At 39.4% G+C, this 121766-nt stretch overlaps 3 protein-coding genes and 1 long non-coding RNA gene across 10 annotated transcripts; 2 read left to right on the top strand and 2 right to left on the bottom strand.

The window, feature by feature from the left end:
• The first annotated feature begins 22037 nt into the window (after positions 1-22037).
• On the top strand, positions 22038-31362 carry unc93a (unc-93 homolog A). The gene is made up of 8 exons (XM_003456703.5): positions 22038-22342; positions 24350-24531; positions 24715-24944; positions 28067-28192; positions 28346-28557; positions 29313-29448; positions 29569-29700; positions 30540-31362. The coding sequence occupies exons 1-8, from the start codon at positions 22253-22255 to the stop codon at positions 30824-30826; spliced, it is 1395 nt and encodes a 464-aa protein (XP_003456751.1). The 5' UTR covers positions 22038-22252; the 3' UTR covers positions 30827-31362.
• A 6817-nt stretch (positions 31363-38179) lies between these two features.
• On the bottom strand, positions 38180-118388 carry ncoa1 (nuclear receptor coactivator 1). Of its 7 annotated transcripts, XM_019346076.2 has the most exons (23): positions 114643-118388; positions 114193-114244; positions 86303-86525; positions 71193-71298; positions 65638-65804; positions 64391-64497; positions 64094-64271; positions 61045-61224; positions 58283-58375; positions 57453-57593; positions 55756-55903; positions 52912-53899; positions 52083-52310; positions 50930-51284; positions 49180-49356; positions 48369-48483; positions 48115-48283; positions 45665-45979; positions 44654-44755; positions 43126-43546; positions 41688-41850; positions 41387-41576; positions 38180-40684 (listed from the first exon to the last, which is right to left on the bottom strand). In XM_019346076.2, the coding sequence occupies exons 4-23, from the start codon at positions 71279-71281 to the stop codon at positions 40505-40507; spliced, it is 4506 nt and encodes a 1501-aa protein (XP_019201621.1). In that variant the 5' UTR covers positions 71282-71298; positions 86303-86525; positions 114193-114244; positions 114643-118388; the 3' UTR covers positions 38180-40504. The 7 variants fall into 7 exon arrangements, with proteins under 7 accessions (XP_019201621.1, XP_025755040.1, XP_013120498.1 ...); XM_025899255.1 differs by having other exon boundaries at positions 114193-118388; XM_013265044.3 differs by lacking the exon at positions 114193-114244.
• On the top strand, positions 44762-66769 carry LOC112842521 (uncharacterized). The gene is made up of 2 exons (XR_003214332.1): positions 44762-44955; positions 65677-66769. It is a non-coding gene; the product is annotated as an uncharacterized LOC112842521 (long non-coding RNA).
• Positions 118389-119891: 1503 nt separating the features above from the next.
• Positions 119892-121538, bottom strand: ptrhd1 (peptidyl-tRNA hydrolase domain containing 1). The gene is made up of 2 exons (XM_003456696.5): positions 121294-121538; positions 119892-120370 (listed from the first exon to the last, which is right to left on the bottom strand). The coding sequence occupies exons 1-2, from the start codon at positions 121501-121503 to the stop codon at positions 120200-120202; spliced, it is 381 nt and encodes a 126-aa protein (XP_003456744.1). The 5' UTR covers positions 121504-121538; the 3' UTR covers positions 119892-120199.
• Positions 121539-121766: the final 228 nt, after the last annotated feature.

Below are 121766 nucleotides of genomic sequence, written 5' to 3'. Positions count from 1 at the left end.
AGTTTGCAGGCATAAAAACCAAATATCAAAACATCCTGTTTTATACATTTTCCTGGAGTGCAACAGAGAAAAAATTTGGTTATTCAAATGTGCTCAGTGCTGCGGGGCAGTAGCTTTAAACAGAGAAGGGCACTGCTTTGGTGGGTTTAGCCAGATAAAAATTTATGTTAAGAGTTTTTACTTCCAGTCGTATAGTTGCACAGACTCAATATGTCTGCCTCTACTGAAAATAAGTTCAGAATGGCAAATACAATTTAAGGAAGAGCACACCAAACCTCTGTAGTAGTATTTGATTTAAAGGGAATAATTTATTTATTTATTTATTTAAAAAAAAAAAAATATATTTAATTTTTTGTCGTGCAGTAAAAACAAGTGCAAAGTGTAGGACTATGTTATCTGCCCTGTTGAAACCCATTTTAATATAATTATGTTCAGTATACTTTCATTTTTATCCACATGTGGATATGGTACATGTGAAGCATTTCACTGTTTAGTAAGAATTCATTTACTGTTTAGCAATTTTTGATAAGTTTGTTTTGTTTAAAAAAATATACTTATTCAAAAACATTGTATGTGTATTCAAATTGTTATATCTTTAAATGATTATAACCAGTTACCATAGTGTACATAACAAAGTCGTAATAAAGTGATGTGATATTTAGACTCATATAGTGTTCCATACACGCCTGCATGTTACAACACAAACAATGGCAGTGAGAAACAGTCTTTGACCTTCACATCAGTCCATAAACCTTGAAGAAGTTTAAGTCTATATTTTGACAACACCCACCACACTTGTAGGAATCATAGTTTCCAAGTTATACGACTTTTTGTTGTTGTTTTTTTGACTGATTAATCTTTAAGTTGACCTTGCAGATTTTGGTGGATGAATGCCAAATTTTCATAGATGAACATGACCACCACCAGAACACCATTTTACACTCCTACAAAGTTTTATAAGAATTAATGCAAAACTTTGAGGTAATGTGCTCACAGACAGAGTGATGACATGTGTGCATATATGAGTGAATGATGCATCTGTGAATGCAAATGATTGCATCACTTCCCAGCTCTGGACGCTTGATTTGCGTGTTGCAATATTTTCCTGACAGGTGTTCTCCCTTTCAAAGTAAAGCCTAAAAATATCCAAATAGTGAATGGATTGGTCAGACTCCCTCTGTGAGCTGACCAATCCCGTCTGTTCTTGGACTTTAAACTGAAACCAAGATTAAAGCCAGACAGAAGCTGAATCTGAGATGTCATTTTAGAAAAAAAAAGTTTTCCAGCAGTTTCTGAGGTATTGTGTTCAGCTGACATGAAGCGACTGATATGAATAATGTCATCGAGCTTTCCATTTTAAAACAAAAATAAGGGCGGGTAACTTGATGCCTGGTTGCTTGAAACTACAAACTCTGCATAAAACATGGATGTAGCCAAATGACATCATTCATTTGTTAGCGAAGTGCTGTTTTACTCTAAATGGGACAATGATATTAGAAAAAATAACATTACATTGTAATAGATAAGATTTAAAAGTGGAAATGGGAACCATAAATCCACCAGGAAGCTGTTTACTGAGGTCATAAATCAGCAAAGAAAAAGACTATTTTCTCATAGACTTCTATACAACAGGACTTGCCCCCTGCTGACCATTAAAAATAATACAGGTTCCATATGTGTTGGTTTCACTTGTGACTGTAGCTTTCAGTCAGGGGATGGTGTCATCAAGAGGTTTCCTGAGCCATGATGTCCGCCAGTTTACAGTAATGGGCTGCAGTGAGGGCCAATCACAGCCTACCATTCTACAGCTCCTCCCACGAATTCAAAATGGTATACTAAATGTGTCAATGTTGCTCCATAGCTCCTAAAAGCTTCATTAACATTAGTGTTTAGACACTTTACAGCTTGTTTCCACTGATCAAGTGGCCAAAATGCATTTTTTCATCTGTTAAATATTGTACTTTCTATGTGTATATATCGAGTATAATGTAACTCTGTAGGTTACCTTGCTATTAGATGGTATAGCACTCTTTGCTATAAACAAGTTAGGGAAGGTAGTGAAGGGCAGTTACTAAGCTAATTGGAATTAAAGGGAACGTTCTGCCTTAAATGCTTTTATTACCTCCAGTGCTTTAATCCACATATGATTTTAAAATATTTGGTTTAAACATGTAGTCAGCAAATCTCTCTTTTTTAACTACCAAGACAAAAAATAACTTGGACTTTTTGGAAATCGTTTGTTTTCTGACTATATAAAGAAGATTCATTGGTTATTGTGTTTGATTAACTTCTCAGATAAAATGTTCAAAGGAACAGTACAAACACATATCTGTGTGTGATGGTTAAATCACAAGTTTCCTGCCAAAACACCAGCCAGACAAGATTAGCTCATCTTTGGTTAAGCTGCAGAAAATACCGACACCGCGAGTGATGGCTATACCCAGCCTTGTCACCGCGGCTGGCAGAGGTTGACACCTAAATACGGTGCGAGAGGGCTGAAAGCTAAAAGTGAAGCTGGCCACAGATACCAGCTGCTAAAAGGAAATGTCTGGAGACACTCTGTGGTAATGAAGCCTGAAGCAGCTGCTGTGTGGTCAACAGAGGACTGATTCAAACCGATATGAGCATTTTCTTACCCGTGATTTTTTTTTAAAAAAGTGACAGTTTATTCCAAACACAATAATTTGCAAAAAAACCCCACAATAATGTGCAGAAGTTTGAATTTTGCAGAAGGATTTTGTCTACTTCACACGGGCTCAGAAGTGTATATAGAGTCTCAGATCTATACATACATCTCCATTAATGTCCCTTTGCAAGCTGCTGACACTTTGGCCATCAACAAGCTCCTCCTTGAGTTTCTTGGACTCCTAGTGTTCAGCTGTTGTATGATGTAGAAGCAAAATGATGGCAAAGAGAAACTACCAGCTGCAGTCAATCAACATGAAGATCAGTGATCACTAATAAGTTAATGGGCCTCGGACCTGTCAAGTTAAGTCACTGTAGAACTGCCTATTAAAACATTTAAGGGAGTGTGTGTGTGTACAATCATTCCTCCCTGGAAAAAGAACGGGTTAAAAGAAATCATTAAAAGCCCAAATTTACCACGACGTTCATGCCATGATGACTGTATATAAACTTCTCACCACAAACGCAGATATGCCATTACAGTGGTGGAGGCTCATATTAAACATCAAATGCCAAATTTTCAATTGAGGTCAGAGTAACCCCCATGAACTCAAAGCTCAGGCTTCAGACTGCTCTAACCACCATTTGTCATGGTTATGATGTAACTTGAATCTAGCATGCATGAACTTTACACCGACATTATTATTGATTATGCCTAGAAAGTACTGATTTAATAAAACTGGAGCAGAACGGATGTTTTTTTTTATTGTTTTGTTTTGTGGGTGGATTGTATAGAGGAGGAAGCAAAATGCAGGACACAAAGTCAGATGGTGCAGAACAAAAAGGGAATCATTTAGCGGCTGTTTACAAAGTAAAAAAGAACCACAAAAACAAAAGTCCAAACTGGCAGAAACACGAAGAGAACACCAACACACACAAACAGAGGAAGATGTGTTTGTGTGGCACAAACTTAACATAGCCAGGACAATGGCGAGCTGTCATGGTTTTCCCCATTGTTCATATACAGCATCCGCCTTTCCTGCTCCGAGTGGCTGTGGCTCACCTGTTTTCTATCCACAATCAGTTGAATATATAAACCTGGCTTCCATCACCACTCTTCAGATTGTTGACCTCATGTTGCTCAGGCCTCTAGTTACAGAAGGCAGCCTTTTACCTGCCTGCCTGACCCACTCTGGCCCCGCCTGCTGAAAACATTCTAGTACTGGAAAGTCTAGCTGCTTACCCTGGTAGCCTTTTACCTGAAGTACCTGTGTATCTTGGCTCTGAAATAAAGACTTACCAGAAAGACTGCCTACCGGGTCCAAATCCCTGTTGCAGTTGCTCTTCAAAGTAAAACAGAAAATACAGACAAAGGGAGACAAGACATGAGCACAAAAATGAGACAGGAGCGAGGACTGATAGAAAAACATCACCAACTAAAGGGAAACACAAATCAAGAACTCAAAACTAACTGAAGGACAGTAACAGGAATTCAAAATTCTATAAAAACCAGAAGACCCATAACACAATAAAAGATCAGCATACCAGGCTAATAACGAAAACAGGCTCACTAATGTCACAAGAACTCAAGCTGAGTATTAGAATAATTAAGAAATCAAATCAGGGATCCAAAACTTCAAACATAACCCAAGAAACATAAATGCAAACTCTCAGAAACCTTAACAAAAAGCAGTTTTCCTCTGGCACAAACAGTCACCAGCTGGTTACATGGGTAAAAATCATTCCAAATGAACACGCGCCTCAGGCTGGTATTCATTCATTCATTTCATCAGAACATGTAACATCCTTTCATCTTCCTCATATCTCTTTGATACCCATTTGATCAGCTCCCTGAAGACAACCATACATCACTTGCTTTCAATTCTTTAGGCCTCATTTAGATTTTGTAGATTCTACGATATAGTAGCCAATGTTGTTGCTGGCATTTATGCTTGTACTGGATGCATAAACACTGAATGTGTTAATTCCTGTGTTGCCATGTCCTGGTGTTTCAGGGCGTTTTCACACCTTTAGTTTGTTTACTGTGATGAAAATCAGTCGAGGAGTTGTGAACTTGTAGCTTTTCCCTGTGATTTGGTTTCTTCTCACACAGAGAAAAATCCAAGTGCACCAAAATGCGTCACTAAAAAACCACATGAGACCGTTCAGTCCGCTCATTGGCCAGATGTGTCTGGGGTGAGAGCAACAAAAGTAAGCAAAGGAAGAAGATGTTGTGTTCTGGACTATCGGAGAACATGGAGAATTTACATTCATTTCACAGCTAGTTGCTACCCCTTTACACATCTATAGTACCTTCCTGCATCTCAGAATATGAAGCATACATGGCTACAGGAGGTTTTTTAGTCCAGACTTGATATGTGCACGCAGTAGTTGGTTGGGATGGAGGTTCAGACCTGCACAAAGAACTGCAGCACAGAGGAAAACAAATCAAGTTTGAGTTAAATCACAGCCAGCAAAAACCTGGTTCCCAAATCTTGTTGTAGTCAATTTTTTCTGTTTTCATATAATGAAAGGATAGTTTATATTCTCTCACTGTTAAATTAGAAAACGTCAGTGAAAAAGTAGCCTCACATGAAGAAACTGATGGTACTAAACAGGCCAATCACAGCAGTTGCAGGCGTGAATCTAATGTGCAGTTAAAATCCAAGTTAATCCAAGTAATTCTGTATTTCCAGGTAATGCTGTCTTTAGGTTTGATTTAATTTCACAATATTTTTTATGTTCTTTACAAAAACTCATTAATTAAACAGATTTTGTGCCTCAGGCTCATGAGGCGACTCCCAGAACTTTCCCACAGACCATCAGCTCTGTGCAAACAACCCAAAATGACTGTAACGTCTGAACAAATTACCTTACACAGTGTTTTATCGACACCATCTCTTTTTGGACATGACATGCTGTGTGAAACTGTTATTTTTGTGATAATAATCTCTGCTCACTTTGCTCTTAGTGTGCTCTTTGCTGCTCCAAATGGAGCTGTGTTGCTGTGATAGGAAGGAAATTGACGCCTAAGCTGTCTGTTCCTCTGTTGCTTCCCTTCCCTCCACCTCTCCATATGATAACCTTTCACCTTTGCATTCACCTTTGATCTCTCCTTACTGCTTCCTTTTAAAATCACATACCATGTCTGCTCACTTTCAGCCTGTCCTGCAGTTGCCCTTACAAAGTATGTGCATGCAGTATGCCTAAAGGTGGGACTTATTACTTGGCTGTAAAACTGCACCTTGAACTTTTAACCCTTTTGGTTATATATCCGTCACAGTCTGTGGAGCTTCCTGGCATTCCCAACTTAACTTTGAGTTGCGATACAGTGAAATATCCTCTCATTTTTCTGGCATACTAAATAGTATGAATATTGGATCACATTCATGACAGACTGTAAACAAATTCATTTATGCTGGCAGCATTGAGTCCGGCACACCCAACTGTGTGCAACAGAGGAAATCAGAAGCTGCTCCTACTGTAGCCCACACAGTTACAGACCAAAAACTGTCTTTTGTGTCTCTGGATTTTTCTCGCCGTCCAGTCAAGGTGTGTTTAAACCTTTGGGTCCTGATTTACAAGAAATAAAACAAAACTGAAGCAGGAGAAGATACCAAAATGGTGGAAAACATCCTGTCTGGTTTCTGTACCCAATTTAATAAGTACCCACCAGCTGCCCTCACATCACATGCGATGAAGGTGTGTAACTCATCAGGAAAGTTTTTAGTGATTCAGAGCCATTTTCACATACACAACAAACACAAATCCCTGCTATCAACATGGGAGGAGACACAAAGCCCTTTGGGGTTGTATCACGACGGGCATCTGTTTTAAAAAGATGTTACCCAACTCGACGACTTTAAGTATTAACTGGAACGACTATCCGGCCATCAGGTCTCCAGCTGTCCATTATCTGTGTCTGCAACAGGTAGGCGTCACCTTCCTGGTACCCATTAAAACGAACACGTTTAATGCATTTTTGCTTCGATGGAAGCTTTTTTTTGCCACAGAATTTTTTCATTTTTATTTATCTTCTTATTGATTTTTCAGGCAGCGTTAAACAGATATTTCGAATTCCAATTTTTCAGGTTATTATCTCACAATTTAGGCTTACTGAGAAGTTTGAGTCAGTAAGTTGAAATTTTGAGATGGCTAACCTTAAATTCAGACTTATGGATGGCATTTTGTTGTCAGTAGCAGAAACAAGCTTTCATAGGCTTCACCTTTCAGGCCCCGGAGTTTCATCTTTCATAGCTTCTCTGAACAATCTCAGTCACTTGACTTTCTTGAGCTTCCAACACGGTGTTGTTACTATTAGACCTCATCATGAGAAATATGTAATTATAGTGCATAGTACAAATTAAATAAGAATATATATTTATTACATGATTTAAAATCTAAATTTCATTGTTTTACTTGCAGCTTCTTTTCTTCTCGAAATAAGAACGTTGACACTTGTGTGGTTCAGTAAAAGACTGTACAGATAATCACTTATTTAAAATTTGCTTTCTCACAGTTATTCATGTCTTACTTTGTGCGGTGACAGTAAAGGCTTCCATTCATTTGCTGGGAACCTCAGCCGGCTGCCGGATTTCACCCCTGGAGCACGTCTCATTTAGAGAATATAAACTAAGGCTGGGATGACATTTGTTGAACAGGTAAGATACCTGCTGCTGAGTTTAGCCATAGACTGATTAGGTGTTTTTTGTTGTTAGAGCCATTGTCATTTCTCAGCCATGACTGGTATGCACAGTGATGAGCAGCCGGTAGATGAACGTTGCTTGGCTGAATTTTTTGCATGACTAAAATGACAGCTGGCTGCTCATTTGATTCAGGCTGTGTGCTTTCCTTTTAGACAGGTTTTGCAAATCTTTAAACATTCCTGAGGTTGCAGCTGCTAGACTAAAAATCTAAAACTAACTTATTTAGTAAGAACAGGAAGAGAGTCTGGAGAGGTGGGAAGTATGCTCCGAAGAGTGAATGAAAGTGTGTGTGAATAAGAACGAGACAGGAGAAACAGTAAAGTTACAAGGAGAAGAAGTAGTGAAGGTGGATGAGTTTAAATACCTGGAGTTAGCCATCCAAAGCAATGGATAGTGCACAAGAGAGGTCAATAAGAGGGCCCAGGCAGGGTGGAGAAGGTGGAGTATCAGGGTTGATTTGAGCAAAATATTAGAAATATTAGATATTAGATGAAGCCCTAAATGAAGGAAAATGGAAGAAAAATAAAGTTGGTCTTTAATAAAGATCAAAAACAGACAAGTCCAAAGATTACACAGACCAGCAACACAGGGAGGCCACTGAGAATAACCGATAGGAGACCAAAAGGAGACCAACAAGACACAGGTGAAGACAATCAGGACACAAAAGAAGACAAACCTTTCAAAGTAAAACAGGAAATAGCAGATGGATACAGACATGAATGCTGACACACAGAGAAGCAAGAAGAAAGGAAGAGTCGCGGTAAACATGAAGTCAGAGACAAGGAAACACATGATAAGGAAACACTGAGGGAACTTAAGCTGCTACTAATTGAAACCACTATTTCAGTTTTCAGTTTTATTTGTCATATGCAAGTTAGCACAGGGTCAACATCGCAATGAAATGTGTTTGACGAGCAGCGGTCTCTCAGCAGCATGATACAGTAGGAAAAAATATAATAAAATATAATATAATAAAATAAAATAACAAATAGAAAAATAGTAAAGAACAAAATATTAGAGAGACATGGTAAAAGAGAAAAGATGACTAAATATATATGTATCTATAAATATAAATATATGTACACTAGTGATTAAATAAGAAAATCTTGAAAAGAAATATGACGGGAGGGCAGATGGGATATTGCACAGGAATGAGCAGCAGAAAATTACAGTATTGCACTTTTTAAATATAAATATCAATAACAATAAAGTGAAGTGACCAGTGCAGATTAATCAGAGTACTTGTGAAGCTGCAGGGTAGCTTCTGAGTCCTGTGTTGTGTGTGTTTAAGTGTTGTGGTTGATGTGTCGTATGGCTTGGTGGTAAAAACTGTTTTTAAGTCTTGTAGTCCGAGCAGACAGACTCCTGTAACGTCTGCCAGATGGTAACAAGGAGAACAGCTGATGTGCTGGGTGGCTGTGGTCCTTGATGATGCTGTGTGCTTTACGGAGGCATCGCTGGTGATAAATGTCCTGAATGGCAGGAAGCCTCGTGCCAGTGATGTGCTCTGCTGCCTTCACCACCCTCTGTAGTGATTTACGGCTGCTGGCAGAGCAGCTTCCGTACCAAACTGTGATGCAGCTCGTCAGCAAGCTCTCGATTGCACACCTGTAGAAATTTGAGATGATGCTGGCGTTCATGCCAAACCTCCTCAGCCTCCTCAGGAAGTAAAGCCGCTGGCGAGCTTTCCTGATAGCAGTGTCTGTGTGAAGGGTCCAGGAGAAGTCCTCAGTGATGTTGACTCCAAGGAACTTGAAGCTGCTGACCCTTTCGACCTTGACACCGTTGATGTGGATGGGCTGGTGTTCCCTGACTGGTCGTTTCCGGTAGTCCACTATCATTTCTCTAGTTTTGCTGATGTTGAGAGTCAGGTTATTTTCCAGGCACCACTCGTACAGTGCCATCACCTCCTCTCTATAGGCCGTCTCATCATTACCTGTGATGAGGCCTATGATGGTTGTGTCATCAGCAAACTTGATGATGATGTTGGACTCATGTTTAGCAACACAGTCGTGTGTGAACAGGGAATATAGGAGGGGGCTAAGCACACAACCCTGTGGCGTACCTGTGTTAAGGATGAGTGATGAGGAAGTGTGCTTACCAACTCTCACCACCTGGGGCCTGTTTGTGAGGAAGTTTAGAATCCATCTGCAGATCGGTGTTCCCAGCCCAAGGTCGACGAGCTTCGTGGCAAGTTTTGAGCTTCGTGGCATGAACCAAAACTTATACCCATCACTAGAATAACAAGATGGTAAAAACATAAATATAAAGCACATGGCAGGAAAACTGCTGTTCTCTAATGTTCTCAAGAAAGTAAAGCTCTCGTCCAGTGTTCCACATTTTTTAGTAAAACTGCTTCACTGTGACTCTGAATATAACTAGCTGCTGCTTACACAGAGCATCATTGTCTTTGTGATTATCTCAGTGTCTGTGGTATTTAGAGCTTAGACCAAAATATGCTTAATATTCAGATTAAAAATCAGATGTGGTCCGTTCTTCATGCTCCACCCATTAGTACGAGTCATGTGATGAAGTTTATTGGCTTTTAGATCATCTGTTATTTGTCGAGTTGTTTTGGTTTCAGAGACTGTCCCGCACTCAGCAGAGGGACATTTCTATTTATCATTAAAGCAGTCAGATCTACAGATATGAAGCCTGTCGGGATCTTCAATCCAGGAAGATCCAGTATCGTTCCCAGTCTTTAAAAACTCATATCTCGCCGACCGCAGCCTGGTTCACACACAGGTCTGAGATTCCTGGGGGATTTGGTGGAGAGAGCCTGAGGATTGAGTGAGAAAAGAAAGTCTGGAAGAGGGAGAAAGTGTGTTTATGTGTATGTGTGAGAAACAAAGTATGAGAGAGCTTTTTTCCCATGACTCTGTAGCAGTCAGACAGGTAGGGGTCTGGGATTAGAGAGTGTGGCCCCGCTCAGTCGTGAATAATGAATTCTCCCTTCACAGCTCTCACTGGCCTGTTTGAAGCATTAGTCTTACTTTAATACAGAGACATCAAAGGGCCTAAAAACTCACATTATCTTCTCCTCATTCTTTAAACTCCACGCTTAATATTTAGTAATCTGTAGCATTTCTATAAATAAACTTATGATGCCTAAGAGCTGTATTACTGTGGGAACTTAACATAGAGTATATCCACTTGGCTGTTTTAAACACCTACAGTCCAGTTATTCAGAATAAATCAACACAAAGATTCCCGGGAAAACATTTTTACAGGGTGATTGACAGCTGAACACTTTATGCAGGCAGTGTATTAAAAAATAAACAGATTAGAGGTGACTGTGTGCGATCTGGAGCGCTTTCAGAAGCTTTATTCAAACAGCAGCATGGAGAAGAACTTTAAAAGAGACTTATTCCGGCTCATTTCCAGCTCCAGTTTTTAAAAATATCTACTCAACAAGAGTAACTTTGCATGATTTATAGTTAAAAATAATCCTTCGTTTTATAATAGTGCATTGACTTATTTCGTCCCCTTACTGAAATGAGCTGTTTTAGCCCCTCCTCCTTTAAGACAACTTCCATCTGATTCGCTGCCCCTGGCAAACCGGACTGAGCAGCAGCTTCTTATGCCCGTCTGATATGACAATGTTGGTGAAATCTGCACTCAGTGACATCAGACGGACCAGAGGGCAGAACAAAAAGTCTAACAGGATGTTAATCAGTCTGAAGTCTGATCTTTGGTCTCACAGGGATTATCTGCACATACTCTGAGCTCATTATTGGAAACTTTGGCTATTTATAATGTGAAAATCCACCACTGTTATGGGAAAAGCTGCAGTTGGATTGGGCCTGTTCACCTGAAGGCTCGCCTAAAGGATGGAGGAATGCGGCCATAATATGTCCCCAAATCACATGTAAAGTGGTTAGATCTGGTTAGATCACTGGTGGTAAACTTAGCATTTAATGCTTGCCGTCCTCTGCAACCCCTGTTCTCTCTGCAGTGGTAGAAGAATCTTCAGGTGTTGCCTGGGCTTTACTGTCAATAAACTACACCTGGTGAAGTGTGGATAATGCATGGTGACTTTGATGAGATACCACTTAACTGTTTCAGCTAAGTTTGTTAGGCAATTTAAAATAAAACCTATGCTTCTAAAAAGCTCTGGTGTCAGTCTCCACATTTTTGTTGCGGGTTGTAAAAGTGTGTTTGTGATGATCATTAGTTAGTGATTTAGTGACTTTCTGCAGCACTGCTTTCCTTTTTTGTGTAGTAAAAGTGTTGCCTTTCAGTGTTTTTATGTTCTCTGTGAATTTCTATCACCTGCTTTTCTGTCTCTGGTTGGGGTAGATTGTGTGCAGTTGGTCTATTTTGCATAGAAGAGACCTCAAGTGTCCCCTCTCATGTGACACAAAGCCTGAAGCAGAAAACCGGAGTTAACAAAGAAAGCTGATAAGATTTTAGGCACAATTAAAATAGCTGCAAATCTCTCATTGTCCCTGATTTTGATCTTTGTTTCCTGATTCTGTTTTATTATTTTGAATTTTGAATAATTGGTTTTATTTTTTCTTATGGGGTCACTGGTCTCTAGTTCCCTGATTATTTTCCAGGGGTGCATTTAGCTGCTTATGTTTTCTGGGGTTTGGTTCTTGTATTTGTAGGTTTAATAATCTGAAACATTAGTTCTTATATCTGAGCTCTAGTTGCTGTTTATTTCTGGTTCCTGTCTTGAGTTCCTTACATTCCAAAGTGAGTTTGATCCTTTGGTTTCTCTTTTACTTTATTCCAGTTCCAGTGATGAATTGTAGTTTTTTTGCTTCCTCATATTTCTTATTCTGTTTTGAGTTCATTAACGTAGCCTCTCACTTTGACAATGATATATTAAAGGAGACATATTGTGGTTATGCAGGTTGTGCAAGCTTGTTGGTTTAGATTGATTCTAGTTCACTAATATATGCAAAGTGAAACTAATACGGCCCACTGCGCACGCCCCTGGAATTCAAACGTGATTTTGTATGTGCACTAGTTTTTTGTTTGTCTTTTTTGCTCTGGGTAAAATTATTTCTACACAAAGTCGGTGAATGAGGCCCAGTGGAGATGTTTGGTGAAAATGCAAATATCAACACAAATACCTTGCACCAGCTGTCAGCACGGTGGTGGAGGGTTCATGATTTAGGCTCGTTTTGGAGACACAGGATCTGTGCACCTCGCAGCTGAGTCAGCTGCAAACTCCTCTGTATACCAAAGTATTCTAGAGTCAGATCTGAGAACATGTGACTGTAGAATCTCAGATGTCTGACAGGTAAAGCTTGGCCCACCCTGGGTCATGCAACAGGACAATGATCCCAAGCACATCAACAAATCTACAACAGAATAACTGAAAAGAAAAGAATCCAGATGTTGCAGAGGCACAGTCACAAACTCAACCTGATGTAAAGAGAGCTGTGCATAAACAAAAGCCTGCAAACCTCATTGGTCTGAAGCGATGCTAAAGTCATACAGAAAACAGTTACTTCATGTTATTGCTACTAAAGGTGGTACTACAAACTACTGAATCATGGGATGCACCTAATTTTTAACAGGACTGTACATTGCAATTAATGTGATGTGTGGTATGTGACTTATTACAGTCATCTACCTAAAGATCCTTTAAAATAATGTGTCCTTTTAGTGTCTGGTGGGAGGTTAAGGTTGTTTAGTTTCCTTCAAGGACGTCAGATGCCAGAGTGAGATGGTCTGAATCCTGATTCTGGGCCTCGGGCTGTATCGTTCCCAAATGTGTTCAGTTCTTCATTTTGTGTATAACAGAGTCCTCTAGTGGCTTACACCTCACTCTCTCATACACACAGTTGGAAAGAACAGTACTATTAAAGTGCTGTAAGCTGGTCTGCTCACAGAGCTTTCAGCTCATATCCGGAGTGCAGACATACCTGTGTGTCTGCCTCTCTAATCCCTATTACCTACCTCCAGACCGAGAAATATGTGCATGTACATGCATTAGTCATGCTGTGGGTGACATAAGTTTGTTTATAGGTTCACACTGTGGCTACTTGAGAGCTAAGAACTTTGGCGATTACATTTTAGGCTGAAGCTGGTTTCAAAGTTAAGTTTAGGTTGTCATGGGTAGGTTTTGATAAAGTTTCCAGGAAATGACTTCAAGTCAATGTAACGTCCTCTAAAGTGAAGGAAACACTATACAGTCTGTTTAACCCTGTGAAGTCTAAGAACCTTAATCAGGTGTCTCTTTGAAATACTGCCACAAACTGAGTCTCTGGAGAGTTTTTGGAGGAGTGAAACAATTACAGCAAACTAAAAGTACTTTCAGAACTTGCTAAAAAAAATCCCATGGTTTCATTCACCCTTTTCTGTCTCTATATAAAAGCAAATTTGAATAATTTCCTTTCTTATTGTCAGCGGCATGAAGAGAATCCAGTTTCTGTCAGCTGAACCAGTTAAAACTTTCTGTACCAGTGACTATTTCCCTCTGAATCATAATCCATAACTTCTTATCATTGAGCAAAAAATTTATAGTGTTCTTCTTTTATACACAGCATAAAGGGTTGGGTCAGATCTCCCAATCAATAATGTTCTACAGAGCCCGTGTTCATCAGCAGTCTGCTCTCTGTTGCATGACTTTGTGCTTTAGTCATTTAAAAAGAATGTCAAATACAAACATGGTGGTATGTAAATTGTGTCTTTAAACTGTGTTTGCCCTTTTCTTTTTCCACATTGTATCAGTGCATGCACGCTTTTCCCTCTTAATTCTTCTCTCATTAGAGGTACACAACAAAAGGAGTTAGCGTTTCATTCTGTTTCGCTCAGTTAAAAGTTATCGGTGCGTTTTTGGATTTCAATCAGTTGCTGTTTCTCTTAGAGAAACACCCATTGCCTGAGGTGATTCTACTAAAATATTTTGATTGATATTAAAGGGGAATTCAGATGTACCATTAATGAGAAGCAGGCTCAGCCTGTGATAACTGAGAAAAGTTAATTTTGGCATTAGTTCTGAGGACTTTTCAGGGCGTTGTTGAGCATGAGGGCATGTATCAGGGGAGACGATCTAATGCTGAGGTCGTGTCACATGGCGTGGATAATAAAGTTGGCTGGGAAAGGATTCTCATGTTTCTACCAGATGAGTCAAGACAACATACACAGACAGTTTACATCGACATCCCTTAAATCTGGCTTCAATAACCTCAAATGAGGTGAAGCTTTTATGTTTGCTTTTCCAGTGTTTTAGGCACCAAGTCAGAGATGTTGGATTTCAAGTTGAAGCTAAAACTCTGGATGATAATGTTGACACTATTTACAGGTTATAAAATATGCAATGTCCATTAGCAGCCAGGAGCTTAGCTCAGCAAAGAGGAAATTTTCCTTTTTAAATTTATATAAATAACCAAGACTTCCGCATTCTGGTCTAAATATGTAAATAAAGATCAGTCATAGATTTGTACATGAAACATTTGTACATGCAGATTTGTGTGTATCTGCTGTAAATGAGGCCTAATATAATTTTTCCTGGGAAAACAAAAGTTGGTGATTAATGAGATTCAAAAGTGCTTTTTTTAAATATTTGAACTAACTGGCAATAATCATACAGTGCAATGCTACCACGGGTTACTAGGTGTTAAGTGCAAAAATAAAAATACTTTGAATGTAATTACATAATTAAAGCGTTAGGCTTCAAATAGATGTATTTCTTGGCATTGCCCTGACTTGTTTGCAGAGGATCCTGCCGACTGGAAAGTCTCTTTTGTCGCATGTGCCTGCAGAAAAGAGGAGTTCCTTCTGCAGTTTTAGAAAACAGACAAAAAGAGAAAAAAGAAAAAGAAAAAAGTAACGGGGTCTCATCAGTGAAGAGCCACTGTCACGGGAGCCTGGAGGCTACAGCAAGAACTTGGACCCAAAAGCAGATTCAAGCGCGGGAGACAGTGGTAAGGTTTCAATGAGTTTATTTTACAGGAACATTGAGAAAAAGTGGCAACACAAAGGAGGACTTCTTTGCAGCGGGTCTAAACTGTGGGCAGAGCGTGATTAGAAGGGATTGCAGAGGAAACGAGACTGAAGATGTGAAGCGTAAACAGCACTGGGAAGGTGGATGGCCAGGTGAGCTCCTCAGTGGAGAGTGATCGAAATTATTCCAACCTTGTTTCCCAGTGATCCACAAGAGAAGGTGGCAGGAAGGAAGGCAGGTGGAGATAGTGAATGATGGAAACTAGAGTGGTGAAGCGTACGGCAACAAAGTGGAGAACTGTGTCCAGAAAATCCTGAGCAGTAGTTGAGTGACGGAGAAAACGTGGCAACTAGAAGCAAAGAAAAGATCAGGTGAGTACGAGTCTTTCACAAAGACCATGAACCGCATCGGCCTGTCACCAACATGAGGTTAGTCGACGATCTGGCAAAAGAGAGATGAGGACGCTGATCTTAAATACCGGGAACAGGTCAGCTGAGCAGGTGGCATAAATGGGCGGATACCAGGGAACTGAGGGAGGACACAGGAAAAACACTGGCGCTCACCTGGACCATGACAGCTGCAGGGGCTAGTGGTAAAACTCTGATTAGAAAATACAAATAAAGTAATTCTTTAGAAGCGGATTAGTGGTTTTTAATTGTGTGTTCCTAAAACGCACCCAGAATACCTTTAAATATCACGAATCACAGAGTTTCAGAGGCAAATGCAGACACATGGATTAAGGCAAACTAACCCAAAAGTAAGGCCTTGTTGTGGCTGGTGAGTAAGTAAAAGTAACATTTATTTATATAGCACTATTCAGGACAAAAATAGGAAAAGGGAAATAAAAACAGGGGAACTGCAAAGAAACTAGACAAGCAGGGAGATGCAGTCAGAGAAGTGAACTTGGGACATTAAGAAACAAGAGAAATGATCACATAAGGAGAACTGAAACTAATTCAAACAAAACAACAAATAAATGCATGAAATGCAAAGATGCAGAGAAACACAAATAACCCAGGCAGTAAAAGTGAGTAAAAATGCGACACACACACACACACACACACTCATTTGATCCATTTTAATTCAAAAGTTTCATATCTAAAATATTTCCTCTAACCTGCATCAAAGGATGTGTAAAATGAACGTTGTCTGAGTTATCAAGCATTTACAAAGATTTAGGCTGATATGATGAATATTTATCTTAAAACTGTAGTGAAGTACAGGTTATAAGTAACCAATTAGACTCCTGGCTCATAGGTTACCATGTATCTGCAGACACTAGTTCGAAGTGCTTTAAAAAGACTCAGTAAAACTGTATTTTTTGCATTACGCTCTATTAAAGCATGCTTTCATCATCTAGACTTTTATCATCTGTCATCTAAGTTGGTTCAGATATGACAGCAGGGGTGCATATGAGCAGAAATCAATGTTAATTTATTGCATATTGGAAAGGGCTTCACTGGGTTCACTTTAGCATTTGCAGAGAGATTGTCTTTGTTTTTATCTGCGTGGCTGAGACTCTGCTCTGATCTTCTTAAATCTTTCCCTTTGCAACCACGATTGTAATAAAGAAAACTAAACCTGACATTAACACAAGCGGACCATGTAAGTTTGAGTAGACTGAAACTAAACTGATGTGAAAACGACAAAACTCGAACCTGCTCTGTGCGCATCTGTGTGTGTTTGTCGCCATCTAGTGGTTGAATTTACCACCAACAATTTCACTCCTTTACGTCGCCTGGAAAACTATTCTGGAGAAGTCACAAATGACGTGTTTTATTTAGTTAGTTTTTAATCAACAGCCAAACCGGATGGATAATTTAGAGTTTCTGAGTGGTGCATGCTTCAGGAAAGAAGGGAAAATGTGTCCATTCAGCTGCTCTGCTCCTCGACTCTGGAATTCCCTCCTGATTTAAGAAATATCACTTCTTTCTCTCTCTTTAAGTCCCAACTCAAAACTCACTTGTTCAAAATAGCTTTTCCCACATAACCTCTCCACTCTGCTATTTTAAATTTGTTTTATGCTTTTATGATTGTGTAAACTGCTTGCTTTTATGTTGTTTTTATTATTCTGTTGTGTACAGTGTCCTTGAGTGTTCTGAAAGGCGCTTTCAAATAAAATGTATTATTATTATTATTATTATTATTATTATTATTATCATTATTATTATTATTATTATTAAGACCTGGAGAGAAACCCAGCACATGCAAACTTCCTCCTGTGAAGTCAGATCCACTGCTCTGCTTATTTTACAACCCTGCTGCTGAAAAGCTGGAAAGCCTGCTCAAAACACTTCACATAGAGTCCTGAAGATGCGCGATTTAAAGAGCTGCTGCAGTCGATGAGCAGCTTTGATTACGTCTTTGAGATTGAGCTGAAGCTCAGCTGCAGTTTATCAAACAGACTGTCAAGCAGTGGTGACTAATCATCACCAGCTCCCTCAAGTGAAACATATAAAACTGTTAAATAGGTATAGGTATAATAAAGTCAAGCTGACATACATTTTTATTGTTTTGACCTTATGTGAATGGGTCATTCTTAATGGAAGTTGTTTATAAATGTGTGTAGGTAGTTTATGCTCCTGCTCCAGAGCTCCTTAGTCGACCTTCATGGCAGGTTGTTCAACTTTCGACCCACCGAGTTTCATTTCTTCAAAATGAAAGAAAATTCACTTTTATCTTTGCCAAAAACAACTTTAATGTTTGGTTTTACATTTTTTATTTTAAGCGACAATGTGCAGATAAATTTGCTTCCTCTGAACCTCGACAGTTGTGTCTTTAAGGTCTGGATAAAAACTGACTTCTGTCTGATTTCTGTGTCAATTTAGAGGTCCTGAGGTTTGAGATCCACGGCCTCACAGCCGTGCACCAGTAACAGTCTCATGGCTCCACATATGAGTAAAAACAGACCAGGTCAGCACTTTTCTGCCTCTGCAGGCCAGATTTAGATCAAACAGCACAAGCTTTGTCAGAATTTCCAGTCTACATGAAGTCATACCCAACCACTGCTAAAAACTGTCACATGTATATTTTTAAGTGTGCAGTTTGTACCCCTGCTGAATGTGCATTTGATTTGATTATATGCATGCTAATGAACACTGAGTGTGGGAATGTATGCATCTACATTAACACAACTACACTCAGTGCATCCCGAGTGTGTCCTGGACAGTTTGTTACAGAGTTGGTTTGTTTGTCTATCTGTAAGGTTTTCACTTTAACATATAACTTTGAAAAGCAACAGTCCCGACAACAGGGATTAAATACTTTTATTTAATTGTGGGCATTCCTGCTGGTTTCCCCACAGAAACCAGCATAGGAAGTTCTCGTAGATCTCGTAGATCCACCTTTTCTGACTTTATCAGTTGCTCGCATTGTTGGAGGACTTGTGACGGACTCCTCTTTACAAAGTTGCCTCCGTTCGTTGACAGTTTGGGGCATTTGTTTATCTTTTAAGGTCCCGCAACAGCATTTCAATCAGGTTGAGGTCTGGACTTTGACTGAGCCATGGCACCACCTTGATTATTTTATTTTATTTTATTATTTTATTTTTCATTCTATTGTAGATTTATTACGGTGCTAGGGATCATTGTCCTGTTGCACGACCCAGGTGTCGGGCTGATGGCCTCTCATGTGAGTCTGGAATACTAGAATACAACCCCGGTTTGTGTCTGCAAAACAAGCTCAAATCATCCCCTCTCCACCACAGTGCTTAACAGCCAGTCATGAAGTGTTTGTGCTGATATGATGTGTTTTGTACATTATGACCAAACATCTCCTCTTTGGACCGATAAAGGGAATTATTCCAGAGGCCTGTGGTTTGTTCAGCCATGTAGTCATACTGTTTGTAGAGAGAAGAGGCTTTATCCTGGCAGCTCATTTCAGCATGTTCAGTATTGACACACAAATGTTGCGGATGATCATTTGATGCATTTGAAAGCACGAAGGCTGTACTTTGTGTTTCAAAAAACTGCTTTCTAATAATTTTAAATACACAAAAAACCTGGGTTTTAACACTAAATAAAAACAATGACTTAATGACTTAACTTAAGAAAAAAAATGCGTTTTTTTTAATATACATTCGGGATCTTTTCATCTTTCATCACTACCTCAGCTTAATAGCTACATGCATTCAGACAATAACTTCTCTCTATCTTCCTCGAGTCGCTCATTTTACAAGATGAACATCAATCAGATATTACAGGGAAGAAAGTCTACTTATGATGTAAATCCAAACAAAAACATGCAGTCACAGCAAACTGCGTCTGAGGAACAGGGTGGATCTTCTATAAGACGCCCATAAAGATAGATCTGATCTCTGATAAAACTGCAGCATAACAACATAATTGCACCAGCCCTGCATATTTTATTATTTAGTGGAGAATCTGTGAGTAGTAAAAGTCAGTTTACTGAGAAGGACTTTTGATTCTTTTCAAGCCCTAACCTAATCAGTGCGTGTAACACTGATCTCACACTCAGTCATTTCCACTTGAAAACATTAAAGTCAAGATATTCTCACCATAATCGACAAATGCGATAACGGCTATCACTTCATGATAATTTCAGATTATGACACTCAACGAGAGCAACATATCCGACGTTTGGCCGCAGTTTAACGAGCTCCTCCTTCGTTTTGGATAAAGTCTGACACGCAGTTTTCATTTGTATTGTCACAGCAATCAGAAACACTCGATTTGTTTAAGCTCTCACGCCAAACAATTTGGTTTCTTTTACAAAGCTATAAAATAGTTTTATATAATTCAAAAATGAAAAACAACTGTTTAAAGTGTCCACAGATTCCAAGTACTTTGTCAGCCGCCATAAAGTTCACACTCTGAACCTTCACGCTGACGATCGGAACGTGGAGAGTCACACTCACAGTCATTCACTTTCAGCAGGTCATTTTTCGCTCATAGTTTTTATTTTAAAGAGTTTTTTTTTCTCCAGAGGCCAGAGAAATTATGATAAATGTTACAGTCACGGCCTGTTAAGAAATGATCTATTCATTTCTTTCACTGGGCGCAGATTTTACACTATTATTTTTTATTGTTAGTTTTTTGGTTGTGGCCTAAAACGCATGTAAAATTTCACCACAGTTACATTGCAAAAGTGAAGCCAGAGACAGACATGAAACTTTTTCTCTCTAAGTGCAGAAGTTTATCATCACAGATTTTCACACATTATTTGTACAATTTGTATGGCTGCCATGGTTTTTAATACATGTGTGTCGGTGTGCGGTTGCCACGGTGAGTACACCTGTGGCATGAAATGGACAATCTTACAGCTTCATGCTCTCCTACAGAAAAGACATGAAAAATGAACAATTTGAATGACTTATTGTGACTGTTTCACAAACTCTTGTGCGTCTTGTGCCCCCCCCCCCCCCAACTAAACCAAAGTCAAGTCAATGACTTGTGATTGACAGCTCGTTAGCCAATGAGCATGTGGCTTCATACCACACATAATACTACAATTTGAAACACAATATGAAAAAGATTTTCAAAACAAATGTCATTTTTTATTCAACATAAACTCAGCATTAAAGTGTTTACAAAGACAGAAAGCTGTGTTCTCGCAGACTTCTATAGGATCAGAAGTCTTTTTGTAGACACAGCTGTCGCCATCTGGCATAAGGCCTGGAGAAAAGCTCTATTTTAATCTAAACTGGGACCTTTTTAACCAAGCCAAGCTTTTTCCCAAACATTTTATAATAATGGTTTTGTGTGTGTGTATTGTATTGTGTATTGAGGACCTTAAAATATTAAAAAGCAAAACCAAACACACACTGCAGGGAGTCCTGCATGCAAATCAAAAGGGTTGAAAAATCTGTTTAACTTAAGACAGAGCCAGACAAGACCCTCTGCAGAACACAGGCAAGAAAGCATGTTTCCCAATATCCAAGCCGTGATAGCCCGATATCCAATAAGCAGTGAAAAAGCTCCAGATCTGTGTAGCGCCGTGTGTGACCTACATCTGTCGTTATTAGGCCAACACCACCCAACACTTTATCTGTAGAGATATGAATAGTTTCAAACAGCTGTTTCTTAGAGGTGGCTCATATGATTAGTCTCAAACTGTTCCACCTGTAATCTGCCATCCCTTCTGATAGCTTTAAATAAACACCAGATAATCCAGACAGAAGTTTCATTTGTCAAATCAGCCCCGACGCATCACTCCAGGAGCCTGTGAAGCAGCTTTTTGACCATCACAAGACACAAAAAACTTCACCAAAAGCTACACAAATTAAATGATCTGCGTGCACTCACTGGCCGGTTTAGAGTTTATTTCTCTTTGGGTACAGCTGAGATAACAGAGGGGACTGCTGTGTCCCTGGGTTTTCCTGTAAAAAAAAACCCCCAACAAGCTGTCATGCTGTGAAAAGAAAAAGATGTCTTGTACGTTCATAAAAGTAAAGAATGAGATAACACACTGTAAACCTTTGTTCTGTGGCCACTGCTCCTGTATGTATGTATGGTGTAAGTAAACACAGTGAGTCTGGATTCAAGGTCTTAAAAGAAAAGAAGGAGGAAGAGGGGTTGAGTGAGAAGAAGGAAGCTTTAAAGTAGTAATGATCAACAATTACAGCCAAAACATGTGCGATGACTCAGAGAAAGTGCAGGAGTTAAAGAAGGGCAGTCTGATATATGAGCTTGATATGTGAGCAAATTGCACCATATTTTGAGGCCAACACGATAAGAAATGCAATATATAGTTGTCTCCAAAAACATGCTTAATGTGTGGGTGTATGGGCGTGAGTGTGTGTGTGTGTGACAGAGAGAGGGCTGGACTTTGTTCTCAGTTATTTCCAGTGTAAAGGTTTATCAGAAATACCTTCAGCAGTGAGCAACCTCTGACTTCACTCTGTGCAGCTGCTGCATGGAGCCACGAATCTAAAAAACAAAACAAAAAAACAAATACAAAAACCTAACTTATCTTCTTTTTCTTTGTTTTTTGTTTTTTTAAAGGTTAATGGTCTGAGAAGGTTTTTTGTTTTGCTAAATATACTTTTCAAGAAGCAGCCATGATCAGCCGCAACTTCAAGAATGTGCTGGTGGTCTCAATTGGGTTTCTGTCCCTGTTCACGGCTTATGGAGGTCTGCAGAGTTTGCAGGTAGGTGGAAGATTTACAATCTACTGCTTGTTAAGGAGGGAAAAAGGCCTGATTTTTCCTTCCACAGTTGAAAGGACCAAGGAATAATTTACTTTTACAAGTTTTCCATATGTCTATAATTACCGGTCATGTTTGTCAGTCAGTGCTGGATTTCAATGAATCATTATTAGAGCTTCAAAGAATGTATTCATACTAACTGAATATGAGATGGTAAATACCATTGCATACCTATAGTCAACAAATTGTGCCAGTAATCTATTCTGGATTAATTGTATTGTTATTTTCTTGATTATTATATCACAGCTGAACAATACAATGGTACTACCAAATATAAATATTGGTATAATATTAATGGTGCACATAGTATGCTAATAATTGTAGGTTTTTCCCCCTTTTCCCGGTAAAACTTCACACTCTTCACATGTATGATTAATTTGGAAAAATCTTTTCATTTCTGTATTTCCACATGCACGCATAACTCATAATATATTGATACTACTACTATCACTACTATTACTATTACTACTAATATTATAATAATAACAATCCATTCCGCATCCTCTACCAGCTGCCATAGGGCGAGAGGCAAGGTACACTCTGGACAGGCCGCCAGTCTGTTGAGCTCGAAAATAAATTAAAAAAAATAAACAAAGTTGAAAAAATAAATAAATTTAAAAATACAAATAAAAATGCAAATAAAATATGGTAATCATAAATAATTGTTCAAAACCTTTAAATACATAAACAAAGATATTACTTTTGTTAATGTACTGAATATTTTTATTGTAATACCAGAACTGCAATTATCTGTATTACTACATTTGTTTGAAATTAAGGGGTTGATAGTAACAGAACTTTCTTTGTATTTTTAACATAAAAATAGGATCTTCTATCTATAAAAAGTGATGCGAGCAAAAACCAAAACATTTCTAATTTTTATTTTTATTTATTTATTTAGATTATACGCATATAATAAACTTTGGGAACACGGGACCTTGGGCATAAATGAGCTTGGGAACAATTTTGGGAAAGTGGTTTTGTAGTATTGTAGTATAATAAATATGCATGTATGGATAATGTGGCAATTATCCATACATACTCTACATAAAAATAAACATATATGTTATGTGCTCATAAATATATGAACACATAACATATTTTAAATACCTGAATTTGTTATAAACTATAAAAACTTTCACATCCGTACATATTATATCTACAAAAATTCCATATTTCTGTTGTATGTTGAGAGCTGGACAGTTTTAAAGTAAAGTGTAAATTAAACAGTTTTCTGTTTACTTTAAACATAATTATCTGTACACACACTAGAAGTACTCTAGATAAAATAAAAAACTTGACAGCTATAAGCACGTGGCATAAATCACATATATATACATATATACATACATACATACATACATATATATATATGTATATATATATATATATATATATATATATTATATATATATATATATATATATATATATATATACATATATATACACACACACAAATATTTTATACAAATAGAATCATGAATGAAATCTAATTAACTTTCAAATCACAATCAGTCTTTACATAATATTACACCAATATTGCCACCTTTAATGATCACCTTGCTCTACACACTGATGCTGATATTGTGTAATTATTATGTAATTATCAGTATGTAGGTCAGTGTAACAGTAATAATAATTCAAAGTGTTTCCCAAAGCTTATGAGACATAGATTGGGCTACATAACAAAGCTGAAACATCCTTGTTTATACACAATGCTGCATTATGTGAAATCCTTACACCACTCAAAAGTCCAAGCACGAATCTTAAACACTTATTCTGTGTGTAAATCCGCCGGCTCACTATATTTAAAAATATTTTGAGCATATAAAAAAATACTCTAAATTGTCTACTTTTAGAAAAACTGTTTTCTTTTAATTATAGTGCAGTCGACTTCCTAACATTGAACCTCTGATCAACACTGATAGTGTTTCTGCTCTCTGTGCAGAGCAGTCTGAATGCAGCGGAGGGGATGGGCGTGGCCTCTCTGAGCGTCATCTACGCCGCCATCATCGTCTCCTCCATGTTCCTGCCTCCCATCATGATCAAAAACCTGGGCTGTAAATGGACCATTGTGGTTAGCATGGCCTGCTACGTGTCCTACTCGTTTGGAAACCTCTACCCAGGATGGTAATCAACCAGACAATCAATTAAAAACAATAAATGAATGAGGCTAATTGGGGTTGTAATTTTTAATGTCTGTTATTAAAGACTATTTTTGTAATAAGATGCCCAACTGCAACACGTCTTGTCCAATAACTTCATTGGCTAATAAAAAGTCTTGACCAAGTGTTGCTTTGCTCTCTCACACAGGTACACTCTCATCCCCACCTCAGTGATCCTGGGGTTGGGTGGCTCTCCTCTGTGGTCGGCTAAATGCACCTACCTGACCATCTCCGGGAACTTGCAGGCCGCCAAAGACAACAAAAAGGGCTCTGACGTGATCAACTACTATTTCGGCATCTTCTTTTTCATCTTTCAGTCTTCTGCTGTTTGGGGAAACCTGATGTCTTCGCTTATCTTTGGACAGGACACAGCTATTGGTAGGCAGCAGAAAAGTGGTCACATTTTGATTAAATTGAACCAGAATTGGTTTAACTGCCTCATTAAATGTGCATTGAAAGTTGTACAATGTTAACTTTTTGGGGTTGCAATGTGCAGTTTTATTTGTTTATACCAGTAAGTTTAATTCCTCAGTAGTAAGCCTGAAAACAGCGTGCAACATTTTGCCACATTTTCCTTATTTATCATTGAAATGTTTACGTGTGCAGCGGGGTTTCAAGTATTTGAAAGTATTATTTATGAAGTATTTTCTCTCATTCGATGGGCAAGCCTATCGGCATTGTTCCATATACAAACCCTGCAGTATTAAACCGCCATTACAAATAACAAATGACATGTTCAGTGCACAGTTTCTATTAAAAAACAAAAACAGCTTTGCTATTTTTTTTCTCAGAGCTGAACCATAGACCATATATAAAGGATAGAGGTCACTACAGTGACATCGCTCTCTGGCTTTGGACTGGGAATTATTTTTAGAGACTCTGACATGTTACTAAATCACGGCACCTACAGCAGCTGATCCACTGTGTGCACAGCCACTTAAATGCCACTGCTGATTAAGTAACACATCGGAGACACGGTGTACCTCAAAGCCTGTTACTCTACTTATTTTTTTTTTTTCAAGGAAATAGGAAACAGGTTTCACTAAAAGTGACCCTTTCGGTTTGAATTGAGAATACATCATATTAATAACGCAACGGCCCCCAGTGTGAGAAATGATGACATCAGCGTATGTATACGTAACCTCTGTGAGCCGAAGCAGAGAAGCCACGCCCACTTACTGTTCAAAACCCCTTGTGATTGTCCTTAATGTGACTCATGCAAAGCTACTATAAGAGAGATCAGGAATAAAAATACTGGAAATGAGTGAAGATTTTCACTGATGTGACATGAGGTGTTATTTTAGGAGTGTAAGGAGAGACAGCTTAGCAACAAATGTTAGCCTGGGGATTGGCTTGACTTACAATCATTAAAAATCACAATTTACAGTGATAAACAAACAAACAAACAAACAAAAAAGTGGGTCACCACAGCAGGTAGCCCTGCATATCTGAGTTTTACACTAGCAAATCTTTTCTTAAGGTTACTTGTGTATAATGTTGAGGCTTCTGCGCCTGCAAGAAACAGTCAAACCCCTCCGAAATTGCTTGACTTTTAGAGTTTAAAAAGATGTAAATACAGGTTTAAAAATCGTTTTACAAATTCAGATTTGACACGTTTAGCTTAAGGCAGTGCAGGTAGTGACTGACATGTTTTTATAGTCAAACGCTACAAATCTAGAAACTCAACATGACCCAATTTGGCTGCTGCTTGTGCATAGCTTCGTCAAAAGCTCTGAGAAACTTCCGATTTGTGCCAGAATCAGACGTTATGCTCAGTTTGTCTTTTAGCCTGTCGACGTGTTTCCAGCTGCCAGCAGGCTCGGTGACTCAGTGCTGCAGTTTAGCTCACAGCCAAGATCACGTTGTAGCCAGTGATGCTCTAATGAAGGTGCATGCTCCAAAGACCTGGAGGTCTTTAAAATTCAGGCTGAACATTAAGTAACTCTTGGTCAATTTAAATGTATGATTACAAACCATTTAGCTTCCATCTGTATTTCTATACTGCTTCTTAAATCGTTGGAGTACAGTAAACCCTGGACTGGTCACCGGTTTGCTGCAGGGCAAGCACACCTACAGCCACCAATTAACCTAACCGCATTCATGCCTTTGGACTGTGGGAGGAAATCAGAATACCTGGAACGAGCCCATGCACACACGGGAAGGCCCCAGCCTGGATTTAAACCCACAACACTCTGCAGGGGAAGATGTGCTCTTCCTCTGCTGTTACTTTTAATTCTTTAAGTGCAGTTTTTAGAATTGGGGACAAACAGGAAGTGTGCAAACCCACACCAGGCCAAAGAGGCTGACATGTACCAAAGACATGGACGTGAGTGTCCACAAGCAAAGAGGCCCATGTGGCGCTCTGCCATCGCAGTGCCTGATGGATTTGGATTGTACTGGTCTCTTGTGTTGCTGCCAGCTTCAGCTCATCACTGAACAAGGTCTAAGAGATGTCTTACAATCATTTTATGGCTCAATTTAAGGACGGTATGAAAAAAGGTGTGTTTAAAGTTGCCAGGTATGCAGTATGTTACTTTATGGCGTCAATACTCTCTGCTTATCAGTTTAAAAGGAGACTTTCTTGGAAGAATGACTCCACAGAGACATTTATTCCAGTTTGATTTCCGTCTTACTTTGGGACACTGTTTAGATACAAACTTTTTTAAACTAAACTACCAGCAACAAAATCTTTATAGTTTTACAGTTTAAACGTGCTGATCGACTAAAATAAGTAAACTTGGCCGTTCTACCAACAATTTTCAACACAAGTCTCATCTAAACTTCAATTCCAAGTGTCCAGTACAATCCAATACACTTCCAGTACAAAAAATTGAGAGATTTTTTGTATCATTGGTATTTTAGGGACACTGGACTGAGTTAGATCAAATAAAAAAGTAAAGATTTTAGTGTCTGAGCCCTCCAAAAAAATAAGGAAAAAAGTTAAAGAAAACAGGGATATACTGACTCCAAACAAAACATGAATCAGAGGGGGGGCGTGAGGAACAAGAGGAGGACAAACTGAGCGCAAACAGACAATCTGACAGCTAACAAGGGGAGAGGCAAGGCAATGAGCGTGGGTCAGACATCCACCTTTTCCTAGCGCCGTCTCCTCGACCTTGGCGGAAAACATCACAAAGTCAAGAAAAGGCGTGACTGGGATGTTTCAAGGACTACAGTGAGCGTGTAAAAGCTGGGCTATAAAATGTGCCTCTTACTTCACCCGCACGTGTTCTTAGCATGTGCGTCACATAAACAAGGAAAACGGTGATTTTACATTCACAGTGCAGCTGTGGGTTTAAATTCAACAGCTGCCTTAAAGAGCTTTACATTGTAAAGTAACACTGAATCATCCTTGATGAACAGAAAGGGCGATTATTATTATTATTTTTAGCAAAGTGCAAACAAAACAAAAACCACAACTGCATCATGTTTCTCTCCGCATTCTTTCTGTTGGTCATGTGATATATTCGCTTAAACAAACTGTATATTTTTTCTGACAGTTGACATCCCACAGGAGCAGCTGGATAGCTGTGGAGCAGCCGACTGCGGCCTTAATGTCACTGCTTATGGGAACACCACCAGGCCTGAGCAGAAACTGGTGTGGACGCTCGTCGGAAGCTACATCGGTAAAGTTTCCAATCACCTGAATGAGGGTGTTAGCTAATCAGCAATCAGCCAAACTTTGAAGCAAAGAAATTATATAACCATACAACCGCTCGCCATGGTGCGACTAACATATTGCAGCTGTCTTCTGAATCACTGTTCTTTGTGTGTGGCAGGCGTGGGTGTGCTGGCCATCCTGATCGTGGCGGTGTTTCTGGACAACATCGACCGCGAGCAGGCCAGCGAGTTTCGCGGTAGCCAGCAGCCGTTTTGCCACACGTTCTTGGCAACATTCAGGCTCCTGAAGGACTGGAGGCTGGTGACGCTCATCCCACTCACCATGTACAGCGGCTTTGAACAGAGCTTCCTTTCAGGGGAGTACACCAAGGTAAGGAGAGCTCCAAAAGATGAAGGCTCTCATGTGTTAGTGCAGTTTTCATTAAGTCATATAGTTAAATAAAAGGATTTGATATATTAGCCTAAGTACAACTTGAATTGGGGGGTCATATCGATGGAAACCAGAAGGGGTGTGTAGGGAGGTGTGGTCCCACTCCTGAATGCAGATACATTATCTCCAATTAACTAAAGTCAGCAACAATGACCTGGGTTCAGGTCTGACTTTGACTGTGCGCCTTGATTCTTTTCTTTTTTAACCATTTTTTTGTACATTTGATTCTGTCCTTGGCATTATTGTTCTGTTGCATGACACAATTTCAGCCTAGTTTAGCTGTCAGATACATGCCCTCAAATTGATTCCAGAATATTTCAGTATACATGACTGCAATGTGCCCAAGTCCTGTGTCTGCAAAACAAGCCAGAATCATTACCACTCCACCACCGTGCTTCACACTTGGTATGAGGTGTTTGTGCTGTTTGTGCTGATTTGGTTTTCACCAAACGTGATAGCGGACATTATGCCCAAACGTTTCCTCTTTGGTTTCATCTCTCCGAAGAACATCGTTCCAGAAGCCTTGTAGTTTGTTCTGATGCTAATTTACCCTGGGAAAGCCATTCATTCCTCTGAACTAACACTTTCTTTGAAAACACGCACAGCCCACTGCTTATCCAGGTGTTACCAATTTTGTCAACAGCATTAATGATAAGACGTGAGGCCTTATAAATGTCTGCTGTGTTTCTTCGCAGAACTACGTGACTTGTGCTTTGGGGATCCATTATGTTGGTTTTGTAATGATGTGTTTTGGAGCTTCCAATTCCCTTTGTTCAATTCTCTTTGGGAGACTCGCCCGGTACACTGGAAGAGCTCCACTCTTTGCCCTGGGTAAAACCTTTTTAACAAAATATAATAATTAAAGACCGTTCACTGCTGTTTTTGTTTTGTTGTTGATGTTTGTATTAATACATTTCTTGCCTCTTTTATTATTTTCCTTTCCACTTTCAGCTGCACTGACGAACTTGAGCTGCATCATTGCTCTCTTGTACTGGAGGCCTCATCGTGACCAGCTTGCTGTGTTTTTTGTGTTTCCTGCTCTGTGGGGTTTGTCAGATGCTATCTGGCAAACCCAGACTAATGGTAAGGAACCCAATCAGCCCACCTGGGGCAACTAACAGGTACACCCAGAAATGAGGATTTCAATAACGGCCTGCCTTCATTATAATGCACGCACATGCAGTTGACTGAATTAGAAATGTTGTCTTGCCTTGTCTTCTGATTTTTTTTTTTTTAGTTAAAAAAAACTCAAACTTCAGCCTAAAATTAGCAAAAATCTAGCTGATCTCCCCTTCAAGATAACATGCTGTTGCTGGCTCTCCCCTGAGATGCTGTTTTGCAGTGTGCACTCTGAAATCGTGAACCTTAAACCAGTGTAAACTAAATTTTCTGTGGAGATAGAGATGGTAACAAAATGAACTTTAAAGTTCATTCAGTATGACTCCCAAGCGTGATTTATCAGGAAAGTATTTACATGCTCATTCAGAAGGTGGTTTTCCTCTAGACTTTCATAGGATTGAAAGTCCTTCTGCACACACAGGTTACGCCCCCTGGTGGCTATTTAAAACACCGTACGTTGTCTTTGCTCTTCAGACATAGAAACTGAATCCATTGTTATAAGTGCCATAAGGGCCATTACTTAAAAAAACTAAAGTGTTAAATAAAACGTGTTATTTTTCTTAAATGTAACGCAGTAAATTGCTTAATTACTCATTGGAGAGAGTAATTTGTTACATTACCCCAGCGTTACTCTGTAACATGACCTGACGACACAGGAGTTTAAAGCCAGTCCAAATAGACATTTACAGCTGCAGAAACAATTACAGGTAGAAATAAAGGCTATAAGCCTTACTGGCAGTCACTGCCTTTATTGCGTGGACTTAATTACCTTCTCTTGGCGCCCCTATCCCCTTGTCTCACAGCTCTTTACGGCATCCTCTTCCCGCGGGAAAAAGAGGCGGCGTTTGCAAACTACCGGATGTGGGAGTCGTTGGGTTTTGTCATCGCCTTTGCCTACAGCACGTTCTTATGCCTGGAGTATAAACTGTACATCGTGCTGGCCGTGCTGGTGATCACCGCCATCACTTACCCGATAGTGGAGTACTATGAACACAAGCATCCAACGGAACCCATTGAAGAAGGAGCCTACCAAAATCACAAAGAAGTCATCAAAGCAAACGAGGACATCATCTGCCAGACACACTTGTAGAGGCACAAAGTTCAGCATGCCTCCTGTCAGGGGTCTATTGGTGATGCCTAAAGTTAAAATCGAATGAATGCCATTGTAAACGCATGATGTGATTGTAGAGGTGCAGTAAGTAATGAGCCCACGTCTGTTGAACTTTACCAGACACTGACTTTGCTCTTTTCTTCCTTGTGGTAAAGCAACACAAACTATAATGTCTTGCTTTTTTTTTTTTTTAAATAAGCCCAGCTTTGTAGCTTCTGTTTGAAACATTTTGTTTGGTTGGCACGATACTGTTGTCATGATTCATGTGCTTCAGTCTTCAGTATCTATGTCGGCTAAATGTTGAGCAATTTGTGCGCGCAATCTTATCCACTTTGTTTAACTGCCTTTTTCTATTGTCATTTACGGTTGCTGTAAGAGGATGTGACCAGTGATCGCACACAGAGCAGTATCATTTCCTGTTTTTGTAAGTTATTCTACTATATACAGTGAATTAAGTGAAATCATACCTGTGAGATGTTTGAAAAATACCTGATTAAATTGTTATTTTAACAGTTGCCAGTGTTGTAAAGTTCCTATGACTTTGTAGATGTTAAGGAAGAAATAGGACAGAGAGACGTTGCCACAAGAACAGCATTCAACACAACACCCACTGATTCATTAGGGTGAGCTGGAAGAAATGGTCAAAGACCAATATGACCACTGTCAGCCCCTGAGGTCCTGGAGAGTCTAAAGTCCAGCACAGAAGCTCTGCAATCAGTATGGTCTGTGATGGGTTGATCATATATGGACAGTTTGGGTATTTGGAGACAAGAGAGCTCACTAGAAATCAGTGACTTATCACACGGCTAACAAAAAAGAGCCAACCTTTCATGTTCCCACAGCCAGTTGAGAATCACCAGTTAACCTTATATGCATGTTTCTGGACTATGGCAGAAAGCTACACTGCACTTGCAGGTTCTAACTATAGACTGAACACAGTCCACTGAGGACAGTGGTGCTGGTATTCCAGTTCATGGCAAAATTGAGCCTTAGTGGTTCCTGAACAACCTAACCAAATTCCTTATATCTGAGGCTTTTCTTTCACACCTTAGCAAGGTGGTCACACATCTGAATACATTTCGTACAGTCAATTAGAAATGGTTCCAAGAAACGTTTCTAACTTGTGTAAATCTACATTTCTCCTTCTTAGATCCTCACAGAGTTCCTTGGACTTTGACAACAGTCGTTGGACTGAACAAACATATACTTTTTATGCTGGTAAAGAGAAACTACCAGTTGTAGTCAAATGTTATCACTAACAAGAATAGACTTTGACCAAACTAAAAAACACATTGTAGAACCTTCTGCACCACTTATTAAAATGTGTATATATTTGACCCTGTGAGTTTATTTGGGATTTTCTCCAAACCTGTGTGAACAATTCTTGTATTTTTTAGGCCATTAAAGATATATGCTGTACTATAATTTCACCCTGGAAAAAGAACAGATGAAAGACATAAAAGTCCAAAATTACCACGACATTCATGTCCACGATGTGTCTATGTAAACTTGAAGACGACGGTCTTGTAACGAGTAAAGTGATACCATTGTTACCAAACTATAAGTGGGGCTCAGAAATGGTAAAGGGTAAATGGCTTGTATTTGTATAGCGCTTTACTAGTCCCTAAGGACCCCAAAGCGCTTTACACATTCAGTCATCCACCCATTCACACACCAGAATTCTTCCTGTCACAATGCTAAATAACTTTTTTCTATTTTATTATTAAAACTGCACTTCCGTGCTCTAGTTTAGTGCAATTTTGCTCTTTGTTTCCATTAAATGCACAGTGGTTCATTAGAGTAGCTGGTAGTATGGGCTAATAAACAAGACCATCATCTGCAAACTGGTTTAGCAAAATCTCAGAAACAACCTTCCAATTTCTGGGAGATAAAGAACATACAGGAGTGACACGCTGCATTTCAAATGGTGCTTTTATTGCAATGTGTTGCATTCCCACATTCATAGATGTTATAGATTTGTTAGTCAAAGCATCATTTCCTCAAGGTTGGCATCCTCACCTTGGAAAAAAAGCAGAGGGATCAAATGCACGAGGTGTTTGTGTTTTGAGTGTAGTAGAGAAGTGTGTGTGTGTGTAAACTTGAGCAGCCACGAACATATGAATGAACAAACCTCCAAATTTTAGACTTCCAGTAGATGCAAATAGAGTTTTTAATTGTCAAACAAACAAAAACAAAAAAAGAAAAGAAAGAAAAGAAAGTTTTGTTTGTCTGTTAGCCTACAGGGCTCTCACTCCCTGCAGGGACTGGACCCGGCCTGAGACTGATTGTCTACAACATTCCAAAGAAAAGGTAGATTTCTTTATATTCACGTTACACACCTGAAGAGGAGGGGCTGAGGGGCATTAAAAGAGACAAAGAGAGAAGAAGAGGAGAAAATATAACATGCATAAAATTCTCCCAGATGAACATTGTCACTCATATTGTCTTGTAATAGCTGCTCCGATGCCTCTTTAAAAACAAACTTTACATGAGTGTAATATACAAAACTGGACAAAATGAGTAAAATGTATAATATATATTTATATATATATTTATTTATATTAATTTGTACAAGGGAGAAAGTGGAACCTTGGTCTTTATTTTAACTGAAATTCTCCAGAGAAAGCATCAACGCCCCCCAAAAACAACAGAGTGGTGAGTAAATTACAAGCCTATGAACCATGTCCAACCTCAGACCCAATAAGGCAGCGCTTACAATACCTGACAGCTGATAGCGTGGTAGTTTTTTTAAAAAGTTTTGAACACCTCCATTAGGAATGAGTTGGAGTTATAAAAACTACAGACAGTCTTGGACCTGGTTTCCACCGAACCACCAATTTAGTAGGTAGAATTACACGGCAGAAGGTGGGATACTTTCCATGAGAAGGAAATAACAGGAGACATATTTACTAGGAATTTCTTGTGGTAGCCTCTCCCATGGGTTTGGGAGCAGGAATCTTCCTATCTTAGGATAAGGCTCACACAGGACTAGAGGAGGGCTGGAAAACTGCTGGCAACCACCAATTGCTAGGGGTGAAAAAAAGAAGAAAAAAGTATTCCCCAACTGGGTGGTGAGTGATTGGTGGAGATTTGCACCAAAAACTTGCTCATAGTTTACATGGAAGACACAGACTCGTCTACAAGCTACTGAGAGAGCGGTAGAGAGACATGAAAACATGCAACACAAGCCGGAAACAGAACACCTGCCTTGAAATTAAAAGCTGCACCTTATCACTGCAACCACCATGTTTCAAAAGGTGCAACTTTTACTTTGAAGGCAAAGGTCTGCGTTGCTGGTTTGTGTTGCACTCTTCACAGTTTCACTAACTTTTGGCGAGTAGTTCAAGTCTTCCATGCAAATTACGACTGCAACAATCTGGTAGCAATCAAAGTAATAGCAAGGTTTTCGGAGCAGTACCACCTCAATACAGCTAATTACACCTCCACAAACCACCTGCCAACCAGCTGGAGAGTAAAGATTTTTCCCTAGCAACCTGTGGTTGTCAGGGTGTCACCAACCGGTCTCTAGGCCTGTTTAACTGAGGCTTCAGGCACCTGAACTGTTTTGGTGGAAAAGAGGTACAAGTGGTGCACAAATGTTGGACCAATGACGAGTGAGAACACGTATAAGCTAATAAAAGCCTACTTTTGCTTTGTGGAATAAAATGTTAAAGGTCGTGAACGTGGCTACCCACAGCAGACATTAGATGGAACCCGCTAAATACTCAACATCAGGCAGCACAAAAAACGTGAGGCAAGCAAAACACGAGGGACAGTTAGTGTGCTGTCATTTATGTCAGGTCACCACTGTAGCTTAGACAGAAAACACAGCTGCATTAATGACACCTACAAAGCAGTGAAGAGAAAAAAAAGGAAAGCGAATGGCAAAGAGTTTGGCGAAAGCGGTCATGAGCAGGAATGTTCTGCGAATCGAGCTGAGGGAGGTTTTTAACAGTACGCCTGGGGATGGACGTCACCTGAAGATGATTAGCATAGTATTCACACTGAGGATTGGTTGGTGCAAGTCAGAGAAAGACACAGACAGGAGTTTTTGGGATAATGGGTATCCACTATGGGCAAGTTCTTCACAAAGAACCTGAGAAGTTGTTTAGGTTCAAATTAAAGACTAACTCTTCTCGGTACATTCAGGGGACACGTCCTATCTCTGAATACTGATCTGATTGAGACAGTTACTGATGGCCTTTTCACTCCAAGTAAATCTGATATAAAGTGCAAAATTAGATTGTATTTGCAAATTCCTGGAATAATCTGATTAAACTTCTACGTGTGTAAAAAAGTCATTTCTTTATACAGTATTTTTTTTTATAAAGTTGAAAAAAGGTTTTTAAAAAAACCCTGGTTAACAAGGTTATTACTGTTAAACAGCAAAGGAGCAATCTTTACTGCAGAAAGTATATACACGAGGCACCTCAAGTTTGGTATAAAGTATTCAGTTGATGGAAAACCAAAAACAAAAAAGAAGAAGTGAAGGTCATCAGGTATCGAGTGGGCTTTTTTAAAATTACTTTGTTGTGACTGTAAATATCTATGAAATGAAATGCTCCAGTGTTAACTCTACAAGGTGAGGAAATGCTTGTTTCAGTAAGGTGCATAGCTAAGGGTTGCAATGTTTTTTTTTCTCTTCCTGTAAACGAGTGATAGCACTTCAGGCTCAAAAGACCTCGTTGGCAAAAAGTGGAGACGTCTCGAAAAACTGACCTAACTTTGGGACATCACACAGCTCGCTGCTGATAGGCCACAGGAGGGACGAACACGCAGAGCAGCAGCAGAGAAATCCAAATAAAGGGGGCCGCTACATTATGTTGTGTCCAGTGACGATGAGGTTTGCATATGAGTCCATGAAACGTGTTGAAGCTTTGGTCATTTACTACCGATGAATGCAAGAAGAAGAAGAAGAAGAGAGGCTACATCAGTCAGACAGTTAGAAAGAAATAAAACATCCAGCTCAACCGGGCAATGCTTCTCCATAAAACCAAGGCTCCACTCTCCCAGATCTGCTTAAACTTCTGACAACAGAGAAAATTAAATAATATGGCCTTTTTTTTTTTTAAATTAACCCGTACAAAAAGCCAGTCCACACTGCTTCTCTCTCAGTAAAATCACATTCAGCAGTCGCTAAAACCATTCTCTGGCATAGTCATCTGAAACACCCACAGGTACTGTGCAGGGTTGAAAAGAGTCGAAGAAGAAGAAGAAGGAGAGAATCATACAGGACATCTTCCATCTTAGAGAATACCAGATATACAGTATTAATCACACATACATACGCACTCACTGATAGTCATATACATACATACATACATACATCATCAGAAATTTAAAAAAAAGTAGAAAATCAAATCAAATAAAAATATGACGGAGGCGAGTAGTTATTTACCACAAACTCGGAGCACTACTTTTTTTTGATTCTGAACAAATACATATTCACATTTCTCTGTTATATACATCATGTTGACATCTTGAAACCAACGTTACAAAAGAACCTAACCTGGTACCTGTTACTTGTAGTGACGACGGAGGGAGGGTAGTAAAGGAAGCAAAGGAGGGACTGTCGTTTCCACTGAATGGCTGTTGCATATAAAACCTTGCGCTGGATGTATTTGGCATATATTTTTCCTTCTATTTTTCTTTATTTGCAGGTTAAGCTGACAGCTGCTGCTGAGTTTCTGCACTGAACAGGGTTGGAGAGGAAACCACTTCCATAGGAATGCCTATTCCATGCAGGAAAGTGAAAGGAGGAAGGCTGACACTGACAGAAACCTTTCAGAAAGGTGCGTCCTCCCACTTTGTGCAACTTCTGCCGTCCAAACAGTGGCGCAGGACTGTCAGGCGACTGCATTCAAATAATTCTCTAGAAAATACTCCTCGAGGGGTCTAAACGGGTTTTTAAATCGTCTGAGGCTTGAGTCGGTGCGGGGCTGAGATATGTTGTTGCTTTCGGTTTCCATTGAATTTCTGATTGATAACAGTGGCAGAGAAATGACTCAGTTTGGAGGTCAAACATTCAAATAATTGAGCTGGAGCTCCTTACTACAGTAACCCACAAGGATGATCATGAATTCAGGCATTTATAAAAAGTCATCAATTAACTCCGTTCCTCCAGAATCTGGGAAACTTTCTTGCCTTCTCCTGCTTTGACAAAGAGTTTGGAGGTAGTACATTTTTAACTACTTGTGGACTGCGATGCAGTTCAAAGGACCGAAATAGGAAAAACTGTCAAAAGTTAGATAAGTGGCACATAAGGAATTTGAAATTTGGAACTTTTTTTGATCAATTACATTATTTACAAAACAAAAGCAACAAAAATTTGCTGGTGAGTTTTTGCCACATTTTGCCCCCACTGTTGTATTTGGTACACTGCTTTAATTTTACATACAAGTTACTTTTATTCCTTATTCTGAGAAAAGTCCATCATATATAATGATTAGTAAAGTTGACGATAACCAAGTGCTATGTTTGCTTCTTCTTGACTTATGAAAGAAGACTTGTTAGCATGATTTTAAAATAAATCCATAGAAAAATAGAAATCCTCTCTATACTGGAGGTGTTTTTGCATTTACTTCCTGAGCCACTGTTTGGACGCACACTGCATGATTCTGCACGCAAATAACGCGTTGAGACAGTCACACAGAGCGTTGCAGATGAGCACAAAGTGGTTCTCACATTATTCAACACTTCAGAAGTTGGTGGGTGGAATGTAGACCTTGCATACTATCCCTCTTTTTCTGGGTAAAACGTTGCATACGGCAAAGTATCTCTGTGAAAAAAACACAGGAAAGAAGCCCTATTCCACGCGACTGCATCACCTACGTGAGCGACGGGTTCGGCAGATTGAAGACTCGTTAGCTGGGGGGGGGGGGGGGGGGCGTGAGCTTTATTTGAAACCTTCTCCACGGATCGCGTCAATTCTCCGAGTTTCCACGAGAGAAAGGAAGAGAAATAATAAACCGAGACCGGTTCAATCAGGGAGCACCTGATATTTGTGCTGGCGTTGAGACGTGGCAGATTTGACAGGAGGAAACTCGAATGATGCTCCCCGACAGAACGAGCCCTACTTTTGAAAAAAAGAACAGAAAAAGAAAAAAAAAATAGAAAAGAAAAAGACCACTAAGTTTGGTTACACTCATTCCAAATGTCGTTTAGCATCCTCTAATTTAAACCTTTGGATAAAGGGTGTCGGACTGGAGCAAATTTTAAAAAATCATATGCGTTAAGAGGTGCCTAATCCACATATTACATGTTTATAGCTCTACAATATTTTAGTCATGTAAAGAATATTAAGAGGCAACGTCTCAGCAGGTAAGGTGTAAGTAGCACATCTTAAGATTTGAATTTTTTTGTCACGAGAGGTCTGTTATCGCTGAGAGACACAGTGTCTGACTGAGCAACAGTAGTCAACAGAAAACTGTATATGAGTGTGTAGCCAGTGGAGTGAAGTCTTCATCAGGGAAACCAGAGGTGAAAGGAGAAGAGGGTTGAATCCCTCGTAAAAAAATAAAACAATAAAGAGATTCCCAGGAGGTGAGGAGAAAATGAAAAGATGTTTTTGCAACTCTTCCTGTTTGGATTCAAATTCATGACAGCTTTAAATCAATTATCCATCACATCTTTGTTAGGAACTTCTATCACTAAAGCCTCTACTTAAATGTCATTATATAGGAACAATATCCAAAAGCGTGCCGTTTGCTGCGGCTCACAGCAAAGAGCGCGGTTTCAGTTTATCATTATGCTTTGTTTTTTTATACAATGGTTACAACACATGTACTGTCTGAAAAGTTTTTCTGAAAGTATTGTACATACATAAGAATAAAAAAAGAGGAGAAAGCGAGAAAAGATGGCTAACTAGCTCCCTGGTTACAACAAGAGAGAAAGCAGAGCAATCAAACCCATTTTTTTTTAAAGTGTGGCTTCATGTAGTGCTGACTGGGACGCCAAAGGGAGCGAGATCTACCTTTTTTTTAATTCTTCAAAAACCAAATCGCTTAAAATTTTCACATTTTAGAAGCTGGAATAACGTCTTCCTCCTCCACCGCAACATGTAGCTGTGTTACAATATCATGATGCCCAAAAAAAAATAATCTCAAAAAAAAGGAAAGAAAACCTGGATCGAATCACATTATAATATATAAGTTTTGCTTTTCTGAGTAATCAATTAATTACATTTGTTTTTTTCTTTGTTTTTTCTCATTTTTTTTCTTAAAGGAAAGCAGTTACAAGAGTGAGCTCATCCCCAAGTCTTTGTCCTTCTGTACTGTACAATACTACCCGCCTGCATGGTGCACATGGCAAACAACACTGATAGGCTGAGAGATAGCATGAAGATACACAGAGAGAGAGAAAAAGAGAGAAGAGAACCCAACGGGGCTCTGTATTCACAGCTGCTGAGGTGAGGGGTAAAATGTGACGGACAGACAGTTAAATAATCATAACAGTCCTTTTTTCTTATACTTTGAGAAAAATAAAAATAAAACCTCCTCCCAGGGGAGGAAGACACGTAAAGTTCCAAACTGAGCAGCATCCCGTCTGTCTCCCATCCATCCATCCATCAATCTATCCATCCATCCATCCATCCATCCTGGCTGTTGCCAAAGCTTGTTCTGATGATCGTGAAGATGATGATGATGATGACGGCGAGAGCAGAAGTTTAAAAAAAAACAAACAAACTACTAAACAAAAAACCCCCAATCCAACCCAAAACACAAACAAAAAAATAATGATGTAATAGAATAATATGTTGAAGAAGTAGAAGTAGAAGAAGAAGAAGCAGAGCTTGGGAAAAACTCAAACTTCCACCAGGCACTGTAGCTGATAGAGAGAGACAGTCACAGAACCAGCTGATACTGAGCTTCTATCCCACAATGCCACAGAGGTCTGAAACCTTAACATTCCCACATCGCTGAGAGACAGGCAGAGAAAAAAAACAAAAACAACAACAAACAAACAAACAAACGAAAATAAAAGCCAGAGGTGCTGCTGTGTGGGATAATCCCAACACTTTAAAAACACTGAGCCCAGCTGTATGCTGCAACTCATGCTCCCGAGATGCGCTGCTGCTGCTGCTGCTGCTTGCTGTTTCGACGGCTCGACAGAAACCGTCCGATCAGAAAAAAACAAAAACAAAAAAACAAACAAAAACATATAAAACACAAATAAAAAGGAGGCCGGCCCTGATTTGACAGTGACGAAAACTTGGCAAAACTACAATGACGTCGCAGTTGTTTTCTTGGGTCAGGAAGCAGGAAGTAGGTCACCAAGGAATGAGCAGCAAGACAACACTGCCTTTAATAGGCTGAGGCAGACAGACAGGTTGTCAGACAGATTAGACAGGCAGGTTTAAATACACTGCTGCTCCTTCTGACTTCAGTCTTGACTTAAAATGTTCTGGGCATCAAACAACCAGCCCTGAATCCCCACCCCCACCCCTCCCCAGCACAGAAGTGGTTAGGCTGCGAAAACCACCGACAGCCAGACCTCTCTGAGCCTACTCTGTGGCCGTCCAAACAACCATCCGTCCGTACATCGATCCATCCAAAAGGTGAGACAGAGACAGCAATGGGTCTGGTGCACCGACCCTCCAAGGAGGAGGCGTAGAAGTGAGAAGTAGATAGAGTAGGAGAGCTGAAGAGGTGGGGGGTGTCACTCAGTGAGCAGCTGCTGGAGGAGGCTCTTCTGCTGGGCTTGGTTGTTCTGGGAGCCCTGGGGTCCGGGGCCCTTCTGGGAGGCCGCAGCTCCGATGGAGCCCTGGTTCAGGTAGGAATCACTGCCAACAAGGTTCACTGTGCACTGGACGTCCGCAAATACCTGGACCTGCTGCACCTGCAGAAACACGGGAATAAAGCGCGAGGCAATGCTTACAGAGGGAAGGAGGTCGCGAGAACCATCACTGACAGCGTCAGGAAAAGTCTAAAAGCTGTCAATCATTTTGAAAGATTAGAACAGCAATGTTTGGTGCAAGGGCTGCTGCTTATTCACTACTTTGCATTGTTTATTATGCCATTTGTTGAGGCTACAGGTGTTTTTTTAATTTATTTGTATTTATTAAAAAAATAAAGAGGTGGTTCGTAACTTAGCAACAAGAAAGCTTCTGTAAAGGTTGGAGCCTGCACAATTAAGCTAATAAGAACAAGAAAGAAACGGTGCATTTGCTGAACCTTTTTAACCTCACTAAACATTTTCAGGAGCACACGATGCAATCCGAAAAAAAAAAAGCAATTTAACTTTGACCTAAATGGAGAGCTGGCAGGAGAACTCTGCATCCTATGAGCATATTCTAAAATAAAGCCACAAAATGAAACTAAGACAAAGCAAATGCAACTGGGGTGTATATCTCGATGCAAAGTAAAACAGTAAATAAAAGACAACTGACGCTAAACACGATAACACAGAGGGTGAAAGCATGTTTGAGAAAAAGAGAGAGCACTGAGGAAAGTAAAAACAAAGTCACCAGGCAGTGAAAGGTGGTCAGTAGGACATGAAACTAACACAACTGTCCAGGCTGGCAGGTTCAAAGTCACTGACCTGCTGGTCGCTGCACACTGAACCAACGTTGCTGAGGTTACTGTTGCTCAAGCCAACTGACTGCCCAATGGGAGGTAATGAGCTGACGCCACTCGAGCCCCCGGCCATGGAAACGGTGATGCTCATGTTGTTATAAACCCCCTGCTGGCCAAACGCCTGCCCTGCACTCTGTCCTGACTGACTGAACAGGCTGCGGCACAGAAAACAGTCAGAGATGGGAGTTAAAACCGGCCTCACAGATTTAATTTAATAATGTTTGCAAATGTCTTTGTTCCTTATAAACTGTATGCATGCTCCTAACCTGCCCACGCTGGTTGGTTGCCAGCCTTTCATGTCGGGTGACTGGTAGCCAGTAGATGGATTTTGCTGAAGCAGAGGACTCTGGGAGGTGGAGTTCTGAGGTGATAACAGTGGGCTGGAGGGGCTCATCTCAGGAGCAAACGGTGGGTCTTGCTGGACCACAGCTGTAACAAAGAAAACATGGATGTTTCAGAGATGTGAAATCATAGTATATTTATGTAGGTGAATCCATTTTTAAAAGGTTTTAATGTTCTTAGGCACAAAATCAAATTCACCAACCAACAAAGTGGGTGGCAACACCTTCCGAACAGAAATCCAGACATAATCATGTGCTTAGAGCTAAATACACAACAAAGGGCCTCTATCCAGCCACTCAATATGGAAGAGCAGCATTTCTACTGTCAGATGACTGAGGTCATCAACCTACCTAAGAGCGAGCCCAGACACTTTTGGAGGAAGCTCATTCCTGCTGGCTGAATCTACAATTGTTGTTACAATTTCACTGGTGAAAGGTAGATTGGCACCTTCAGCTCCACCTCTTTATTCATCACAACAGATCAGTTTAGCATCCACACCAATTTTTCCTCCAATTTGTGAACAAGGTTTGAATATGTCCTCTTCAAGGAACCTTCACATGGCCTTAATATGGTGAAAGGGTTTAATCCTAGACACTTTCTCTTGGTCAGGTCTTAGCAGGCAAACTGGTCCGGGGTAAGGAGTGAGGGTGGAGTGTATGTTGAAAAAGACAAGACGAACCCTGTGACCTGTCTGAGGCTACGCACACAGAGGGAGGGGGTCACCAAAGATAACCTTGCAGTCTTGCTTTTTTTGTTTTGTTTTACCAGTAAGGGCCCAGCCAGTGTTAGCCTGAAAAAGCCACATGGGGCAGCGCTCCTGCAGAACTCCAGAAGGAGCTTCAAGGATCCGGTGGTTTGCAGACTGAAGTCGAAGTAAGAAGCCTTGGAAGTCTGATTCCCAGCTGGCTTTAGGGACTTGCACCTCTAAGTCTGTCAAAACTGTTGAGGGTAAAACTTCATTATAATAGGTGTTAACTACTGCTAAACTAATAGCCAATTTAACCTCACTGTTAAACAACAGCATTATAGTTAATTTTACCAATCAGTAGTAAAACAATCATTTATCTTTATGTCAGTTTGTGTGATAAAAATATTTGTTTAACAATTCCCTTCATGATCCTACTTCTAATTGCATTTAATGCAGACCACAGCCTATTTCCTAAAGCTACCCAGGTACCTTGACCTAAATGAAAATGGGGGAACCCCCCCCCTCCCAGGCCAAAAATAAAACAAAGCAGGACAAACACAAACCAGGTTTACACTGACTTGTCTCCACCTGTCTCCACCTGTATTAATTACAAAAAGTTTTGATATTTTAAAGTGAGCCTGTCGTGGTTTAGTATTTTGCTCCCATGAACTCACCGGACCCTCCAAACTGCTGAAACAGGCCTTGCTGCAATGAGGAGTTGACAGTGCTGTTGAACTGGCCCTGCACACCACCCATCAACGTCTGGTTGTTCAGGGGAACTCTGCCGGGCAGCTTGTTGTCCAGAGGGCCCCCGGTAATGGGGCTGAAGTGACTTGGTGAGGTAGGAGGGTTTCCCGTCATCGGGTTGTACCCTGGTGGGAAGTTGAACTGCTGTTGCTGCTGTTGTTGAGTCGGTGTGGGGGGAGCTTTGGGGACCCTGGCAGTCCCAATGGGCCCCACGGCTCCAGTGGGAGTGCCTGCTATGTTCTGTCTCATCAGCATGACCTTCTGCTGGAATAGCTGGCGTTGGCGATGCTGGATGCTGTAGAGTTCCCGCTGACGCTGAGCCAGCATCTGGGCATTCAGCGGAGGCTGCTGAGAGGGAGGGAAAGAGCCTGTTACAAAGAACTTATTGCCCATGTTCAACCTAAATATGATAGTTAATCTTATTATCCTGAGCTGCTTTGTACAGGCTTAAGAAAGCAAATTCACCCAATTTAAAGACCAGCATAATAACCATAGTACAGAAAAAAAAACAAGTTATTAATATGGTTTGATGAAGACTGGCAGTCCTAATTTTCCTAAATTTCAATCAGCTCCTGGTAGGGGCAAAAGTCTTATGTGGCTGGCACTGGCACAAAAAGACAATACGAGACCTAAATTAAAGCCTGGATTAGTGCACCTACATTCTTTTGTGGTCTCACCTCACCCCCCAAAAACCAAATTATTTTGGTATGATAACTTTTGTTTATTAAATGAAATCATGCATAATTTTACCATCACATTGTAAATATTTTCAGAGTTATAGAGGTGTGTGGAAATTCAGTGTTTTTAATCTGCCCTTTCTTGGGCCCTCATAACCTGGCAAACACATGAAACCTTCGGCACGGAAAATTTAAGCTCTATTAAAAAACTGCAACCAAATTCATTTGCACCGACTGGAAGTATCTAAATCCAAAATGTTGGTACAAAAGATACTTTTCATTTGCTTTCAAGTTTTCTCCAGTCAAGTTGTCAGAAATGGTCGAACATCCAGGCCTGTTTCTATCACTTTATATCACAGACTTTGGACCGATGGAGTTTTACAGCAAACTATGATGTATCTCATGATACTGATGCTAGAAAAAAAACTCGTGAACAAAAACAAATGTGTTGGGTTTGCACTGTGAGATTTAGAGTGGGTATAAAACATATATGAATGCCATTTTTAACAAGAGCTCAAACAAAGAAACAAAGAATAAAGTGAACTTGTTAAACTAATGGACAGAAATGCACATTATGCTTAACTGGCATGTGCAGTATATAAACAGACACGCTTATTCAGTTATTCATTTCTGTGGCTTGAATTTCAGCACCAATATTGATTATTATCACTTTTTTTAATCTGAATAAAATCTATAGTTAAATCCACAAAGTTCAGCCTGCCAACAACAGCAGCATCGGGTGGTTAGCAGACAAACGCTCTCTACCACCGTGACTCACTTGCGAGGGCATTTGAGGTTGTTGCACCCCCTGACGAATCCCCATGTTCACATGCTGGGCTCCTCCTGGAAACTGATTCATCCCTGCCAGCCTGTTCTGGAGCTGCAGCAAAGAGAAAATCACAATGAGCAGAGGTCAGACAGGTTGGACTAGACCGGAGACACGATAAGAGCGATAACAGAGAAGAAGAAATTAAATCAGAGACAAAGAAAATAACCCTATTGGACAGTGTGGAGACAGAAGACAAGAGCAGCGGGGAGAGAGAGGAGTCGAGCACTAGTGATGAGAGAGGAGAAAGAAAGGTAAAGGGAACACATTGTTTTATCTCAGCTGCCTGTTATGCCTTCTCTTATTTTCTATCATTTATATACTCATACAGTCGTGGTTTCTCATAACATGGCCAGAGGTTAAATAATATTTCATGTGAGTTTAAATGGAAGCTTTAAATGGAAGGTGGCCTTAAAGAGAGAGGAGCTAAAATGACTTATTTCAGACAGTGCAATGATCTACGGCAGGGGTGGGAAACTCCAGACCTGAAGGGCCGGTGCCCTGCAGGTTTTAGTTTTTATCATCCTGGATCAACACACCTGTATCAAATGATTAGTTCATTACCAGGCCTCTGGATGAACTTCAAGACATGTTGAGGAGGTAACTTAGCCATTTAAATCAGCTGTGTTGGATCAAGGACACATCTAAAACCTGCAGGACACCAGCCCTTGAGGCCTGGAGTTCCCCCAGCCCTGATCTAGGGCCTCTACAGAAGCCCATTATGAGATAACTAAGGATTATTTGGAACTGTTAACCATGTAAAGCTAATTTTAATAAAATTATGGAGCTGAGAATTAGCATAACAGGTCAATAAAATTCTGTGAAAAAATTACACCTACAAAGTTTCCTAAACAAACTACACAGTAGTTACTTGAAATGTTTAAGGCATAAGAAAAAGAGGCGACATCATTTACTGGTTAATGAGCTGAATACACACTGGACAAACCGACTCTGTGTCCTTACTTGCTGCGGGCCTTGTAGTCTCTGCTGCAGCTGCAGGCGCAGTTGGTTGGGTGGCAGCCTGACCGGATTACCTATCCCCTGTGGTCTGGTCATGCCTGGCCTCAGCCCCATGCCCGTCCCACCGGGGAAGGCCCCTCGAGGGGCTCCGAACCCCAGACCCTGCGCCCCCACCGTGCCCAGCTCTGGAGGAAAAGGAGCTTGTGGAGCTGGTGTAAATTGGGAAGGGTAGGTGGGGAGTTTAGGGTCTATGGAAACTGGGGTGGCAGTGGGTTGCTGGGGTGGAAAATTTTGAGGTAAAGGGTCAAAGCAGCCACCCTAAGAAGAGGGAAAAAAAAAAAAACAGGAAAAGGAAATCATTATGACGATGTTGTCTCGTAACCACCACAAAGTGTCCTTCATTAAAATGGGGTAGGATTTTTCCAGTACTTTCTAGTCAAGTTGCCTTTTAAGTAATATATGAGTACGTCCCTTTGGTCATTTAGAAGAAAAACAAAACATTTTGGAAAGTGAGAGCAATAACATACAAGATAATTATTGGACCTGGAGGTACTTGAGACTTGAAGTCTGAAATCTGTTCCCTTTATCATAACCCAGACTTATTGTTTATATCAGAAAGGCCTTTGCAACAGTTACGCGTCATGGTGGTGCTGCGGTTAGCTCTGCTGTCTCACAGAAAGAACGCCTCAAATGTCCGGGCCAACTGGGTTTCCACAATGTAGTGATATATAAATAAAGCACTATAAGAATCTCTGGTTAAATGTAGTTTGTAATCTAAGTGCATTTCCAACTATACTCCCAGGCAACAAACAATGAAACAGGACTATTATTTACACGTAGATACTCATAAAAGTTCTAAATGTTTGTTTATATTTAAAAAAACAACAACAACAAAAACAGAGGTGCAGTGGACGGTGTGCGGCTGTCTAATCACAAATATTTCTCTATCAAATAACTTTTTAAGTTGTTATTGTTTAACCCTGTGAAGCCAAGTGTATCATATTGAATACATAGATTTTTGAGACGTCTACAACAGTAGTGTGATTTTTTTCTAAATACCATAAAGTTCAAAAAACCCTCCAATTTCAAAAAAAAAAATTGAATTTACTGGAAATTATTTCATGGTCCAGCCTTTACAGGGTATTGTGTTTTTATCAATAAAGAAATGTGTCTTCATTGCTTTTCAAGCTGTTAGATGTCAGAATATTTTATATACTAACCAAAATGCACTCGGAAAAATGTATAAAACACGGCCAAAGTGGCCCAAATGAAATCTTTAAGGCACATGAAGTCAGCAATGTAGGTATCAAAGGTGAAGCAGAGACAGAAACAAATGCAAAGCTGCACTTTCAAAAGACTTTGGCATCACAGCAGTCACCAAACAAACACAGAAGTATGATGTAAACAAACCAAAGTTCTTGTAGACAGTTTATCTGGAACACCAGTCCGCATTAATGCTAGCATTTAGTAAATGAATGGCTATGCCTAAAGACAAACTTAGCTCAACCCTTGGACCACATGATACGATCACAGTTACATGATGACAGAGGACTTCATACACAGGAGACGTCCACAGATCCAGAAAGCCACACTTTGTTCCCTCATTGTTTACTTCACTGTTCAACTGCCTCTATTGCTGCTGTTATCTCCTCGCTCCAGGTACAGCTTGCACGTCAGTCCATTACACAAAAACTCAATCTACAGATGTGATTTCCACAAGGTACACGTATAGGCACTTGCACATACAGAACAATTACTTTCAATCAACGGTTTGGCTCCGCCCAAAAAACACATCATCACCTGTTTTCTGGTTTGGAAAAGCAAGTCTGACATCGAACCATAATCATTTTCAGCCATCGAAACGACATCACTACCACAGCGATGTTTGATGTTTTTGAAACACTGAAATCTTTTAATTCCATTTAAATCGTTATCTGATGTGTTACCTGAGTGTTACAAAGAACTGAAAGCAGCATAAAAGCCAGAGATCGCCTGTGATTATTTGCCAGTTTATCTGCTTTTAAACAAGCCAAAATAAACTATAAACGACTGCGGTTAGAAGAGTCAAACAGAAGTAAAGGTAAACATTATAAACTAAGTGAATCACCTCGTGTTTTACTTGAATCCCGTCCAGGAGTTTTATTTATATTTCTTGTGCCAAATCCTTCTTGTGGATGGCACAAAAAAGCAGATCAGAGGCCAGCAGAGGCTGCCAGCGCTTCAGCTGAGCAACTGTTTTGAACGTTTTGATTAATTATATAGTAAAATTAATGATCATGCACTGGTCTTAAAATTAAACTTGTAAAGCCTTTGCAGGGCTTAACGTCCAGTCTGCTGGTCAAAGTGTCCTACAGCAAAAGCTAAAGTGCTCTGTGAATGTGTTTGTACTATAAAAGCACTCAGAGAGTTCAGTAAGCCTTTCCACTGTCTTACAAGCTTTATGACCTACTCACCTGTATCAGTTTGTCGATACCCAGGGCTTTGTCCAGCTCAGCCAGTTCGCTTTCATCTGTCCCACTGAGGAAGTTAACCAGCTGCTCTAATAGAGCCTTCTCATCGTTCCGGGCTTCAGGTGTGGTTGGAGGGCCAAGCACTTCATCCAGCGTACAGGGCACACACTGCCTGCTCAAAAAGACAAAACACCGTCTTTCCCACGCTCCCCTGTAGGCTATGAAGAAACAGCTTAGACTTATAAAATCAGACTTACTCTTGTGGTGATGCCAAAGGAGCCTGCAAAGGAGTTCCCAGACCATCAAACGTCAGGGTGTCAGACAGAGCCAGAGGCTGAAACTGGGAATCACCCACATCCATCTTGGTTAGACCTGAAAGGGAAATTCATACGCTAAGGCTTGTGGAAGAAAAATGTTTATGAACAACAGCGGCAATCTTTAGGTTTAAAGTGCTCTGTGCAACTTTTTTCATATATTAGATGCCTTCTACTTCCCTGTGCTCAAACAAACAAACACATTTTCTACTTCCAGCATCAACAGGTAACAAGACATATATGAGGTTACAGAGTTCATTTAATCTTGGTAAAATTTTACCATGCGGCCATGACGTAGCATCATACTGCCCTCTTCTCAAGCAGAGTGAAAAAATGGATCCCCTGAGTGGTCATATATAAATTTATATCTATCTATATTTATATATTTATATATCAAGGGCCTGATTTATACATCAGGCCCTTGACAGATTGGAATCTGGCCTTCTCGTTAAATTCGCTACCGTCTGGTTGTAGCTGTGGACTGTGCAGTCCATCCACATGCTCAACGAAAAAGACTGACTTTCAATCACTTACACAGCTCCTACAAGCTACACTGTTTGCTAACACAAAAAGCAAGAAAGAAAGTTGATGCTCAGCAATTTCACCTGAGATGGGAAGCCTGCAGAGTGGCATAATCCAATTATAATTTATGCCATCATTACAAAGTTTGTTGTTTAATTGAATTTGTTTTATAGCAGAATTTAGTTCTGACTACACAGCGTAACCAAACCGTGGCTGCAGTACACTTATTTACCAGTGCTTGAGGTGAAAGGGTTCATAACTTCGGCCTCTGGAAATGGACTGCTGTCTATGGGGGTCTGGAAGGGGTCTCCTTGTCCCGGTTGTTGGCTTGGAGTGGCGGGATTGCAGAACTCAAATGAAGACTGACTCTGAAGGCTGCAGCCAGAGGGCGGTCTGCCATCACTGAGCCCTGCGACACAAACACAAGGACACAGCGAAAATCACTTGACACAATTATTTCATTAGGAAAGAAATACTTTATGTAGCCTATAATAAAAATAATAATACTAATAATATCTGGCAGATATATTGTATTCTAGGAGGTGATATCATGTGGTATGAAATATTTCCAGCATCTGTCGCTGCGGGAGATGAGCTCAATCAGTCTGCTAGAGAACGTGCTTCGCTGCCTGTCCAGTAAGCGGTGCAGAGGGTTGTCAGGACTAATAACGATGTATAAAAGTTTGTTCGGTGACCTCCTCTCCACCACAGCCTTGAAAGTGTCCAGCTTTCAGCTGATCACTGATCATTTTATTCAGTCAGTTAGTGTCACCAGTTCAGACCACAGCCCAATTACAGTGTGTTCACTACACCTGAGTGAAAGAAAATCTCCAACATTTTGCTGCACTCAGTGCGGATCTCAGCTTCTCTAGAAAATAGAGCCTACTCATTCCCATATTTGAATACAGCCTCTATGTTGGTCTTCCAATTCAGCCTGGACTATCGTTGTATACACCTCCACCACGTTAACATCCTGAGTGCGCAGCCACCCCTTTCCTTCTGAAGTTGATCACCATCTCTCAGATCTTATTCACATTCAGAAGCAGACCAATCCACAAACTCATCTACTAGTGCTCTATACCCCTCCTCCTGCCCATCACTAATACATCCAACCATGCAGACCCGGAGTTGTACTGAAAGCCTAATGACTTTGACAAAAATGCATCCAATTATTTTCAAGCAATTTTGGGAGATTTGTCCTTTGACGTGTAGCACACAGAAGGACGTAATCCACTTCAGACACGCTCTCGCTACTGGAAAATGAATATATCCAGCAGGAAGAGAATGTAACCAATCTTAATGTGACAAGCATTATACAGTAAACATTCTTTATTGTGGTTCTCTTTTCTAAGGTTTCATAAATTTTGCTTAGAGTTTTCTGTTCCTCATGACATTTTCTATCCATGTCTAAAGCAATTAGACTATTGACTATTCAAACTAGGCTTCTGTCTGAATTAGGCAACCGCACTGCCGGGATAGAGCATGCAGTACACTGAATGTGTGACAACCCACTTGCTATTGGTAAATGAACTGAACTATTTGCTGTGCTATTCCCGCTTTGACACAATTCAAAAGCATATGGAATTCATATTTGGGATCTGGAAGATTAAAGACCAGAGACTGTCCGATCCCATTTCCCCTGTCAGGTGATATTTAGAAAAGATTTATGGGTGAAAACAGCTGAGGAAACCTTTAGACGTTTTTTCTGCAGTGTAACAAGAAGCAGAGTAAGAGTTTGGTTACATGGCTCCTGAAAGCCACTAGAGGGCATTAAGAATATAAAAATGCAGGTGAATGAACTCTGGATCACACCATTACTACTACCATCAATACAATAATAACAATAATACAATTATTTAAAATCCAATGAATTAAAATACTATCCAATAACGACTTAAAGAACAAAATTAGTAACTTTTATAACAAACAATCTGATATTTGAATGAAATCAAGGATTTATTCATCACGAGTTGAAACAGTACCTCTGTTAGGAGTGCCAGGAGGCTCTCTCTTCACATTTACATTGCGGGGAGTGCTGGCATCGCCGGGTTGGAGCTGAGTGGGTGACTGCAGTTTGAGCTGGGGGGAAGGGGAGTGAAGCTGAGGCGATGGAGACTGCAACTGTGGGAGGGACTGAGGCTGGGGCTGGGACAGGGGTGACTGGAGCTGAGGCACAGGGGACTGGAGCGTAGCTGGGGGCTGGGGGCCCGGAGACTGAAGTTGGGGGCCTCCTCCAGGGTTTGTTGTATCCTCACTGCCCTGTTTGGCCCCAGCTGGGCCTCTGAAGCCAGGCAGCATCTGGGAGAGAGGCTCCATATCAACAGATCCACTAGAAATCTACAGGCAAGAAACGAATGAAAAAGAAATACAAATAAAAGGTGTTTAAAATAGAGAATTAAAAGATAATTGGGGAAAGGGGGGAAGTGGGCGTTGGGGAAACACAAAAAGAAGCTTCAAGGACTACAGCTGGTAGCTGAACCCACAGTGGAGACAAAGTCCAAGAAAATAAACACGCAACTCGGTTTACAACGGCTGTCCTGCAACTGGCAATACAGGATCAAAGCTCAGAGGAAAATTCCAAGGCTTGACTGAGAAAGATCCTTTTTAACGCCGTGTCACACATGCATGACTGAAGAGAAGTCCTCGTTTAGGGAACGTTAACATTACTGGGTCATTACAGTTGCGCGTTATGACTGTCTGATTGGTCCAAGTTGGACAGAGTTCATCAGAGTCTGTTGCTTTTGACACTTGGATCACTTACCAATCAATTTAGGTTGGTGAAAGGTGTTTTCTGTAATCTGGGTTAATCTGACTGGTATTTTCTGTTTTGGCTATAGGGACCATAAATACACCTCGTATCAGCAGACAAGTGAAATCCCTATTTTTCTTACTTTTACCAGTTCATTAGTTTTACTTCCTAAACCTGGCTGCTCTAATGGCTTTTTACCTCATTATTTTCTGTAGCAGTCTCATTTTAAAGCGTTATTTTATTGGTCTGATGATGCAGCGGCAATCTGAAACAAGTTCTCATTAAGCTGTAGTTGAAATCCCACTCTGAAGGCCTTCTGTTTTATTACTTTACACAAATGTTAAAGGCTCAATTTTCAAAAATCAACACAATATCAACAGCTGTACCATGGAGTCTCGGCTGTCTTTGCGGCTGTCTCTGCGGTTTTCTCCGACAGGGCTCGATCTTGGGCTGATACAAGCCGAGCTGCTGGACACTCCTCCAAGTTTGGCTGCACCTCCTGTGCCAACCGCTGACCCTGTACAGGTCACTCCCTCCCCACCAGCTTTCTTCTCTACCTTAATTCTCACTGTCTGAAGGCTCAGAGCAGATGGAGGTGGCAGGTCGTCCAAGTCCTTCAAAAACAAAAAGGTTTCAGCCAGGCGCCAAACATCAGGAAGTCAAATACAATGTAGTATACAGTCAAGAATAAATGTTGCTCATAAATTAACTGATTTAAGCACTGCTTGCATTTACCTGAAATTTAAATACATGAATACAAATCTATGAAAATGTAATAATACAGAGAACCCTAAATGTGAGGTTAGAATTATATCAAAATATGAGCTAATTATTGTGTTTAATTTTCACCTTTTAATAGAGTGACTGCATCCCAACACGTAGTTTATAGCAGAGTGCATGTTTGTATGGGACATTAAAGACCATCTTAAATTATAATATATTTGACTTTTCAAATTAAAACTGTCTATACAGACCAAATAATGCAGTAAAAGTATCCTGCATTGTGTTTCCTTTAAATTTTACTGCAGAAAAAGAAGCTAAAGTTTGCTTTTATAGTATCTGCAATGCCCTATATTCTAGATTTCTATTGCAATAAGTTAAAATTATTAACTATTATTTCTGATGCTGTTCCGGTTCTGATTCTCATCTTTTGGTGTGGTGTGGTGGGAAAGGAGTTTAGAAAGAAAAAAAAAGCTTTGGGCTTCCATATCCTACCTTTTCATCTGTACCCAGGAGAAAACGAAGCAACTGGTGGTCCTGTGGCTCTCTCGAGTCGCTCTTAGGAGGTCCTGCACCCAGCGCCGGACTGGCAGGTGGCTCCTTCTTGATCTCAACTTCAGTTTTGTTTATTCCTTCCTCGCTGTTGGTGGAGGCATCGTTGGGACTACTGTCCTGAAGCAGCCGGTGGAGGATCTTGTGTCTTTCAGTGAGACTGCTGTGGGAGGCAGGGCACTGAGGGGCAGGAGCAGGGTTAGGTGGATGAGGTGAGGAGGTGCAGTGGATGCTGTTGCTGTTGTTAGATTCAGCTCCTGTCCCATTGCTATCCAGGAGCTGATTAAGTCTGGGGTTACCCAGCTGTGAGGCAGAAGAAAGGGGGGCTTTAACAGAGTCCTCTCCCCCTTCTTCACCTCCCTCTGAGGGTTTTGTTGATGGAGGTCGAGTAGAGGAGCCGGTGGGTGTACTGGCTTGTCTTTGAAGGACCGGAGAGGACAGGGAGTAAGACCCTGTTGACCCACCGCTTGCGCTACTGTTGCCATCACCACTAGACTGCTGCCTATTGAGGCTTCCTCCACTGCTTAGAGCCCCAGCTGGGGAATGGAGGCCTGGTGTGGAGGGAGAGAAGGGGTTCCCCGGTACCCGAGGGCTCCCACCTAACCCAGGACTGGCCCGTGGCATCCTGGGCGACATAAAAGAGGTAGGGGTTGCTGTAAGTGGGCTGCTCAAAGGAGAGGGGCTGTTGACCTGCTGGGGACAATTCGTCCGATTGGGTGTCAGGTAGCCTGTCGGCGTGGCTGGATTATGTCCGTGGGAAGAGGCATTGCTGTTGTTGGTGTGAAGGCCCGCGGTGGCGAGACTTGAGCCTTGGGTTGAATTACCGCCGGGGGGAAGGGAAGGGGAGCGGGAGGGAGTTTGGGCGATACCGCTGAGGGTTGGTGGAAGGCTGGGGTTAGTGTTTTCCTGAGAGCTAGCAGTGTTGTGTTCCCTGGGGGAAAAAAAGAAGGAAAATCAAAGATGTCAACCACATCTTTATATCACATCCACAAACCACCCATTTTCTATCAGTGTCTGCCTTAACCAGGCTTTAAGCATCATCCAGGCTTCTCTGTCTGCTGCTCTTTAAATTCTCCCCGTAATCAATAAAGTGTACAAAAAAAGCAACATTCATTATCTCATTTACAAGCTTTAAGAATGAAAATCCATATCGGAACGTTTATCGTAGCACTTTTTGTTTGCTGATGATTAAAAAACGTCTGTGAACAATCAATAAGTCAAACTGCACCTTGCATGAAAGAGAAAACATCAAATAAAATGAAATAAAATGGCCAATTAGTACATTAAGACAATATCAATTAAATATGAGCAAGAAAAAAATAAAATAAATTAGAATAATCAATAAACTCTAGTGAGAAAATGAAATTCTAGGTAAGAATTCAGTTACAACTAGGGCTGCCACGATTAGTCGACTAGTCACGATTACGTCGACTATTAAAATCGTCGACGACTAATTTAATAGTCGACGCCTCGTTTGAAGCTTTGTAAGATCCCAAAAGACGCAGGAATAAGTAGTAGTATTTAAGAGTGTAATAACGGACTGAAACAGAAGATGGCAGCACTGCATGTACAAGGATGCCAGCTGCCGTTAAACCCCGAAGAAGAAGAAACTGTGTCCCAGAATTCATAGCGCGGCCCAGCGCAGTTGTCAACAATGGCGGCAGCTAGTTAGTTTTAATATTACTCTTATTATTCTTTCTGGGTCACAAAATAAACGTTTAACATATTTTCAGGTGACAATGTAGCTGTGTAAACCTCAAATATCTGCTCAGTCTATCAAGACACCACATATTTTCAAAAGCGCTCCGACGTTTTCGGAGACGTCTGTTACCCACCAGCTCGATAGCGAGCCGAGGTTCTAGGCTCATTAGAGTCGGTGAGAACACCGGACTCCCGGCAAATCGTTTTCAAACTCACCGCCGTCTTTCGCTACTCAGGTTTAACATGTAATATAAGTCACTTAGATAACTTAAAAATGTTATTGTTTGGCTTTTTTTCAGTATTTTATTTGTTCCTGAGTAAATTGGTTTGGCTGAGAAATAAAGTTATAGTTTTTGCACAGATGAATAAACGTCAAGCAGACAACTGATTATCAGAAGTGTGAGATGCTTGAGAATATACTCCGGTGTCCTGTTATATTTTAGATAGCAAGGAGCAGACGGCTGAGTTTATTAAACTTCACTGAAACAATCTGCAAATTTCATTAAAAGTGTAATAAACTATCATCTTGTCTTTATTTTTAGTTAGCACATACCTTAAACACTTCAAGCTGTAAGCTAATGATAGTTATATAAGAGCAGACGCATGCTGGTGCAATAAGCTGTACATTTTACGTCCAATGGATGCATGATCTGATTAGTCGACTAATCGCAAAAATAATCGGTGACTAGTCGACTATCAAAATAATCGTTTGTGGCAGCCCTAGTTACAACAAGCCAAAACAACAACCTTACAGGATTTTCACACTTTTCCATGAATTCAAGCACTTTTCAACATTTCCCAGCACCCTATGGCTGCGGTAAGTGACTTTCTCAGTTCTTCAGCACATTCAATGAGTCTGCCATAAATAATCAAATTACTGTGTAAGGCCCACATTCATGAGAGAGACAAAATTAAAGGAAAATACAGGACAAACTGTAGAAGTCTGAAAAGTATCACTGACCCATTTTACTATAAAAGCAGTTTAATTACACTTTTATGCAGCCGGTAAAACTTCAGAGAAAGTCAGAGCATTTTTAAAATCTTTGAAAATACCAGTATCACGTACCATGTGTTCAATCACAGTACCTGTCAATAGTGTGAATGCCCATAATGAAGGGCTGTACATCAGGGTTGGGGGGGCAGCAGAACTTGCAGCGGGTCTGAGCGCTAAGCGGAGTGCCATCACTCAGAGTGAAATGGTACAGCGGGCTGATCGCGGTCCCATGTGTCATCACTGTTGAGAATGAAAGAGAAATAAAGGATTTAGGCCTAAAAAGGTCATTCTGAGGTAGACTTGTAGTCAAGACCGCCTAAACCAAGACCAAGACAAGACCAAGACCAAGACCGAGACAAAGTCGAGACCGAGACCGAGACAAAAAAGTCTTTAAACTGCAGCCAGATGCTGCTTCGGTTACGGCTGTCAGGCATATTTATGCGTTTTTGCGATGCACTCGCACAGCCCTCCTCACCGCTGTCTACTGTCTCACTCACTTACTGAGAGGACAGACGCACGCTCCACTTGACTGTCGCGTCTCTCACCCTCTCTGTTTTTCACATAATGATATTACCCTATATCCTTGCATGTGATTGGCCACAATATGGAGGGATTGGAGCATAGCTGAGCCACTGTGTGAGAGCTGAGCAGCGAAAGGAAATTAAGTGAGGAGCCGGCTCTCGCTCAATGGGAGTCGACTCTTCTGATTCACTACAAAGCACTCTCTAAGCACGGCTCTTAGAGCTGATGCTTTTGCGCATGACACATTATCGAACGTTACGTTGTGTGTCATGGATACTGTTGACTCCAAATCTCCCGACCACTATGTCGATCTGAGACAGCAAGACAGCGAGACCAAGACAAGACCGAGGGATCTGAGACCAAGACAAGACCAAAGTCCGTCGAGACCAAGACAAGACCAAGACCACTTAAAAGTGGTCTCGAGACCAAGACCGGTCTCGAGACATCCAACTCTATTCTGAGGCAGACATCTGTGTTATAAGACAAGGTGACAGTTGAAGCTCCACCTCGGCCTTAGCCTGCTGCTTAAATGTGCTTTAGATTTACCGCATCCATTTCTGATAAGCTTGAACATATGAAACATATCTTCATGTATCCATCTTGTTATCCAGGTCATAGGGGCAGATACCTCCCCGGCCACCACCTCCAGCTTTTCCTGGGGGACACCAAGATGCTCCCAGTGCAGGGTTTGTTTTTTTATGGTCTCACAGAGTTCTCTAATTCAGATACATTAACCACTTCAACTGGTTTCTTTTGATGTGGAGGAGCAGCGTCTCAGGAATGTGTCACTTTTCTGTTAGCAGCCAAGCTGACATTAAGCCAAATCAGTCGATGTATAACTAACTTCTGAAGTGTGACGACTTGTTTTAGTTCCTTATCTTCTAGTAAGTTAAGTGTGTATTTATTGCTTGGTAAAAAACAAAACAAAAAATTATGAGAATAATAATTTGCAGGGCTTCAGGAACCTTACAGACCAATCAATCAAACTATTGATTCATTCATTACTGGTTACAAGCCTAAAGCAAAGTTATCACCTCCATAAATCTACATAAACATGCTCTCTCGATGTAGGTGGATCCAAGTTAGTTTGAAAAGTTTTTAATATTTAGTATTCTGCTCAGTTCACTATAATGCCATTGACATGTTGCAGAAACTCCTGCAGCCATGACAGAGCCGGCAGAGAGCGTGTCAATAATTTCTGAGAGAGGAGCCAAAAGGGGAGAGAGAGAGAGAAGAGAAAAAAAAAAAATCAATAGTAGCTACTCACCCTCATGCAAAAGCTTCTTGGCGTGGGAGGGCTCTTTGCCCTGCGGCTGAAAGAAAGCATAGATACATTTCCTGACCAGGTCCTCCCATCCAGGCCTGCCTGTCGCTCGCAAAGCACTAGTTTCTATGGAGATGATCTTCCCTGGATTAAAACACCACACACACAAACAAAAGATCAGCCTGCACTGATTTCAACAACTGCAGCAGGCTTCACACTTTCAGGGTTCACACTGTGACCTTTGAGAAACGAATAAATAAAAAGGACAATCTCAGAATACTTTCTAAAATGATCTTTAAGCCTCATTATTGCTGTAATTTTTCAAGATTTTAGGCTTTGGCCTGGTTGGGATATAAATTAATTCTAATAATACAGTAAAGCAAATTGTGTACATGTGTTTGAGTTTTAGTGACTGAACGCAAGGTAAGGGAGTGAACATATTTGGATTTTAACACTGATTTGCAGCCTTTTTAACAACACGTGAGGTATCTGCTCAATTCTTGACACCAGCCTTATTCTTAGTTGTGTTATAAAGGTTTAGTTCCTTTAATGTCCTGAATGGGAAACGTGTAAACTGAAGAGAGGTGCTTACTAAGTCTTGTTCTGTGCTGATATATCACAGCGTGGTATGAACTGTGGCTGAATAAAATAAACGCTGACCTCACAGGCAGTGCTACAAAGGGGCCCAAAGGCTCACAGGTAAGAGTTTGAGAACCATGGGTGTAGAAGATGAGATTTCTATTTCCTCTGTAACGTATCTCTTCAATTTCTATGACTATTAACCTCTCAAAATCCCCCTCCCGTGATCCTTCTTACGCCCGTGTGTGTTTTACCTGTGGGATCCTGCTTTGTAATAAAAGACTCCGTGCTGACAGGCTGGGTTCGTGGCATCCGGCAGGCAATGCATATCAGGCAGCTCTGCAGGTCTAAAGAGGACACAAGGAGCGAGGTTTATGTAAATGTTTGTTGCAGTCAGCAAAAGAAAGAAAAACTCCACAACAGCTGAAGAAGGGAGGTGATATAAATAAATTAAACACATGGGATACACAGATTCACCCCCTTTTGTGTCAAGACAACAAATTGCTGAATAATTTCATTAAACTAGTTTTAAATGTTTATCACCTGCAAGACTGATATAACACAACACATGAAGATCATCAGTTATATTATTACTTAATATGGTGATAACAACTGAACAAGGTTGTTATCAGCTGAAATATAATTAATAACTATAGCAGTAGAAATATCCATTACTTGGGAGCATACAGTCCATATTTTTATTACTTAACACGAATCGCTGTCTTTGGAAACCTTTTGAATTTTCTTAAATACAACAGATTCTTTTTTACAGTGGATTTTGGATATTCTTGAAATATAAGAAGAATTCAATCTGAAAAACAGACTGAAAAATAGCAATGACAGATCAGTCATCTGTAAGTAATTTAGCATTAGATTCTCCACAAGTATGAACTGTGAGACAGGACAGCAGGGACGAAATTCCCGCCCTATACCTGCGCTGTGTTTTCAAAAGATATTTGTTGAATCCAAGTAGTGAATATCAAAGACCTTCAACTACACATCCTCCTTCTTGCAACCAGTGTTCAATTACAATAACAGCTTGCAATATTTATTGTGCTGCATTTTTTTGCCCCACAATGGTGGTCTCGTTTTGTCTTGCACCGTAAATCTAGAACATCCCTCTCGTTCACAGTGTATCACACATCTCTTAAAGCCCAAACTCACTCCCCAAGTTTAGTTTAGTTTGAGTCAAGATGACAGAAAGATAAACTCTGGTCAACATGAGAAGCAAAACCAATTCAGCTGTTTGGAAACAGTTTGTTTCAAGACGTTTGGCAGCAAATACAACAAATATAAATAACACAAAAACAATTATAGTTAAAAGATCAATGAATGAACTACAAAACGGGCGAAACAATAGCTTGCTGGAACACAAAAATAACATTTTCTTGCCAACTTTCTATAGAAACACGTCAAAGAATGAAGCAGGAGCCACTAAACCAGATTCCACACAAGAAGAGAGTCCTCCAGTCCACAAGGCCAGCTCTTATCAAAGTGACTAAAAAGTAGACAGAACAAACAGCCCAATGAGTCTGCAATGCAGGAAAAAAGAAAAATCACACAATTCGTCAAGGCTACTGCGCCAGCGACTCCAAAGAACATTAAAAACATCCCCCAACAATCTGATGGCAGTCCAATTAACCAGCGAGTGAAAGGTTTTGGTGGCAGCATTAACAACAGCAAAAAGTCATAAAATAACTGCAGAACAAGTATTTATCCATCAACAATGATCACTTTCTGTGTAAGCCAAATCAATTATTTTCTTAAATTGGATTAATTCCTGACATAGCCAGGAACATTTTCAGGATTCGGGAGAAACAGATAAACAAGTGTCAACAAGCGAAAACATCTTAACATGCTTCCCTCACCTAAGAGAAAAACTACTAATAGAGTTTTAAAAAATAACTAATTAAAACTCCATATCTAAAACTATTCTTTGTCTTCTTTTAACTCTGAGTGCACCGGAAACCCATAGATGGAAAGACACTCTGCTACTAAAACAGCTTTACGTGATTCACATTTTTAAAAAATCCTTATTTATCCTTTACTGGGATTTTCAGCTCATCCTCTCCCTGAAACAAGCTGTTTCAGCTCCTCTTCTTTGAAGCAAACGTTCTTCCAGCATGCTGTTCCTCCATCGTCCATTCATAAGATAAGATACATCCCTGTGTTACAGCATCCAAAACACCACCAACCGTTAATATAACTTAAATAGATTATCAAAGATGAAGACGCTTACTAAGAAAGGATAAATACAATAACTCATCAACTGCTGTACACGTACATGCGTAACAGGAAGTGAGGAAAGTGTAATAGGTTCCATTTAAAGGCCGTTTAAGATAAACACAGATGTGCTAAGAAGAAAATACAAAATGCTGAAAGAACCGTGTCATGGGTGAACAATGTGGTGAGAGCCACAACTCTGTGCTGATAAGAAGAGTAAAACCTCAGCCGAGGCTAAAGGCAAACATGATGGAAAATGATGGGAACAGGAGGAGGATATTAGGATGTTACATGTAATAACAGCAGGCGCTGCTGTATGTTCTATATCACATGAGACAAAGTCAAAGCAAAATCCCGCCTGGGGCAAATTTGAAGCCAGCCAGACTTCCTATATGGCTATTGAGCTGTCATGTTCAGGCCTGTGAAACAGGCTTGGTAATACTTGTAGGCATATGTGAAGAAGAAATTGATTCTTATTCCTCGGTGCGGCCCTGAATTTGACACCCTTGTTCAGCTGTCTTATATAACAATTCCTAAACATGCAAACTGACACCAGCCAGTCTGGTGAGCGAGTTCAAGATTTTTTTTCTTCAAAGAATGGTGCAGAATGCACACATCGGTGCAATACCTAAACAGATTTATATCCAGCTGTTAAAACTGAGTCAGTTCAAACCATGATCATCAAAAGGTTATACTCTGATGAGTGCCTATTAATATTGGCTTTAAAAACTACAATCTACTGATTCAGTGTAGGAAATGGCTCATGGCTGTGTGTGAATATGTATGTATGTACCATCTCCCTCCTCCTGCATGGTCCGTAGCTGGGACACGGTGAAACACTGCATGATCTCATACTGCTGCCGGGCCTCCAGGTTCTCCGAATCCACCTCGTCTGGAGGTCTCTTCAGCATGCGACAGTTAAAGGCGTGGCTGTTCCTGCGCCCAGCTTCTTGAGGCCACGGGACACCATTTACTAGAACAAAGAGAAAGTGAAATATTGATGAGGAAAGAGAAAATATAAAAAGTTCCATCATTTCCATCACTTCCCTTTACTAAACCTGGTACAAATCACCCTCAGGAACACCATCCTTTTTTAATTTAGCACTAAAACTACAGATGCAAATGCTCGTCTGATTTGCACTAAGTGCAGCTAAATAAATGCTGACAATGGGACGCTTTGATGCGTTTTTGCACACATTTTAAAAATTAGACTGTACAATAGGGCATTTGCAAATCCAAATCTGTTGCACACATTTGAAAGAGAAGAAAAGACTTTTTGCATCTATGCATTCATTCTTTCTTACATAAATATCACTCCTTTAATGAGATATATGGTGAAAGGACAAAAAGACAACAGCTTAGATGAGAATGTTTGATCTTAATATCAGCATCATATTTTCCTCATTTACAGGTTCATAACTAACAACTATGGAGGTTTGTATCTGTCACACTTGTGCGAAACAAGAAGATTTTGCTGCTGATGTTTTCATGCTGTAGAAAAAGGTTTCCATCAAGAAGACTCTTAACCCCAGCAGCTTCATACAGCACCAGGGGGTTGGGACATAATTTAATGTTGCACTCAATTAAAGCAGGGCTATCAATCTGCTATAACCCTAATTGTGAGGCACAGATGGAACAGCAGAGCTGTGCTGGCTTCTGCGCATCTCGGCACAAATCGTGGGCGACGAGAGAGAGTGGGAGAGAGGGAGAGGGGAAAGAGAGGAATTTATTTTCCAATTTACAGCCTATAACACACAGAGAGAGCACCAAATCACCCAAACACGATTCACACAGGGAAAGGAATGCTTAGTGGAATTTGTAATTAGTGGACACAAATGGACAGATGTCAGCGGAACCGGTGAAACAGTATCAAGTTAAAACATTTGCCTAGTACTTTTTAACTTGTTTAATAATTATATACTCCTCACATGGTGAGATGGGGAACACCAGTTCATCACAGCTCTAACCAAATACCACTCACTCACTCTCACATTCAAAAACTCCCTTTTAACAGGAAGAAACCTCCAGCAACTTGAGGAGAGGTGGCGACTGATTGGGGTTAGTGGATGAAGACACGGCAAAGACATTTCACACATTTCTGGGAAATTTTATAATCAGTTAACAGAAAAAAAAAAAGGCTTTAGACTCTGAGGGGAAACGAGCACATGCAAATTCTACAAAAACAAAACAAAACAAACAAACCAAAAAACCCACAAAATTAAATGGATAAAATTCGAAGCAAATGTAGCACTGAGGCTAACACTGAGGATTTTCCTAGCATTGTGGAGGCACTGGCATCAAAACCCAGTGTAATCCACTGGGTTTTCATTTCCTCAGATGCTGGAAGTGCATGAAAACTCCAATAAAATTAACTATTAACTATTAATGTGCTTTCTCCATGCACAAGAAATGCTCTGCCAATACTACGTGAGTCAAGGTAAAAACTTGCCTTTCATAGTAACATATCTTCATGAGTTTAAAACCACAAACCAATGCACTGGAAGAGCACAAATCTTTTCACAGCTTTAAATAAACTGATTATTTGTCTGAATCCCAAACTAGCTGTTACATTTGATAAACAGTGAGGTAGATAAGTTACAGAAAGGAAACAAGGTACAGCCAATTCAGGGCCAGTATTTGTGGGAGAGGATAACTGCTTTGATGCCATTTTTGTAACATTTAAAAAGCACAAAAAGAACACAAAAATCTAAATATGGCTTCTCTAAAGATGAATTTTTAAAAAATGTAAAGTCCGGCTACTTTAGCGTTTTTGTTCTGCCACCTACTCAAGGACAAATCAATAATTTTGTGTTCCTTTTAACTGGTTTTAGCCTCTTACTTTATGTCTAATTAGCTGATTCTTTAATACACACAATTTTTTTCTGCTGCAGCAGTAAATCAGCGGTATCAACAGACAACTGAAAGGAACAGCTAACAGCTAAAATACACTGTCAAAGAAGAAAAACTCAGTTTGAATCTGTGCTTCTCTCCTTCCATTTTACTGTTCTGTGTCCGTTCAGTAAATAACAATAATTTTAAATACAATATCAAAATTTATATTAATTTACAAAGGGCTGCAAATCCTTGTTAAGCAACACAAAGAAGATGCACTAAAGGATTTAAGAATAAGCCAAATGTTGACAACTGACCTAAGATAGTAAAAATCCATTTGCTAAGTGTCTCTGTGAGTTTATTTTTCTTTAAAATCTGTTTCTGAGTAGAAAAAAAAGAAGCACTGGAGTGCCTGGTGCAGAATTACAAGACCAATGGAAAATACAACAATTCAACCTTGTTGCCTAGTGCACTCTGTTATCTTTTGTCCTTAAATCCCCCTCATCTGGCCCCTACGTTTCCATTCTAATCTCCTCAAGGTTGGAGCTAAACACTAAACAAAAAAACAAAAAAAAAAACACTGTCACAGAATAGAAAGTCAATGTTTCAATACTCTTCACCCACGCGTGTGCCGCCTCTCCACACTTTCCTCCCTTAACATAATTTGCAGCTTTGTGAGAAGCACTAAAACTCTGTTAATTTAAAATTTACACAGTTCATCCTCCTACCTCTCCTCACAGCTCTTTAAATTTGCCTTAGCTACAAAATTTTCTTTTAATAAAGCAACTTAATCGTCTGGATTTGAGTGCTGTGTACAGATTCTTCAGCTTTTTTAACAGTGAGTTTTATTGCCTCCTTAATGGGTTTCATTGGCATGGAAATGGTGAAATTTAAAGATGCTGAAAAAGTGATTATTAAATATCCTTTAAAAATATTGCAGTTGCTGGCTGCAGTTAGGCAGCAGGTTGCAAACGCAGACACTGCATTTAAAATCGATTCGGCTCACTCACCGAGGCTTTTAGGCAGCAGATTACGAACAAACTCGTTGTGGTCTCCCACGTGGAGGATGCTGTAGACGCTGGAGGCCATGAGCTCCTCCTGGGTGTATCCAAGGTAACTCGTCACGTTCTCAGAAACAAAGACGATGCGCCCCTCCCGGTTGACAACGAAGAAAAACCCATCAAGCGCCTTAACGGGAAGAACAGAGAGAGGGAAAACTAAATCAGATTTTCTGAACGTGTATGTGTTAGTTAGGAGTAAAAAACACGTTAGCCACACAAACCAGGATTTCCTATGTATTGTTTTACCTCTAGCAGCATGGGCCCCAGCGCCTCTTTCTCCACCAGTCCCTGGCTACTGGAGGAGATGTCGCTCTTCTGCACCTCATCATCTGGAGAAAGGAGGGCTGCTTTTTCTGTCGGGGGGAGGGGGGGTAACAAACACAACAGATAGATTAAATATTATGCAATACAGTTGTTTATTTTTTTTGGGGGGGGGGGGGGGGGGGTTTAAATCTATTTTAAAGACACACAAGGTTTCCTATGATAAGGGGTTTTCATGTAAACAGACATATTTGGTGCCTACCAAAAAGGATTTGTCTGTTTATTTTATGGAAGGCCAAACAAAAAAAATTAAAGATGATGACATTTTTAATCTGATTTCTTTTAAGTGGGGCAACTAATCGTTTAGAAAATGGGTGAAAGTATCAAAGACATCTCTTAAAAATGACAAAACTAACTCACACTATAATGTCACTCTTCCTTGCTTAAACATGTAGTTACTCCCCAAAGCCCATTTTGAGTCTCAGCGATATTCATAGCACAATAAACACTGAAATAAATATCACAGTTTTACAGTGTTACACTAACTAGTGTAGCACCTGTTCATTGATTGACTGAACAAGGTTATTTTGTATGGCTACAATTTACAGATTATCATACAGTTACTGTTTTGAAATAAAGACCACTCTATATGTGTGTGGCTGTACAGAGCAGACAGACTACTGGAAACCAAAGACAAAAAAAAAAAGAAATCATATTATTTGAAAAAAGTTCAGCTTTAGACCACCAGAGTGGTTACATTTTCTAAACTTCCTGACCAGTCGACATTCCTTTGACAAGCTTTTAAATCCCTGTTTGAGGACTAAAGCTTGGTTTTACAGTCAAGGTTACAAAACCGGTCCAGGTCAGGGAGAAGGCGACAGTTTATCAGATATTTTGTGATGATTAAACTTAAGTTTTAAAGTCTTAGGAATGGACCGATGTCAATGACTGGCCTCACAAAGAAAGCCAAGGCTTTCCTCCCCACATCTGTCGACATAGGATAAGAATGTATGCTTTAACTGAAAACCTGAGGTGACAAATCTTACAGATGTGCAGGTTTATTTTTTGTATACCCTGGTTTACTCCTGCAAACCTTGTTTAAACATTTAGATAAAATGTTTTATGAATTTTGTGTTTACATTATAGTTACGCAGAAAATTATAAAGAAAATTACAGAGCATAATATTTGACAGAAATTGTGGAGACACTGTACAGAAAACGTGTTTCCTCACCCTGCTCACGCCGTTTGATCTGCTGGATTTGGTCCACAGTGCTCTTGAGGATGTGGCACTTGTCGGGCTTAACGCTGAGACTGGCAATGTCGCCCATGTTGGATGACAGCAGCTCCGCCAGCTCCTCGATGTAGCGGCACTCCAGCTCCCGTCTCCGTTTCTCCGCACTGCAGAAACAGACCCGACGAAGACTCAAAGTGAAGTTCACATTAAAACAGCTGTTTTTAAATCAGTAGTACTTTTCTGGGTTATTTTTCAGTACTTATCTGGTTTTAAAAACATCAGAAAACTGATTTTCTTGCACTAATGAAACTATATTTGTTTTGATTTGACATTTAAAACCATGAACGCTGTGACATTTACTTTAAAGTGAGAAAGAAAAGCAGCAAAACCTGACATCCTTGAATCCGACATGTTAAAAATTAATCAATTAATTGTTTCTGCTCTGCAAAAGTTACATTTAAATGACCCACTGTACTTAAAGTACATCGTCCTGAACTAATCAATATGTCCAAGTATATAAGTAAAACTTTAGAACACTTTAGTAATAACACATTACTATATTTAGTAATGTAATCAATAAAGATAACTTTGTGTCAGTCATAGTATTACTGGCCTAACTTTCTGTTGATGTCAGTGATCAACATTTATCTGTGGCCTCATTATGAATTTAAATGTTTGCAGATGATGTCATGAAGAGCTTTAAAAAAATTTAAGACGATGTGATAATTATTATCATCATTATCTCTTTTTAAAATGACTTCTTTTAATGTGTACATGGCAGCAAAAAGTATTGGCAATTTTTTTTAAGATTATGACAATACAAGAAAAAAAATAAATTACTGATGGATTAATGGTCACACATGAGAACACACACATTGTTTAAACAAAATCACCCAAGAAGTACAAGCAATTATCAGCACCCCTCCAGGAGCAGAAGCAGCAGAGAAAACTATAATCGTCCCTGTAGGCAAAATATGCAGTTATTACACAATAATGAGTGATTCCAACCATTGGTTGTGACTGACAGCAACAGAGACAAAGAAACAAATAGAAAGCTGGTTGGAACCAGCACGATGTGCTCAGACACATGACACAGGAGATCCAGCAGAGTTACATAGATTGCAATGAAGGAGAAACACATGATCTTTAACGGAGCACAAATTAGACTGCTGGAAGGCTGGTGATATATTTAAAGCACAAATCACATTTTATTGATAGCAGCATTATTTAAATAAATCTTCTGGAATAAGTTTTGTTTATTTTTTGTTTGTGATATAATTGTATGAAAGCGTTAGCATAGAAAGTGTTACACAAGTATGTTTCAGTCTTGCTATTTAAACTATTTTGTACATTTTCTAAGACATCATGTACCTCTGCTTTATTGCTGTTCATGGCAAACAAACATATACATCAATACATGTCTACATCTACATTCAATGTTGGCATTTACAACATTTAAGAAGGTGATTTTAGATCTTGTGATTATTATACTTTTCCCCCCTTCAGTTAAAAAAAATGCTGTTGCTATTTAAGCTGTTGTAAATATTGTTAACTCCTAACAAGTGATCCAACTGCACTTTAACAACCTGCGCAAGCATGGTGAACGAAATGAATCTAATAAAAAACAAGTTGTAACTAACTGCATTTTAAATAAATATCATTATTATGTCACAAATAATTGAAATGAATGAATGGATAAATAAATGAATAAATCATCTCATATTGGCCTATTTTATGTGACATTTTTGTAATTTTCAATTAATGCAGATTAAAATAAAATGAGCTTAAATCGAATCTGAATCACGCTTTCAGCTCTGACCTTTGGTTTCACAGTGTTAATATATTTGTAATCCATTTTACCATGGTGTTGCTTTTTTGCAATCAAATTGATTTATTTATACTTTTTAACACTGCTTTATAAAAAAAAGATTGTTTTGTTTTTTTAAACAACAGCAAGTTAAATTTAAGTTAATGATTATAGGTTAAACTGTGAAAGTAAATTCATGATGCTCTTTTTTCCTGCATTGGCTTTTTATCCACCTGTGGCATTTTTTATAATCTCGAAATTGGACAAAAACCAAAAGAAAAGAAATAAATTGGCCTTTAAGATTCTTCTCTTTTAACCTTTTGCGCAGCCTGGTGTTTAAATTTATTCTTGAGTTCCAGCAATTTCATTTCTAACGGACGAGAAACAGCAAGGCATGTGGCAGCAAGAAGAGTGTATATGTGACTGTGCGTATGTGAAACGACAACAGCAAAAGTAGGTCAGTGCATTGGCCAGCCAGAAAACACAGGCGTGGTGACCGAGGGAAGGGTGAGGAGGGGGAGGACGCTGCTGTGTGAAATGAGCGGGTCAGTGGATGAGTGTAGCTGCTGGAGAAATGCTAGCTGGGCTGTTACATCAGCCATCGGCCTTATAGATTTACACATACAGTACATGGAGAACTTTCATTCCTACATGCCCCACTTAAATCCTATACTGACCTAAAGTTGAATCTATACTTTAAACTTTATCTGAAGTTTCTAATTATTTCTATTTAATTAGGACTTTTTTGTCCAATTTAATTTGTTTCGAGTAGCAAAATTTATATATATATATACACACATATAAAATTTTTTACATTTATATCTTTACAGTGATTCGCTTTTCCTTCAGGAATATATAGACATAAATCACTTTAATATCACTAAAAAAGAAATACAAATTATAATAAATAAATTAAAACAACAAAATGTTTGGCACAGGGAAGTCAGTACTTAACAGGCTGTCTGTGGGATGTTATTTCACTTTTTGTTGCCGATGTTTAAACACTAACACTGCAATCACACTCGTCTAGAGAGCGGTCGGTGATCCCCTGGCAACCCCCAGTTGTTAGGGACAAATGTGTGTTCCTTAACCACTTGGATGTTGCTAGGTGAAACTGGTCGCAAACATAGCGCTGCACCGAAAACCTTCTTGTGCTCGCTTTGGCTGCTAGCAGATTGCTAGCAGATTACGAATTTCACTGATTACCACGAATCTCCAGTAACCACTTGGTTGGGGAATAGACATTTGTCCCCAGCAAACTGCCTCCAAAAACTAAGCAAACTCAAAGTTAGTTCATGAAATCCTCAAGCTTCATGCTTCTGAACATAAATTTCACCAAACTATTTGTATGTCCCGTATTATGAGTTTTCATCATATGTACCAACTGGTGTTCATGTTTACAAAATGAATATGTTACACTTTTAAAAAGCAAGAAACCTCTAACCTCCACATTAAAAGTTAGAGGGACTGATTGTGAAGCAAATCGTTTTGCTGCTGACACCATATTTTCAGCCATGATTTGTATTATTTTTAATATCTTACTGATTAAAAACACTTTATTTGGTTACAGTTACACATTAAAAATAGCTTTGCATTAGTAAAGGTTGGTTGGGTTATAATACAACAGTTAGTACTTGTCTAAAAGCTGTATTTCCCGACTACAGTCACACATCCTCACTGATGAGTCTGAACAACACATGTTCTGCAGACACAAAAATACACTTTCTTTTAAAGCACATTACAAAAAACCCCACAACATTTCATGTCCATGAATATAAACAAAGCGAGGCAGAATAAAACACTATTTTGCCTCGAGTAAAACGTTATATTTCTCCCATCTGGAGAAGTGACACAGTGACACAGTGACAGCCCAGCTGAGGATCAGTGTGACCAAAAATGAGCAAAAACAAGTAATCAGTAAGCATGCTCGCCATGTACAGCACAGGCAAGGATTGCGTTACCTTATGTGGACAATCTATGATTTTTATAAGAATTCGGCAATCTGAGAATTAAATATGTCCATTATATTTATTTTAGGGCTGGGACTCGATTAAAAAAAATTAATCTAATTAATCTTGATTCATTGGACAAGAAAATTTGCGCAAAAGAGCGCAAATTTTCTTGTCAGACACTGACACTCTTGTCAGAATAAATAATAGACATGGACATGAATATTGTAAACTCAAGCTCTTTTGATTTATGGAAAAAAAGCATTTAAACTGCATTTCAATGCAAAACAGAGAAACAAAAATAATATCCCTGGCCAAAATTGGGTAGACTTAAAAACAAAGTGCTATTTTAAGTACTTTTAGTACATTTTTAAAATGGTATTGTCTTTAAATAATAATAAAAATTTCAACATGAAGTGCAGTTTTTCTTCTAAAACAAAATTAGGCAGAAACATAAAAGGTTATTTGAACAGCTTCACCTTTAAACTCTGAGTAACCTTAGCCAACATTAGGCTAAAACAGTGTGATCATCAAACATTTTAGTGCAAAAAATAAACCCATTGGACTCACAATACCTCCATTCTTACTTACTTACTGTCCGTCTCTTTCAGCCAGTTACTTTGACAAACTAGCCTGTTCACATTTTCAGAGCTCAAGGCAGCTCTCTTTTTTGTTACCATGTGACCTGCAAGTGAGAACGGTCTCTCACATGAGACAGATGTGGCAGGACTAATCAAATACTTGCAGGCCAGGACAGACAGCTGTAAGTGGGTCCCTGCTTGACTGGACCACTACTGGTGGATTCTGCTCTGTAAAAACTCAGGGCCCTGTTACACAGGGATTCCTCATCTGAATCTGTAGCACATTTTCTAACCCCCTACCTTCTACCACTGATAGTGGTCTACAGATCAGAGCTATCCATTTTGCGAGAGAATCTGTAAGTTTGTCCGATGCTGACTTACTAATTTTGGTCCTCAAGCCAGTCATTTCATCAAGTTTGGGTTGCCGAACTGGGACTGCTAGCACTAACAGCTCCCACAGTTTCTGTGCTCGCTGCAACATGTTTTGCATTTAGATGGTACCATAAGGTTGAAGTGCTGCGGTGGTATGCAAACTCCTTTTTGCACAGTTTGCAGAAAACCACGTTTTTATCAAGACTTCTTTCAGGTAGTCTTTTTAAATTAAATTTTAAATTAAATTTAAATTAAATCAGTCCTAACAACGCGCTTTCTTCTGATTCTTCCATTTTTGTAGCTGTGTGCATCAGTGTAATCGGTATACCAGGAAATCTTTAAATTTTTTCAAATTCATTAATCGCAATTAACACATTAAATTCCCACCCTTATTTATTTGATAAATAAGGTGATAACATTTCTGTATCAATATTTTGCAACACTTCATGTAGTCTGCCATAAATGTAACTTCTGATGTGATAATAAAGTAAAAATAAAATAAAAATAAAGTAATGACAAAATTATAAGTTCGATTTTATCTTGTGATCTCATCAAATGAATTTAATTGATCTTATTTTGTCACAGTCAGTTTTTGGCAATTCATTTAATGGTTTAACACATTTTAATGCAAACATCATTTGTTTACATGTATTTTACGACATCATTTCACCAGCTTAGACGTTTATAACCTTACTGATAAAAAAAGCTAGGTTGATATGGTTGGTAATTGTTTTTATTACTCATCTTTTGGCTGATCATGAACCAATAAAGATTCAGAGTATCTCCGGCTCTATCTGTGTAATGTTTGTCAATGTTGTAAAAAAGGCATGCAGCCGGTCTTACCTTTGCCCTGACGTGTCGCATGGCGAGCCCTTCCTCTTGCGTGACTCTGGCGTGGCAGGGTCCAGAGGGCTTTCCCCTACTGCACTCATTTTCAGCTTTAACTGACCTGCGGGGGTGGGAAACACATGGTAAAAAGAAGTGTCAGGAACAAAATGAGAGTAGCCATTAATGTAAATCCCACCGCTTTTTCCCCCTAGATCCATTCCCACAAACCAGTGCAGATAAAAGAGCACAGGAAACCCACAGATTTTGTAAAGACTTTGGACAACAATTTCTTTAAGTTCCTACTGTCAGGCAGAGCTAACCACACATGCACAAAATCCAAGGCCACATTGAATCTCCTCGGTCAGACAAGACCGAGTCTGCTGTTTTGTTTTTCCTTGTAAAACAAATTCACAATTAAAACAAAAGTCAATAACTGGATCAAACACTACTATCATAATCCAAATAATCACATGGCGCAATGATTGTGTGTATTTCTGTCAACACCATCATCAATCAACATGATCAGCAATTTAATTACACGACTGTAATTCTTTCTCACAGTCATTCCACAAGTTTACCCCTTTTACACTCATGCATCTTCTTTAATTTGTCCTGACCAGTCCTTTTTTAAAATCACCTTCACCCTGAACTTACACTGTATATCTCACATTTTTCTAATTTCTACCAACCTCTGAATATAGTTCAAGAAAAGATTATTTTGTGCTGAGAACATTTTAATTGACTATTAAGAAAAAATTGAACTGAAAAGAAGTTTTGTTGCAAATACAATGAGTTAACAGAATAAGTATGTGGTATGTAATGTGCTGAAGGTAAAATCCAAACCTGAGGTAAATGGTGTGACTAATGAGTGAGTGGCCATGCTGAGTGGCTAATATTAGGTTAACCTACATGTTTCAACTGATAAGCCATGTATGACAAATGATAGGCAAATGTTTGCCTGTAGAGTTACATGTCACTCTCGTCCTTTACTCTTTCAAATGATCCCGACACCCTGCCCTACATATGTAGTCTTGAATACACTATGTGCACATTAGCATATGCTACTTCCAGTGCGGAAACTCCTGTGGGGAGCTTTGTTTCCGGTGTCCTATTCGCGCCTTGTTTACGGTCCAAAACAAGTTAAGCAAATGAATGAATCAAGCGGCGATTTACATTTCTATAGATGTCTTGGGCATTTACCCAATATATCTGTAAATGATGTTCATCGACTTGTCGATATTTTTTCCCCCGCGCCTCAGAGCAAAAGAGAAAAGGGATTCAAATTTTATATTTCTCTGTATCTGTAAACAGCGGTCCCTCGTTTATCGCGGGTGTTATGTTCTAAAAATAACCAGCGATAGGTGAAATCAAGTAGCCAACTTTATTTTTTGACGGTGCAAAACGTTTCGTCGACATCGTGAATATACAATACTGCACTTCAGAGTCACACTGCTAGCGATCGATGCAGCGATTCTGTACTGTACAGGAGAGACGTCACGGAGGAGATCGTCTGCAGCGATCAGGACGCAGGACACAATGTGATGGGAAAAAAAAAAAAAAAAAGCATGCAAACTTGCACTAAAAAATCTGCGAAACAGCGAGGTGAAAGGTGAACCGCGTTATAGTGAGGGACCACTGTAATTTTGAAGGTAAGTCACAACATACCCTTCGTAAATACTAATGTATAGAAACTCTTACCAGCAATCATTCATTTTTTGTGTGGCTTTTTTTCACAGTTTGTTAACATGCTGTGTAGGTGTGTACTTGACTAGCTGATATCGACATAACGGGGGAAACATCTGGTTTGACTATTCTTCACCTGTAGTTTGAATGCTGAACATTTGCCTGTTTAAATCACAAGACCAGTCACTATACAGAGATGTGCTTCTGAATGTGGACGATGTGTCTTCTGATTTTGTAATGCAGTTCTGCTTGTGTTGAGTGATGCAAACAACTGATCAATCTAAACTCTTTAAACGTCAAAATTGATCATTAGATTTTTTATGACACAACAGTGGTGAGTGTTCCCACCTTCTGCTCTTTGTAACTTAACGTGATCTTTCCGTTTTCGAGTTTTGGGAGTATATCTTCGCAGTAGCGATTGATGGCAAAGTAAAGCTACCGGAAATGTACAACCCTACATCCGGTCTCAAACCAGGAAGTTAGCATTTTCTCGTGCACAGGGTCTATTACTATTTACAACAGCGTGGACCAACCAGTAAACAATAATGAGAGTCTATGACTAAATGAGGGCTGTTCCAGGTGACAAATTTAGCAGTCGTTTACATGGGATAAAAAAAATCTAAAAGACAGAAAAAACAACAATTTTCAACAATTATTCAGATTTGTGAGCAATCAACTAATTTAAATACCACTGAAATGTTTAGCACGTTGAGTCGTACATCTTTGCATATTAAAGTCCTTGAGCTGAAAGTGGCTGCAGATCATTGCACTGGAGTTTTTACAGCCAATGTACAGCCACTCATTTCTTACAATACGTTCTGCAGTTTCAATAACTTTTACACCGGCACTATAAGCTCTCAGAAACAAGTTAACTAGTGTTGAATATCAATTAAATACAAATAAGTAGTTTAACTGCAACATTATGCAATATTTAATCATCTGGTGGACATCCAAGCGACATCTGACTGGCTTTTCCCCTTCATAGTTTACCTACTCTTAGATAGCATCTCACAAGTACTACAAGAAATACACTCTAATATGCAAATGCAAATGATATGAGCATTTTTGTACAGAGATTTTTGACTGCTTACAAACAAAAGAAATCTTTTCAAGATTTCTGTAGCCTGTATTTATAGGACAGTTCAGAGTAGACAGGAAAGCGGGAAGAGGATGTGTAGAGTGACCAGGTAAGCTACAGCGGCGCCTCGGGATTTCTAAAAGGAAGGTGAGACATAAACATGAATAAAAGCCTTTCATCTACTTGTGGGAAATTTCTTTTTCTTTAAAATTTACATTCATGCTTTGTGACTGAAAGAAAAATCTGTACACAAACACACAACCTCTTTAACCCACTAAAAAACAGGCTGCCATTGTCACAAGTATTGGGTGCCGCTGCAAGTCCATGCTGCTCACGGGATGCTAATCCTTCCTGACTAGCCCCGTTTACATTTCACCTCAAATCACCCCGCTCTGACTTCCTTGTGGTGCTAACCCACAGCACTTAAAAAACATCCATCCACAACAGTGAGAAACGAGATCACTGCTGCACATTAACACCCAATAAAAACACAATTTAGCCCAGTTTCAGAGGCAGAGTTTAGTATGCATTTAATATAAGAGCCTGAGCTGCAAGTATGATATATAATTTATTCTTTGTTATGTTGCAAACGTGTTAGATCTGGCTATATTTTAAGGAAAAACCATTTGTAACACACACATCAGGTGATATTAATGGCCTGACTGGATTATAGGAATAAAAATAAAGAGTTGAAAAATACATTTTTACGTAGCCAACATGTTTTTTTGCCTACCTAATATCTAACCAAAAAAAAAAAAAAAAAAATGTTAATGCTTTAGTCAACCCTTAACTTGGTATATGTGCATAAAAAAGGCCAGAGGTTCTAATTTCATTTGTCAGGTAAAATAGCAATAATATTTAGTTTGATATCAACATGCCTCCAAAAGCACCAAAAAGCGTATTGACTAATTTTAAAGGTATATGTTTTTATTTATTTATCTTTTGTAACTTAACCTTGAAAATTAACGTTTGCACTTACAGACTGATGGACTGTTTCACCTGTAATGTTAAGTGGCAACACATGTAAACAACAGAAAGAGGCTCTGTCTTTTAGAGTGACCTTCCCATCATAACCCTCATCATTTATGATGGTTAACAAGCTCAGGTAAAGCCGGTATGTTTCTGGGAACGCATCTACAAATTTACAATTCACTGTCAGAAAGAGAACACCAGGTGCAGTGATTATGTCTGATAATGTACCAAGCAAGCAACACCAAATGCATCTGCCGAACGCCCTGTACTCACTCGCCTTATAGATAGAAGGTTCAATTTATCAGTCTAAAAACAAGAGGACGCTTTATGCCTTCTGTTTTGTACCATGAAAACAACCGCTTATACTTATTCTCAGAATGATTCAAAATGAGTTTGTGAAGCCCATCGGCTAGGCACAAATCTGCAGGCCGTAGTATATCGGTCAGTTATTTTTAACCAATTTTGTATGTATTTTTTGTTTATCTGTCAGAGAACAGCATCATTTCAGTCCTAGTTTGAAAGTTTATTTGCTGCTAACCAGCAAGTTCAAGAACTTGAAGTCACAAGTCTTTGCCAACTGGTTGGTTCAGCTCTTTATCTCATTCAGGCGCTCCACTGTGACTAAGGGCAGGTACTGCGCTTATATACATTTAAGTCATGCATACCTACCACTTACAATCTGTACACAGTTCCAGCAATCTAATAATGGCCAAACCAGTAGGCACCAGTGTGGAACGACAGGCCTGAAGCGTTGCAAGGATGGATTGGCATCTGACCAGGGCAACAACTGCTTTATTCTCTTTGTTTGAGGCTACAAGCTGCCTTTGTTCCCTAAGTTTCAGACTAAAGCACCAGTAAAGTTAATGTTAATCCTCAAGATTAACCTGTTTATAAGTATTTGGGTGGGCAGAGCCTATGAAGAGGGCTTTTCAACCTACACAAACACGTCTAAAAACCTAACAGCGTAACTTGACGTGAATGATGCCATGCACATGTCAAATCCTGGTTGAAAAGTGGTCCTGAACACAAAAGGAAGTGACACCAGTGTTCACCTAAGCGCTTTGCATAATTTTGCTGTTCCTCACAGCTGGCAAGGACCTACCCCACAACCGAGAGTACCCCACAGACCAGTTTGTGATATTGTCCCCTAGCGACAGTAAAGGGGTACAATAGGTAGATGATGGTCTGCAAAGCTGTGTGTAGAACCACAGCAGAAGCATATTTGAGGGCTAAGATGAGAAATCCAAAATTAGTTTCCAAGTAACTAGCGTATTTCCATGTTTCAAACTTACAGTGGTAAAATGATATCCTTTATTTGTAAAATATTTGAAAAGGTCAGAGCATGCCATAGAGGAGAAAGTAAAGAAAGGCTCTATGTTTTGGCCTGAGAGGTAGTGCAAGTAATGTAAGATGTTTATAACGGCTTTGTCTCAATGTAAGAAGGCCACTGCAATGTAAAGGCACTAAGCTTATTTTGTGCACCATCCCTGTACTCCCTTGCATACATTACTGTACTTGGAAAGAGGCGGTGGTGGTGGGTTATTAGGTAACTGGTATAAAAAATGTCTATCGTTACCAAACTGTGTCAAACAGTAACAGATATGAGTTGATTCTCCATTACAGTCTTGGTGTGCTTTTAGGGCTCGTTTCTAACTGCGTCTTCTCAGCCAAAAGAGCTGACGTGGCGAAGCAACAAGAGCATCTTCGATAGAGAGCTAATTATTTCAAGTGACTCATATGCCCCTTCAGTCCGATTCTGGGTTCTGCTGATCAATGGAAGCAAAAATAAGGGGTCTGAGTGTAACATTTACTGATAATAAAGGTTGAGGATCAAAATTTAGTAAGACCCCAGCATTTGGAGATTCCTGTGAGAAAATAGCAAAGGAGGAAGGGGCTGGGAAATGGCCTTAAAACAGAGGAAAAACCTGGGACACCAACATGGTACTGTAATAACTAAACAAGCTGAACAGGACATTTATCCTCAGATCAGGCCATGGGCATTTCAAATGTTCTGAAGTTCAGCAACCATTTTTAAAGGTTAAAAAATAAAATAAAATCACTCTGTTGTGATGATATAAGTGCACTACCTAGGGAAAAATATCAATATCCAGTTTTTATGCAATTTACACCCAGTTAAGTGTGAATTTTCACACTTTTCACACTTCACTCAGCAACACGCTTATATAAACAAACATAAATGAATTGACTGTGACTACCAGCCATGTGAAATATTACAAATATTGTCTAATGATTTAAAGCACACGAAAGACCTTCAGCCAAAAGTTTTTATTCTTCCCACCCACGTGACTGTCTTTTAGCAAGGTTTCTGCAGCAGTTTGTCTGTGGACAACCAGGCAAGACAGATAAAACCACTTTGTTTGTGCTTGGGTAAATCTCACATCAAAGCGCTTTCGACAGTCGTCTATGTTCCGTGCGTTTGCTGTATAAGGAGAGAATGTGACACTCAAGGAACAAATTGTAAGAAATATTACTTTCTGCGAGAAAAAATGCTTTTACAGCAAAGATGGCAAACTTTTAAGCATTAAAAAAAAAAATCAAATATGACTGTTTATATCTGCTTTAAGTGTCTGGAGGCGTTTCAGGATCCTGGTGAAACTTGATTCTAAAAGACGAGAGGCTTCTTTGTCCCTGGCTGCCCAATTACCATCTCAAATGCACACTGGAGCATCTGCCAATGATCTGAATGCAAGTGTAGACTCTATATAAAAGATGGATATGGCCACCCAGGCTTTGGAGTTCACATTGTGAAGTATCAAGAGTGTTGTGGCCCTGGTTGCGTAGGCTTTTTGGAGCCTATGAAATGATGGAGTTTTAAGTTATGAGCAAGTGCTGCACCCATAGATGTTAAAACAGCAACACCCCAGCATAGTTACCTCCTAATTAGTGTTAAGAATTAGAATTTACTCAAAAAATTTCCTGCACAAGCACAGTGGGGTCATAAAATTCAATTACTACAATTAACAAATATGACCCCAAGCAGACAATCAGCTACAGCTGCCTGTGCCAGAACAGTGCCAACTACCCCTACGTAGTATTATAAAACAACTCATACATTTGTATTAAGAAGGGCTAAGCTATTTACTGAGGCCAAAACTGTTTCTGTTTATTTTAAATGTTTATTTTTAATTTTCTGTAGCTTTATAATGTTGTAAAATGGGATATTTGAACATGGCTCATCTTTGGAACCAGACTCAAGCGCACTTTTTCATATATTCTGATACACTTAAGCGAAAAGTTAGGCACCCTAGTGCCAGCTGGTGTGAAAAAGTTAGTTTGGAGTCCAGCACCCAGCCCTACATTAACAGGCAGTCACACTATGAAAGCTACTTCACAGTTCAAATTAGTGGTTAAAATATGAATCCTCTCGCTAATGTGGCCCTACGATGAAAAGGTCAGGTCCGTGATGAGAAATTCAAGTGATCTCCTTTAACTTTCTCTTTTCTCCACTCCACATACATTTACACAATTATGGAATTTGTGCAGCAGGATTCACATATTGTTGTCTTCTCTCCTATTTCTAAAAAAAGAAAGAAAAAAACTAAACACAGCAGATTAAACAGAGGATTTATCTAAGCACTGAGCAGCACATTAAACAGTCTGCTATATTACTACCCTTAACTGTCCCTTTTGAATGAGTATAACTCACAGTGGATGACAGCTTTCACAGTTTGGACTTCTTATAGCATCCAAGCTGTGCTGCATGTGACTGAAACAATCATAATTAGTTACAGCTGCAGCGCGAGCATAGCCTCAAACACACTTTCACACATATCAGCTTCAAAGTAAACAGAAAGCAGGGACCAAACAAAAAATAACATTAGAAAAAAGGGGAGAGAGGAAAACTCACACTCTAACCCACAAACCTGTAGACCAGGTCCTGCACCTTTTGACCTCACCTCCCTCTCCGTATGTGCTGTATGGTGAGAGCCCTCAGTCGCCAAAGAGAAAGAAGAAAAAGCAGCAGCAGCAACGCAACAGACTCAGACCTTTGAGAAACACAGTCCACTGCCTCCACGGGCTCCCCATTTCAGCCGTCTCAGTATCTTTAAGTTTGTCTCTTCTCCTTCAAAGATCCTTCAAAGCTTCCCTCTGCTTCCGCAGAGCTGCATGTACACATGCGCGCACACACACATGCAGGCATGCATGTGCTCAGAAGCCGTAATGTATGGCTTGGAGAAGGGGGAGTAAGGAAGAGACCACCAGCTACAGAGCAGGGCTTGAAGAGTGTGGAAAACAAGGAGATAAGGAGGACCTAAATGACATTTACCCTCAATACAGACCCATTATTTATCTTTCTAATGTAGACACAACCTTTCACCAGGTCCCATTTTATTATTTTGGCTCCTTCAAAGAACCTTTATCTTTTGGATAAAACAGCGACAAAAAAGAAAGAAAGAAAAAAAGAAAAAAAGCACAGAAAGATTCCCTCAGATTCACATGTCAAGGTTTCCATCTTGAGCCTGATATTAATCGACCTGACCAGAGATTTGATCAGAATTAAATATGACTGGATCTTCAGTAATGCCATAAACAGATGTGAAAAGATTATAGTAAAAGGCTAATAGCTTAATATCTTTAAATAATTATCTGTAAAATAAGCTCACGACACTGCTCATGCATGCAGCATGGCCACCCCTCTTTACTGCATCGTGTTGGTACAACCCATGAGAAGCTGCTCAGTCACTGTTGCTGAGGCCCACCCTCTCAAATATAGGACATGACCAGAGAAAGTACACAGCTTCAGCAAGGCATATAGAGCAGCCAGTGACTCATATGTTCTTTCATGTGTGTCAAGTGAAACATAGCAAATCAGGATGCAAATGTGTCGGTGGAAAATGTGCAGGTTCACTACAGTCCCGTAACTGGCAGGTTCAACTGAGCAGCTGCTTCTCTGAAAAGGCTTCAAGCTGAGGAGATTTTTTTTTTTCCCATGTGGTTTCCACATGAGGGCAGGCTTAGGATTTGGTTTCTCATAATTCAATTAACAAACAAACAGATTCTCTCATTACTTAATATTAGTTAAATATCATTAATAAAATAGAGTAGAGCCAAATATTGCGCCAGAAGTAACTCAAGTTATCCTCAGTGGATTCGAAAAAATAAATGAATTTAATACTCAAGGTGCTTTCCATCCATCTGACCATGCAATCAAAAGAAGGACTGACAAAAGCTCAGATGATGGCTTATTTTAAGTACATATATAAAGCAAAGGTGCCTTTGTTGTGCCACTGGAAAAAAACAATATGAATTTCTCTTTTATTTCACTTCATTTGATTCACAGAAAAGAAACCTCCTATGCAGGAAGTTCCCTGGCTCAGTTTGTTTGTCTGTTAGTAAGATTACTGAAAAATGTATTTAAAGATTTGCATGAAATTATAGCAGAGGTGGATGCTGGCACAAGTTAAATGTGATTAACATTTGAAGACAATCCTCAATCAGATCTGGATCCAGGAAGGATTTGGTACCACAGTGAGATTAGACGAAAAAAGGCAATTTTGTCTCATATCATATCGTCTTGATGTTCAAGTAAATACCACAAACTACCCTGGCTTCCTACATTCTTCTGCATAATGGGAATTTAGTATTTTCCATTCCATATATTGTCTGCTTATAAATTAAATATGCAGTCTAGTCTATAATTTCCAAACCAACTGTCGATTTACAAAAAAGGAAAAAGAAATAAAAATGTCATTTGACTTTTCAAACAAATGTTGTGACCTACAGTTTATGTAGAGCAATGATTGAATTGGCTTGATTTTAGAGTGCGCCGCAAGCTTGCTTTCCAAAACAAACTATTACCCTGTCTGCATACAAATTTTCTCCAAATTAAATCAGTCACAAAGCATGGACCCCCATGCTAGGGGTACTTTGAAGTCCAGTTTGGAGCATGTAAGCAATGAAAAAGAATCTCCTTTCTAAAGGAAAAGACACAAATATCCTCAGTTAAGCTTGTTTTTTTTTGTTTTTACTAAATCTTTAAGTGAAATTTATAAGAAAAATCAGTTCAGTGCATCTCCAATGTCATCTTAGAGTCATGGCACTGAGAAAAAAATTTACTGACTTATCATTAGCCATTTTTTACCTACCAAAAATGCTATCAGCTGGTCTGATGGCTACTTGGTGGAAGAGATATTTTAAAAGGGCGGAACAACAGGTGCTGATATCGCTTAGTTGGTTGAGCAGTCGACCATTATACTGAAGGATGTTCAGCCAGGTAAAGTACTGCTTGCTGCTCTGGCCTGGGTATGAGCAAGATCCAGACCCATTCCTGCATGTCATTCACCCTCATTCTTACTACTTTCCTGTCTGCTCTCTGCACTGTCATTACCACAAAAAGGCTCAAAATTGACACGGCATTAAAAAAAATCCACAATTCCATAAAATGCATCATAATTTCTATATTAACATATTTTCTCCATGTCTAGTCTTGGTTTGAAAATAGTTCCCAAATGAAAGTTCCGCCTCACATTTGTGAAGTCTATTGTGAACTCAGTGACTGCAAGGTGCTGCAAAATAAACCCAAATCCTCACCCTCCACCGTGTTTGACAATTGGTATGAGGCGTTTGTCCTGATATTTGCGGTTTGCTTTTCTCAGAACATGGTGCTGTGCATTACGGCCAAACATCTCCACTTTAGTCTCATCTGTCCAAAGGAAATTGTTTTAAAAGTCTTGTGGTTTGCTCAGATCCCACTGTGCATACCTAAGCCATGCTGTCAAGTTCTTTTTAGAAAGAACAGGCTTTTTCCCGGCAATCCTTCCAAACAATCCATTACCTGTTCACTCTTTTCTAATTATGCCATGATGAAGTGACCTTGGGTGATTTTGCCAGACCAGGAAATTTTAATAGGCCAGGTCACACTTGGTGATGATTAGTTGATCGAGTTCATTTGATTAGCAGTGCCCGTCTGCTATTTACCTCTCTTGACTCCTATGAAAGAAGTAAGAGTGTATTGAATTGGCATCCATGCGGCTGTGTGATCACAACCATTATGATCAAATTGGCTCACAATCAATTATTTTAAAAAAGTAAATAAAAAGCAAAAACAGATGTATTTTATTTCTTTATTGGAACAGTCTGATGGTACTCTTGCTTTGTAATAGACAGTCTGGCCTCTGTAAGTGCCAACATCATAAATGATATAAACATCAGTCTGTCTATAGCATGGTTTTTGGCACTATACTGCCATCAGTTTTGATCGGCGAGATATTTTCCAATGACTTCCAATAATGAACAGTTTTCTCTTCAAGTGAAAATGTATACCCAATTTTCCCTTGCTGAATACTGTTTCAGTAGCAGAGGGTTACATTTGGCACTCCATATGAAAAAAGTCTTGCATACTATGCAAAAAAAAGCCATCTTCTTCAGCCACAGTTAGGTCCATCTATATTTGGACACTGACACAAGTTGTGATTTTTAAACACCTGTTTCCTGAACCATATTCCAATTATAGTTATAAAAATGGACATGGACATCAAGACTTAAGGCTGCCATTGCCAGTATGGCAATATGTTTTCAACCAAGTATTAGAAATGGAAATTTTATTTTCAGTTATTTAATTTGGCCAATTACTTTTGAGCACCTGAAATAAAGGGATTGTGTTAGAAAGCTTTAGTTCCTTTTTGTTCAACCCACTGAATCAACCTCCTAGGACCTGGCATCCACATATGTGGACATCACATTTTGGATTGTCTAGACCAAAATACTAAATTTTGCTCTACAAGGGCCTGATATCCACTTACGAGGAAATTATACTGCCACTGTTATATCGAAATTTAAAACGAATATCTTCATATCAGCCCAAATAGCAAAGAGAAATTAAAAATGCATGCCATGAAAGAGTTCGGGTCTTAGGCGGTTAAAGCTAAAAGTCTGCACTTCAATTGCATGTGAGTTGTTTCATTTAAAATCCATTGTGGTAATGTACAGAACCAAAATTAGTGGTCTCTTTCCAAATATATACGCACCTAACTGTATAAATTGCTTTTAAAACTGCTGGAAATGACTCATTTCAATACACATCTGGCTTACCTCGACATCATATCTATGTTAGTGTTTTGAGTAAATGCAGTCAAAGTTATCCGTGCAAATCCAAGAAAGATAAAAGCAAGGCTGCAACAAATAATAATAAATCTGCCAACATTTTTTCTTCGTTGTTTTGCTTTAGTCCAAGGACTTCAAGGTCCGCCAATGCTGCACTTTGGTGGATACACCAAAACGCCCCAAAATGTAAGATCTATGATCTCAGAAAACTGCAACTTAAGGAATGTTAATGTTGACGATTGTGTTCCAAGTTAAACAGCTGGAATCACTGATGTTTGTTTGTGTTTTGTTTTTTTGTTTTGTTTTTTGGTGGTTTTTTTACTTCAAAAGATGATCAGAAAATTATCAACAAAATCATTTTTCCCGTTAACTTATCATTTACCCATGTTTAAACCTTTAACCTCCTAAGACCTGAACTCTTCCACGACATGCATTTTTAATTTCTCTTTGATATTTGGGCATATTGGGGCCCAATGAATGTAAAAACAAAGAATTACCAGATTTTTTTTTTTTTTACCTTATTTTTGTTTTTAAGAAAAATAAGAGCCACATATGAGGATATTCGTTTAAAATTTTGATAGAACAGTAGCAGTATAATGTCCTCGTAAGTGGATATCAGGCCGATGCAGAGCAAAATTGAGTATTTTGGTCTAAATAACCCAAAATGTGATGTCCACATATGTGGACGGCAGGTCCTAGGAGGTTAAAAGTCAGTTTTCAAATGGTGAAACCCGAAATAACCAGAAAGAAATGCTAAAAACACTGATGTACACTAGAAAAATTGACTGACTTCCAAAATTGTTGCACTTAGTTATTGTCATGTCAACCACCAAATAAGACATGTCAACCACCCTGTATCGGGACAACAACAACAACTGGTTACAGCTAATGTTAGGCTTAAATTTTACAAAAATCCAGCTTTCCCAGCCATAAACAGTACAAACACACTGTACAAGAGTTTATTTGCTAATTGGACAAGTCTAACAATGTTAGCATAATATCGAATAAAGCCTTAGTAACAATGCCTACCAACAGAAAAGTTCAGGGTATCCTCAACCTCTCAGTTATTAGTCTGAAATGAGCTTCACTTACTCATTGAATCGTACCAGATGTCCTTCACAAGGTTTGACAAACTTACAGCCTCCCCCCAGAGTAAATATACACAGCCACTTCATATCCAACCTTTTGACAGCTGAGGTAAACAGCAATCCGACAGGCTATATGTTTGAGGTGACTTCTGTAAAAAGTGTAAAATATTGCAAAATATTTCACTGACAAATATCAATTTTCTGCTCCCGATTTATTGTCTAGTGTTGGCATTCTTCACATACATTATATAGTGTGTACAAAAATGTGCTTATACTTGCACTGAAATGCAAACTGCCTAGCCTCTATACTACGCATGCTTCTAAATCCCAATGAAAAACCATTAAACATTCAAAAAATGCTGTTGTGGCCCTTTAAGATTCCCTGCTTCTCAACTGAATACCCTGTTAAGTTCCAGCCCATTGTTTCCCAACCATCTGTGAACACCCAGATCCAGGATGTTTACCAAGAGTAAGAAATAACCTTGGACTACACACAGCTTCTCAGACATTATGACAGTTAGCCAGAGATCTTAGTGTATAGAAAGTACAGAATAAAGCTGTTTTTAGAGGTGAGAGACAACCAGAGAATTGCTACCTATAATTGCCCTGTTCATTTATGTAACCAAAATATAGAAATATATATTTTCGTTGAGGTAGAACTATCCTCTCGCTGTTTTCTGAGCAAAACATACGATATTCCTTATGAATCAATTTAAAAGACATCAAATATACCACTAAAACAACATCCCCCATGGACCGTCGGATCTGTGTAACTGCCTTTCTTAGCGTCTGTGTCATTGTTCACCTAATGTTTTCACAGTACGCTTTCTCTCTCAAACACGTTCACTGCCAGACTGATAATTCCACATGAATATTCATCATTTATTGAACTCCGCTGGGCACTGTGTAATTTGGCGCGTGAATGTGGGTGTGTGTGTCCTCATTTCAACTTGTGAAACGCTATGGGAGGCCTCCTCAGACATGCTGGGATGTTCAGAGCAACGCACTTCATCGGCCTGAAGTTTTTTTTCTTCTCTTTCTCGCTTCTATAAACTATTAAATCTAAGTTTAACTAACTTGTCTTCTTTAAAATTAAATTGACAGGTTATTAACTATGTGTGGAGATGGCAAAGACTGGAGTCTTTTAAGTCAGCCAATTGTGCATTCTGTCTGCATACTGCAGAACTTAAAATAAATGACTTGCCCTGCAAAACTGAAAAGAACAAAATGCAAATCAAACCAATCTCACAGTGCATTTACACCTTAAAAATAAATTCAAACAAACACCTACACTGACAATATAATTACGATGGCACTCCCAAGGTTTTGTGGCAAATCTCACACTCGGGTCCTTGTTTTAAATTAGATTTAATTCACCATTTTACTGCTAACAAACTATAGTTTGCAGGGTTTTTCCTGCACAGAAGTAGAGTTTAATTTCCTCAAGCCTAAATATATTTTTGGATTATAAAATGAACAAAATTAAGAGGTAAATGTATCTGCCACTCTGCCAAATGTCTATTTTAAACCAGGATAAACTCTCATTTTCTCTTGGTCAGGAATAGATTTTGAAACAAAAACTGAATTTTCAATGGGGTTATAAGATAATAAAATATAACAAGAGTAAACAGGTTTGGCCTTAAATCAATGTACATCGGAGTAAACTAAATCCCATGAATGAAAGAAATGCATTTTTTAAATACAATAGCCTCATAACACTGGTACTGAAACACTGATTAATCACCATCAATTTTGATAAGCTGCCTTTTTCAAGGAAAAACACCTTTTCAGCGTGATAGGCTGGTTCACCCTCCTAAACTTGCTTATATGTTACTTTAATATTTTAACTAGTTTGGGCTACTGGTGATATTCAATCACAAAAGCAGTTAAGAGAATAATAGATAGTAAGAACTAGATTACAAAACAAGCATAAAATCAATTTCAAATAAATCCACACTCAATACGTAGCCGCTCTGTCTTGCTTTACTTGACCTCAGGTTTGCCACTGCCATCCTACAAACAGCCTTCAGCCTTCGTTAGAAGCTCAGTTAAGAAATTAAAATAATCACTAAAAAAGTATTCTAGTCAATAAAGAAAATTACTCTATCAGTATTCAGTGGGAAATCCATGTTATATAACAGTTTGCTGCAGAACACAATAAGTTGTGCGAGGCATCACTCTGGCTTGCAATGAGACATACTGCAGCACTCAAGTCAACGAGTACAGAGCACTGTGCTTACTTGATCTAGGGCTCCAGTCGGTGAGTCATGTGGTGGCTGTGGTGGCCTTGTCAGGGACTGAGCAAAGCTGAGGGAAGGAGGGGAGCCTGGGCGTGAGATCAGTGGTGGGCCAACGGCTTATAGTCAAGAGGATGGAACGATGATGGTGGTGGGGTTATGGCTCCACAGCCGCTCTGTCAAAAAGCACCATCCCAGGTGCAGGGAGAAGCCTGTTGGCCTCCAACTGCCAAGAAAACACAGAATAAACGGACAATCACAATATTGTTCATTTGCAATGTTGCAGAAATTAGCCTTGCACAAGTTATGCTGTACTATTGACAGTTCTATTTGCCATTTGTTAATAACAGGCCATTATTTTTGAATATTTAAACTACCAAGCAGCATTAACAGCAAAAAAGTGAAAGAATGTGTTAATTGCTAACAGAGGGAATAAGTCTGTGTGACATGGTGAGATGAGATGCTATTACAGGAGGAACATGCAAAAGCAATGACAAATGTAGAGGTGAAATAAAGAGGTCCAGGGTGAACTCCACCACGTACAGCTGGCAAAGTTACTACAACTATGGGCTGTTACTTGATAGTGATTTGTAGTGGTTGACATTCAATGAATAGTGAAATAGTGACAATGTTTAAGCTTAATCATATGTGATCTGAACATAACACCAATACCACTGATGAAGTGAAAATGATTTGATGATATATTTTTTCCTTTTTTTTGTAATATAAGTAAATATAAGTTGAGTTGTAGCTTACAAGCTGCACCAAACACTAATTTTCAGACTGTTTGTTCTACCCTTATGGCACATTTATGCAGACAAAGTGACTGAAATGAGGTGAACTGACACAAATTTGCACCAGGCATTGTGACTGGAGGCAAATCTGCATTTTTGACAAATCACAGACAGAGACAGAAAAAAAAGGGAGGGCCTTGGAGAAAAGTGACAAATCGTATATCTCATGATATTCTGAAAAAAAAAAGCAGTCAGAAGAAAGTTGGCTAAAGGGCCGATCAGCTAAAACTGATTGGTTTACACAGAAGAGAAATTACGGGGCAGTACCAAGACCTGGTGTAAGATAAATAAGGATTATTTTGAACTGTAAATCATGCAAAGCTACTCTACAAGAGTTTAAGAGGTTCATGTTAAAGGAAACATTTCCTTGTAAAAGTGATAACCTGGAAAAAAAGACTACATTAAATGAGGGATTTCCCCTCACTACTACCAAAAGACTGCATCTTATAAAAGATTAATAAAATTGTTGGTTGAATTCAAAATAGAAGCATTCTATGGAAGACATCTGGAGAATTAAAAGCAACCCACACCAGCTGCAGGGCTTCATTCATTAAATATATTCGAAATATTTAGGTTATTTCACTGTATAAACCTAAGAGAAGCACAGAAATCTACTTTAATAATAACTTAGAGCACACACACAGAAGATAAATCTAAACAGAATTATCTTCCTCTGACGTTTGTGTTTCTTGCCTTGACATCCCCTTCATAGCTGCTCACAGCTGGCTGTTAACAACCCAGCAGGTAGGGACACACTGATCACAGTAAAATCTGCGCACCATTGTGTCGACTTCGGTGGCTTTACATCTTGTAATCATAACAACTTGTCAACAAACAAACTGAGAACACAAATAACACTCCAACATTTAAAATTCCCTATGCCATAACAACAGTCAACCAGCAACCTGGAGTTGGAAATTGGATCATTTATGACGCAAAAACACATTTAAATCCTTCAAATTAATTCAATAACTCAGTACTAAAAATCAAAAACATGCTTAAAATATAATGGAAGAAAAGGTTTGAGGTGGATTATTCTGGTCTATATTGAGATTATTTAATATCAGCTCATTTTGGAAACATGATGCATTAAAGGAATACTTGAAAGAAAATGGGACTTAAAAAAAAGTAAAATAAAACATGAAACATATGGTATGTGTTTGACTTCATTTCCTTTATAGCACTTTCCACCCTCCCCAAAAACCCAAACTCACTCCACAAGTTTAGTTTAGCTCAAAATAAGATGACAGAAAGAGAACCTCTGGTCAACAAGACCAGCAAAACCAAGGAGTCTGTTTGGAAACACGTTGGGTTCAAGGAATCCAAAAGTTCCATAAATGCAACACTCGAATCATCATGTCAAAACAACTGTTAGTCCAGTACTGACCAAAAAAAGAGAGAAAAGAAGAGGAAGCAATTATGATTCTTGCTATAATTGAGGTCAGACTGAGGCAACTACAAAAGCATGTAGACCATCAGAAGTTCAATGTCGCCAGTATCACCATCTATAGACAACATTCAGTCACTATCAAGTACAAGATCTTGTATATTTATTATCACATGCACCAGGTGTGAGACACTGCTATAGCTGTATTTCAGTAGAACAATGATCTATATTATTTTTCTGTCCTTTTCTCTGATTTCTTGTTAGTTTTACTGACAACCAACTTTGTAATAAATGAATGATTTATTGACTGTATTGACTTTGAGTCAATTTACAGGAATCTGAGTAGAATGCCTCCCCAGTTTGGCTTTTTGGGTGTTGTGCTCTACTGAGATGATGCCCCTGACAGACTCAGGACATGCTAGAAGGATTACATCTCTTGGCTGGCTTAGGAACATCTACCTGTGCCAGGCCAGAAGATTTGCAAACAGACATATCTATCTATAAAGTAGGCTCAAATTAACCAGTCTGAAGACCCGGGGCGAACACTGGTCCACAAAAACATTTGATTGGAAAAGTACAATTTATATTTTTGGTTCCAAATTACTCCATAGGTTAAGGTCCCCTGCAGATTCACTTGTCTTTAATACACATCTAATGGCAGTATGCAGAAACACTGAGATCTATTGTTGGATTTGCACTTGTTATAAGACATTACAAGATGTTAATAAATGGCTTTACTAGTCAGGCTCACTTTAGAACTCCCGATTTAAGCTTAATACACTGGTTTAAAGGAAAGAGGTGTGGTAGATTTATAGCACAAGACAAAACAACAGCATCATAGCGAAGAGTTTTATCTTGATGATCATGCTTTTATAATTGCTGGAAGTTGCCCAATAATTCTTTATTGTTTCCTGGTTAGTCAAGGAGGGCACCTTAGTGTAAGAACTACATCTCAGGGTTTCTCTTCAAGTACTGAACAATAAAACGTGGAAAGTTACAAACACTCATGTTTGGAAGAGTCTCAAGTTTTGTCAGTATTGGCTGGATTTGAACGACTATCTGGATCTGATTCACTGGGTGGTTCTGCTCCTCAGCAGACCCCACTCTTCTGTTTCCATCTGTTCAGCTGACACATGGTTGACCTGTGCAACAGCAGATCAGTCACTCAGTCTGAAGAACGAGCTGCTCGGGCATTATGAGTGATTTTCCTGACTATGGGGATCAAAAGCAGTATCAAGCTGAATCAGTCTGCAGCCAGAGTCTGTGCGGCAACACAGCTCTGCGTAGAAAGGCAGCAGTGTGCTGATTTTAGACGTTAGAAACAGTTTCCTTGTTGTGTGTGCTACACAACACGCATTTTATGTAAAGATCAGATAACACATGATTGTTGCCAGGCCCAAACACGCCAGCTGATTGACTAGTCCTCTTAATCTGGCTCCTTGCAGTGCTGCAAGAAATTTTCAAACTTCGGCAAGTCAAAAGGCAAGCCTTCTAAATGCTTTGCATGAGACCTCTCCGGTCTCAGGCTTTTCGGTGTCTATTTAGAGTTTGATCAGATAGCATTTTACAGGTGTGAATTACAGCTCGTCACTGGAACAGCAGGCAAACTAGAAGGTGAGTTAACAGGTACATACCCATATTCAACAGAGAACAATGAAGAGAGAAAACAGAGCTTCAACGTCGTTTTATTTGATCCTCACTTCATCTGGGTTACTTAACAAAAAAATAAAATAAAATTTGCATACACAGGGTTTTTCCAGGCTTATAATGGGTCTTTGGGGGGGGGGAACTACCCTCATCAGCAAGGCTGGTCCGTGTACAGTGAATGTAATGAGTCTGCATTACCTTATCTGATGAAGAACATTTCCTGGTACTTTTAACCATCTTACAAAGAAAAGCATTGTTCGTATATCAGTATATAAACCCCTAATCAAAAAACTGGATTAAAAAAATATAACTTTCTTTTGGCTCTGACGTAAACCTCTTTTGTTGGGAAAACCCTGTGATTTCAGTGTGGGATTTAATCGATTCCAGTAGATTCTAGCTCTCTTTAAGCAGGAAATTTACAGCAATCTAATAATTTTCAGCCCAGTGGTTGTACTGGTGCAAAACGACTGGCCAGAAGCACTGCAGACGTAGGTCAATATCCAAACCAGAAAAACACCTGGAGCGCTCTTGCTCTCTCCCTTCTTCTGCTTAGAAACTTCCTGGCACTCACAGACGGGCTTCAAAGATGTGACGACAAGCAAACCCAGGCTGGTAGGTAAAACTTAACTGGCTGCTTCCTCGCTTAGATAATAACAGGCAGAAGAAAAAAGAAAAAAATGAGTGAATTTAATGTTAACAGTGTCAATAATCCTCATCCTCAGGCAAGAATCACTAATGTTATTAAGGCGATACTGGGTCTCAGCATGCAGAGGTGTTCAACTATGAACTCAGGGCAGTTATTTTGTTATTGTAATTCTCTGCTATAATGTTTAAATGTGTGTAGTTTATTTCTCATTTATCTTGTTAAAAATAACTTTTAACTTCTGTTAAATTCCTCAAGATTTTCCTTAATTTGCACTTTTCTGATTGGCTGCAGATGTTGCTAAATTGGCATTTATGAAACTCTTGTATACTTTACACAGAAAGACTGCACTGAATGAGGAGCCTTAAAACATGTATGAATGAAAATCTCCTTATCCAATGAACACTGATTTTGAAATATGGATTTTAATGGCTAGCATGCCAAATGCTAAAAAGAAAAAGTGCCAGCTCACAGCAGGATTTTGACAAAAACTTATCAATACTGTTATGCGTCATAGCGGATGTCTGCCCTTCACCTTCACACTGTCTTAAAGTGTTTAAAGACGTAGACATAATAAAGGGACCTTCAAAAGCACATTTGAACTTGCTCAAGAAGCCAAAACCTTGTCCCATCTAGTGCAGGTAACCAACAAATCAAACTCTTTTGCTACAATAAAGTATTATGACAAACTACTTTATCAAAGCACATGAAGGCTATATTTTACACAGTCCTTGATTTCTTTAAGTCTGGTGAAGCAGCAGCCTTGGCTTTGGTGGATCAGTAGGCTTGTTTTGGAACAGTGTGCCAGTCTTTCTGCCTCATCTACCAACGCCTCTAAATAACTACAATGACTACGTGATGGTCAGATAGTCATCAGATCCGAAAAGGTCAGCCTGCTTATACCAGAGGGTCGAGGAGGAGTTCAGATTTAGAGCATTTTATGAATTAAATGAGAATCATTACATAACAGAATAATTGTGACTTCTGATCTTGCATTCCATTGTGTAACAATGAAATCATGCCAGCAATTGCACCCATAATAACACCAGACTGACTAATTGGTGATTGTTGATTTCTGGCTTGGATATACTGCTGATGTTACAGGGAAAAAAAATACTGACTACAAGCAAGAACAATTAAGGTGATTTTTATCTTGAAGCGAAGACACTACAACATCTGAGAGAAGCTGAGAGCAAATACTTGGCAATAGTTGGAAGGAAGAACTCACTTTTAATAGGAAGAAACCTCCAGTAGAGCCAGGCTCGGTGCGGCAAAGACATATTCCATGACTGGTTGGTGAGAAGAAAGAGAAGGGGCAACAAAGTACCCAGAAACACGAAACACAGAAAGCCCCGCAGCAGCTTGAGCAATCAGCATCATTTCTGAGGGACAGCTCAGGCTCACCTGATTCAGTCCTAACTGTAACTTTTATACAAAAGAGAAGTTTAAAGTTAGAGTAGTCGAGAGGGGAGGGTGTCTGTCTCCTGAATCAGAACACAAACCTAATTCTACAAAAGGGAGGTCTGATAACTGAAAACTCTGCCTCCAATTCTACTTACAGAAGAAGCACAAGGAAGCCTGCACTCTGAGGGTTGGTCTTTAAGATATGATGAGGCATTTGGAAATCAAGGTATTAGACCCCTTTAGCACAGAAACTATACCTTCATTATTACAAATGCATTACTAAGGTAACCCACTATTATTTTCAAATAATGATACATTCAGAATCTAAAGTGACAAGGCTTTTTCCGTTGCTGCTCCGAGACCCTGGAACAGTCTTCCTTCATCTATAAAGTTCACCTCCTCTTCTGGCAATTTTCACAGGTTTTGGATCACTTTGAAACAGGGTCTATTCTGTCTTAGTTATTTAGTTTGGGTTGTTTTATCTTATTGGATAATGTATGCATGTGTATATGTATACATGTCTTTATGTCCATGTGCACGTGTTTGTATAGGCATTTGTATGTAAGTGTATGCATGTGTATATACATATGGATGTCTTGTAATCTTTTTATTTTTTATAATTTGTTCTAAATTTTTACAAATTAAGAAAAAATTGCAAGTATTTTAAATATGCACAGCGTTTTAGTCACTTTCAAACCACTATGCCAATTATTATCTAGTCTAGACTTTGAGGTGTGCGCATTTATGGTTGCAAAACTGAACAACTTCCCTCAAATTAAGCATTCTATTCCTGACTCTTAACAAATTGATTATTGGATTATTTAATAAACAAATTATTTGCAGCTAAATATTATTAAGCTGAAGCTTTTAAATAAATTAGGTTTGATTTGAGTGATCAAAATGTTGTTGGCGCTGCGTGACTTTTACCTTTTAAAACCAACAGTGCTTGCTAGATGCACAACATGAGTATAGGCAGGAACTGTAAAGTTTTAACTGACAACCGGTTTTAACTGACTACAAACTTGTTCCTGAAAAGCCAATCTCCAACTGAACAGGTTTACCTTTTTTCCTACTTCTTGAAATATTGCCAAAATGCAGGTCCTATTTTCTAAACATGACAGCATACCAGGCTTCAACAGTCAGCCAACTGTGGTTGAGTTAAGTAGGTCAGTTTTGTGTACTCCATAATGATGCTTCTTGTTGACAGGAAATTCAGTGGGTCTTGTCTTATCTATTAACATGTTTGGGTAAACATGACACTTGACACTGGATTTTGTGTGCACACATGCACACTCACTACTGACCATCTGAAAACAAACCACAGAAATATGACCATCAGGGGTATCTTTCCTCAGTCTTAGCTAGTGGAGCTGCAGAGGTACGGGATATCAAAATCAATCAAACTTAATTTGTATAGCATCTTTTGTGCAGGTTAGCACAGCTCAAAGTGCTTCCAAATGACTGAAAATGATAATAGGCAGTAGGAAAATTTGGAAAATTTTAATTTCCTTTAGTACAATAAGAATGCATCATTTGAGCAACTGAAGATAAACAATGTTAAGTTGGAACACTTGTTTTCCTTATATGTATTAATCAAAAAATAATTTCAAAAAGTTTTTTTTTTAAGTGCACTAAAAACATAGCAAGCTGTCTTCAACTCAGAACTTCAACCTTCACGTCACATTTACATTTCTGCACTGAATAAAGACGCACCTTACTTGCAAGTGGCTAACACCATTACCAGCATTTATGCTTATACTATACTGTGCAGTATGTTTGAGTTGCTTTGCAATTTTGCCACCAAAACACTAGTTTTGTGGGGTTTCTTCCTTTAAGTCAATGCAACAGATGGCAGCAGAGAAAAACTAGATAGAAGTGCACTGGAGAAAACCATGATACCAATCACAGTCGTTGTAGGCTGCATCGACGCAATTTAGCTAGATTTCCAAGGAGGTACAATTCAGGTTACATTCAAGTTACACCGCAGGTAGGACTGGGGCGATATGATCTCAAATTAATGAACTATGATTTTTAAATGGAGCCTATATAAAGCGATCTGATCCTGACATGTTAACATGTCTCAAGTGTCTGAACAGAATAAATCATATTTAACATCTGCAGAATAGTCCAACTCTCGATAAACGGAAGTAGTAGTTGTGATAACCAAATGTGCAAAACCACCACTGTCTGGATCTCTTCTTCTATTGTCACCTTGCTGCATGACACAGATTTCAGTTTTGAACCAGCATAACTCACAACCGACACAGGTCAGATTATGTTGATAAGAGATCTGATTCATTTCCAATTAATTTTCCCGTCCTAAAAAAGAGTTTGGTTACGATCTATTGAGGATGTAGATTTAATGCACAAGTATAAATCTCACATAACAATGAGTAGAGTTTTCACAGTCAAAAACACACAAAGGGAGGCAAAAAGCTGATGAGAAGAGGACAAACTACAACTGCACTCTCATTTAAAATCAACTACCGGACGGCCAACAACTGACTTTCGACATTCTGAAATGATATGTCAGTGTCATTTACATTTTCTAAATCCTAAAGCTAAACATTGTGTTAATCAATAACCCATAGGAAGTCACTCTGACCATCAGCAATTCCCCCAATCACTGTCTAAAAGATGGTACTTTCAGACTTACTTCTAATATAATTTACTTTTCAATAATCTTAAAAGTTATAGTGTACAGAGAGTACATACTCACAAACTGTCTTTAAGCTGGGATTTGTGAGTAATCACCACTGCAAAACATGCCCTGTATCACACATCGAGTGGTACTTTCTTCACTGCAATCAGTCCAGTGTTGCCTTTTGTGTAGGTACTGCTCACCACCATTTATCCATCAAGTGCAGGCAAAATGCTGTTGCACTGGCAGGTTAGCCTGAGATTAGAACCACACCTCGGTGACCTGCATTTCAGCTGAATGGGACAAAAGGGAGAAAAGTAATGGAAGGTGGGCAAAAAGGAAGAGAGGGAAGCTGGCTGGATACCTATTATAATAACAGGGTGAGCCAATATACAGAACTGACTCCGTTTAAAGACCAATGAGTGACAAAACAGAACTATCAAGACAGAAAAAAAAAACACGTGTAAAAGCGAGCATATTATATAATTAATAGGTGGGTTATGCCTAAATTTCAATCTGTAGTCTTATAACATTGCAATAGTGCTTACATTTTAACAAATAAGATAAGTGGTGAACAGTCAGGCTGATCAAAAAAATGCAAGAACTCATACACTGCAACTACAACGGCAAATATTTTCATTTGCCAAGTACTTTGTTACAAATATGTGATTAATATACAGGTTTTCTTCCAGAAAAGTTGTTAACCTTGGCAGCTTAGACTGGCATGGGGATTGAGGTGTGTGGGGCTGCGGGCAATTGAATGTATCCACTCAATTACTGTTGCACTATCAATCTGCTGTAACGCTAATTGAGAGGCACAGATGGACAAGCAGAGATGTGTTGGTACACATCTGAACGCACAGTGGATAGAGAGAGAGAAATAATTGGGGACTTTATTTCAAACTTATTTAGCACTAAGGTCCAATGAGAATTTGTAAAAATGGTTGAAAAACCTTTCAGCTACAGCTATGAGGTTCAGTGGATTTAGAAGTTAGCAATTTTAGATGTTAGCAGTGAGTTAGTTAACTAGTTAACCTTACGCACCATGATTGAAATATCACGAAGCAACAAAACAAAACAAAGACCAGCGAGAGAGCATTGAATTATGGTTAACGTACATGAAAGTAATCAATGCAATCAGACAGACAGTAACCAAAAAACAAAACAAGATAAAAAGAGAAAACAAACTATCCAAGTAAAACACGAAACTACGCCTTGAAAGCTCACTGGCAGTAAAACCTGAAACCCTTTTGTGAACTGAGAAATGTCTGTCATATTTCAGGTCTGCTTATAGAACAAAAACAGTGGGTGTGCATCTGAAATTAGTGAGGGTGATCTATGCAGCTACCCATGGAGAAATCCAGAAACTAATTCGTCATCAAACAATCTCCTAACCATACAGAGGTATCAAAACCCATCAATAAAGGTAGAAGGGAAGATGTTAAATGTTGTCTTTACTAGGGATCGGTATTGATAAGATTTTAACGATTCCGATTCCATTTTCGATTCTGTTTAACGATTCGATTCTTTATCGATTCTCTTATCGAGTCTTGTTTTTAAAAAGGAGAACACTAAGGTCGATTAGCTTAGAACTGTTTTATATCTTCTCTTTCAACAAGATAGAAATTTAGGAGTAACATGGCCTTACAAACCCAACAGTGAGATCTTAAGAGATCCACAGCCTACAGCTCTTCAATGGGGTGTCACAGGGTCCCCGGGGAAAATTGTAAACGTAAAATAATAAAATAAATATTCTTCTGTAGCAATAACAAAGTATAACATAAATTATTCTGTAGCAATTACACAAGAATATCCAGTAATGTCCGTGCCTACAATTAAACACATTCACTTACCATCTGCTGTGGCAAATGGCTGCAAGGTTTTGACCACAAACTAGTCACTGCTCGGTGACATGCGGGCCTGAAAAGAGAAGCTACCGGTAGACTGCAGCGACAACTGCCAGCGAGCGCCAGCCAGACTCTGTCTGTCTCATCATGATCACCTAAATGCACAATGGCAGGTTTTGTAATAAAGCAGATCGCGCTAACATAATATGCACTGTTAGTTGATTATTTACCTGCCGCATTAACGGGAGATGACGTGCAAACGTTACCGCTGCTGCTGGGTTGAGATTCACGAGTCCGGAGCGGAATTAAAGACATTCATTTAAGTTCATCGCGTGTTTTGTGAGCAAATGCTTTTGCATATTCATAGTGTTTCCTCCCTTAATGAAATATCTACTTTGCAAGTATTGCAAGTTGCCCTGAACGGATGACAATCCGTTCTCGTAAAGTATAAACAAACTTTTAAGCGTTTGAGCCGTGTTTCCTGCCAGGTACGCTCCGACGCTCCGCAACGTCGTGACGTCATTCGGGGCGACTGGAATCGATAAGGGAATCGTTTGCAAAAATGGCAAACGATTCCAAGGAATTGAAACAGTGGGAACCGGTTCTCAACAAGAACCGGTTTTCCATACCCATCCCTAGTCTTTACGGGGAAAAGATTCAACCTTGGTGTCATTTCAGCCTTGAAATTTATAACCTGGTTGTAGGAGGGTTGAAGAAACAATGTGTTGATCTTTACCACCATTTCTATGATATATCAGTACAAGAGTTCAGAAACTCCCAGACAGAGAGTGCAATGCTGAAACAGCTTGAAAAGATTAGATGTTCTGTGGAAAACTTTTAAAAGTTTTCTGCAATCACTTTGCTTCCTGTGAACTAACTAAATGTTATAGCTTTTCTCTATAGCGGTATCAAGTTAGGCCCAGTGGGGAATAGCCTGGGCTTGAAATACACTAGCAGAAACCCCACTATCAGCCCCCTCAAAAGTGAGTGTCTCATTCTGCTGATGAACGATAAATCCCCCGCCTAGGACTACAGCATCACTATACGCTCTGTAGCCGCCATGACTTCTGAATAACACAACACCAAACAGTTCTTCATCTACGGCAGGGTCTGGTAAATGTGACCCTCCAGCTCACAATAGGTTTTCCAACATAACCCCTAAGAAGATTATTTTACACAGCGAGAACTAACAGACAGCTTTCCTTCAGCATTCAGACAGTGATTTATTCTTAGTGAATATGTCAGGTAGGTTCAAACTTCTACAGTGAACTACTATGCCAAACAAACCAATCAAGTATGGCCTAAAGATCTTCTGACTCTGTGATGCACACATCCTTCTTTGCAAGATCTAGAATGGTTTCCACAGTGAGACAGACAGCTGAAGAAGAAGATTTTTTCTTCTCCAATGTGCCTCTTCCACAGTGTCTCCTGGGACACTATTGTGAGGACTCTACAATAGGACAAGGCAGAAATCCGAACAAGGCTTCTGAGTTCTGGGAGGTCTACAGCACAGTGTGCATTCAATGGTGGCCTTACCATAGTCAGCTATGTCAGAAAGAAAGGAATGGCTGTTGTACTCCTGAGCATGATGTATCACAAGAAAATGGTTGATAAAAATGCTAGAAATGGGAACAACATAATTTATCACGTTGTACAATAAGACCAAAGAAGGTGTAGATACTATGGTTCAGATGGTTCGCACCTACTCTACACCTGAAACACATATGTGGCCCATGGTGCTTTGGTACAACTTGACATTGCCACCGTGAGTGCCTACACCTTTTTCACTGCTCAGCACCTTGAATTCAAGAATTGTATCACCACTGCATAACAGGTCCTCCTCACTGAGCTCTCAAAGGAGCTTGCTACACCACATATGAGAAGTTGACTGAAAGGTTGCCCCCAACTGCAAACCCCAATCACTGAAGAAATAGGAAGGTGTGGGGTGACAAAAGCCACAACTCACCCACAGAAAAAAAAGCAGACAGGGCCAACCAAAGACGGCAAGACTTCAGCTCCAACTAATGAAGATCGTAAAGTCAGCAGCCGGTGTGGGGAATGCAATGTGCCTCTGTGTAGTGATTACAGCCAGAAACAGGTGGTTTGTCACAACTGTGTGTATGTACTGTATGTAAGGGGAGGACAAGCCAAAGAAATGAAAGAGGAATTGTCTGTACAATTTTCAAAATGTTTTAAAAATCTTACAAAAGTGAAAAATACAAAATGTTTCAAACATTAAATCATTCTTGCGTGGACCAAAATGATTATTCTTAACCAAAATGACAAAAGTGGGATAAAAACAAATCGATTTTAACATGGGTCGTTTTTGACCCACTTATGGAAGAGTGCAGGCTCCAGTCACTCATGCGTCCGAGGGTTAAAGGACATCAGACAGAGGTCCTTTTTAGAGTAGCAGCTGAATGACATCAAAGACCCCCACAACAGCAAGCAAGTGGGTTGGGAAAACAAACCTTACACCAGATGTAAGGAAAAAGAGGGAAGAGTGTAACAGTAAAATAATAAGCATCTGAAAAACAGAAGCCAAAAATAAGGAAACAGCAGCATGTGTGTCAGGGGAAAACGTGAAATTTACATTTTTATTACGGCTGACCCATATGTGTCAAGGCTGAAACTGTTTCCATGGTAATCATGACATAAGAAACGGTAATCCTACAGTTTTTGTTATGTAACACATTAATTATAGAAGATTTTTTCCCAGACAAGGAAGTTTAATCCAGCACTGACATGGGTTACTGTAGCCACATGAAAGGCTTACAAGTCATAACTGCAATAAAAAGATGTTAATAAAGTCAAACATCTGGATACAGTCTGAGGTCATGGATAACTTTAAAGTGCTAAATATGACAAATCTGCAACAAGTTTGGCAAATAACTGAAAACCGGTGCCATCTTGCAACATGTCACACTGCAAACCAAAATTTATAATAAAACAAAGCTTTTGTTATTTCAATTTTATACATTAACAATATGGCAGGAATCCTCCTTTAATACGTACAGCATGTCTGCCAATGTATACTGTGTTTTACTTACCATACTGGAATTTTATTTTTTAATTCTACAGGGTTTTAAGTATTTATGAGTTCTTGTACATTTCTTCTGATTTTTTTTCAGCCTAAATAGCCAAATCTGGCACTTTAACATTGTAGATTTGTAGAGCCTTTATTTTGAATAATAATTATTGGACAATCCCTGGCATCCGATTTTAAATCCAAGTCCAAACGTTCCTGATACCTGCCTCCCATTTTCTGGTACTATGTGGAGCTGGTGCAGGGAATACTCGGTTAAATTATGTTCGTTTAGTGAACAGTATAATGTTAAAAGCATTGTTATAAAAAATTTAATAAAATCAAAACTAAAAGTAGATGCGAAAAGACATTATAATTATTTAAAAGAAAAACTACCTTGTGTGCTTCAGTGTTTCAGCTTTTGTCACTGTTGTCAGATTTGTCAACACACCAAGCATCGGGAGGGCCTTGGTGCATGTGTTTATTGAAACTGGCACATCTATGTGACAGGAAGTGTTGTGTTTGTTTTGTGAAAATCTATTATGAACTTCTTGCGTCTCATTCCTAAATCAAAATGAAATTTAAAAAAACAGGTCTTACATTTACAACACTTTAAGTTGAATTACTCTATAATGACCACAACGTTTACTTAAAAACAAAAACTGAAGAACAGTGTGGAAACACCTGTGGCATAAACTATCCATAGACCTCAAGCTAGCATCAAATACCCGCGTCACATTGCACAACAACACAAAACAAGCGGACTTCCTTTTCTCTTAGTTCTTTGTTCACCTTTGTTAACTGCCACAGTCTAGACATTCATGCAATCGATACGCTGCTATACAATAAATCTATTTTTTTTTCTTGTGACTCTTGAACTCTCGAGTACTGAAGTTTCCCAGGATGATTAATCAAAGACGCTTTTTCACACCGGTTAATACTGCCCCTAGTTTACTCCAAGCTGTTCTGAACTCCTGTGCTCTTTCACCTTGCCACGTAGATTTTTTCCTGAAGAATATGGCATCCATCAATATCAATGGATGACATCTGTCACATAGTTTTAAAGTTGGATAAATCTGTGTGATGAAGAGCTCAAATAGCAAAAGCATCTATAAGCTTGAATATAGACTGAATCTTTTTACACTTGTAATATTAGTTGTAAAATAATATTACTTGTAAATTCTTTGATTATCTAATTATGTAAAAATCAGCTCCAAGCTTCCTGACACTGAAACAAAGACCCACTATCAACATGACGTCAATGAGCATGCCCCACTACAGTTCATTTTATTAATGTTAAATGCCTTCTCTAATGATGTAAACAGTTTTAAAATGACTTCCCTAATTAGTACAAACAAACAAACAACACTTGCAGTCATCAGTTTGTACAGTAAACATCACGAAGCTAAACTAAAGCAGGAAACTGCAGACTCACCTGTGAGGACACGGTGGAGCATTTTATACATAGCAGGTATCAGTAGATCAGAAACAGAAAGGTGCAGACGAAAAATAATAATAATAATAATAATAATAAGATTTTTTTTAAATTGCTCAACAGTAACAAAAAAAAATCTGCAACAGTTTCCCACAATTACACTGAAGTGCTTTACTCAAAAAAAGCAACTGTAGCCTAACATCCGTTTGTGAGTCACTCAGTCTGACTTGGTTGGTTGGTTGTGGGAAGTGAGTGAGAGAAGTAATCAAAGCAATAGAAAAGTGAACAGTGCCAGTCACTTTAGTCATAAAGTGTGGCAAAAGGCTGAAGCTGCAGCAAAACAGTCAGTACCTGCACCACAGAGTTTTCTGTTTGGCGCACATAAACAGAAAATGTTATGAAGAGTGGAAAGCGCTCCAATGGTGGGTGCATGTTAAAGCTGGGAAGGTACTGTTCATTTACGATCACATAGGAGGACGCCAATCGAACAGATTGTCTAACACCAACCTCGCTTGTCCTGATTTCTTTGTAGATGAACAATAGATGAATAGATCCCTTCTAAACCTGCAGCATATGGCATGAAAATCCTGTTGAATAGAGATAGTAATACTCTTTCTTTTGCATTATCTATTAACTATTTTTATTATCTATACTAAACAGTATAAGTTTGCAAAGCACAAGTAGAGCCATTAATAACAGATTTTCTGTGTATGACCCCACTTTGGTCATTTTACTCGCGAAAAGCGTTAAAGCATTTCTCAACCTTGAGGCAAACCTAAGTCCTAACTTACATTACCAAGTGAACTTCTTGATTAAAAAAGCTTGGAAGTCTCTCAAAACAAGGCCATTTAAAACCCAGGCACACGGACACCTTTATGCTTCACTTCACAAGAGGTGTTTAAACACCCATATGTTCATTACACACTGTTTGCTTCACATCTAAGGTGAGAAACCCGCAACTGTTAAACCCCTTCTGTCAGGTGGATTACCAACAGTGTCGTCCAGGCACACTAATGTACCTGAGAAAAAAAGGCTGCTCACTTTCTCTGCTTCCAGCATTGCCACTCAAACGGTTCTCATCAGAAAACACCAACTCGGATCCACTCAGATCCATCCACAAGGTAAAAACTGTTGGGTGACTGTTTTTATTGTACCTGACCTTGTTCAGAAAAACTCAGCCATTAGGGCTCAACTGTTAACTTGCTCGCCACTACTACTCTCATCACTCTATTTTCTCAGCTGCACTATCAGTTTCTTCCTGTATGTGCTCGGTTCCTCTTGTTCTTTGCCTTTACCTTTCTCCTTCACTCCATTCCCTCCCACCCCTCAAATTCTCACTGTCTGCTGCACAAGCCTTTTTTCCCCCCTCAGGCGAGAATGTAGGCCATTGCTCTGACGGAGGAGCCGAAGCAGCGGCGCTCTCCTCCTCCTCCCCGCTTTCTGTTTTAGCCACAGCAGCAGCTGAATACAGTACGCATGTATGTATGTATGTACGTAGGTTTGTGCCTGTGTGTGTGTTACCGCTTCACAATGACTCAGAGCGCCAGACTTCAGGGACAAACCACAGGCTACACCAAGAGCCCATCTGTTGCAGTTTTGCAGAAACGAAATCTCCTGCACGTCCCATTGCATAATTTGATAGATGATCTGAAATGTACCCTGAAAAGAAGTTTATTTTATCCACAAGCTCTGTTGTGTAATAACAACAACCTGCATGGAGTATGTAAACCAAGGCTCTCACACTGCATGCTGAAACTTGACTGGAAATGTAGATGTCACACCTCAGTAAGAGATTAACGCCATCAATGGAGTACCTGAAATAAATAAACAAGAAACCTCAAGATGCGGGCTGATGAAACTGGAGCTCTGCCAACAACATAATACCTTTTTATCCACTGCTGCTTTCTCGTATCAAATGGATATGTATACATTTCTTAAGCACAAAAGCAAGAACTGAGAAAGAACTGAAGCGCAATATCAGTTTTTGGTGAGCAGTGAGAAGAGTTTAATGTCATGCAGTTATGTTTTGGGATGAGGGTTACTCAACATAAACTCAAGTTATAAATCTTATAGAAAAAAAAAAGTTCTGACCCCCAAGTATCCCATTTTTTTCTTTTTAGTTGCAGGTCATCAAAGTACATAAAGTTGTTCAGATTTTTTTGTTTCCCTGTCAATTTTGAGCGCTCATAACTTCATAAATATTTACAATTTTCAGAGATGAAAAACATTTAAGCAACCTGATCAATGTTGTAGCCACTCCAAATCACAATCTAAAGCTGGTTTAACGTCTGTGATGTAGAAGAACAGAAACAAGCATTAGTACCCTATAGGGGAGAGTTTTGATAATCGCTTTTCTGATTAAAATCGATTTTAGCTTGAATAAAGCAACATCGATTCAATAAAATCCTGAATCAACTTTTAAATATAAATGTATTTTGCCCTAAACGCCAGAATCTCAGGTTAAAGCTCAAAAAAACTATTTCAAACAACCACCAAAGACCTATAACAGTAAAAGAGAGCAGGTAGATTCAATATCGTGTTAGCACGGTTAGGTCGTTAACGCGTTAGCACCATGCCTCGCTAACAGGGATTTGCCGCATTAATGTGGCTATGGCGTTAACGTCGTATTAACGAGATTAACGCTGACAGCACTTGTTATAAGTTATTTGGTACTAGTTATTTAGCATTTTTGTACAGCACTTTGGTCAACGTTGCTGTCGTAATTAAATGTGCTATATAAATAAATAAACGATAAAACTTGTTATATGAAATGAAATGTCTTGTGTTTATCTACGCTTTCATACCAGGCTTATCTTCGATTCCTTCTGTCCAAAATTAATTTGGGTTTGGCTGGTGTTTGTAAACCAGAATTAAAAATCGGATTTTCAGCCTTGAAAATTTCATGTAGCTATCTCCAGTACTTACAAAATTACGAGGGATCAAAAAGAACCTACACCCTGTGTATTTTGAGAATCTGTAATTCAGAAAGTAACTGATTATTTAATAACGTTATTGATAAACTTAAAACATGATTCCCTTATTAAACCATTAAAAAAATCTTTTAATTTAAATGAAAAACAAACAAACAAATTAAAATATGAAAATAAGAAGACAGAGAGGCACTGGTTAGTCTGGTATGGGGTTAAGCACATCAACTGCAGGAAGTCTGCGGGTTGCTTGACACAGGCCGAACCCTGCAACAAAAAGTTGACCAAAGCAGAGACTGATCTGGAGACAAAGACAACTGAAGCCACTACTAATCCCTGAACAAGTTTTACTTCCTATAAATAGCTCTTGGGGCGCGTCAGGAAGTTGAGGGTGCTATTAAATTGGATCCTGAACACTGAGTTAATCCTGATGCATTTATTGGAGTTAGTTTGTGAATATTAAGCTGAAAGTGCTTAAGCATAGAAAAATATACTGGCCGCCTCCTGTGCTAGCCCTCAGCCTCCTAGTACAAATATGTTATCAATTTGAAAATCGTACATCACCTCATTCTCGGGCTATGGCATTCACAAGAATTTCATAAAACTTGACCACTAACCTTGAAGTTAAGGCCACTGAGAGTCAAACTCACAAGGTTTTTAGTAAATACACCTATGGTGTCAATTTTAAACTCCTATGTTGCCTTTTCATGCGTCCATGCCGCCCCCTCACCCGCCATCAGCCTTTTATGGCAGAGGAGGAAAAAGAGCACTTGTATGAAGGAGTGAATGACGCTTGTAGTAAGAAAGCACTATGTGTGCTCAAATGGCTCACAAGTATATTATAAGTACCAGTACATCTTGTTGAGTGAGAGCACTCTGGAGAAAATCTAATCCCTGTAAAGAAAAAGGATGTGCTTGATTTGCAACAACAACAACAAACAAAAAAAAGAAAGCTTTGTAGCAAAACTGAATGCAAACGCCTGTAATGATTCAATTGCATCGGTAGTGTGCTATTTATCGCTGAAAACTCACAGCAAGCTTCCTGGTCAGTTGGGATCTTTCTGTGCAGTTTGTATGTGTGGGTTTCCGTGTATTCTGGCGTCCTCTCACAGTCCCAAAACATACAAGTTGGATTAATCTGTGACTCTAAATTGGTCGGGGATATGAAGGAGATAAAGGGTTTAAAGATACCCTGTAGTAACAGTGACTTCCAAGTTTATCTTTTAACTGTGTGACTTAGTGCGGTGACTAAACAAGTCATCACAGAACTACCCTGGCCTCCCATTCACTACAGTGTAGTTCTGTGATGACTTGTTTAGTCACCGCACTAAGTCACACAGTTAAAAGATAAACTGGTTACAGAAAAGTAACCAGTAAAATCTACAGCAAGATTTTACTGGTTACTTTTAAATCGCTCTACTTTGACCAGGAGTCTATCTAAAGCTTTTGGGGTTCTGTGAAGGCACAGTCGTACTTTGATGAAATGCAAACATCCCATTCTCACAATGAAAATGCTGTCAGAAATAATTGATGTTGGCAGCTACAGTGGCAAGCTGGTTTAATATCGTGTTATTAAATTATCATGTATGTCATGGGTGTGTTGGCATTTGGTAATTAGCTCTAACCACAAAGCACAGTGGCTGATGGGAATGCCACTGCAGTTAAATTAAAAAATGCAATTCAATGATGGTGCTAGACAGAGGACATTATTACAACGCCTCCTCAGGAAGACATGAACACCTTCACTAAAATCCAGCAGCCCACTGCCACCTGGGTCTGTCTTAACTGCTGCATACACCTGCAGACATTTGCTGTGCTCTAAAAATACATTTTAAAATTCAGTAACTGTGTGATTACTATGTAAAAAAACCACAATACTGAATTTTGCTTTACTAAAAGATGTACGGGTGCCTCATAGCAAGAAGGTCCTGGGTTTTAACCCAGCCTGAGGCCTTAAGGGAGTTTGCATGTTCTCCCCTGTGGCTGTGTGGGTTCTCTCTGAGTACTCTGGCTTCCTCCTACAGTTCAAAGACATGCATGGGGTTAGGTTAGTTGGTGATTCTAAATTGGCCATTGGCGTGGTTGTCTGTCTGTGTATTAGTCCAGATTGGTGACCTGTTTAGCGTGTACCCTGCCCCTTGTACCATGACAGCTGGGATCGACTCCAGCCCCCACGTGACCCTGAATTAAATCAGTTAAATAAATCTTAAATTAAAGAGAAGGAAATGGACGGATGGAAAACATGAAATTTACTCTACTACTTAACATAGGTTCAGTAAATTAATATTTTTGTTTGTAATTAATTCTCACTTTTTATTTATCAAAGTTAGGAAAGTTTTCCCAGAGTCTCATCCTGACAGCGAGGAATACAGTTTATTAACTAAACACTGCTATCAGATTGACACTGACAGGTACTCAAAGCCAAGGCATCCATACTGAATTGGAACAGGAGTATATCTAATTAAATGTCAGTACCCTCCGTCTGATTTTATGTTAAACACGAAGACAGGCAAAGTAAAGAAGACTGAACTGAATCATCCATTAAACTACACATTCTTCATCAAAGAAGCTAAATATGGTTTAATTTTATTTATTAAAAAATGTGCAAATTTTATGGAAATGCACAAACAAGATTCAGTCAGAGACTTTTGTTCCAATCTGCAGCTTTATGACACCACTAAACACTGACTAATATACACGCTGAGCCATAAGATCAGTGTGGCAGTCAGGTGACCCTCACTGATCTCTCTCAACAGAGACCAATCATCATCAGGCATCTTTTTCTTTGTGACCCAAAGTGAAAGCACGCAGTGGCACTTTCTCAGGTTGGCTGCAGGTATCCTGGGGGTTTCAAAACAAACAGCATTAATTAGAGGAAGAAAGCTGTGACAGTGGCAGGCAGGCTGCAGCCCTGCTGAGTGCTAAAATGGCTGCTCGTTCTCCATACAGACGCAGAGCTGAGTGAGGAGGAGGAGGAGGAGGGATCCCACTCCCAACAATATGCCTCAAACGTAGCTCATCCTAAGGTAGGCATCATTGCTTGTGCCATAAGGTAATAATGGAACTGGACAGAAAAACAGTATTAAATGCATATGATTATCCTCTTGTAAAAACAGCTGCTTACACATCTACAGTTTACATTAACTCTCTCCTTCAAATGTAATTACTGAGCTTCGGCAGAGATCTAATAACTGTGTTTGTCCATGTTTTATTTAGTTTTCATTTATTCTTTTCAGCTGAGTTCCAGTTAGCTTCTTTGGATGAGTTTTCTACTTTCAGTGCATGTGTTTATTAGTTTCTGTTTGTTTTTAATTAACAGAATATGGAGTGTATGTGTACATCAGATTTAAGAAGTGCAGACCAGCTAATACAATACAACTGCATGACTCACAGCCATACAGGCATCCCAGTATCAATAAACACATGCACTCAAAAACACACAGGCATAATACGCCCCCATGGACCATTTCAACCTAATCCCTGACACTGTGAAAGTAAAACAAAGCAACCCTCACAAAAGTCAACAAATTGCTGTATTATGGTAATAAAACTCCAGTCAAATAGCTCAAAACTGCAAACAAACATTTTCTCTCATGAACTACAAGATCTTACAGACTTCAGGGCATTTGTACTTTGTATTTCAACATCAGACCTGATGCCATGCTTTGAGAGAAAGGTAAACATCTCATTTGCTCATCAGGCCAAAGGATACGGCATCATTTATAGTCTGGTGAACCGCCTGTCACCTGGCTCAAACAGGCTCTCCTCCACGCCGTTCATATTAAGTGCTTTAAAAACCCCAACATTACAGCTAACAGCTAGATTCTCCTATTTAAATGCAGCTAGCCAAACGGCCACTTACTGCCAAAGAGACAGACAGAAAAGTGGACAGTATATCCTCCAGTACTTCACATAAAACTCATTGTTGCAATCTGGGGCAGCACAAATGCGAGCCCCTTAAACTGATTTTTAATTTTAGTGTCGTTATTTTCCTCAGAGGTATCAATGCAGTCTCTAGTTAGCTATAATAAACTAATGTAAATCTATTAGCCGCAACCAACCAACCGCATGACTCGTGTTCTGTACTAAACATGTTTTTAAAACGTTAGCTTTTAGCACTTATTCCTTAAATCCTGCTTCACAGACAGAGTTACATCTCTTTTAGTTTTTAAGAGCAGAGCTCAATGGTGTAAATTACCCTTAATATGTATAGCGTTTCATGTCCCCTATAAAGGTGTGGCTGACTGGGCTGTTTATCTAATGGGCAGGAAAATCCATAGACTTCTGTTAAGCAAGTAACTCTCATCGATTGCCTTTACTGTACGTGTACTGTATGACCAACTGAGCTTACATGTCACCAAAAAGAGGTTCTCTTTATACCAGGAAAAACAGTGGTTATTTATCTTCATCTTTTCTCTGCCTCTAAGCTGTAAACAAAGTCTATCCATTATTTAAATATTTGTTTTGATGTTTTTTTGTTTGTTTTTTTCTTAAACGCTGCAAAACAATAATAGTGAAATTCGCTACTTCCACTCTCGTTTTGTTTTGACAATCTTGTTGGGCTTACTGTGCTGCCATGCTGGTGCCACACTCACAAACTTCGAGCTGAATAACTGAGGCCTACGCTGAACTCTGTATCCTTATCTGGGCTACATCTCGGTCAAATGAGGCCCAGTTACAATGCTTTCACTTAGAACAAGACAAAGTCTGCAGCAGCAATACTACACGTACTACACAAACAGATTAGCAGCTATCACTGAGCACACTCAAGCAAAAACAAAGCAGTCAATTGCTCCATGCATGATAAGAAAAATCCAATTATTTAACACGATAAAGGAGATTTTTTTCCCCCCTAAAAATACCTGCAAAAGCTTACAAAGACATTATTTTAGGATTTGGAGAACAGTAATCTGACAAATACACCTTGGTAAGCATAAGTTCTCAGGCTACAAGAAAAAAAAACAGCTTAATTCTTAAAGCCTATGCATAATAAGCTGTTGAGTCACAGCAGCTGCTTTGCATTTTCTTGCATCTTGTGTCTGAACACAGCCAACTGGAAAACTTTAACTTGTTAACTTGGGATCTATGGAAATATCCACTGCCTTCCCTGCATGTACAACAGATTTACACTCAAGGAGCAAAGCCCAATTCAGCCCTCTTATCACAGACTTCTGTTTACATATCAAAGACAGAACTCTTAAGGCACAATTTAGATGACTGTTTAAACACCATTTGTCAGTTACCATTGCAATAAAAGGTCAAATTTCAAAGTATTAATAAAGCTCAAATAGAATTTATGAGCAGCCTATTGTAATCCTAATATTTAAGGTAATCAGTAAATGATCAGCAACATCAGCTTAGCCTTAAGATTTATTTACCGTAAGAATATCCATTTGGAAATAAATGTCTATCAAACAAGCTGTCTTCAGTTTTTTACTAGGGGTGTTAACAACATCCAAACAGATTAAACACAATATAAATTCAGCATCATATCACAGCTCCCCGTGTGAAACTGTGAATGCCTGGAAATGCATGAAACTTTGGTGAAAATTGGAATAATCAGAGACAATTCTGGGAACAAGTTTAGTGGAAATAGATCACAATAATTAACTGTTTGTATTTTGATCATAATCCGATTTCAAGCAAGTGTGAAGCTGTGCCCATGAAGACACAGATGCAGCACCCCAAGGGTCAGTTTGAATTACAGCTGACCCCTCGTAGAATATATCAACTTGGCAGTATTTCCTCCCATTAAGCATCATATTATGTTTGAAGCTACTGAAAATCTATATTTTTAGCTAAAATGTCTTAGTTTTGTAGTGACGTGTATGGAAATCAAAGACTGCCAATTCAGTTTCCAAATGCGCACATCTGTTCACAATGGCACTAAAGGCACAACCATTCAACAAAAAACAACAAAAAAAGGACAAATATGGTGAATTTAGTCTATTCTGTTAAACTGAAGGCTAATATGTACTTTGTCTGTATGAGCAGCATGCAAAATTACCATTCACTATCCCTAAGCATTTTCCAATGTTTCAAACAGCCTTATGGAGAGACAAGCGAGAAGTGCCATTCCCATTATCATTCCAATCCCATTAATTAATAAGTACAGAAACTGGCTTCAGTTCAGCTGGAGGCACAGCAGGGATCTCTTGCAAGGAGTATAAGGAGCTAAATAGGTAAAATAATTATTTACACGTGTTTCTAGACAAAAACACCCCCACAATTTTAGGTTTTTGAAAATGGAGTATTGATAATGTGTCCAAACTGAAATAAAACAACACTTATGACCTTTGTTTTTTCCCGTAAAACACTAGAATTTATTAAATGCATGATGACTGGTCAGTTAAGGATTTACGACAGGACACACTCCTTCAATGGCACCCCTTTCCAAACAATAACTAAATGCCAGAATTAGTTAAAGGCAGTTAAACTACAACAGACCATGTGTGTGTAGAAAGCAGCTGGTTGAAGAGGAAATTCTCTGCTGCTCACTTCATGCCTGAAACCAAAATACTGGATGCCGTAAAGCAGCTCATGGTGTTGTGACATCCCTAGTATTTAAAAAAACGTATTTCACAAAAAATGTTTGCTTCATTAAATTTACATTTTTTGGGCTACAGCCCCATAGGACCCTATTCATCCTCATGATCTCACAAGAGCTCCACATGAAACCGAACTCCAAAGAGTTTAAGTTCTCGGCCTTGTGCCACATAATATTGGGTTAAGCTCTACTTTGAAGTGGAATTATAGTGCATGTCTATTTGCATGTTGTAACAATAAGCACAGGTAAGACGCTGACTGGCGAAAAAGTTGACGGAGTTTACAACGAAGGGGAAGAACAACATCAAAGATTTAAAACTACATATGAGAAGCACATCAAACAGCTGAAGTGAACAGTTTTCACTGCTAGTCTTTTCACAAACACTTGGTTTAACACAAAGAACCAACTACAACACAAATACATCCAAGAGTAACCTAAATTACTGGCTGTTACACACAATTTTTAAATTGCACCTGATGACACCACACAGCTATAACCGACATTATAGACACAGTGAGGTTCTGCACAAGATTCAAGGCAAACAGGTAAACAAAGTACAACGACTCAGGCTTCAGTGCTCATTTAGTTCAACTTTTCAAGTACTGGCACATGTTTCAGGCAATCAAAATGAATGAGAAGTCGATAAAGCATAGAAATAAGCATAACAAGCACTGAAAGTATAACTATGGGACCACCCACAGGTTAGTCAAATCCTATGATGAACGACATGTCAACACGTTGATGTTTTGAAACCTGATGTGAAGAGAGAGGGGTGGATATGACTGCAATGCACTCACCACTGAGAATACAATCCTATTTTCTGACTCTTTATTTGACTATAAAGTAGAGCTGGGCGATAAAACGATAACGATATGTATTGCGAAATAACTTTTTCTCGATAGAAAAATTAAACTATTGCGATAGGCCTCGTCTCTCTTGTCCTCTTAAAAAAAAAAAAGGAACAGCCAATCCAAATTAAGTAGCGCAGAGCCGAACCAATCACAGCCGCAGCGTCACGTCACGTGACTTGTTACGTACAGCACAAGCGCCAAGGGGCACATGTGTATTTGTTTTTGCAGCCGTGCAGCCCGGGTAATGAAGGAAAGGAGTTTGCCGACTAGAGAAAAATCAACCGAGAGCGTGAGCGAAGGTTACCGAAGAAAAAACAGATGATGGTTCCAATGCCGGAGAGCTTGTCGAACGGAAGGGCCACAGAAGTTCCGTAGTGTGAAGGTATTTCAGCTATTTCAAGTCTGACAAAAAACAGAGTAGCGCGCACTGTAAATTGTGCCGAAAGCAAGTCTGGAAATACAATAAAGCGGTGCATGCTCAATCTCTGACTGAAAGCGCTAATTCGTCATTCGGCTTTTGTCAGACTAAAGTCACTGTTAAAACTGTTTGAAAAGCTAAGCTATACAACAAGGAGAGATTGAGAATTTCCTTTTAGTTCTCAGTTTATTTGATATTGACAAAAGTTAGTCAATTTTGTCTGTTCTTCTGTAAAACGACCTGAGATTTATTTTTAGAATTAATATTTTGTTTCTAAGTGGAATTGACAATTTAGTGGTCTGTTTTGTTTGTTTTATTTTGAAACTTAAACGCTTTAGCGGCTGCCTTTTGTGTAGTTTGCAATATTTGCCTTTATCTGAAACTGAAGTCTCATGTTCCTTAAGTACATCTGCCCTGTTGAACTTATTATGGGAAATAAATATTTTAATTAAAACAAGCTGCTAATTATTTCACATTTTACTTGTGAGCAACGGCACATTTAAATTTTACAAATATAGTTATTTGGCTTATATCGTGATATATATCGTTATCGCCTGAAATGAAAAAAACATATCGTGATATGAAAAAATCTTATATCGCCCAGCTCTACTATAAAGTATAAAATTAACTTCTTTTAGTCAATATGAAACAAGCAACGGAACCAAGGAAGTTTACCAGTTAAGTGCTTACTGAGGTCACAGAGCAAGGGAACTCAAGGCATTTAAACTTCTATATAAACATTAACATTTATAAGTCATTTGGAAACCAGTCACCCCCCTGTTGAAACCTTGAAACCTGACACTGGCACAGGCCAGTGTACTCCTAGTGCTGGTCCCAAGCCCAGATAAATGAGGAGGAATATATCAGGAAAAGCCTCTGGTGTAAAATTATTTCTCAATTAAACACATGGACCATCAAGAATAAGACTGTCATGATGGATCGGTTGGGGCCCAGGGTTAACAACAACCACCTCCGGTGCTGTTCGCCAACAAAATGCCAGTGAAAACTGTGCTGCTGTTGGCTAAAAACAAAGGGAGAATAGAGGGGGAAGGCATGTTAGGAGGCAGCGAGAGAGAAGGAAAAGCAGGAGTGTGGGAGTAAGAGTAGGGACTTTACCAATCACAGTCCTTACGCTTAAAGGGCGAGACCTGGCTGATACGATAGATAGCAGGAAAGTAGGAATATTGTGCGTGCAGGAGAGCAGGTAAAACGGAAGCAAACTGTTCTACCACAGTGTAGATAGGATTTTGGACAAAGGATGCTTAAAATGGAGCTGCCAGGTAGGAAAAAAGCAAGACCAAAGAGAAGATTCATAGATGTACAGAAGGAGGACATGCAGATAGATGGCAGACAAGAAAAGAAGTCATCCCCTGTTGGTCATCGGAAAGAATGCAAGCTAAATAGTGAGAAAAAGATTCCTCATGTTCAGTCACACAAATTTGCACATTTGCCCATGTCTGCAGCACGTATACCTTCTACAGTCACCCCTGAAAACAGAGCAATAGCTGCGTTATAACCGAAAATTATTATAGTTTACCTAACAGGGTAGTTCACAGTACCACATTTCATTTGGCACAAGTTTAAACAGGCTGCCCTTCCTGACACAATCCATTTGTGTCCACAGCTGGAATTCAACCACCAACCTCTGTTTGCAAAGCAAATGTGTAAACAGAGATCAAGTATAAGGCAAAAATGATCGACTCCACCACCAGCCCTTTTCCTACAGCCTCCATATGTGGACATCTTCCCTCTGGAAAACATGGATTTCATGTGCACTGACGTGACACGAGTCCAAGGAAAGTTCATAGCCAGAAACCCAAATCAGTAGATTAAAGGGCTGTGACTACTTTCACGACCTGCCTTGACAGGCAGATATGTTTATATTGTCTATGTTAACACGCAGCTAGCCTGGCTTATACTAAGTGCTGCTGCTATGACAATGGATACCGCCAAATGTCAGACACGCCCACCATCAGAGCCTGTAAGCCACGCTGATTTGTGAATCCGGCCTGAATGAACCGCAGCGACACCTTGAGGCCGGCTCTACCATATTACATAAGACCTGCCTGATCTCGTTTCTTTGCAGGTGGCGGGGGAGTGGAGGAGGAGGAGGAGGAGGAAAGGAGTGAAAGAAAAAGCTCGGCGGAGCCTTGCACGTTATAAATCCCGCTGGAGAAGATGGTGTCTGTGAAATTTAGTAACGTTATGTGGAAAAACCAACAATGAGTCAGGCAAGTTTGGAGGCCCTGAGCGCACCCTGCGCTGCTGCAGCCACTTGAGTCAGGGTTTGTAGGGATGACATGTCATGCATTCACGGCGATGCTTACCTGTTCAGCCGTCCGTTCAGCTTGCAAACACTGAGATCTTGCTTCACGCTGGCTGATTAATTCCCAGGCAAACAAAAGAGTCAGTTTAGACTGTGTGCAAAGCAAGCCAGTTAGCTAACTTGGCTGACCAGCTTAACTTGCAGCTTGCTGGCGACCAGGATGGTCAGATGTCTGACTTTTTTATCCACTCTCACTTTGCACAGATAAATCTGTGCTCAGCTGTGGCCACCATGTTATAAACACACTCAGGTTAAGCTGGGTGACCGGGGGAGTTGTATGTTAGCTGGCTCGCTATCAATTTAACGTCAGCTTATGTTGACAAACAAGCCTGCGTGCTTAAAATCACACACACACCACTCGGAGCCAGCTAACGCCAGGTTGCTAGCACGGTTAGCTTAGCCAGCTAAGTAGCTCCGCTAAATCCAAACCTCGCTCCGAAAATCCGCTCACCTCGCGTGCGACTTGTGTCCCGTCGGCAGCAGCAAACCGTAAGTAACTCCGAGAACCACTTGCGAAAGGTTTCTGCGTTTCAGTGACGGCGCACTTGCGTTTGCTAGCCCGAGTTATCGCTTTGGTCTCTGCTCTCCGCCATTTCCAATCGTTCAACACAAACAAACAGGGCTGCTCGTGCGCGCGGAACGTCGAGGCGCGCTCACGCCGAGGGCAGCGGGCAGAAGCTTCCACAGTGCTGACAGAGAGGAGACCCGACTGTTGATTACATGTGATTAATGTGTCGTATGTGTCAGGGTGAATGTGCAGACATACAGCGTGTATTTAGCCACACCGCACAGAGTGACTGGAGGAGGGAGGGAGAGCACTGATGCTTTCTGGAAACTATTAGGCCTCCTAAATCCAGATGCCGTGCACGCACTGTGCAAAATCCCTGATGTGTCATATATCCCGTCTAATGTACAGGGGCGTTTCAAGACAACATGGTTTGGGAAGGGCAGGTAGAAAACATTGGGTCCCCTACAGAAAGCTGCCCTAAGGCGAGAGAGTTCAAGCGTCATGGGATTCACAAGTGATGGGAAGGTGGAGTGTGAGGTGGATCTGCAGATTGGTACATGTGAGGATTCTCAAGCAGTCATCGTGACAAAGAGTTGAGTCGGATCTGAAGTTGGCCTTTGTTCCAGCTGTCACCTTTGGTCACACCTTTGGTTCAGCTCTGGCTCGATGGACTGACTGATGGATGCCATTGATTTTCAGGCTCATGTGCAGCCCTGTCCTCTGTTTACAGAAGTATTACATTAAATACTGTGTACTTACACCAGTATAACTCTCCAGGTTAAGGAGGTGACCCCATACTGCAAGCTAGAAATTTTGCCCTTCCCCTGCTCTCTTCTACCTTTCCTGAGAACTCTGAAAGGTGAAAAAAAAAATTGGTGAAAATGCTAAAGTTTTATCATCAAAATGTACTTAAAGTTAAACAGTCTTTATTCAAAATCATACATGCAATTTTAGTGAATCCTACATTTTGATTTATTGGTATGTACATCACTCTAATTGTCTTGAAATTAATTTGAATTTCTTATATACCGCTGTACGGGTTTATTTTAATAATATAACTTCACCAATTCAGTGTATTAGTGGAGTTATACAATTTGAAAAATAATAGGTAACTAAAGCTGGTATGCACGGTATACAGTACCAAGAACTATATCTGCATCCAAAGTCGGGTGTAGTCGAAGTAGAAAGGTGTCAAATTACTTAAAGTACAGTACATTAAAATTGTACTCAACAGTTTACTCATAAAGCACCGTTTCAGCAAAAGGAAAAGTAATCTGAAGGTGCTTTATGCTGCACAGAGAAAGACCCAATGAACAGACAGTCCCCTATGAGCAAGCATTTGGCAATGACGGGGGGGAGAAAAACAATCCTGGAAACAGATTTAGAAAAGAATAAAGGAATAAATTAGTCAGTCAAATTTATCAGTATTACAGTTTTACAGTATTTCTTAACACATTTACAGGGAAAAAACAGGCAAATTTATGAAAAAATGGCAAGTTTAAGAGAAATATGTAAAGGGAAAATCAGGTAAAATTCTTTAAAAAAAATGTACAAAAAAATACTGAGATAAAAGCTGACAATCAACAAAAAATAAACAATTATGTGACAAAAAACTCTCAAATATATAAAGAAAAAGTTAGAAAACAGCATTTTAGTGAAGGAGCCATATAAAGTTAATCACTTATTTGAGCTCCACTAATTAATAACTGATCGTAAATGTTGCTAGAAAACAGCGACACGTTTTCTTCGTTATCACTGAGCTTATCAGCAAACTGCATTTCCAATCTGGACTCCACTGGTCTCTAAAAGCGCAACAGGAAAACAACACATTGCGTACACATTCAGTAATACTTATGGGTCGATGCCACCCCGGACCCCCCTTCAGCACCGCTTCTGTTTTTGGTCCATTTGAACTAAATGACGGAGTTGCCCAACAAGTTAAAAATCACTGTAAGCATCTGCAGAAGCAGATCTCATTTGTCCTTTTGATTCTGTACGGCATCTTTAACTTAATTTGACATAAATGCTGATCGTTATTTCGCTTTCGTTTCCCCTCACATGAAAACATTGTCACGGAGACGTGGACGGACTTTGCTCTGTCAGAGTACGCAGCTCATCTGCTGCTGTTTTCTGGCATGTTTTGGAAACCACTGAGGGCCAAATTTCTGTATAAATATAGCATATCTCCTCATCTCTATAAACTATCGCTGCAAGCACAACACTCATCTGTTAAGTGTGCCTGTCAGCCTGCCGCTCCTTTGAACTCTGGATGTTATGATAAAATTACAGTAGCGTGTTTAAGGCAGCATATTCTGGGAAATACACTGAAGTAATTACATTGTGTGTAATATGTTGATTGGTCACTCGCATTCTTCAGAGCGTTTTTACTTCAGAGTTCAAGGTTATGAGTCATGAAAGCAGGCGTTTGGATACATGGAGTTCTAAAAGTGGGATTTATTGTTGTTTATCTGTCTTTTATTGCCTTTTTCAAATTTAATGCCTGTTAAATGCCTCTTTACAGCATGCCTGAAAGTAGTGGTGAAATCTGGAGATGAGTCACGCATGGATTAAAAACATTTTTGTTATGCATTTACAACCCAAGTTTACAATGTAAATGATCTACAGTTAATTTACTACTGCTGTGCTCACAGTCGGCTTGATTCCAAGTTATTCTTCCTTTTTTTTTTAATGTCATGGCTGAGATCCCTGTTAGTAAAGAAAACAGGTTCCTAAAATATCCAGTGTCAAGCTTGATAGCCTCTCAGTGAAGCGTAAATAAAAACAACTGACAGTGCGGCGCTAGCATGAATTATTTCTGAGTCTTTTTGGATAAAACTGCACGCAGAGAGAAAGCGTATGTTTATGAACATCACAAACATCTAAGGTTTGTGTTAACACAACAGCAAAAGGAGCAGCTGAGAGGCTCTACAGCCAACTTTTGGTTTCTGTCAGACCTCGAGTTTATTGTCAGAGTGACTCAGTTAAGAGTTATTGTGATCTTCTGACCATTTCTATGTGTAGTTTATGAGTGACAACTGTAAGTTTGAACTGTACATTGTGTAGAGTATAGGGTCAGAGGTGGACGGTTGGCTGTAGCTATAAACTGTCCTGCAGCTGATCAGTTTCTGCATTGCCTTTATCAAATAAAAATATCTTAATTATTTTTTAAAAATTGTTGAAGTAAATTCATTTTCTAATGATGTTCTATTGATGTTATTACAGGGATGTTATTAGGTCCATCGTCTACTTCTGCAGGTTGGAAAAACACTAAACAGATGTGGGATAAGAATCAGGACCGTATTCAAAATGAGAAATTTACTTAAATATGATTTTTTTTTTTTACATTTTAATTTCTGCAGTTTTCAGGTGAGGAGTCTACAATGTCCAAGGCTCACGTGTGTTTTCTCTTTTGTCATTCATGAGGTTTTGCTCTTATTCGTCACCAGAGATGGGCAGTAACACAAGTAATCTGATTACGTTTTTGAAGTAACGAGTAAAATAATTAGATTACTGTTACTTTCCTGTAAGCACGCTGCGTTACTGCGTTACTAAACCGTGATTTTGTTTTTGAGAGTGCCTCAAGACGATGTATGAGCGTGCGACATCCGTGGCAGCAACAGACGTGTGCAGATCAACGATGCATAATATGGCGTGCAGGAGAGAGAGTACGACCGTGCAGCGTTTAAAGTGTGTACTGACATTACTTTGAGTTTGATTCGGTAAACAGTTACAAAAACATTAGCGTCCGCTGTACACTCTGCGTGGGAAGAAACTAAGTAATAAAGTAATTAATTACTTTTGAAAATAGGTAATCAGTAAAGTAACTGGACTACTTTCTTGGAGAAGTAATCAGTAATTAGTAATTAATTACTATTTTGAAGTAACTTGAACCAACACTGTCATCGTTTGTCAGCACAGCACAAAAAAACTCAAATGCAGTGGTAAAATATGACAAATTTACAAGAAAAAAAGGGGAAATTTCTGAGAATACTTTTTAAAGCTTCAGCTTTGTGTGTCAAGATTTGCTGGATCTCATTTGTGATTTCCAATAATAATAATCATTTTAAAAGAAGCCAGGCTTTGTGGGACAATTTTATAGAGAAAAATTTATATAAAAAAACCATTTTATGCTTGCATTTATTTCTGTGTGAGGTTCTAAGTTATTCAGCGTGTTTATTATAAAATGCAAGCATGATGCCTGCACATTTAGCATCAACTCAAACTAATGATGCAATTTGTCTGCAAGTGACTGATTATGGGAAAAAATCAAAATCAAAAAATCTAATTCACATTAAAACAACTTGCCTGAAATGGTCATTTTTATTTAGTTTCTTACTTTTTTGTTTCTGTTATCCACTTTAGACTGAAATAAACAGATTAAAACTCAGGTCAGGAAGAAACAGGTTTTCAGATCGTTTTAAATGATTAAAGGAAATTTTATGACATTATGAGATGGCTCCGGGAAATTATGAAGGCACTTGTTGCTACTTTCTCATATTTAATCAATCAAATGACTGCAAGAGAAATAAACTGACCTGCAGTGTGTACAGAGAGGTTGACTCAGAGTTGCTTAATCTTGCTAAAATGACTCATTAACAGTGAACAGGTAGTGCAGGGCCTCATAGAAGTAAAGTGTGATTGGACACACACTCTGAACCTTATCAGCTCATTGAACGTGAGCTGATAACATTGACTTGGCCAGCTGTTAGTCAGTTTATAGATTAAGCAGATGAGATAACTTTAAATTCTTGGATTCTTCCTTCTTCTTCCGTTTCTTTTTTAAATCCCAGGAAGAAGCCTGGATACCTTTAGAGCTTTGGGGCACTGGCAGACAATAAATAAATAAAGATTTTCACCTTAATTTTTAACGTTAACTTAACACTGACAGATGCATTTCAGGTTAACTGGTGTTTTTAAATTGGCTATAGATGTCTCTGTATCTTTGGATTGGCTCTTTGGTGGCTTGAGGACTCTGACTTTTACCCGGTAACATCTGGGATGGACTCCAGTTGTGACATGAATTTAGATAAAAGAGTGTAAAACTGATAAATAATGTTCAAATCTCCCGGTGAAACATCAGCCGGCAAGAGCTCCAGTTATAAAACAGTGCAGAGGTGGAAATCCACACTCATCAGTATGGCGGCATAAAGTTCATTTTCAAACAGAGGATTCACAATATGATAACATACACCTGAGTTACACTGCATTAAACAGGAATGGTTTATTTAGATGAGCAATGAGAACCAGCTGGGGGTGAGATAAGGGATTTTTGTTGGTGTCTCATTTTGCTTTTACATCACAAACGAATGCCACACAGCTTTTGTATTTTGTAAAACATCAGAACAAATAAACCCAGATTAGCAGACAATTATTTCAGATTTTAATCCTGGACAGAAAAGGGTGCAGTGCCCACTGTCCATTTTGCAGACTGCAATTTAAAATAAAAACGAGTGTCCGGATGGAGAGTGTCTCAGCGTGGCAGCGGCGTTTGGAGCAGAAGTCATTTGAAGAGTTTGAACTTGCGCATCAGTGGCTGGACAGTCTCTTTTGGATACGGCTTCAGGGCTAAACACGTGGGGATGTTCTCAGGCTGTTCGATCCAAAGCTTGTGAGAGACACCAGCCTGCTTCAGAGACTCTGACAGACCAGAGAGGGCAGCCTCATCTGGAGCCTGGAGACAAAGAAAAAGCATGACTGACGACTGCAACAGATTCCTGCAATGAAGGCCAGAGTCATGGGAAGAAAGCACTGCAGGTCTGTCCAAACAAGAGGCTGAGACAGTAAATCTATTTCTATATGCACCACTTTGTTTGTCCTAACAGCCTGTGGTGGGTTTAATAAAACAGCCCAGTAAAAACAATAGACAACAGCTGTTAAGAGTAATATTAATACACCAGCGCAATGCTTTCCTTTTAAGTGTAAAAGGGAACATCCTGAAAGCTGAAAACATTAGGCAAAATGAAAGATACCCCTTGCCAGTCTCTTAAAAATGTAATATCAGAAGGTATCAGTCCTTATCTGTTTATGTTTATAGAGAACAGATCAGCACTCTGACACTTCTTTTAAAAGTGAAGTGCAATTTAAAAAAAAAACTATTTTAATTGAAAAACTGGGAGAAGTTAGTAATAACATGACACACTGTAAAGCCTCCTATTGGGCCGAACTGGACCTTTCGCTGGCTTTGGCCTCTATGTTTCACAGCCCTGCTTCTGAGGGGAAAAATCTCATACTTCTACTCGAAATTATAGACTTTAAAAGTCTAATGAATTATAGGGAAAATGTATCTGCTAGCGCATAATTTATCACCTTATCCTAATATGTAGGACTGGTCTTTTAATTCGGCGCTCAGCTTGATCACTCTGATATTATTATTATTTAAAATGAAGGGTTTTAAATGCAGCTAGAGAGGCAATGACTGTGAATAATAGCTATAAATCGATATTATATAGAAATGTACTGTTGCCGATGATTTCAAATAGGAATGTCGAGTTGTAACATCTCCGTATTTAATCTGTATCGGGCGATGAATCTGCAATATGCTCCAAGAAGCTAAAGTAGCGAATTTCTGAACAGAGTTTGGCACGGCTGTCTTACCCCCAGAACCACCTTGTGCATGGAGTCCAGCTCGGACAGGTAGCGCTGTGTGTCCGGGTCTCCGTAGTGCAGGTGGATGGCGGCGGTAGCGGCGTGGCAGGCCTGAGTTATCACGGCCCCCAGGGGCCAGGACAGTTTATGAACCAGATCCGAGCGGACCACCACATACTGGACCAGCCGGCCGGGAGACCCGGCTCCTGACGCCGCCATCTTTAGCCCGCACAGGAACTCAGGCTCTGTTTATTTTCCGGGTCAAACTGTTAATAACGTGTTATGAGCAGCACTACCGCCCTCTAGCGGTCACTGTTAAGACTCCATAGTGTAGCAGCCTGTTCGTTTTGTAGGATTTTATGGTATTTAGGATTGCATTAAAAAGGAAACAGCTGTGTAAACACCAGAGATTTTTTTTTCCTTTTTCTACCACATCTTATATTTCTTATTTTTCACCTTATTTTCATCTTCTTTCTTTTATC

This window comes from Oreochromis niloticus, linkage group LG15, assembly GCF_001858045.2.
Source record: "Oreochromis niloticus isolate F11D_XX linkage group LG15, O_niloticus_UMD_NMBU, whole genome shotgun sequence".
NCBI lineage: Eukaryota > Metazoa > Chordata > Actinopteri > Cichliformes > Cichlidae > Oreochromis > Oreochromis niloticus.
The sequence above is the reverse complement of the archived record's forward strand: the minus strand, read 5'-3'. Positions and strand labels throughout refer to the sequence as shown.

Coding starts and splice junctions, on each gene's coding strand:
- unc93a (XM_003456703.5), top strand. CDS start 22,253: ATGATCAGCCGCAACTTCAAGAATGTGCTGGTGGTCTCAATTGGGTTT. Junction 22,343..24,349: donor GAGGTCTGCAGAGTTTGCAG/GTAGGTGGAAGA, acceptor CTCTCTGTGCAG/AGCAGTCTGAATGCAGCGGA. Junction 29,701..30,539: donor CTGGCAAACCCAGACTAATG/GTAAGGAACCCA, acceptor CTTGTCTCACAG/CTCTTTACGGCATCCTCTTC.
- ncoa1 (XM_019346074.2), bottom strand. CDS start 78,957: ATGGGGAGCCCGTGGAGGCAGTGGACTGTGTTTCTCAAAG. Junction 52,311..52,911: donor TCCTGGGTACAGATGAAAAG/GTAGGATATGGA, acceptor TTGTTTTTGAAG/GACTTGGACGACCTGCCACC. Junction 45,980..48,114: donor GTATCGACAAACTGATACAG/GTGAGTAGGTCA, acceptor CCCTCTTCTTAG/GGTGGCTGCTTTGACCCTTT.
- ptrhd1 (XM_003456696.5), bottom strand. CDS start 121,503: ATGGCGGCGTCAGGAGCCGGGTCTCCCGGCCGGCTGGTCCAGTATGTG. Junction 120,371..121,293: donor TGCACAAGGTGGTTCTGGGG/GTAAGACAGCCG, acceptor CTTTGTCTCCAG/GCTCCAGATGAGGCTGCCCT.